Genomic DNA, 109,335 nt, shown 5'->3' with positions numbered 1-109,335 from the left:
TGCCTACTTGTGATCCCTGTCTGTCAAATAAATAAATAAAATCTTAAAAAAAAAAAAAGAAATTACTGTTTCAAGTAGATGTATGAGAAAAGGTTAAAGAAATTATAATCATACAGGTCATTCCTGCCGGCAAAAAGTTTAGCACGGACTTCAAATGTCAGGGGTCTGACTTCGCCAAGAGCTCCAAGGCTGATTCTGCTTCAGGCACGTTCGTAACTTCCAGCAGCCCACAGCCAAGAGCAGGAAACTCCGGCGAGGGCTCTGGATCCTATCTCCAAGACCGTGCTGCTCTCCACCTATCTCAGGTTCATCCTCCCTTATCTCCACCGCCAACTCCAATTTCTTATCTTATCAGGCTCTTCCAACCCTCTCCTGGGTATTACTTGGAAGGCAAAGGCAGCTGCCCCTTAAAGTGACTGACACCAGGCACAGACACCCATTCTTGTCCTACTGGGGGACACTGCCCTCTCTTCGGTGGGGGAAAGACACCCAAGAAGAGAAGAGAGAGGACTCGGATTGTGCCCCCTACCTCCACCCCCAGCCAAGTTTCAGTGTCTTTTTCAATTGAGCCCCTTGTGGGTGGGGGCGGTGCGGTTCCATAATTCAAGCAGTAACTCTTAAGACTTAAGAGCAATCCCTTTTCTCTCTTCTCTTCTCTTCTCTTCTCTTCTCTTCTCTTCTCTTCTCCTCCTCTTCTTTTCTTCTTTGTGTGTCTGTCTGTCTGCCTGCCTGTCTGTCCCTTAGGCCTGCCTTGCAGGTCCCGGGTCCCAGGTCCCCAGGATGCGCAGGGCTGGTGCCGGGCAGTCCCTTCTCTCCCGCGGCCCCGGGAAAGCCAGGGTTGCGTCTGCACGGACTTCTGCTTGCCTCCCTGGCGCCCCGGAGGAATTACCTGCGCGGGGGTCCGTGGCACACAGGAGCAGCCCCCAGAAGCCCCAGGTTCCCAAGAGCCACAGGTGTCCCATCGCCGCGTCCGTCGCGCAGCCTGCGCGCGCCGCTCGCTCTCGGCCGCCGCCAGCGCCGCGCTCCGCTCCGGGACCGCGACTCGCTCGCGCGCGCGACTCTTCCCACGCGCGCAGGCGGACTCCGCCACCCGGGGCCCGCCCCGCCCCGGCCTGTCCCGCGGCCCCTCTGCGATTTGCTGGCAGTTACAGCTACCCCAGCGCTGGAGAACCGAACCGGCCCCGACCGGTCTGTGGTCGTCGGACCTCCACACTCAGACCTGGGTGCCGACGTCTCAAGGCTGTCCCCAATGAGGGTCATGTCTCCACTCCTTTTGGTAAGAGGGATCAGGGGCAGGTTTTCCGCGAATCCCGGCGCCTCCCCTTTTTAAAATTCTAGGCCTACATACGTTCATTTGCCTGCATGCTTTGGCTATTAACTATCCCCAGGTGGACAATACACAAATCCCACACATTTTCCCCCTTTACGTTCGTATGAATTAGTGCTGTTCCTTTCATGGACAACCATTCTTACACGTATCGATTTCTCTGCCTGCCCCAAACGCCACGCCCTGTGCTGTAGAGACTTCAACTCACAATAATCCCCAAAGAGCTGTTACTGTTACTACTCCTTACGAAGACTGTTACTATCCCGGTTGTTCCAACCTGGAGCCCGAGGCGCGGGAAGTTTGGGTAACTTACCCACAGCCCTATGTCTACGTGCAGGTGAGGACTCCAGCAGCCAGTGCTCTTAGCCCCTCCATGGTCCCCAATCTAGCACACTTCGAGTGAGGGTTCGCAATGCTTGGGATATCCTTGTACTAAAAATTATTCGTTGTCTTTTTGAAATTCACATTTAACTCAGCATCCTGTGTTTACCAAATCAGACTACTCTCACTGGGAGGGAAGAGAGAAGAAATAGAAGAGAGAGCTCTACACTAATACAGTTAGATCCTCGCTCTTAAAGAGTTTCTATCTGTCTCATTGGGGGTTAATGTTTGTTGTTGTTAGATTTGGTTAATTACATTCATCTCATAATTTTCTGCAAATTGACTGCCCCCGTCAGCACCCTACTGAAAACAGTGCCTGCAAGGCGCCGCTGACCTTCTTAATCTTGGAACTCTTTGCAGCATGCGACATGTAAGCATCTTTTTTGAAATTCCATCCCTCTCAAGAGGCTTGGGTGCCTTCCTACCTCTCCCATCACTTCTATGTCATATTTTTCTCTTACATCTTCCTGAGAATTGTTATTCCTGCAGCTTCTACTCACCCTTTCCTCCTCCAGCTAGGTCACTTAGCAGAAAATCAGCTAGTTGAATGCCAATTTGTTGATTAACTCTTTGCCACATTTACTAAATGTAAAGACTGCACTGTTGTATTGCAATAATTAACAACTTTACCAAGAATTAGTTAGCAGCATTAACAAAAATGTTCAAGTTATTAGTTGTGAAATGTGTAGAAGTATGCATTTCAATATCAAAAACCAAAATAAAATGTAATACGGGAATAAAAATTAGAATTATTGGTTAATTTTGATTTCTTTCTGATGCTTTCAAATTAGGATTAAATTAAGTTGACCTAAATTAAATTTTGGATGATTTTATTAAAAAAGTAATTTAAGTGCAATTAACTAAAAATTCTGACTTTTTTTTGAATTTATAAGTTACAACAGAGTACAAAGAATAGGTGAGATAATGCTAAAATATTTTAAATGTTTTTAGTATTAAAAAGGTAGGAAATGTCATTCAAAGGTATTATGAAATAAATCAGAAGTAAGTGAAAAACTGTCTCATGTCATATACTGGGGTGCTTTCTTTTCTTTTCTTTCTTTCTTTTTTTTTTTTTTAAGATTTTATTTATTTATTTGACAGAGATCACAAGTAGGCAAAGAGACAGGCAGAGAGATGGGGGGGGAGGGTGGAACAGGTTCCCTGCTCATCAGAGAGCCCGATGCAGGGCTTGATCCCAGGACCCTGAGACCATGACCTGAGCTGAAGACAAAGGCTGAACCCTCTGAGCCACCCAGGCACCCCCTGGAGTGGTTTCTAATCTGGAACCACTTAAATAGGCAGATTTTGCTGTCGAAGTAATCCATGTTATTTATAACAGAGAGGAAGACTGTTCTACATTTTAGATATATTCATAAGTGATTAGGAACCATTGTATGTTGATTACTGTTTTGCCAAAGCTTTAATATTTTTAAGATTCATTTACAAAATGCTCAGAGTATATCAACCAGAAAATGTCACACAATATTTAGTATATAATATGATTCCTCCCATGTGTCCTATTTCATCTTTCTATTTAATTCATACAAACCATATGGTCCCTTCCAGATTATAATAGTCCCTTTCAGATATCTTTACTTCCTTTATAGCTAGTCTTCTTATATGTATGTACCCGACTGAGCCACTCAGTGCTTATACTCAGGTGTAACTTATATACATTTCATATAATATGCATATGTAACAAGTTAACTCTCTATGTATGAATAAATGTATATATGTAAGTATGACACAAGTATATATATACATATATATATAGTATACACATATCCATATATAATTCATAATCCAATTATGATAGTCAATATTAAAAATGTGTGCATAATTTTTCTATATATTTCACCAATTTGTTCAAGCTGTTAAATTACATTCATCTTATTCGGCAAATTTGTCAAATTGGTCATTCAGCAAATTGATCATTTGGCTAACTGGCTTTCAGCAAAATGCCTGCTTTCCTGTCATATACCTAAATGTCTTAAAAAGCCAAGCACTGTAATTTGCATATATAGATTTTTACTCAACTCTTGAATGAATGAGCATCTTTAACATTTCTCCCATTAAAAGTGCTTATTTATATGATAAATCAATGTCTAGCAAAAGATTCCACCAGTATGGTATTTTTACCTTAATTATTAAATAAGTGGAAGGGATAATGTGGCATTAAACAATTATAACTAGGTAGAAATTTATATAACTAAAAAGTCAACTTGGAACCAGAAAAAGTGAGTATGTAGCTTACATAACTAATGGTTTAAATTATATTAGTCTTTAGAATATTTAGACCTTTATAATACAGATTCATCATGGACCATGGGCAAGAAAAGGCAACCCCTGATCACTAAAGTCCTTGCTTTTGTAAGTTAAAAAAAAAAAAAAAATCCATCTCTAACAAAAGCTCACCATAGGGCGAGCATCATGGGCGTATGACACGTGTGGTCTCATAGACCCCATACTTTGTTTAATGCTCTGCTGGCTTCATTGCAAAATCCTTAGTAATTTCTGAATGAGGGAATCCCCATTTTTATTTTGCCTGGTCCTGCTTGCCTTGATGATGAAAAAAGAGACATGATAAATTTGTCAGTCCTTCTATTTAAAAGTAATTGGAAGGGGACCTGGGTGGCTCAGTTGGTTAAGCATCTGTCTTTGGCTCAGATCATGATCCCAGTGTCCTGGGATCAAGCCCCATGTCAGGATCCCTGCTCAGTGGGGAGTCTGCCTCTGCCCACCCCCTGGTGTGCATGTGCTCTCCTTCTCTTTCTCTCTCAAGTAAAAAAATAAACTCTTAAAAAAAGAATCGATTTATTAAAAAAAGAAATAAGAGCAATTAGAAAGTGATAAAGAGTAAGAACTCTTCAGAGCTAAAAGGCATAAAGGCTTCACTTGTGAATTCACTTAACTTGGAAAATGACCTGTGTACGGGAGCCTGATTTTGACTCTAGACCTAATTGTGAGACGATGAACGAAAGGAGGTACCCACAAGAATAGGTTTGATCTCTTCTCATGCCTTCAACAAGTATTCAGTATGGAGGCAGTAGGAATAGGGCAGTAATTTTTTTTTTAATCTGTCTTCACAGAACTTACATTCTTAGTGGAGAGAGTCAAAAAGCAAGATAAGTGAGTGAAATATAAAAAAACGTTAGGTAGTGATACATGCTGGGGAGAGACACCTAAGCAAGGAAGAATACCCCATGTGTGTGTGGGTGAGGGGGGTTATTGAATGTGATGCAGTTTTAAATAGGAGGACCAGGAAGTTGTCACAGAGAAGGTGAATTTTGAGTACAGATCTAAAGATCTAAAAGAGAATTATGTAGCCACATGGACTTCTGGGAGAAGAGCATTCCAAACACTTCAGAACAATTGCCAATGCCAGGAGGAGGGAGTGCGTTTGGTGTGGGACCTATCATGCAGGATTGTGTATTTGACTCTGAGTGAGATGGGAATCCATTGTAGAATATTAAGCTGAAATATGCCATGATCTAATTTATGTTTTTGAAGACATACCCAGATGCTATTTTGCTGCACAGGGCAAGAGCCAATGCAGGGAGATCAATTCAGAGATAAATGCAAATAATCCAGGCAAGAATAATGGCTTCTTGGACCTGGATGGTAACAGTGTTGGTAGTGCAAAGAGGTCAGGTTCTGTGTATATCTGAGAACTAAGTTGATAAGATTTGCTGACAAAGTAAGAGGGAAAAGAGGGGGTCAACAAAACTGCAAGAGTTTGGTCCTCAACATCTAGATATGGAAAATTAGCTGCTGGTGAAAATGCGGAAAGAGTAGATTTGGAAGAGTGCATCAAGAGTGCACTCTTGGTAAGGGATTAAATTGGGGACAAGAATGGACACAAGACAGGTTAGGATGCTGCTGTAGCCATCTTGACTAGAGGTGATGAGGATGGAATTAGAAAGGAAGGACTGGAATTGTTAAGAAATGGGCAGATGCCTGGATATAGGTTAGTGGTGGGGCAAGGGAAAGCTAGGACACTTAGCTTTGAGGCGTTAATGCTTAGGTGAATCGTGCATCATTTACTACAATATGCAAAGCCTGGAGGAGGAACAGTTGGAAGTAGATGATTCAGACACCTGATTTGTCCAACCTGAGTGTGAGGTGCTGATTAGGAGAAGGGTTACTTACAGGCTAAGCGCACGAGCTTTGGAGGCAGACTTCCAGTGCCCCATGCTTCACTCTGCCACTCAGCAATGGGGAAACCTTGGGCCAACTACTTAACATCTTTGTGCCAGGTTTCTTTTTATGTAAAATGAGAATAGAACATTACCGGACAGTGTTTGGGGAAGTAAATTACTTAGTAAATCCAAAGTGCTTATAATAGTGCCTAGCATGTACTAAGCCTTCAGCAAACACTAACTATTCTTAGAGTTAAGTAAACAAATAAAATGTGGAATTATTCAGCAGTGTATAGATGGAAGTGAAACCATAAGACCAGCTAAGATCTCAGGAGGGCAGATGTTTATGAACTTAGATGGGGGAAAAAAGTATAACTTTATTTTGCATCCCCTTCAGTTACTAAAGTAGACAACAAACCACAGTAGTGTTGGTATCTGTGTTATCAATGGAAATCATAGATATCTTCATATAAGATTATAATTGCAGGAGATATCTTGAAACATCATTTATGCTCATCACTACTTAAAGGAATTAACACAACATCACATATGCAGAGACTTCCCTATTCTCATCATCCCCCACCAGAGAGGTACATTTGTTTTAACTGATGTACTTACATTGACACATTATCATCCAAAGTCCATAATTTAGGGTTCACTCTTGATGTTGTACATTCTGTGGGTTTGGAAAAATTTTTAACAACATGTATATACTGTTAAAGTTTCATAAAACTAGTTTCATTGTCATGGGGTACCTGGATGGCTCAGTCAGTCAAGCATCTGACTTCAGCTCAGATTATGATCTCGAGGTCCTGGGATTAAGCCCATTGTCAGCCTCCCCACTCAGCAGGGAGTCTGCTTTCCCCTCCCCCTGCTCATACTCTCTCTGTCTCTTTCTCAAATGAATAAAATTATAAACAGACACACACACACACACACACACACACACTCACACACACGATGAAATATTATTCAGCCATCAAAAAGAATGAAATCTTGCCATTTGCAATGACGTGGATGGAACTAGAGGGTATTATGCCAAGTGAAATTAATCAGAGAAAGACAAATACAGTATGATTTCACTCATATGTGGAATTTAAGGGAAGGGAAGGAAAAATAAAATAAGGTAAAAACAGGGAGGGAGGCAAACCGTAGGGGACTCTTAACTCTAGGAAACAGAGAGTTGCTGGAGGAGAGGTGGGTGGGGCATGGAGTACTGGGGTTATGGGCATTAAGGAGGACACTTGGTGTACAAGCACTGGGAATTATATGCAACTGATGAATCACTGAATTCTAGCCCTGAAACTAATAACTAAGTTGAATTTAAATAATTTTTTTTAAAAGACTAGTTTTGTCGTCCTAAAAATCCTCTATGCTGTTCCATTCATCTCTCCTTCTCCACAATCTCTGGCAACCCTGATCTTTTTACTGTCTTCATAGTTTTTTTTTCTTTTCCAGAGTATCATATGTTTGGAATCATACAGTATGTAGTTTTTCTGGATTGGTTTCTTTCACTTTAGTCATATGCATTTAAGTTTCACTTAGTAGTATGCCTTTAAGTTTTAATTCGCTAAATATCTCATTTCTTTCTAGTGCTGAATAATATTCCATTGTCTGGATGTACCACAGGCTTTTTTTCTATCCACCTATTGAAGGACATCTTGGTTTGCTTTTAAGTTTTGGCAATTGTGAGTAAAGTTGCTATAAATTTCCATATGCATTTTTTATGTGACTATACTTTTTAGTTCATTTGGATGAATACCAAGGAGTTTAATTACTAGAGTGCATGGTTTAGAGTATGTTTAGTTTTGTAAGAAACTTACAAGCTATCTTCCAAAGTAATGGTACCATTTTGCATTCCTACCAGAGATGAATAAAGAGGGTTTCTCTTGCTCCACATCTCCCCCAGCATTCGACGTGTTCTAGATTTTGGTCATTCTAATGGGTGTGTCATGGCATCTCATTTATTTGCATATCCCTGATGAAATAATGACCTGGAGCAACTTTTCATATGCTTATTCGCCATTTATATTTCTTCTTTGGTGGGGTCTTTGGCCCATGTTTTAATTGTGTTTTTGGTTTCTTATTGTTGAGTTTAAGAAACTCTGTATATTTGCATAACAGTCCTTAATCAGATATACCTTGTGCAAATACTTTTTCCCAGTCTGTAGCTTCTCTTCTGAATTTCTTGACAGAATTTTTTGCAGAGCAGAAATTTTAAATTTGAATGAAGTCATATTCGTCAATTAGTTCTTTCATGGATCATGCCACCAGTGTTTTTATTTGTAAAAGTTCTTACAAATAGCAGTTTTTTCATGCAAAAAATCTCAAGATAAAAAGCTAGGATACCTCCAAAATGGAATTTCTATTTAACAAAATTACTTTTCCTAATGTCGTATAAAATGAGAGAGACTCTAATTCAGCCGTATTCACTAAAAATGTTCCGATTGGTTTTTGAAGTGGAACAGAGGAAATTGTTGCAGCAGCTGATGGAGAGGTTGTGGCCACCAGCTGACCCAGGAGCTAGACCCAGGCATTGGAGGCTCCTCACACCTTCCCCTGACCTTGGAATGTACACTCTGCCCACCATTTCTGTGTCCTTGAACTGCGCGAACAATGGGAACAGGGACGCAGCCTTGAAAGAGTGAGGTGTTGTTGAGACCATCTGGACTGCATACATGACTGAACCCAGTTAAGATCTCTATATAAACGTTTAAGATTCTGGCAGATAGTACAGAAATCTTGTTCTGCTGATGCCCAAGACAAGCTTCCTATGTAAGTTCCCTTGCTTATTAAACTTCCACCTACAAAAAACAAAAACAAAAATAAAAACAAAAAACAAAACAAAAAACAACAACAACAAAAAACTTCCACCTACTAATCTGGACTGACCTGCTTCTTTCTTCCTTCTCTTCCCCCTCCATGTGCAGGGGCTAGTTTCAGATTTTATCTGGAAGCTCCCAAGGTTGCAAACCAACAGAAATCCAGGAGAGGTTCTTGTGTCAAATGTTTTCATTCAGGGTAGAATTATAAAAATATCGTAAAATTTTGAAACAAACAGTGGAGGAATTGACAACCTCAGTGTTCCCCTGGAGTATGTGGTTAGAAGAATTCTTATTCTGTGAGTCTCTTTTGAAACTGATCAAGACCGTTGACAGGTTCAAAGTTGTGAAAAGTTGTTTTATTGTTCTGTTTTCTTGTGAAGATTATTTTTCCAAACAAAACTTCAATCGGGGGGAAAAAAAAAAAGCACTACATTCCTCCCATGATTGTAGTAATACTTGGTAATACATCCGGTATTCTTGCCTTAATGAAAAAAGAAGCACCTCATGAAGTCATCACTTTGTTTTTAACACAGACATGTGCTAGGAGTTAAGAATATTCTTACAGTTTCAAGAGACGTTTTGCCAATGAGTATAAAAGTCATAAACATTATCCTCTGATAATTACTCTGAAAAATTGAACTTGAAAAATTGAACTTAAAAATTGTCAAGAAAAGGGATCAGAATATGAGGTACAATAAGTCAAGCAGAGAGAGTCAGTTATCATATAGTTACACTTATTTATGAAGCATAAGGAATAACACAGAGGGCATTGGGAGACGGAGAGGAGAAGTGAGTTGGGGGAAATCGGAGGGGGAGACAAACCATAAGAGACTGTGGACTCTGAGAAACAAACTGAGGGTTTTGGACAGGAGGGGAGTGAGGGTTGGGTGAGCCCAGTGGTGGGTATTATGGAGGGCATGTACTGCATGGAGCACTGGATGTGGTGCATAAACAATGAATTATGGATCACTGGAAAAAATTTTAATTTAATTTAATTTAAAAAAATGTATGAGGTACATCTTTATCAAAGTTCACTGACTTTCCCTGAGAACAAGACCTAAATGCTTGTCTGAATTAAGGATGGCTGGTTTTAATTTCTCTAAAAGAAAAGAAACCACGTTTTGAACACTTTGAAAAAAAATAAAAAGATTTGTCTATGAGTTGGCTCACCTGGAAGTTATTTTTAACCATATGAATAGATAAAGCTTTCAAGTCCAATGTGGCTTCTACTTTAAAAAAATTATAAGGTTTCTAGGATTAGCAGCTAGTGAGGAATGCCAGACTTTGAAATGCTAGGGAAGGTGCTTCATCCTGAGATGACTGTCGATTTCTTCAAAAAGAGAAATCTATGGACAATTGGAAACTATTGAGGATTCTTTTAGAAGTTACTTTTATCTTGATAGTATTAAAGCTGAACCACAGATCCACAATCCTTTTCTTTCTGACATAAACTCTATTGAAGGTATTGTCCTAGACCATGATCTTTGATCTTAGGACCAAATCTTATTATAGTTGAAATTTAACTCAAAAAGCCTTTGAGAATCCTGGTGTTCTTTGAAGCAAGCTTTCCTGGCCTTGCAAAGTGAGCTAAAGAAACTTTTTAATTCCATTTAACTCCATTTGAAAAAAAAAAAGTGTCTAATCAGTATTTTCAGTACTTACAACCATTAAACAAAAATTTGAAGTTGTTATTTCAAAAATAAGATAGGATTTTAAGCTTACCTGTATTTGAAATGCTTGCCTTATTTTTGTGTTAAGATGAATATCATACATATATTTTGAAATCTATTTATATTTTAATATAGTTTCCTGTGTAACTCGAAGAATTTTATTTTGTCTTAAATATATTATTATTAGAAAGAATTGATAGACTTCATATGAGCACCAAAGCAACACAAAACAGTCAAGGACTCCTGAGACAGAGAAGAGCTCAGTCACATGATGGGGGTTTGAGAAGTTCAAGGTCTAAAAGAAGAGACATTAGCATCCTCGGAGGCAGCAAACAGCCATGAATTAAGAGAAAAGTAGGATAGTGTCACAGCATAAGAATCAAGAGAAGAATGTGTCTGAGGAAGGAGAGTGGTCATTTGTTACCAATGCTGCCAAAGGGTTACGAAAGTAGTTCTTTCTCTTGACCTTGACATGAATAGCTTCAGTGGAATGTCAATTTCTATAACCCCAAGTTGAGTGAGCGAGTGGGAGAGAAGTGGACGCAGTACCTATAGACGACTCAGTTTAGAAGCTTTCCTTGCTTTGAAGGGGAGCAAAGAAATGGTGCTGTTCCTTGGGGAAGAGCTGTGACCAAGACATACATATATATATTTTTTAATTAAAGATGCAAGATACCAGGCTACATCACTGCTGTCAGGGCTGATGCAAAACAGGGAGACATTTCTGATAGAAAAATCTAGAGTGGAATAATCTCAGGAGAGAAATTACTGAGAAAGAGAGAGTTCTGGGATTCAGAGCACAAGTGGAGGAAAGACTTTCAGAAGTCTGGGTCCAGATTCAAGAAGGCTGATAGGGTTTGGAGATGGGGTGATGCTGGGTTCTTCCCTCGCTGCTGCTGTTCCTTGGTAAAGCATGAAGCAGTGTTGTTAATGGGCTGAGACTGGGGGAAACGGGCATTTTGGGAAGTGGAAAATGTGTACTAGGGAGGTGTAGTAGCATTCTGGGGCAGTCCAAAGTGTTCTTTTCAGATTTGTAACTATAATATCCTTTACATTTTTATTTTTTAAAGATTTTACTTATTTATTTGACACAGAGAGATCACAAGTAGGCAGAGAGGCAGGCAGAGAAAGGAAGGGAAGCAGGCTCCCTGCTGAGCAGAGAGCCCGATGCGGGGCTCGATCCCAGGACCCTGAGACCATGACCTGTGCTGAAGGCAGAGGCTTAACCATCAAGTCTGTCTGTGGTAAGTATACCCTTCCCTTAGATTCATATTCTTTATCATTCTCTCTCTTTCTCCTTATTAAGTATAAGCGCTTTTGTTATTGTCGAACTGTTTGAAAGTTAGTTACCATATAACACTTCATTCCCTGAACACATCATGGAAAACAAAGTCATTCCTTGTGAATACACATGTAACACTCAGCAAATTTAAAACACTGATACTATAGCCAATATTTACAATTTTCTAATTTTATAATTAGAGAAAGAGAGAGTTCTGGGATTCAGAGCACAAGTGGAGGAAATAAATGGCGCTGTTCCTTTAAAGACAAATATCTCGGGGTGCCTTGGTGGCTCAGTGAGTTAAAGCCTCCGCTTTCAGGTCATGGTCCCAGGGTCCTGGGATTGAACCCCACATCAGGCTCTCTGCTCAGTGGGGAGCCTGCTTCCTCCTCTCTCTCTTCTTGCCTCTCTGCCTACTTGAGATCTCTGTCTGTCAAATAAATAAAATCTTATTAAAAAAAAGACAAATATCTCTTTGTTCTCTCTTTTTTAAAAATTTTATTTATTTGTCAGAGAGAGAGCTGAGCGAGAGTGAGCACAGGTAGAGAGAGTGGCAGGCTGAGGCAGAGGGAGAATCAGGCTCCCCGCCGAGCAAGGGGCCCGACACGGGACTGGGTCCCGGGATGCTGGGATCATGACCTGAGCTGAAGGCAGCTGCTGAACCTACTGAGCCACCCAGGCGTCCCTCTTTGTTCTATTTTTAACATAATACAGTTCTTGAACTTCATTTCTTTCCTTTTTTCCCTTTTCAATTTTTTTGGTCTTTTATTCTTTCACGATATTAACATTTTTTTAAAAAAGACTTTATTTATTTATTTGTCAGAGAGAGAGAGAGCACAAAGAGGGAGAGTGGAAGGCAGGGGAAGAAGCAGGCTCCCCACTGAGCGAGGAGCCTTGTGTGGGACTCTTTCCCACGACCCTGAGCTGAAGGCTTAACTGACTGAGCTATCCAGGTGTCCCCAGGACATTAACATTTTTGATAAGTCCAGGTTAACTGTCTTTCAGAATGTTGTAATTGTTATTTTAGAATGGGACTTCTCAAAATCTTGAGTAATTTTCTTCAACAAAGTTCAGGTGATCAAATGATGCAGGGAGTAAGCTCTCAGGGTTGTTACATTTAAGCAGGACAGTGTGTGACTGCAGTGTATGTGTAAGGGAGTTTGAATGAGTAAACCCTCAACTCTACATGGGTAAGAAGGGAAAGAGAACCTGAAGGGAGTGAGGGTAATGATCCAAGGGTGCTTAGGTGAGTGGAGGTCTCTACAAAGTCTCTGTAACACGAAAGAATTGGGTCAGGAACATAGGAAAGGCGGCTGATTGGGGAATACACCTGTCCTTTTTCACTCTACAGGTCTGCTGAAAGCCCAGTGTTTCGCTTGCGAGAAGATGTGGGAGAGAGATGCTATATACAAAACTGTTTCATGAGCACCATTGCTGCAAGTACAGCATATATTATACACAAGGACTTGTAAAGTCCTTTACCATAATTTTGACTTGATGTTACACCTCCTAAGAAGAGCACTTATGAGTCTCATACTTTATCATCTTCTCAGCATCCCCAGCAGAAAGGAATCGAGTTGTTGGTAGACGACTGTCAGGTAGAACATGTAACTAATGAAATCCTTAAGCCCCTCAGCGATAGCTCCAAGAAGAGAAGCAGAGTGCGTGCTCCCAGGCCGGAGTAGCTGAACTGAATGCTCCTCAGATTACCGGGTGTCCATCACTACCCAGATCGCCTGCACACCTGCCGGGTTTAATGGACGTCTCTATTTCAGTTACTCTACATTATGCCTCTTGTTTTGTCAAAGGGCAATTTTGATATAAGTTGCTGCCTAGAAAGGAGAAACTCTCAAAGATGTGCCCTCAACAAATAATTTTAGATTAAGGAGGTATGCAGTAACTGGAAGCCATGTATTAGCACTCAATTCTGGTGATTCAGGCACGGAGCCAAAGCATTTATGAATGTGGTGAGTACTGGCACCAGTTCCTTCACATAAAGTTATTTTATGAACAATAGTTCACTCTGAGTGCAGAATCTATCTGCCTTCATTAACTGACATTCTTTACCATTGTCAACATAAGCCAACATTCATTGAACGTCTACAGGGTTTTGGCACTCTATAATGTTCTATTTATACTTTCTTTTTTTAAACACTGACATACTATGAAATGAAAATATGGGCATTATTTCCTTCTAAAAGAACTCTGTAAAAGAGGAACACGATGACAGGGAAATAAGACACTGGAAAATTTCTTTCACTTTTTATTAAAAATTTACTATGTTTTTTTTTTTTTTAGCAAAATAGCTGAAATAGAACTATTTCAGTCATGACATATGCTATTTTAATCAAATTGCTGCCAGAAATAATGAATTGGCTTCAGAAAATGATACCAGTAAAATAACACATCTTAGAGTAGCTTTATCTTAATTGATACCAGAAGCACATTCTGAGATCCTCGCATTAGGGAGACAAACCATAGGAGACTCAATCTCACAAAACAAACTGAGGGTTGCTGGGGGTTGGGGGAATAGGCATAGGGTGGCTGGGTTATGTACATTGAGGAGGGTATGTGCTATGGTGAGTGCTGTGAAATGTGTAAGCCTGATGATTCACAGACCTGTACCCCTGGGGCAAATAATACATTATATGTCAATAAAAATAATTTAAAAATATAAATTTTAATTCAATAACACTTCCATCTCGAAAAATCTGGCTCGAATTGGAATTAAGCCTGTTGAAATTACACACTTCAGTTAGAGAGAGCTCCAGGTAGAACCAAAATATGGGCTTCAAGTGCCCTCTGGTGGCTGACGGGCAGAACAACCAAATATAATTTGAAGTCTGGAATAAACAGGCACATGCTAAATTTCATTCTTTGTTGCATTTATTTATTCATTTCTTGAAAAGAAGTTATGGAGAATTCTGCTAGGCACTTAGGATCAAAAGATAAATGGTATACAGTCTGTGTCATAGAAGCATGAGGGTAAAACTGACGACAGATAATTTCAATCCTCCCTGCCAAGTGCTCTTACAGATGTATTCCATTCCAACCAAGATATGTTGGTTATCTTCATTCTTGTAGATATTATCATGGTAATCAATATTATATAGGAATTCCTGAAAAACAAAAGCAGCTATTTTCCACACAGGGCGTAATTCATCTATCTATATAACTCTAGAACGCAAATAGTAAATAACCACATATATCTAGAGTTTTCCCTAGGAGTAACTCTAATCCACATTGCTTTTATGATCATCTTATTAATAGTATTAAAGCTTTGTACTTATTTTTATTCTTGCCATATAAAATTATCAGACCTGTTATGCAGCAGAGTCGGTCTTACCTGATAATTCAGTGTCATAGATGAAACCAGAACTCTAATTGCCTGCCTGCACCTGTTAGTTTTCTTGGTGGATTTATCCAATGACTTGTGTGGTTTCTGATGGTAATATGAAGGGTTTTATGAAGTCATTGAGTAATATGAGATAGCCATTTACAAGAAGGGTTAAAGCGCGCACACACACACACACACACACAGGCACACTGGATCATTTCCAACACCAGCTACTGAGCAGCTGTCACAATTCTCTTAAGTTAGATGGAGTCTTTTATCAAGTTATGAAAAGTCCCATATCTGATTACCAATCCCCAGCATCACCCAGGCCTACCCTGGCACTGTTCAACCAAATGATACACTCGTAACACCAAAGCAAAGTGATTACATAAATAATTCAGTTGGGTCTTCTTTAATCCTAAACAAGAGTAGCTTATAGTCATCTTAGTTAGTATTTTACTCGCCCAGTGCAGTTGTGTGACCGTATTGTTTAATTACTGACATTGAACATGGAATGGTGCAAGACCTTTGAAGAATGTATTCCTAGTTTACATAAATCAATGATGGGAGCCAAGAAATTGGTTTATTTGAGAAATACCAATAGTTCTAGATGCAAACAAGACTATTCCTAAGCAGTCGAAAAAACCTAGAGGTAGTGGACATAGAGGTGGGCAGTTTTTGGCACTATCACCTTAAAACTATATACTTTTGTACTTTCAGTTGCTATATTTTCAATTCAACTTTCTTTTGTTCCATTTCAAAATATTTTCTTATCTCCATATCCTCTTTAAGCTTCATGACCAATTTTTGGTTTGTTTTCACATACAGTACTATAAAATATAGGGACTGTTGTTCTTAACATTTCTGCCTCACCATTTAAGGTGGTCTCCTTTTTGATAATGGGCAACAGAACAATGAATATAGTTATCGTTGCTTTAAGATCATTGCTTTTTAAGAGATGAAACAAAAACTCTCTTGTGTAGGTTTTTTGACTGTGTGTGTGTGAGAGAGAGAGTTCTTTACATAACTAAGTCCAGTTAGTTCAAAGACTACATTTAAAATATAAATGCATCAGAAATATAAAATTGTATCTCTGGAACATTAAATAAAAAAATTAACGTGAAGACTTTTCTCGATACCCGATTGTATTATTGTTACTTATTTTGTGCTCCCATAATGTTCACTCCCTTGTCCATCTACAAATATGTATCATGCAAAGTCAGAAAGTCTTTTCCTTTCCTCCAGATGTATGCGAAGTTCAAGTACCAGTGTGGTGAAGAGAAATTATGCACAGGTGCTTCTTACAGGAAAAAAAAAAAGTGGCTGGGAATCTAAACCAGACAAAGGAATGTTAAAATGTTTTTGCAGCTACTCAAGCTGAATTTTGAAGGTGAAGTAGGAATGAGAGAAGTAAAAGGGCTTTCAGGGTTGATGGAATTTTGTATTTAGGGATGATTTAACTTGATACTTTTGAGGACTCTTTCGAGTAATGAGAATATCAAACCTGGTTGCTTACGGTCAAGCCTGAATTTTGCACTATAAACTAAGCCACCAAGAAATTTCAGGTAGAATAGAATGACACTTGCCTTTTAGTTAAGGTCACTTAGGTAATAGTGTGGAAGAGTCACTGGAGAAAGCATCAACAGCTACAGCAGGAAACCTTAGGAGCCCGCTGCATAATTTGTGTGAACTAAGGCAGTTAAGCGGGCAGAAGCAGGGCACCTGGGTGGCTCAGTGGGTTAAAGCCTCTGCCTTTGGCTCAGGCCATGATCCCAGGGTCCTGGGATCGAGTCCTGCGTCGGGCTCTCTGCTCAGCAGGGAGCCTGCTTCCTCCTCTCTCTGACTGCCTCTGCCTACTTGTGATCTCCGTCAAATAAATAAAATCTTAAAAAAAAAAAGGGCAGAAGCAGACAACTGACATCCTTGCTACAAAGTGGTCCTCCATTAGCTGCATGAGCACTGACTGGGAGCTTGTCAGAAAGAGAATGTTGTGCCGGATCTCTTACCTTCTTTATCAGTATTTTAATAAGCTCTGGTAATCTGTAGGTCTGGGAGGTACCACACACAGAGTAAGTAACACAGTGGGGGCAGTTAGTGGAGGAAAAGAAGTCACTATTCTAGGTGTGGTCAGTTTAAGGTGTTTATGGAACATCCAAGAAAGCTGATCCACAGCAGTTGGGTACAGGTCTGAAGGCTGGGTTGAAGTCTGGTTTGGAGAAACAATTTAGCCTTTATCAACAAGTTTGTATTTGAAGCCATGGTCCAACCCAAGTTTCCTGGGATTCGCCCAAGGAAAGTATATCACTAGTCAAGCAGAGGGCCCAGGAGGGAACACTAAGAAACACGATTATTTGAAGTCCCATACAGCAAAAGGTTTCCACAAGACACAGAAGGAACTTCCAGTGGTAGGAATGCACAATGTGAGTAGTGGGAAGAAAGTTCCAAGTGGCAGGATGGTCAACATTCTCGTTCCAGCAGAGGTCACATAAGAACAGACAAGAGTCCATTGGGTTTGGCAATCTTGATGTCAGAGTAAAGCTACAGGTGGAGATTATTTCCCATTAAGTTCTTTCTTGACCTTAGTATGTGGGGATGCAATTTAGTTCCTGCTCTCAAAGTTCAGATGAGTAGAGTATGTGAGAGGAGCTTGGTATGGAGCCAGTTTGCAAATGTTCTCTCTTCCAATAGGATGGTAAATTCTTTGAGGAATAAGGAAGGCACATAAAGATGAGTAAGACCCAGTCCCCAACCCTCAGCATTTATAACAAATCAGAAATAAGACATCTGTAGTACAAGATGGGACATGTATTATAAAATAGCAGAGATTCAAAAGAGGAATACACCACATCCAGACAGTAAGAAGAGCCTGCTTACTCCTCCTTAATTGTTAGCACAGAGATATGCACATACTTAACACTTACACTGTATTAATTGCTGAATTTTCCTCTGAACAAATATGGTATATTATTAATAAAGTCCCTTTTATTCCAAAATCCAAGGAAACTTCAAACTCATTCATGAGATATTTATTAAAATAACACATACATCATTACTGAAAACTGTATACCATCATACAAAAAAGAATTTTATTTTGGGAAATCGATTCCTAATTTATGGCAAGTTTTTACTTTCAGAAATAAAACCACAAAACAACACAATCTAATTCAATCTTAAAGGCTGGCATGCTGAGCAAGGAATGTTCTTATTCTTTGTAGGAGCTCCTTCTTTACACTGTCAGGTACCAGGGCTGAAATACAAAAAACAAAAATACAAGAGTAAGAAGATTCCAATTAATATGTCAATTTGGCATTTGATAATTTATTCAGAATTAACAATAAAATAATTTCATGAATAACCCATATGCCTTAAAAATGAAAGAGGTAAAGATATCTGAAAAGATAAAGTATATTTGCAATTCATTATTTAAGTGAACTATTCAATACTTAAATACACTGCACAATGAGAATAAAACATGGGAAAACTCTTTAAACTAGAAGTAGAAAAGATCTTTTTGAATCACAGAGGATTAAAACAAATTGATAAATTTGATTTAAATGCAACAATGACAATAAGTTGGTCAAAATCACCATAAACAAAGGGAAATGACAAAAAGTGGGAAAACACTCTTATAGAAAAGGCTGATCACTCACTACATTTCTCCGGATTGATAAGTGAAAGATCAGACTGATTGAAAAATGAGCAAAGGAGGTGAAGAAAAGGCAAAACAACAGTTCTTGAACATAAAGGGGGTATAACTTCATAATTGAAATGTAAACCAAAACCACATTCAAACAGCATGTTTTGGCAATCATACTGGCTAAAAACCAAAGGTCAGTAATATCATGTGTTGGTAAGACTGAGGGAAAACTGGCTCTCTTGTATGAGCTGGTGGAGGATATAAATTGGTACCACACTTTTGGGAAGCTAGTTTGGCAATACTGTATTGAAGTAAGTGCACATACTCTCTGACTCAGCAAAGATGCAAAAATTGCAACAGGAGTTACATTTGTGGTATTTTTACTTCTTCAACTTAGAACCATGTGACTATTATCTATTCAGAGTATAACTCAAAAAAAAAAAAAAAAAAAAAAAAGCCCTGCTCCTAGGAATTTTTAGTAATTTTAAATTACTATTAAATGTCAATAAACCAATGTACACTGTTTTGTTTTGTTTTTTTCCTTTCTTGGCTACTAATAAATAAGGACAATAGGGAACTAACTGAAACTTCTAATGCTACTTGCCTATATCCAAAGGAAATGAAATATTTCCTTTGGATACAGTTCAGTATTTGTGTAGTGAATTCCACAAATAAGTATATAAATTAAGTAGGACACATACTCCTTTTTACAGATTATTTAGTTTAAGCCTGCTAGAAATAAAAGCTACATGATTAATTCAAGACCAGTGGAAATGTGATCACTATATATATCAAACACACTTTTAATAAAAATTATGGTGATGGAATATAGATCAGTTGCCTTGGAGTTAGGGATAAGGTATGACTATAAAAGGAAAGCTTGAGAGAGTTTTTTACAGGTAGGAAAGTAGTTACATGAATCTGTACATGCATATAAAATTCACAGAACTGCAAACTAAAAAATGGTCAATTCTACTGTATTTTAGTTAAAAAAATAAAATAAATACTTCTCTTGGCTATAAAAGACTATGAACATAAAAGAAAAGATTTATTTTTATTTCTCTGTTCTGGATTTGCTCATTTTCTAGCAGCAGAGCTATAAGGGATTGAAATGTCTAAGATAGAAGTGTTGAAGGAGAAGCAAAGGAAATTTCTACCCTGTATAACCAGCTCCAAAATGTTACATAAATTACAGAAGGAAAATAGAAAAAGAAATTGGAGAAAATTATTTTAAAATGTAAATTCATGTGGGGAGCAATAAATAATGTGTTTGTTTTTCTTTCCTTGAGATGTATTTGATGAAAAAGTCCGTTTTTTTTTTTTTAAAAAGCTGTAGACAGGCCTACAGGCTACAGGATTCTGTAGCTCTTTCCCAGCAGGTAGTTAAGAGAATTAGTATTCTCTAATAACAATATTCAAATTTTTTTTTACTTTTTACACTTCCATGTGAGAAAATCGATAATGGATCATCTAATTTATCTGCTTCCACTTAAAATTACCAAAAGAGGGGCACCTGGGTGGCTCAGTGGGTTAAAGCCTCTGCCTTCGGCTCAGGTCAAGGTCCCAGGGTCCTGGGATTGAGGCCTGCATTGGCTCTCCGCTCAGCAGGGAGCCTGCTTCCTCCTCTCTCTCTCTCTGCCTGCCTCTCTGCCTACTTGTGATCTCTCTCTGTCAAATAAATAAATAAAATCTTAAAAAAAAAATTACCAAAAGAGACCCTTTCACAATAAATGAAAATAATGCAGCCACATCTGAGCTAACAATGTAATGTAGTTCTTAATACATATTACATATTATCAATGTTAATATAATATTTCCTCTCTTTCGTTTGTCTTCTGTAAGGAAATGAAGACGATGGTAGTGTGAATTTTAAATACAGATTACCCACAACATGAAGTTTTACAGCTACCAAATTCTTAACTTGGACACTTAAGAAGACAGAGCTTTACTTATTTTTAAAAAAAGAACATTGACTCGGGCTGAAGTAAGTCTGAATGATTAAATATGTAAGTGAAATTGGGCCATATCTAACAAAATTAATAAATCCTATCTTCAGGTGATACTTGCCTCTACAAAATCCCCAATTTAAAAAATTATCTGTCTTAACAACCATTATCAACTTACATCTGTATACTGCTTTAGAGTGCAAAAACATTTTATACCTCTCATCTATTACTCAAGACTATGCCAGAGAAGAAAATAGGCAATAAAAATCTTTCCCAATGAGGAAATGTAAGTACCCAAGTAATTTTGGAAAGGCTGTTTTTCCCTTTAAAAAGAAAGAAAAGCTGAACCAGCAGGAGAGAGAGAAAAAAATCACGTCTTCAGCACACCTTTCCTTTCACATAATTTTTATTCCTTACCTCTGCCTTTTGGTGTGATTTCAGCCACCAAGTCATCAACAGTAACGTGTTCTAGTCCTTTTTCTTTAATTACCTCTTATGCAAAAGCAAAAAACAAATCATATCATTTAAAATCATTATCTGTAAGAAAGATTTTCATAGAGGAAGGGTTAAGATCATGTTTTTAGAGTGCAGATTGGTCTTAAAAAAAAAAAAAAGAGGACACTTCTTTTTCTCTTCTCTAATGAAGGTTTAGCTCAACCTTAAACATATTAAATATTCACCAGATCAAAATCTTAAAAGCCTGTTCATTTCTCAGCTAAATAACCTGTAACTTAACAATTATTTTAACACTGAGAATGGATCTGAACTGTAAGGTCAAATCTAATTATGTGCAAAAAGCTGGAAATTTATAACAGATCTTATTTCACCATAATCATACCAGCTCCTGAATGTATGGAAGGGGTAAAAAGCTATTATTTGAGTCTAACTTGTAATTTCATAGCCCCAAATTAAAGAACAGAACAACTCCCTTGTTCCTTTCTCTTCTCTAGGCTGGGCCAAAGGAAAGAGAAGAGGGAGAGGAGTTAAAATCGACTGAAATACTATTAGGCGCTAGGTGATTTACAGCATTTGATATTCGTAACAAGCTAATGGACTGGGCATTTTTCCACTTACAAGTGACCCAACTAAGGCTTAAAGATTAAATAACTCATCCAAACATGAGCTGAAATCCAGCTCTAGTCTCTTCCAGTGAAGCTCTGTATGGCCCCCAAAACTATGCTTTTTCTAATGTGCTACACTGCCTTCTTGGGATTCACGATATAAATAGTCTTTATTATTAATTGCAGAAACTACTACGATATAATGGGAGTTCACTGAAAATATCCAGAATTCCAGTATACCGAAGTCAAGCCAGAAGAGGCTCATCTTCATGACATGTATAATCTACCTAGTGGCATCATCATCAATACCTAGCAATTTTATAAGCTTCTATTCTACATTTAAAACAATGTGTAATTACCTAAGAGCTTTTATAAGTAAATTTTTCAAAAATAACACTGTTAAAGCCAGGAGATATAATTCCTATGGAGTCTGCCAATCATAAAGTGTTCAATTTGTTATAAAGTTAAAACACAGGAATAACTAGTATTTCACTTTGAGTACACACACTGAAAAAGGTTGGAATGAATACTTGGATGCCAGAAAAAATCTTGCCTCACTTATTTTAAGAAAAATACAAAGAAAATTTCTAAAGATTTAAAAAATTATGTCTACCAAAAGGGGGTGGAGAAATCAGTGCTAGAAGACTGAATTTTCTATTTGTTTAAAATCATGTTTGGCACTCAATAGATCTTAAAATACTGTCTACTATTTCCTAGTGAACCCCAAGCCAACAAGAACAATGAAATCAGCTTATCTTGTAAATGAAACTGATTACCTTTACAGTGTGCCTTCAACTGGTCCTTCCAGCCACATTCAATTAATTTAGCTCTCAGCAACTCTTTGAGGCTGTTGAAACAGAAAACGTTTTCATATTACACTACAACAAGGTAAAATATTTTAGATAGGAATGCGTGAAGCAGAAGTTCAAATGTTCAATTAAAAATTCCCTGCCTTCTAATCTCCAAAACTTTGTCACCTAATTTTGATTCTGTTATTAAATCATTCTTTGATCTTACGAAGTCATTTGAACTCCGGACTTCATTTTCATCATCGGTAAAGGAAGTGGATAGGGTACCTAATTCTCAAGAAACTCTACTCTCTGGCCTTCTCAGACACTTTCTACTTACCTCCAACAGGAATATTGTGAGTCTTGTACAACTTCTAAATGGTATTAGTTGGGCTTGAAGCACCTACACCTTAAAATCTTCAAACTCCAAAATCTATTCTTCAACTACAGACTCTTATCCTTTAGCTCTCTACTTCCCCATGATATCCCTCTCTAAACCTTAAAAACTTTCCCCTCAATTTTTTCCAATAACCCTCTAAATGGTATTTCACTGATTCCAAGACTGTTGTTTTTCCCCACATTTCAACGATTCAGCAATTGGTATGTCTATCATAATTTAACTGGCAGTATCTTCTTTTTCCCTAGTAAACAAAAATAATGGTGTGGGTCTTCTGGGTGGATCAGTCAGTTAAGTGTCTGTCTTCAGCTCAGGTCATGATCCCAGGGTTCTGGATTCGAGTCCTGCACTGGGCTCTCTGCTCAATGGGGCAATCTGTTTCTCCTTCTCCTTCTGCCCTTTCCCTCCTGTTTGTGCTCTCTCTCTCTTTCTCCGTCTCAATAAAATCTTAAAAAAATATATATATATATATATATGGTGTGTATTGTAACTAATGGCATCATGGATGTAATAAAACATTTTCTTACCAATATTTTCTTATCCTTTCGCCATACCCACTCTTACAAATCCACAATCTTCAACCTAAATCATTTCTCAGAGCTTGAACATGTCATGTCCCAAACCAAACCACTTCTCTGTCAAAATTTCTAAACATTTACTATGTGACATTTTCATCTTGGTATTGATTCAGGCCTTTCCATCTTAATAGGGCCAAAACCCAAGTTCTGCTTCTCTCCCATTTCAAACTATGCTCCCTGTCAGAATGCCATTGTCCATCCTTGTTCCTCAGGCTAGAAAATTTGGCATCCTTCACTCAGCAACTCTGCTAAGACTACACGTACGGGCCATAGAAGCAATTCCTATGGGTTCCAGTTTTAAGTATATACTATATTTCAAATGTTTTTCACCATCTTTGCAATTATTTCCCTAGTCCAAACCATCTTCTTCTCTTGACCGGACTATTACCAAAGCCCCTAACGTGTCCCCTTGTTTCCTCCCTTATAGACCTTGCTCTCCTTCCTGTGCTCAAAACAAGTCTGTGGCTTCCCAATTTACTTAAAATTCCAAATCTATGCTATAGCCTAAATAAACCTCCATGATCTTCCCCCTCCCCAAGTTATGCCTCTGACTTTATTTCTTCTTCCCCTCACCCATTTTTTCAGGCTCATGAGCTTCCCTGTGGTCATCAAAATATTACGCAAACTCATCTGGGGTTCTTGGCTCTTGGGAGTCCCCTCATTCCTTCATATCCTTCTGACCTCTTACCAGTGAAGCCTTCTTTAGTTTTATTTGTCTCAAATACACACCTCATTATTCTCAGTTTTATTTTTCCTCTAGAACTTATCAATCCACATAATACAGACTTACTGTCTTCTCCCATGTAAGCTCCACGGAAGAAGGGACTTTATTTTGTTCGCTACTTTATCTCCAGCACCTTAACAGGACATAGCATGTGGTAGAAACTCAGTAATTTTAAACTGCGTAAGTGAAAAAACAAACAATAATAAATAACCCCCTTCCCTCATTACTGCCAATACTATCCTCTCAGTTCCCCAAGGCATTCTTCTCAATGTCTTCTTCCTCATTTCTCACATTGAGGGCTGCTTGTGCTTTAAAAGAAATTGTAAGTTCTCCTTTCTATTTTTGCTGTTTCTCATTTTTAAACTGATAAAATCTGCTAACACGTTCTTCTGTAATCTTATCTCTAGCCCTTCAAGTCTCTCGTCCACATTGCCAGGCTAATATTCCTCAAAAGCAAATATGATGTAGTCATCCCCCTTCTTAGGATCTTCTCATGATTCCCACCACCTAAGAATAAAGTCAACAACAGCTGTTTCTTCAAATCCGTCCCTCATTTTCCTGACCTTTCTTTGACACCACTCTTAGCATAAGAAATCTCCGTAGGGTTCCAACAATGGAAATGAGACCCAGGCAAGGTTGACCATAACTGGCCTATGTACCTAAGTAAGATGGTAATCACGCCAGGTACTTTGCTGGAACTACTAGGAGAAAGGTAGTCTGAGCCACAGGGATATGAATTCTGAACTGCTAATCTCTGCCACCTTGTGGGTAGAGTCTGCTTGAGAATAAAGCCAACACAGAGGAAAACAGAGCTGAGAAAGAAAAAGAAAGACATAATCTTGGTAACAATTTTTGAGTGCTTGGACCCAGTGGAGACTGAAGCAACTTCAAGCTAAGCTTATGTATTTCACTGGTTAAGGCAGTTTCTGAGTTCTATCATTTGCAAATCACAGAATTCTGACTTACACAAAAGCCACTCCTCTGGTCTACTGTCACAGCAATATCACTTCCCCACTTTACCTGCTAGCTTTAATTTTTGTATTCCTCGGAACATTATCATGTTGTAACAAGTCTGTCCTTTATTGGCTGGAAGAATGGCTAATCTTTTCCCCCTGAGCTGAAGTACTTCTTTTACTATTTTGTAACTGATTACCCTAACGCCCAGGTAGAGGTGAAGGATCCCTCTTGTTCCTTATATATTTCTCTTAGGCAATTTTTCACTGTTCTGGAATCCGTTCTTGGTTCCTGAGTTTCTGTTTAGTACTTCCAAACCTGTTCTTTCTTCAAATAATTACCTTGGCCAATTTTGTGCTAAGGATGATGCTGGGGATACAATGGTATTTCTGTCAAGGAACATAGATTTGGAGGACACAAACAAGCAAAGCAGGTGGTTATAATACAATGTAATTAAATGCTAGGCTAGAACAGGGTATCTGGGACTTAACAAATTCCTACACAAGATGATGTTAATTAAATTAAACCTGAAAGGGGTGCCTGGGTGGCTCAGTGGGTTAAAGCCTCTGCCTTTGGCTTGGGTCATGATTCCAGGGTCCTGGGATCAAGCCCCGCATTGGGCTCTCTGCTCAGCGGGGAGCCTGCTTCCTCCTCTCTCTCTCTGCCTGCCTCTCTGCCTACTTGTAGATCTCTGTCTGTCAAATAAATACATAAAATCTTAAAAAAAAAAAATTAAACCTGAAAGATGAACAAGAATAAGTAAAAGATCAGGGGAAGAATGTTTCAGAAGACTAGGAACAGCACATTCTGCTCTGAAGTTGAGAGTGTAGTAAATGAAACTGGTTCTATCACATTATCTCCCTGTTAAAAATTGGGTAACGTTATGTTTTTAATTGTAGTCATTTCAGTAGTTTTTTCTTTTCCATTAGATTATACATTCTTTGAGAGAGTCATTTCTTGTTCATCTTTCTAGATGGCACACTTTTCTTTAAGAATGCAATACAGAACACACCTATTTTTTACAGATGTTAGTAACTGAAACTTGATAATCTCAATTTCCCATAATTCCTTCCATTGACATCAGTTTTGTTCCTTGATATTTAGATGCTCATGTGTAACGTAACTATAATTTAAAGGCGTTAAATGTAGTTTACTAACACAGTATATTGCTTACCGTTCTCTTTCTCCGGTTTCTATCAACTTTTGGTTAATCGCTGCTCTCATCTGCGCATCTTTGTTCATCTTGCTAACCTGAACATCAACATGTATTTTCAGATACAGAACACATACAAAGCATTTTCTTCTAATCTTCCAGGTAAGCATCCCAACATATTTAACATTCTATCAACTGAAGGGGTGATAAATTTCAACAATGTGTTAACAATGTTATTACTCTTAATCATATTTACTGCATCCCAAAAAGTTATATGACTAACTCACATTACAATTTTTCTTCCCCGCATATACTTTTTAATTAATGAGTTTTTGGATAATAATAATCATTGTTAACTTTTATGTAACACTTATGTGCCAAGTACTGGGTTAACACATTGGTTTTTTTTTTTTTTAACCTCATTTAGTTCCCCAAACTGATTCTTTTACATAAGAATTATTAACTATTTGTATTTTACAATTGAGAAAACTGAGGCACCAAGACAGAAAGTGGTGAAGGCAGTATTTGATCTCATGTACTTTGAGCCCAGCAGCGCCAAAACACTGTAACATCACATCATCACTGCCTGCTAATCATTTCTGCACCTTCACTGCATTCAAAATTTCGGGAAGTCATAGAACCTAAACACTAATAAAAGATTAAGCACTGCTGGTGAAAAATCAAAGTTCCAGATTAGGCTCTAAGTGCTCTACTTTTGAGTAGGATGTACCCAGAATTACAACTGCCAAACTGGCTCCAAGTACGTGTGTGCGTATCTTCATCAAAGCTTGCTGGTGGGATAAAGGAAAAACAAATCTCAAACTAATTCCTAACTTAGAAAATTCTCAATTTTCCGTGGGAAGAAAAAAAAAAAAAAAAAAAAAGACAACCGAAAACAAAGAGATATAGAAAAGAGGAGGGCAAAAAATCAAAAACAGAAAAAAAAACCAACATCACTGTACATAATCTGTCACTAACTTGGGACCACTTTCGCCGTGTCCCACCTCCTCTACATGAAAACTCAAGCTGGCAATTGAGTTTTGAGTTGGGGGGAAAAAATTTCTTTTTTTTTTCTTGACTGGAACGGGAAAAAGGAAGGGCCGGGTAAGGACTGAGAAATGTTTGCTTGTGTAGTTGGAGGCGAACATTTTCAAAATAATTCTAAGGCCTCGTCCGTACCATTCCTCGAATATTGAACCTGATCTCGTCTTGGCCCCTAAAATACGGATAGTGACCTTGGACAAGTCCATTCTTAAAGGCCTCAGTTTTCTCACTGGTAAAACGAGGGCGCTAGGGGATCCCTCCCAGTTCAGACATTCTTTGGGAAAATAGAACAGGGCGGAGACAGCGGGAGAGGCGGGAGGGGAGGAGCCAGAAAACAAAGCGTGGACTGGCTCCAGGCCAACTCCGGTCGCACGCCCTGTCGGAGAGCCCTACAGGCCCGCGAGCGCGGGTCGGGGAAGCTAACGAAAGACAGCACATCGAAAGGAGCCTGGGCTGGGCCCGGGTCCCGGCCCTGAGGACCACGGGCATAGCTCACCACCATCACCGCGGGCGAGGGCCGTCCCTTCCCAGCGACGAAATGACCCTTGCGCTGACGACCGTTACCTACCACACTCTTCGGCTGCCCGGACCTAGACCCTCAGTAGCTCGGGCACCTAAGCACACAGAAAGCTAAAACACGCATTTCCGGGGCGGGGTCTCGCCACCCTGCCTATAACTGTGAGAATTTAACCAGCGCGGGCCGCCTCCTGGTCGCTCAGCCTTCTGGGTAAGAGAGTCCAGACCATGCTCTCGCTCGCGGGTACTGAGTCTCCGAAAAACTACCTAGCCCGACATGCAACGGAGTCGACTTTCTCCTGGACACTACATTTCCCAGAAGGCATCCCGCACCGCGGTGTTTTCTGGGATGGGAACCACGCCGCTCGAGAGCCTCGGTACTAAGAGCGAAGCGCGGACCTTTCAACAAGAGCTTTATTAATTCTCACGCTACGACCCAGGAAGGCTATGGAGGTGGCTGCTAATTGCTCTCTACGCGTGAAGAGACCTCTGTTGGATCCCCGTTTTGAGGGTTACAAGCTCTCCCTCGAGCCGCTACCCTGTTACCAGCTGGAGCTTGACGCAGGTGGGAAGCGGCGGCGCCCCCCCCGGCACCCTAGTCCTCCCCCCTGTCGGCTGCCAGCGGCCGGACCCTTCCCTCATTTTCTTCCTTTCTGACTTGGGCAGGCCCGGCGACCGGGGCCTTCCGCACGGCGGCTCGGGCTGGGGTAGACCGAGGGTGGCCGCCCTGGAGACGGACGCCCATCCCGGAACCCAGTGGGAGTCCCTTTCGCGTGGCTGTTAGGCTGCGAGACCCTGGGCGGGCGCTGGCTCGGGCTCCCAGGCTCCACGGCTCGTCACGGGGCACGCGACTGCTGCTGCCTGGGCTCCGGTCGCCGGTCCGTCCTGGCCTGGCCCTGCGGCGGAGGAAACTCAGGGCTCGTTTCGCTCTCGAGCATCCTCGGTGACCGTGTGCGCGGAGAAGCCACACTTCCTGCGAGGACCCCCAGCTCCTGTCTCCTCTGGCGGAGACCCGTTTCGTAGAAGAGAAACTCCGTTGCAGTTCAGAGCATTTTTAGTTGCATAGGTGCTGTCCCACTAAGGACATAATCGTAGAGAACATGTCTAGAAAATTTTGAGGGAAAGTCGATTTCATGCCTATGCTTCTGCTGTTTCTTTTGTGTGTCTGAGGCTGGCCAAAAAATCCATCCTTGTTCTTAACGAGTGGTATTTTCGTTAAAAAGCCCAGAGATCTGCATTTTTAATATAACTTTCTACTGGTTCTAGTGCATGTTGCGAGTGGATCACACATTGAGAAATACTGATCTAGAATTAAGGAATTTTGTCGAATAAGTGTTTATTAATTGATACATCGATAGAGAGCCTGTTTTAGGAAACATCTATTGAGAGAGGTTTTTTATGTTACAGGGTGATATTATCAAGATGAATGTGATACAATCTGTAAGATAAAGAGTGCATTTGGCTACTTTGGAAGAAAAATATAAACATAATTACAAATCAGTGCAATAAGGCAGTGATTGGGTTATGTATGGAACATGATGGTAGTGCTTAAGCATCTTTCCAAACCAGCAGGGAGATCTGGGAAGGCTTCCTGGAGGAGTTGATATCTAAGTTGAGTTTTGAAGGAGAAGTAAGAGTTTACTGGGTTAAGATAAAATGACCTTAGCTTTTCTTTCATTCCCTTCTTTTCCTTCTTCCACCCCATGTCAGTAATTGATACGACTATATTTCGTTTGTGCATTAAAAAGCCACCCAAACTCAGTGGCTCAAAAGAGTAAGCAGTTACTGTTGCTCACAAGTCTACAAGTCAGGTAGGTGTTTCTTCTAGTAGTGGCTTGGACTCATTCCTGCATCTTTGTTCACTTATGGATCTGCTTGGTGGCTCTGCTCATCTTGGCTAGACTTCCTCATATGTTTGGGGGGTTCTCTGGCTATAGACTGCTATAAGATTATTTCAGATGGTCTTTGCTTAACTCTTCTCTGTGTGGTCTCTCATTTTTAGCAATTTAGCCGAGGCTTACTCCAAGAGAAAAGTAACAGTGCACAGGCACTTTTTCAAGCTACTGGTGTGGAATAAGTTTGCTGTTGTCCCATTGGTCCAAACAAGCCACATAAACAAGCCTTCAGGTCAGTGTAGCAAGCTCATAGGAAAGGACATAGATCCAGGGAGGCATAAAAAATTGGGCATATTGTTCTAGTCTATATGTAGTTGCTTATGTTGGAATCGTGAAGGATCTCTTCTTGTAGTCTCTCTCTTCAGTCAGCAATACAGTCAGCTCAAGATTTGACTTCTCCTTGGCTCTGCCATTCCCTGAATGATGGTTATCTCTTATCTAAACTATAGTAGTTTATTGACTAGTTTTACTAGTTTTCCTTCCTTCCATTCTCTGTAAAGTAGTATCATAGTTTTTAATTTTATATTTATATGATATCCTCTTTCCTCCACTAGACTGTGAGCGCCATGAAGACCGTAATGTTTTCTTTTGTTCACTGCTCTGTCTAGTGCTTAGCATTGTAGCTGCTCAGTAAATCGAGTGAGTGAAGAAAAGGAGTTGTTATTGAGGCCATTCCAATCCTGAGAAAGCGTGAGCAGTGGGAGAGTAAGTAGGTGTTGTGTGGGACCTGATGCAGTCCTGTATAGCTGCAGCAAAAAATCTGGGGAGGTAGAGGCCACTTAGAAAAATAGGTGAGGGCACTGTTTGCCTTGTGGATTTTATCCACATGGATAAGTCAGTGTTTCCCAGACGTTATTTTGGGCCCTTAAAATGAAAAGTAAAAGCTCAGCTGTCAAAGATTTGCCAGCTTTTTAATTTGCTAAGTGGAGATGTTTCTTTTTGTTTGTTTCAGTTTTATATTTAAATTCTAGTTAGCTAACATATAGTGTAATACTGGTTTCAGGAGTAGAATTCAGCGATTCTTTCTTCACTGATATATAACACCCAGTGCTCATCACAAGTGTCCTCCCTCCTTAATGTCCATCACCCATTTTAGCGCATGCCCCACACACCACCCCTCCAGCAACCCTCAGTTTTGTTCTTTATAGTTAAGAGTCTCTTACGGTATGCCTCCCTCTTTTTTTTCCTCCCTTCTCCTATGTTTATCTGTTTTGTTTCCTAAATTCCACGTTTGACTGAAATCGTGGTACTTGTCTTGCTTTGACTGACTTGTTTCACTTGGCTTGATAAACTAGCTCCTAAGTGGAGATGTTTCTTAAAAACTGATGTCCTCACCCATTCTTGCATAAGCAAAAGGATATTTTAACATCAAAAAAGCCGGAAGCAAACTCTCCCAGTACCTCTAAATTGAATACATTAACTTTATTAGCAACTCACCAAGTTGTCTTGTTCTCCCCTTTTTCACCATTGTTGGTTTTGGAGTCTGTGTTTGGGATGCAGGGCTGGAGGTCTTGAGGTGCCGGTTAGGGTTTTAGGTGCAGAGAAGAAATAGATTGAGAGATTGAATAGTCTAATCTTACCTTCTGTGGAGGTTGAATTTGGAAGATTGGAGGAATAGCGACGAGGAGTCCACTTTGCAGGCTTTTGCAGTAGTTCATGTTGAGGAGCTTGCATTAAGAATTGTTACTTAAGGGGCGCCCGGGTGGCTCAGTGGGTTAAGCCTCTGCCTCTGGCTCAGGTCATGGTCTCATGGTCCTGGCATCTAGCTCTCTGCTCAGCGGGGAACCTGCTTCCCTTCCTCTTTTTCTGCCTGCCTCTCTGCATACTTGTGATCTCTGTCTGTCGAATAAATAGATAAAATCTTAAAAAAAAAAAAATTGATACCTGAGGAGAATGATGGAGATTTTATTCTTTTTAAAACTGTCATTTCTAGAGACAGTGAGGTATGACTAAGGAGTTCCTCTTGGCACTTTGATTTCTTTTATGCATTAATTCAGCAAAATGTTAGTGGATGGTGTGAAGTAGTGTATTTAGGATGTGAGGATGAAGATGTGCTCTGGTTTCAAACAGCTCAAAATACTAGTTTATTTGTATCCTCTTGTTTTAAATAATGTTAGTAAATTGTTCTGAAGCTCCCTTTGCCACATAAAAAATAACTGTCAATTTGTGTATTCCAAAGAATTAAGCAAAAACCCCTTTTTCATAAAACTGTAATTTCCCTTTGAACCAACAATTCCAATTCTGGACATTTAACTTATACAGGTCTTCTTCCTTCACTTACAGTAGGGTTATGTCAAGACAAATCTGTCTTAAATTGAAAAGTGCATTTAATACATCTGATCTACCTAACATCATAACTTAGCCTGGCCTACCTTAAGTGTGCTCAGAACACTTGCTGTAGCCTAGAGTTGGGCAGAATCATCTAACACGAAGTCTAGCTTATACTACAGTGTTGAATCTCATGGAATTTATTGAATACAAAGTAAAAAACAGAATTGTTGTATGGGTACAGAATGGTTTTAAGTGAATGGTTTGTTTACCTTCATGACCAGTCATGTGCCTGACTGGGAGCTGTACCTTGCTGCCATGGCCCAGCATCACCAGTAATACCCTACTGCATGATCATTGGCCTGGGAAAAAATCAAAATTCAGAAGTGCAGTTTCTACTGAGTATGTATTGTTTTGGCATCATTGCAAAGTTGAAAAATCCCAAGTTGAACCAATTTAAGTTAAGGATTGTCAACATATTTTTTCCCCCATACTTACTCTTCACTGTGGAAATGTCTTTGCATATGTTTTCCCCCTGTATTTTACCTAGCTAACTCATACTCCATTTGTTCATCTTGGTTTACATGTTACTTACTCATAGATTCCTTTCTTGACTGTCTAGTTAGAATCTATCCTACAGAATCTGTACAAATTAGAATCTATACCTGCTTTACTACTGTGCCTGGTCATAAACTTTATCATACTTTGTAGCATTTGGTTTCTGTTTTCTCTTTTAAAACTGTTGGTTTTGTTATGGATGGTTCCAGTGTCCATCTTTCAGTGCTTTACTTCTAGGCCTGGAGCATGCCTGGTGAATAATAGATGATTTTATATCACACATGCAGATTAAATAGGTTTATTGGGATAATTGACAATAAACTGCATGTATTTAAGTGTACAGGTTGCCAGACGTAAATACACAATCATTGAAGTCCTCACTATAATCAAGATATTAAATTTAGCTCTCATCCTCAAAACTTCCTGTGGCCTTTGTGACTAGCCCTCCGTTCCTCCGCATACCCACTTCAAGTCCCACTGCTGTGCTTTTGGTCATGATAGATCAGCTTGCATTCTCGAGAGTTTTATATACATGGAATTACACAGTATGTACTCTTTTTTGTCTCGCTTTTACTCAGCATAATTACTTTTAGTTCGTGCTTGTGTGGGAGAAGGATGTCGAAATCTCTTTCATTGTGGATTTTTCTCTTTTTCCTTGCAGTTCTGTCATTTTTGCTTCATCTATTCTAAAGCTCTGTTATGGAGGCGCCTGGGCAGCTTAGTCAGTTAAGCCTAACTGAGTCAGTCAGGCTCAGGTCATGATCCCAGAGTTCTGGGATCTAGCCCCACATCAGGCTGGCTCCCTGTTCAGCAGAGAGCCTGCTTCTCCCCTGCCCCTCATCCCACTTGTTCTCACACTGATTTTCTCTCTCTCAAATAAATAAATAAAATCCTAAAAAAAACAAACAACAACAAAAAAACCTCTGTTATGTTGCATAAACACTAATATTTTGCCCTCTTAATAAATTGACACCTTTATCATTCAAAAAATAACCTTTATTCTTGGTGATATTCTTTGCTCTGAAACCTACCTGATACTAAAATAGTCACTCAGGCTTTCTTTTGCTAAGTGTTATCATAGTGTGTGTATTTATTTATTTCCTTCTTTTAAGTTTTGACCTGTTTGTGTTTTAGTATTTAACATGTATTTTTTATTGGCAGAAATAGTTGAGTCTTGCTTTTTTATTCAACCTGACAATCTCTGCCTTTTAATTAGACTGTTTACATTTGATGTGATTATTGATTTTGTTAGTTTGGGTCTTTCATCTTGCGATTGGTATTCTGTTTTGTCCTATCTAGTGTTTGGGAAAACGAAATTTTCCGTTTTCTTTAAAATTTAAAAGAAATTTTTTATTTTCATTTTTTAATGTTCTTTTAGATTATTTTCTTTTTTTTAAAATTTTTTATTTTTTATAAACATACATTTTTATCCCCAGGGGTACAGGTCTGTGAATCGCCAGGTTTACACACTTCACAGCACTCACCAAAGCACATACCCTCCCCAATGTCCATAACCCCACCCCCCTTCTCCCAACTCCCCTCCCCCCAGCAAACCTCAGTTTGTTTTGTGAGATTAAGAGTCACTTATGGTTTGTCTCCCTCCCAATCCCATCTTGTTTCATTGATTCTTCTCCTATCCATTTAAGCCCCCATGTTGCATCACCACTTCCTCATATCAGGGAGATCATATGATAGTTGTCTTTCTCTGCTTGACTTACTTCGCTAAGCATGATACGCTCTAGTTCCATCCATGTTGTCGCAAATGGCAAGATTTCATTTCTTTTGATGGCTGCATAGTATTCCATTGTGTATATATACCACATCTTCTTGATCCATTCATCTGTTGATGGACATCGAGGTTCTTTCCATAGTTTGGCTATTGTGGACATTGCTGCTATAAACATTCGGGTGCACGTGCCCCTTTGGATCATTACGTTTGTATCTTTAGGGTAAATACCCAGTGGTGCAATTGCTGGGTCATAGGGCAGTTCTATTTTCAACATTTTGAGGAACCTCCATGCTGTTTTCCAGAGTGGTTGCACCAACAGTGTAGGAGGGTTCCCCTTTCTCCGCATCCTCGCCAGCATCTGTCATTTCCTGACTTGTTGATTTTAGCCATAATGACTGGTGTGAGGTGATATCTCATTGTGGTTTTTATTTGTATTTCCCTGATGCCGAGTGATATGGAACACTTTTTCATGTGTCTGTAGGCCATCCGGATGTCTTCTTTGCAGAACAACAACAAATAATCCAATCAAGAAATGGGCAGAGGACATGAACAGACATTTCTGCATAGTTATTTTCTTTTAATTTTATTTATTTACATAGAGAGAGAGATCACAAGTAGGTAGAGTAGCAGGCAGAGAGAGAGCTGGAAGCAGGCTCCCCACTGAGCAGAGAGCCCGATGCGGGGCTCGCTCCCAGGTCCCTGAAATCATGACCTGAGCTGAAGGCAGAGGCTTAGCGCACTGAGCCACCCAGGTGCCCCTGGATTGAGTATTTTCTTATGAAATCATTTTTGTCACATTTGTTGGTTTATTAGCTATAACCCTTTGTTATTTTACTAGTTCCTTTAGGGTTAAGGGTATGAATCTTTAACTTATTACATGATACATTGAAATAATGTTACACTACTTAACTTGTAATATAAGACCCTATAATAGTATACTTCCATTTCTTTTTTTCTGGCCTTTATGCTATTATATTTATGTTTTCAAAAGACATTTTTGGCATGTGTAGGATTCTAGGTTGATACCTTTTTTGTTTTCAGTACATTTGATCCTTGAATAATAAGGGTTTAAAATATGCAGGTCCACTTATACTTGGATTTTTTTTTTTTTTAATAAATATGGTACAGACCATGAATGTGTTTTCTCTTCCTTATGATTATCTTATTAGCACTTTTTTCTAGCTTATTTTATTGTAAGAACACAGTATATAATATATATACAGAATATGTGTTAATTGTGTTATTGGTGAGATTTCTGGTTTATGGAGAGTCAAAAGATACAGGTGGATTTTTTAATGTATACCGGTCAGTGCTCCTAAACCTTGTGTCATTCTAAGGTCAGCTATATTTTAAAGATGTTGCCTCACTGTCTTCTTGCTTTTATTGTTTCTGATGGAAATCTGCTTTTTCCAGTCTCCATTCCTTTATACATGACATGTCTTTTTTCTCTTTTACATTGGTTTTGAGCAGTTTGATTATGTTGTGCCTTGGTGTGGTTTTCTTCATGAGTCTTGTGCTTTGGGTTTTGTTGGTCTGTCTAGATCCGTGGGTTTATAGTTCTCCAGTTTGGAAAGTGTTCAGCCATTCTCTTTCACTTTTGTTTTTGTTTTTTTAGGAATCTAGTTGCCCATTTTTAGATTGCTGGAAATTGATCCCAGCTCATCAGTGCTCTTGATTTGTGTGTGTTTTTCTGTTCTTTTTTCCCCCGTGTTTTATTTTGGATAATTTTTATTTTCATGCCTTTACCTTCACTAATCTTTTCTTTTACAATGTCTAACCTGTTATTAATCCCATTACATGTATTTTTCATCACGGATATTGTAGTTTCTTTTTATGTTTTTCGTGTCTATTGTTTTGAGCATATGGAATGCACTTTAATAACTTTCAATGTTCTGTTCTGCTAATTATAACTTCTCTGTCAGTTATGTTGAGCTGTTGATTGATTATTCTCTTCTTTGTGGATTTTGGGTTTTTTCCCTCTATATGAATAGTAATATTTGATTGATGCTAGAAATTGTGAACTTTATGGTTTTGGCCATAGGACAGATTTGAATTCTTACAAGCTTCATCCGCTTTATTCTGGGATGCAGTTGAGTTACTGGAAACAGATTAAGTTCATTTAGTGTTTTATGATATGTTAGGCTGGTCTGGAGCAGTGTTCAGTTTGTCTCACTACTGATACAAAAGTTTTCTGTGTACTTTACCCATTATCCCATGAATTAGGTGTTTTCTCCATTCTCACTATTGGGAACAGTCATAGTTCCCAGCCTTGTGTGAGTGCCAAACTTCCCTCTTAATCTAGAAGAAGTAGGAGAGAATGGAATATGTGAGAATTAACCTTGGACAGGAGAAGAGAAACAGAGAAATCAAAACTTTTTCTTCTTATGTGTAATACAGCAAATATTTTACATGGTTTAAGGTTAAGCTTATCAATAATTTTATAGGACAAGTATTATTAATTTTCATTACAGATGTGGAGATAGGGTAGAAAGGCTAGTTACAATAAAACTACTTGACAGTGGCAAAGCTGACTCCAAAGCTCATGCTTTTTCTGATCTATGTGGTCTCTGGACTCTTTACTTCAGGGGAGGGAGAGTAAAAGCTGGTGAAGGTTTAGCCTGTAGTCAGAGTAAAGGGAAGAAGAGCTATGTAACCATTAGATTTATGTAGTGTTTACTCTAAAATTCATATCTGCTCTTAGGGTAGAAAATATGAGGGGGCGCCTGGGTGGCTCAGTGGGTTGAGCCTCTGCCTTCGGCTCGGGTCATGATCTCAGGGTCCTGGGATCGAGTCCCGCGTCGGGCTCTCTGCTCAGCGGGGAGCCTGCTTTCTGCTTCCTCCTCTCTCTCTCTCTCTCTCTGCCTACTTGTGCTCTCTCTGTGTCAAATAAATAAATAAAATCTTTAAAAAAAAAAAGAAAATATGAGGAAGAGAGGTAGATGACTATGTTAATTTGTGCAGAAGCATTGTATAAAATAGGTTAGTGGGAGCAATGCTCTGAATTCTAGTTCTGTTATGTTCCGTAAATCTTACTTCAGAGCTCTTAGCGTGGACTTGTGCAGTAGTTTCACCTTATCCAGTTTCAGTTTCACTGTCTGCAGTTTCAGTTACCCATGTCAGCTGCCATGTAGAAGCAGGTGATCCTCCTTCTGGCGTATTGTCAGAAGATTGGTAGTAGTCTAGCACGTCATTCCCCTCACTTCATCTCATCACATAGGCATTTCATTCTCTCACATTATCACTGGAAGAAGGGTGAGTACAGTATTTGAGAGAGAGAGGCCACATTCGTGTAACTTTTATGACAGGGTTTTACTGTAATTGTTCTATTTTATTATTAGTTACTGTTAATTTCTTATTAGGCCTAATTTCTAAATTAAACTTTATTATTGATAAGTATGTATGTATAAGAAAAAAGTATATATAGGGCTAGCACTATCTGTGGTTTCAGGCATTCTCTGGGGATCTTAGGACATATCCCTTGCAGATAAGGGAGATGGGGCTGTACTCTTTTTTTTACATCTTTTTACACAAATAGAGAACTCAGTAACTAAGTGAAAAGACTTATTATTAGAAGATAAATTGTCTAAGAAGTGGCCTTTGTAATACAAGTTAATTTCTTAATGTTCTTTGTTTCTATCCCTGCTTTTTTAAAACTACGAGCTCTACTTATATAGGTATTAGAACAAATCATATTTAATCAGTGTTGAAAGAGTTGAATATTGGCAGTTTCACGTGGCTCAACGTAACAGTATATTTTGAAAGGACAAGAAGCAGTAATTGTAACCATTATTAACACCATTATAAGGATCATGTCTGTTTTATATTAACCAGTGTATGCCCATTCCCAAGCACAGTACATGTAATAGACATTCAGTAAATAAATTGTGAATGAGAAGCTATAGGTTTTTCAAGTTACATACATGTTTTATGAGAAATCTAGGTGAAGATTAAGGGAGATTTTCTTATTGTTGGGTCCTAAGTTCTTTTAAAAAGACTAGTAGAGAAAGGTTTTTTTTTGTTTGTTTGTTTGTTTGTTTGTTTTTTAAGATTTTATTTATTGATAGAGGGACAGCAAGAGAAGGAATACAAGCAGGGGGAGTGGGAGAGGGAGAAGCAGGCTTCCCGCTGAGAAGGGGCCCTGATGTGGGACTTGATCCCAGGAACTGGGATCATGACCCCAGCAGAAGGCAGATGCTTAACGACTGAGCCATCCAGGTGCCCCAAGAAAGGTTTTTGTTTAGCAAAGCTCTTTTATTTCCAATGCAAGATAATATTAAATAATAAAATATTTACTACTCTGGCTTCTTAGCCCTCTGTTAAAGAGGTTCCCCTTCTTCCACCTTTTCCAAGATTCCAGCGGAAATTCGAGACTCCTTTTTCTCTGTCTTCTTTCTTAGGACACTCTATTGAAGAGCAGCTCTGCTAGTGATTAAGTTTATTACTTTGTTTTTTTTTTTTTTTAAGATTTTATTTATTTATTTGACAGAGATCACAAGTAGGCAGAGAGGCAGGCAGAGAGAGAGAGGAAGAAGCAGGCTCCCACTGAGCAGAGAGCCCAACGTAGGGCTCGATCCCAGGACCCTGGGACCATGACCCGAGCCGAAGGCAGAGGCTTTTAACCCATTGAGCCACCCAGGCGCCCCTCAAGTTTATTACTTTGTGAACACTGCTTTTTCCTTTCAGTTGTTCTGCCTCTCCTTTTATAAACTCTAGATGGTTAACATGAAAAATGCAATGATAGTTTTTACTTTTTTATTTGAGGCCAAAGGTACAGCTTTTTCTATACACTAACAAACTTTTATAAATTATTAAGTATGTAATATACCCTTTGCTCATTTCTGTGTCCTAATAACTTAGTAAATTATCTTGTCCAAATGCAACAACAGAATACAGACTGTATTATGGTCACCTAATAATGATTTTCTAGAACCTTATGTTCACAGATGAGATATTGTAATAAGGCCTAGGGCTAAGAAGTCTCTGGCTTGTTTGGGATTGCTCCGGGTCTTTGGCACAAATATGAAGAAAATGTATTTGTCATATCTTCCTCTAATATTATTACTTTGGGTCATTATGTTACCATGCATATGTCTTGCAGTATTAAGTTTCATCCACACTGTGGTGCTAGAAAAACAAGAATTGATTGTTTCCCTCCTAATCAGTGGATATGTATTTCTAAGTGTTCCTTATAAAATAAATATTTTCTTAAATTATAAATAGCAGCTACCTCAACTTTCATCAGATCCATGATAAAGTTATGATTTTACCTCTGAGATGCCTCCAAACTTCAGTGAGTCATCCTTTACCAAGATGACTGCAATAACTTTCTAATGTGTTAACCATAAAAATAAAACAGCCAAGTTATTTTATCAACAGTGGAGTTACTTGGGGATATCAGAGAATTGTAATTCGGGACATACAAGCCATAGGAAAACCTTAGGCAAGCCCAGCAAACAAAAGAGAGGAATGTTATTTTATGGAGAAGAATGAGGAAGTTGGGAAGGGTTGTTTGGAATGAAAGTCAACTGAAGAGCAGGAGTACAGGGAATGTTGATTTCTCATTAAATGACTTGCAGGAATAGTGCCATTTCTTGTAGGAGATGCATTTAGTGTACATCTTCTCCCTGTTAGAGTCTGTAATTGGTGATTCTCTCCTATTGGATATTCTTCTGTTGGGGTCGGTAATTAACAGTACTTCCTATAAATGATGTTGGATAGTAGGGTTCCCCCCGCTAGCCTCTCCACTGTATTTTTAGTGAGCTTTCCTTTTATTAATATTTACACTGGATTTTACCTTGCTTTGCTTCAGTCTGCTTTACATACTATAGTTGTAAGTAATCTTTTATAAATTCAAATCTGAACTTTACTCTCCTGCTTAGAAACTTAAATCCATTACATTAACTTATTGTTGAAGACAGGGCCTTTCATGATCCAGCTCCTGCCCAGTTCTCTAGCTTTGTTGTCTGAAGCCTTTTCTTATACAGATCTCCATGGTGCTATGTATTTCGGCCAGTTTGGCCTTCTTTTGGTTCTTTGAACACATGTTTTTGCTCCTACTTTGCCTGCTTTTCCTTCTGTCTCTGTGTGTGTGAGTGTGTGTGTGTGTGTGTGTGTGTGTGTGTAGATATATTCCTTCATGAGCTAACTTTATCCTTACTAGCTTGGCTTAAATTTCTGAAATCTTTCATCAGTTCCCCTACTCCACAGACCAATGCCCAGTGTTATTTATTCTCATGGTACCTGGTAATTTTTCTTCTCACCATATTACAGTTTCATTATATATTTACTTTTGTGATTATTTAACTAATGCTCATTTTCTCACTGAATCATAAGTGGTAAGAAGATAGATTCTGTGCTTTTTGCTCATCATTGTATCAATGGTGTCTATTAAAATATTGCCGAATAAATCAGTGAATGAATGTAAGTCAGCCAGGGCTGAAGGCAGGTATAGAAGTAGGAACCAATAAACAGTATGGAAAAAAATTGGAATACAGTAAGTTTGAATTTTCTGTTGTTTTTATTTTTAAATTTTTTATTTACAGTAAGTTGAGTTTTGTATTAAGGTAAGGTATTGGCCCAGCATAGTTTCCTTAATTATTTCCCGTCAGCAGAAATTAATTCTAAATCATGGGCAGCCTGAGCTATAAGGGTTCCTTTCTGCGGATGAGGGAAGAAAGAGAGGAAGCAGAGATCACATTTTATAGATTAAAATTAAGTAAGTAGGTGTGCCTGAGTGTCTCAATCAGTTAAGTGTCTGCCTTTGGCTCAGGTCATGATCCCAGGGTCTTGGGATCAAGCCCTAGTTGTGCTCTCTGCTCAGCAGGGAGCCAGCTTCTCGCTCTGCCTGCTGTTCTCTCTACTTCTGTGTGCACTCAGGGGTTCTCTTGCTCTCTCTCTGCCAAATAAATAAATACTTTAAAAATAATTATGGAAGTAGCTAAGAAAGTAGATCTTAAAAGTTCTCATCACAAAAAAATATGTGAGGTGATGGATGTGTTCAGTAATTTACTGCGGTAATCATTTCACAATATGTTCGTACATCAAGTCATTATGTTCTACAACCTTAAACTTATACAATGGTATATGCTAGCTACATCACAATATAAGTGGAAAAAAGTAAAAATAAAATTATGGAACTCACTCATGCCCTAGTGGGAAACCGTGTTCTTTAACTAGGAAACCTTGTTTCTATTCCAGGTAGACTATTTTGTTCTGTACCCTTAGGAGAGATGTGAGAAAACATTGGAGAAATCACCATTTGTGCTTACCTTTGTTTCCATAATTGTATAATGAAATAATAAAAAATTCTCATTATTTCTTAATGTGTGTTAAGAAAGGAAAGAGATATAATAAAGGTAAAAGCACTTTTTAAAATTAACCCATAATATTATTTGCCTCAGGGGTACAGGTCTGTGACTCATCAGTCTTACACAATTCACAGCACTCACCATAGCACATACCCTTCCCAGTATCCATAGCCCAACCACCCTATCCCTATCCCACCCTCCAGCAACCCTCAGTTTGCTTCCTGAGATTAAGAGTCTCTTATGGTTTGTATCTTTCCCTGGTCCCATGTTGTTTTGAGGTAAAAGCATTTTAAAAACTGTAAAAATTCTCTCTAAAATAGATGTAATATTTGCCCAAAAGACAGAAGATCTTAAATTTTAGAATTCTCTGCTTTTTAATTCATAATTGCAAGGAAGAGGTGCCTAAAAGAAAAGGTAATGGCATGAAAAGCCCTGTCTCTCTTATAGCTACTGTCAGGGATGGTTCAGTTTTGTTTACTGTTTATCCTCTATGCACAGTGCCTAGAAATTGTTTTAGAATGAATAATATAGTGAATTTGTCCCAAAGGCCTTTGTGATTAGCATTCTGTGATTTCCTCACCTTGTAAGCATCCTGCAGAAAGAAATAATCTTGAGACAAAATTTGTGATGTTTATTTTTCTTATATTTCAGCTGTGGCAGAAGTAAAACTTCGAAATGATCAATATACACTGGAACACATGCATGCTTTTGGAATGTATAATTACCTACACAGTGATTCATGGTATCAGGACAGCGTCTACTACATTGATAACCTTGGAAGAGTTATGAATTTAACAGTAATGCTGGTAAGAAAAATATCTATAATGGGATTTTCCAGTAAATCTGATTCTTAATTTTCATTGAGAGAATTGAGGTATACACATTTTTTATATATAGAATCATTCCTATCATTAATCTATATAAAACTCTATTCTGTTTAATTCAGTTTTAATTGTTGCCTTTATTCCTGTTATACTTAAGTAGTCCACTTCACTCCCACCAATGAGCAACTACTCTGATGGGTTTTATAGATCAATATTGGTATAACTGTTCATGTCTGTTTTTTCTAAGATGAAGTGTTAGTCCTGACTATGACAATGGATTTGTCTATTTTTCCTTTAGTTCTTGCTTTTTGTATTTTTAATTGTGTTAATTAGGGTACGGACATTTTTTCTGCTATGGATTTATCCTTTTAGCATTATGAAATGCCCCTCCATCTCTAGACTCTGGTAATGATTTTTGTCTTGAAATCTCCTGGTATTAATGCAGTCGTGCTGGCTTTTTTGTTTGTTAGTAATATATATCTTTTTCTACCCTTTTTCTTTCAGTTTATCAGTATTGTTGTTTTGAGCCTGATGCCTTAGACCTCTCAGCCATCCTGACATGACAGTGTTGTTATTATTAAAGTACATCTCTTGTAAAGAGCATGTAGTTGGGTCTTGTTTTGTATCTAGCATGACAATCTGTCCTTTAATTGAAGGGCTTGGCACATTTATATTTAATGTAATTACTAATATCATTGGGTTTATGTTACCATTTTGCTGTCTTTTCAGCTTGTCCCATCTGTTCTTTTTTTCTTTATCTCTGTTCCTTCTTGTTTTTGGATTAAGCAAATTTTCTTAAAATTCCATTTAATTTTCTCTTGGCTTTTATCTAAACCCTTCTGTATTATTATTTTAATGGATAATATAGATTTTATAGTATTCATCCTTAACTTATAGTCTTCCTCTAATTAATATTTTACTATAAAAATGTAACAATAATATATTTCCTTTTATTTCTCTTATACCCTTCAGGCTATTTTTGTCCTGTACTTTACTTCTTGTTGTAAATTCCACAATAGATTGTTAGTGTATTTGCTTTAAACGGTCAGAATAATAATAGCTTCCTGAGTATTCCCGGCTCCTTCTAGCACAGTTCTACATTGCCTCTTCAGAAGTATCAGTCTGATTTTTATTTAAGATTCTACATATAAATGAGATCATATGGTATTTGTCTTTCTCTGACTTATTTCACTTGGCCTGAAGCCCTCAGGGTGCATCCATGTTGTTTTAGTTGCAGGATTTCATTCCTTTTTATGGCTAAATAAAATTTTAGAAAATTTTATAAAATGCATTTTCTTTATCCATTCATATATTGATGGACATAGGTGTTTTTTGTTTGTTTTAATATTTTGGCTATTGTAAATAATAATTCAGTGAACATAGGGGTACATAAATCTTTTCAAGTTAGTGTTTTTATTTTCTTTGGATAAATACAGGAAAGAGGAATGACCGAGTCATATGGCAGTTAGACTTAAGCCCCGTCGCATCTAGTAAGCTTTCCCTGACATCCTCCCTCAGTGCCTCCAGGAATATCCAAACCATTGGCCTCACATTTGTGTGTACTTTGAATTCCTTCTAGGCCAAGGGTTGGCAGACCTTTCCTGCACAGGGCCAGATTATTAATATTTTAGGGTTTGTAGTCTAGACAGTCTTATGTCATGACTGGTCGGTTTTGCTGTTGTGGTATGAAAACAGCATTAGAGGGCATCTGGGTGGCTCAGTTGGTTAAGTGACTGCCTTCAAGTCAGGTCATGATCCCGGAGTCGCAGGATCAAGTCCCATATCGGGCTCCCGGCTCCATAGGGGTCTGCTTCTCCCTCTGACCTTCTCCCCTCTCATGCTCTCTCTCCCTCTCTCTCTCCTATAAATAAATAAAATCTTCAAAAAAAAAAGAAAACAGCATTAGACACTATGTAAATCAATGAGTGTGACTGCATTCCAATAAAACTTCATTTTTAAAAATGACATTGTCCAGATTTAGGTCATTGAGTGTAGTTTGCCAACCCTTGGGCTAGGCCCTGGGTTTTTTTTACATTTCTATAATCCTGCCATCCCACAGAAGGCGTGGTCAGTATGTTTATTGAAATAATAACAGCTGTTTAAAGCATGTTCTTATCCTTTGGAGTTGGCTTTGCATTCTTTTTCGCATTCTCTCTCTTTTTTTTAGATTTTTTAATTTATTTGATAGCAAGCATGTGTGTATGATGAGGGTCAGAGGGAGAGAGACACTCCTCAAGCAGACTCCTGCTGAGCAGAGAGCCGTAAATGGGGCCTGATCCCAGGACCCTGAGATCATGACCTCAGCAGAAATCAAGAGCCGGTCGCGTAACCAATTGAGCTAGCCAGGCTTTTCTTGATAGGATTTTTCTCTTATTATTTCATCTTCAGGCTCAGATGTGAGTCTTTGGTTTGGTGAGATAATTTTACTGAATAAATATTTACTTTTCTTCAGATGTTTATTAAATGCTGTTATGTGCTTTATGTGCTTTGTGGCCACATAGACAAATAAATTGATAACATGTAACATTGGAAGGAGGGATAAGATATAAACATAGTATGGAGAAAGAAATGATAAATGTTGAAAGATGAAGTGTTCAGAGAAGTTTCAGAAGAGATGTCACTTTAACAGAATTTTGAAAGATCAGTTAGTTTGCTGTGCAGATTGAGGCAGCTATGTCTGCACTGGATTTGAGAGGCACATTCAGCAAACTTCCCCAGGCATGTGTGTGCACTACAGGTACTCTAGCTTGATTTGCTAAAACACGGAGTGTGCATGGAAGGACCAAAACAGTACGCAGGCTGTGGTCGGAGAGGAGGACTGCAAGGTGGGTATAGGCCAGGTCTTCAAGGGAGGGAGGAGCAGTCATGGTATTCTGTGCTAGGCGAAGAGAAATGTTAAAAAGAAAGATGGATTCTTTGATTCATTTTAGTACTAACTGTGCTTGGCTGGGAGACGGGTGTGGGTAGGGTCATGGTTTTGGGCCAGCAGCTTGGTTTTATCAGTTCACTCGTTAGTAATCATGATTTGGAATACTATAACCAATTTAAATCACAAGATTGATTGGAAAAGTGGAAGGAAAGTTTAATGACAACATTTGAAATACTATAAGCATTGTGAACTGGTCAACACAGTTTTCTATTGGAAAGTTTTCATAGGAAATACAATATAATTTTATCAAGATAACTTATTTGACATGGAATAAAGGCAGAGACTAGTGTTTTTGATCCCTATTTCTGACCTATTCTCTGACTTCTAGGGACATCTTAGAATAACGAGTTATAGTTTCTTATTTAGTTTAGTCTATTTACCTATGGGCTCATTAAAGACATAATAGACACGTACACTCTATATGCACTGCCTGTTTGGATAGTGTGTACATAGAAGCTAAATGCCCTATATGCATACATGTGCAGTATATTATCTTTATATGACTATACATGTCCATTTTTTAGATTCTGTTATATTTTGTTTGGGAAGACAAATCTAAAATCTGGAAATTCTCTAATACTGAGTTATAGAGCCAAAGTCATAGTCTAATTTATACTATTCACTTGACCTTCAAAATATTTAGTGAATATTTACTATATGTTACACATTGTCATAGGCACTGGGAATGCTACAGCATACAAAATAAAGTTTCTTCTAATTTATTAATTCACGCAGAATATGAATGACAGTTGACTCTTGAACAATACTGGGAATCTGAGCACTAAACCCCTCCTCCCTCATTGCACAATCAAAAATTTGCAGTAGAAAAGTACAACTTTTAATTCCCAAGACTTAATAGCTTACTGTTGACCAGAATAGCTTACTGATAACATGAAGTTAATTAACATATATTTTATATATGCATAATATATTTATATTTATTTTTTATAATTAATACTGTTCATTTTGTTTGTGGTGATATGTCAGATTTTCATTAATGTTTTACTTACTTCCTTAAAGGAATTGGAGAACTTTCTGGAATTGGAACAGTTTAGGACTAGAATAACCCTTTCCTTATATGTTAAATAAAGATCCTGTTTGAACCCATTTTATTATATATTCTTTTGTTGTTTTCAGTGATAAGTCTTCTAATTACTTATCCAGCTGATTCTTTGGTAATTGGTTTAGTTAAACAGTTTCTTTGGTCATTTTATAATATACTTTTTTGCTAGGGAAAATTATTCATTTCTTCTTATTCTTTTCAAATTTGTTCCTGTAATTTGCACGTTTTATGCTCTCAAGATTATCTCCTCTCTCTTTTTCCTTTCTCTATATTTTCTCCTTTTCCTTAATCAAACTTTAGAAGGGTATTTTCATTATTATTTTGTTTATAAAGAACCATGTCTGGGGTTATGTTATTTTATTATTTATTTATTTAGAAAGATTTTATTTATTTATTTGACAGAGAACACAAGTAGGCAGAGAGGCAGGCAGAGAGGGAAAGAGGAGGAAGCAGGCTCACTGCCGAGCAAGAGCCTGATGCGGGGCTCAATCCTAGGACCCTGGGATGATGACCTGAGCTGAAGGCAGAGGCTTTAACCCACTGAGCCACCCACCCAGGCACCCCTATTTCATTTATTTATTTATTTATTTATTTATTTAATTTGTTTTGCTTAGTTCAGTTTTCGCCTTTGGTTTTCAAACTGTATTGCACATTAGAATCACTTGGAGTAATTGATAAAAACTAATTTCAGATAATGGTTTTTAAAGATTTGGATTCAGTATGTCAGGGTTGGTCATGGTCTGGGAATCTGTATTTTATCAAGGATTGCATATGATTTTGCTCCTGGTCCAGTGACCAAGTTTTGAGAAACTCTGCCCCTGCAGTGCAGAAGAATATCATACTTATTTCTGTTTTTCTGATAAGCAACATAGGAAACTGACCTGTTGTTTGAACTTCTGTGTTGAGGGCAGGTAGAGATTGTTGGCCACTGGTTACACATTGGCTTTTGTTTTAAAGCAGAAAAGTTGTTCTAATATTGCCATTTTATTGTCTGATTTTTCCCCCTGAGTCAAAGGCACACATGTACATATCTCAGAGAGGTTCTTTTGCTGTGGCTCATTTACAAATACTCCCACCCTGTTAAAAGCATATTAAATACTATTGTGGGCAAAGAGAAGGCAGTAGGGCCAAGAAAGGAAATCCACACATTGTCAGACCTTGAGATTTCTGTCAGGAGCCAGCAGATGGCAGCAGTTCCACACACAGGTTTGTAGAGGCATTCTATGAAGTCAGTTTATTTTGTCAGTTTATAATTCTTAAAGAAATGTCAGTGGAGAGTAAGTGCTTTTTAGGAAGCAGAAAATGCCTTAGGAAAGCAAAAAAAATATTTTAAAATTTAATTCTTATTTGTCATTTTATTAGGGTATTAGGGCTTCTTTTAAAATAATATGTTTTGTTTCTTAATATTTAAGGAATTCTGTTATAACATTTTCCCATTTATCTGAAAAACTAGTTTGTTTCTCTTAAAGAAGTGTGTCATCTCATGGTGCCTCAAGTTACACTTAAAAATGAGAGGAGAGTTACTGGATTCTGTGTGAAGTCCACATTTGTGAGGCCAAGTTTGAGTAACACACGGCAACTGCTTGTTAGTCTAGCTGAGTTGCATGCCAGTATCTCCAAACTAGCATCTCTAGACCTGAATCTGACCTTATTTTCTATAGTTGCATTTATTAATATGGAGCCAGTTATTTACCTGGTTAAAGAAAAAAAGAAAGGAGGAGTAAGTTATTTGAACTGTTATGTATTTAATGAATTATTAAAAGTTTTATTTTATATAGACACATTACTCAAATTCCACTTAATAAAACATCATTTCTTAAAGCTTTAGCAAAAAAAGAGAAAGGAAAAAGGTAGTTTTCTTTTCTTTCAAAATACAGAAGAGACCATCAGCTTCTGGAGTGGGGTCAGTTAGGATTTGAATCTTAGCCCTGCCATTTTCTTAACAATGGAGTTCTAGACAAATGATTTAAGTTTTTTGAACAGAGCTCTTTATCTCTCAAAGTGTGCATAATGATTTCAACTTCATAGGATTTTGTAATTGTTAAATGAGATGGTAAAAAATCAAAGCACTTATTTATACGGTGCTTGTACATTGTAGTTATTCAGTAAATGTTCCATTCATCACTGCAGTTTTCTTTTGCAATTCAGCTGTGAAATGTTACTGCAGAACTATTTTCAGCGCTTTGAACAGTTACATTAACCTCTTATTTTGTCTGGAAGAAGAAAATGATTGGGTGGGACAAAGACATAGATGCCAAAATCATAAAGCATTATTATGAGGACACTTTGTAAAACTGTCAGTAGAGGTTATTCAGAAATAATTTAATATTCTAAGATATACAGAAGAAAGTATTATTGCATACGGTCCATTTAAAATTAAATGTACCCTTTGAGAATTAGATTTCAAAAATTAGGAACATTCAGGTCACTTTCGCTTAAACTATCATTTAACTTAAATAAGAGAGACACTGTTTTCTTTTGTATTTTAATTTAATTTTTAGTTTTACATGTATATACTTGAGTATCTTAATCATTTTATTGGATATCAAAATCATTTATCTAATAATTAAACTGACCTTGTATTTAAAATAAAGTAGCTTAAAAACACATTCATAATTGTAATTGAAATGAACCATAGTGATTTAACAAGTTTATTAAGCCCTGCATTTGTTGTAACAAGTGGTTCACTAGATTAGAATCAATGAAGGGCATGTAGTGGGGGAGACCACTGGGAAACTTTTTGGAACAACTGTTTTGAGGAAGAAGTCCCATTTATTTTATCCCATTAATATCTTTTAAACTATTTATATTACACATAAATTGCTCAGTGTAAAGAAAAAGAAGCAATATATTTGAAGCAAAAATGGAAAGCTTCCCCTTGCTTTCAGTCTTCCCTACTGCCATTTACACTGCTATCTTTTTCTCATTCTGGTGGTCAACACTGTTAACATACCAGCATGTGTCTGTGTATACCTTACTCTGCTGTCATATCACAACAGTTTGTTGTTTCAGTATATATGGATTCATACTGTACGTATTTTGGATCTTTTTTTTCAGTTATTATTTTGAAGATCTTCTTATGTCAGTATTATAAATCCACTTCCATATATTTAACAGTTATTTGGTATTCCAAAGGATGGATATTTAACAATTAATCATCCTTCTTCATTGCTCTCCAGACAAAGATGCTGGGTACCCATGTATAGTTGAACAAGTTGGATTTATTAATTTTACAATAGAGGAGAGTCTACACCATGGGGAACCAAGTGTTTAGTAAGAGGATGTTAGAAAGGATTTATTATAGGATTGGGCTTGTGTTAGGTGATTTTATTTTTTCTGGTTAATTTTTTTTAACCATAGTTTTCCTATATATGTCTTTACCCATTTGAACATTTTTTTGGATAGTCATATATTTCTTGTTGAGTTGCTAAGGTTCTTTATATGCTATAGATAGTGGTCCTATGTTATTTTTGTGGCAAATATTTTTCTCCCTGTCTTATACATGTCTTTTATTTTTCACAGGAAGACTTTCTCCACCCTGAAATTAAAATGTGATTAATCTTCTAACCAAATTATCTTACTTTTTCTTTAAAACATTTAGATTATTAATCTATCTGGAATGTGGAAGTTTTATGTGTGCTGTGAGGGAAAGAACAATTTTTCCCCCATCTCTAGTATCCCAATAGCATTTGTTGACCACTCCCATTTATTTCTCACTAATTGGAAATACATCATGTTCTGAACACCTACATAGACATCAGCCTACAATAAAATATCTCTTAATTGACCTCCATTTAATTGAGTGACTGGAGTAACTGATATTCTTTCTTCCCTTCATATAATATACTGACTGGAGACCACAGTAAGCTTCATAGTTTACTGCTAGTAGGCTACTCAGTACTATGCTGATAACAGTGCTATTTCTGCTAGTTGAGTTTTACATCACTAATACTCAGATGTAGTCATTCTAAAAACTTTATGCCAGCTGTGCTTGTCATTATATTTTTATTATTTAATCAGTATTATGTTAATCAGTACAATCTGAATACAAAAAGAAGGAAGGGTGCCATTTCAAAGAAAACTAAACTAGATGCTTTGGAAAGAGACATGGGTCACTAAAAAACTTGTGGCTGGCAAGGACATTTTGTTTACTTAAATTTTGTTAATATATGCATTTATCTAAGTAATTCTAGGAACAGAGAATGAAATACATGAGTGAAGAATTACTTTTGGCTTGTAGGAAACTCTGTTAATTGAAAACAAAAACTTTAGCAACAATAATAAATTATTGAATTGAGTATATCTGATATATAAGATGTTAATTTCCTGAAATGTAGACCTTTTTATATATTTTCTTATAAGACATTTTAATGATGCAGTCCATCTTATAATTTCAAATTTTAAGGATACAGATACAATAAAAATGTGCTAACAGTAACCTAAGCTGTTAATAGTCTGTAAGTGTACTGTTTTCATACCACAGGTGGATGTCTTTGGAGGCATTTAGAACATGATGTAGTGTTTCCAGTTCATTAAAAATACTAATCATTTAGTCTAAACTTAAGACCAAGTTACTACAGTGTATTAGTTATTTCTTGCTGTGTAATATCTTACTTCAACACTTAGTGCTTTGAAACAATAAATACTCGTCATCTCATAGTTTTTGTGGGTTGGAAGTCAGAGTGGCTTAACAAGGTGGTTTCTGTGTCAGTGTTTCTTATGAGGTTGTAGCCAAGATGTTAGCCCAGAGAGCAGTGATCTGAAGGGTCAAGGAGGGCCTTCAGATAGTTAGCTCACCGGGTGCTGGGTATTGTCAGGAACCCTTATGTCCTCCCCACCTGGGTCTACCACGTACAGTACCACAATACAGTAGAAGGGAGAGCAAGATAGAAGATGTAACAGAATTATCTATGACCAAGTTTGAGAAGTCACAAACTCACTCCTGCCATATTTTATTAGTTAGAAGCTCATACTCAAAGGAAGGGGAGTTAGGCATCTTTTCTTAAATAAGAGAGTAACCACTACACTGATACTTACTCTGTGTGCATATTGATCAAGGAGAAGGAAGGATTCACTTATAATGTTTCATTTCTTTTTAGGACACTGCTTTAGGAAAACCACGAGAAGTGTTTCGACTTCCCACAGATCTGACAGCATGTGACAATCGTCTTTGTGCATCTGTCCATTTCACATCTTCTACGTGGGTTACCTTGTCAGATGGAACTGGACGATTATATCTCATTGGTACAGGTGAACGTGGAAATAGTGCTTCTGAAAAATGGGAGGTGCGGTTTTGTTTTTGTTTTTTAGACTTAAGCAAAGTCTTGAAAATATGTATAAATTAGACCTTAGTGATTTTGAAATTACTCTTTCTGGGAGTGGTTTCCATGTGGCTTCTTCATCATTATAATAAAATGCTTTGGATTTTCTTAATTCAATTATAAATGGATACCTTTTACAAAACTGGTTTGATTTGGGGTCATTGCAGTTGTCAAGAACTGCATTCATTTGTTCAGCAAATGTCCACTGAGTGCTTTATATATGTGTAAAGCGGTACAATAAAGTATTGGCATTGCCTCCTGCTTGATGAAGAGTTCGCCAGGAATTACGCTGGAATATCTTTTCTCCTCTACTCATGTTACATTTGCTGGTATCTTTATGGGCCCAGCATACTTCTGAGGCACCACAATGCTAGCTATCTGGTAAGTTGCCTTTGGTCAAATACTAGTTTACCAGAGTGTCCCCTGCTTAGAAGAATATACTATAAAATATAGTAATGTGCCAATCTCTAAGATGCTATTTTTATTTCAGCTTTTTCTTAGGATTTTTATTTATTTGACAGAGAGAGACACAGCAAGAGAAAGAACACAAGCAGGAGTAGTGGGAGAGGGAGAAGCAGACTTCTGGCAGAGCAAAGAACCCAATGCTGGGCTCAATCCCAGTGACCTGAGCCGAAGGCAGACAGGCAGACACTTAATGACTGAGCCACCCAGGCTGCCCCTTTCAGTTTTCTTAAAACAGGGTAACATTTTTAAAACTGAGGGGCAGACTAGAATTTTAATAATAGTAAGTAAGGAATTAATTTCTTTAGAGCCACAGTTTTTGAAGGTGGGAAAGAATGACCCGGAGTTATAAGTGTATTGTGATACTGCTCTTGTCTGAATCTCAGCGAGTGGTTTTTTAGTTCTGCGTAAAGAAATATGAACTTAATATATTTATATCTTATGAAATATTTTTATCAGACCAACAAATGCCTACAAAGATCAGGTTTTTATTATTTGAGAAAAACCAAGAAGGTTGTAGAACCAAATGGCTTGCCTTTCTTACTAAGTTATATTAAATGGAATACTACCAAATTGCAATAACTCAAAAAACTAAACAAAAAACATAAATAACCAGAACAACGGTAGTCTGTTTGTAGGGGGCCTTTGCAGGTCTTTATAGTCACAGATTTAAATATTCATTGGACATTGTGACATTTTTCTGCTTGGCCTCTAGTAATAATTTCTTTTTCTTTTTTCTTTTTCTTATGGAGGCAGTGTGATATGTAGATAGCATAGCTGTTGAAACATTTGGAAGGAGTTTGGAGAGTGAGGGGCAGAAGAATGAAAATTTATGAATTATCAAGCTGTGGATTCTGTTGGTTTGAGCAGGAAGAGACGCACTGACGCAGGTCACCTTCAGCTTAAAAATAAAACCACATACTCTGCCGGAAGGAAATTCATTCTGATTTATAAATCATTTGGTTTATGTTCTATGTTTCCCCTTGGTGCATATTTTAGGCCTTTAATGATATTTTTTAAGTCATTTAAATTTTTTTAAACTCTAAATTTACTTCATGCCCTCTTCAGTATACACTGCTATAATGAAAGGTGCTATAAGCACCTTCTGAGATGTTTGCAGTTAATAATAGTTTTGGTTGGGGAGAGGAGTGGGACAGGAATGGACTTGGGCATTAACTGAGGTGGGAGGGATACTGTGGAATATTGATTACTTTAAGAAAAAAACTTAGGAGAGCGTTAGGACTTTGGGGAAATTGGTGGCAAAGAGAGGAAGCTAAAGGTAAGAATGGTTGGGGGGTACAGTGGGGTATAAAGGGGCCAAGTAAGAGTGGTGATAACTGCAGTGTTGAAAGAGAAATAAAGGGAGACAGGAAGACTGCCTGCTTTGCCAGTGTGTTGCCTCTAGTCTGATGAGGGTGCTGTTGGCAGCACTAGCACACACGAGTTGCTAGGCTTGTTCAGGAGAAGGGAAACTTCAGCCTAACAATTTATAAAAGTTTAGACATCTACTCCCTGATCTCATTCCAGTCCCTTTCATTCACATGGGAGAGAAAAAAGAGGAGACAACAATAAACTAGCTACGTGTACCTGACAAAATTTACTTTTTTTTTCCTCCCTTTGGTTTCCTGTTGTCCCCCAAAGAAAAGTGAAACCCGAACAACTAAAACTTATCTATCATCTCAGTTTTGAGTATTCGAGATATTCTTTGCTGTTCTTGCTATTTTCTGTTTGTGGAAGACCACAGAATGGATTCCAAAGGTCTCCTATTTGACTACTTTGGGCAGAGGTGCTAAACACTTAGGGAAATTGACATTAAAACACACTTTTCTTTACAAGGCTTTGAAGCAGGAGCTGATAGGATTCCAGATAAAGGGTTTTTTTGTTATTATTATTTTTTTTAAAGATAGCTTTTGTCATTTTGGATATTTTCTTCAACCATTTTTTTTTAATTTATTCAAAGATCTTGCTTATTGAACAATCTTAAAATATCTCTTCTTTTTCATTTACTCTTAAATAAGTATGAGCCCTTTAGATTGTGTTGATGATGGAAAAAAGAATTTGTTAAGATTTTGTGTCTCTGTATAGTGCTTAGATTTGCTTTTTAAAAAGACACACTTCAGTATTATATTTAAGTAGTTTGTTGAATTGCAACTTTTAAATGTAAAGGGGCTCTTTTATTTTTGAGAAATAAAGTTTGAGTGGTGTCTCCAATTCCTTTGACTCTGACCTTTGCAGACTCTTAAGAAACAAATGGAAGAACTAAACAAAAACAATAAGAAAAACCATACATACACATGTGTGCACACATGTTCATAAACATGAACAATATTCAGAAACTAGAGGAACAAAGCAGAAATAAATCATACACAAATAGAAGAGATAAAGGAATCAGTATTGACCAGCTCATGGCCTCTTTTGTAGAATTCTTTTCTAGGAGCCTGCTTCTAGTTCTCTTTCTTCTTTTTATGCTACTTGGACACCCTGTCATTTTCCTTGTTTTTAAGCCAAGAGTACTGATCACTTTTCTCTATTAAGCAAATAGGCATTTTTTAAAAAACGTTCTTTCTTCAAAGAATGTTATTTGAACTTGCAACCTTTATTTAAAGGCTTTTTTCATTTTTTTATTTACAAATTACTTGTTTTCTTGTCAGAATTCTGTGCATTCCTTCTGTGCCGCCTGCATTTGTGTATATGTACATTTTTGTATGTGTAACCTTTTTTTTTTGCAGATTATGTTTAATGAAGAGCTTGGGAATCCTTTTATCATAATTCACAGTATCTCACTGATGAATGCTGAAGAACATTCAGTAACTACCTTACTTCTTCGAATAGAGAAAGAAGAATTGGATATGAAAGGAAGTGGGTTCTATGTTTCTTTGGAATGGGTCACTATCAGTAAAAAAAATAAAGGTAAAATATAACGACATTGTGAATGAATAGTGGTTGGCACCATTTAGTAGATTGTGAAATGCAGAGCTGTTCCTGTAAATGCTGTTGACTTTTCTTAGGTAGCGTTGCTGTGATTCTAATACCTGACACCTAGTGGAATGAATAGTTTCTCTTCGGGTATGGATTATAGAAAAAATAATAATGTGCTTCCACTTATGGAAATAAAGGCTTCCAATTATGCCTTTTTATATAAAAGACATTCTTACATAATCTTAGAAGAATTTTAAGTGTGTATTTTCAATATATACAAGACTACATAAGTATATTCTTCTGTGTGTGTATATTACATAAACAAGGATTTATATATATTGTTGAATGTAAATTATAAATTACAATGTCATCGAAATATCAAATAAATATAAATACCTAGATGGAAACAAATACCTTTATTTCCTTAAATCTTAACTGATTTTTTTCAGATCTAATTGAACTTTGCTGTTTGTTTCTACCTTCAGGAAAACTGCTGGTTTTTCTCACTTAGAATGCTTCCATCTTTAAAAAAAAACCCTTGGTCTATTTGAATCTGTGTGCCAGGCTTCTAACTTGGACATTAGAAGTTATTTTTTTCCTTTATCAATTATTATTCATTTAATGGTGTATCCTTGCTTTTCACCTTGCTTATTAGTTCTTACTTGAAAACTAAGTGGATTTTTTTTTTTTTTGTAGTTGAGAACTGAGGGAGCATGTTTCCATGATGACTGTCTGCTGTTTTTCTTAGTTTTTATTAATTTACTAATTTAACTTATGAATCTTAAATTGTAGCTGATCCTTGAACAACAGAGGTTTGAGCTGTGCAGGTCCATGTATATGTGGTTATTTTTTTATAAACAAAGGACAGCACTGCAAATTTATTCATGATTTCCTGAATAACACTTTCTTTAACTTATTTTATTATAAGAATGTAGTGTGTAATACTTATATAAAATACATGTTAATCGACTGTTTTGGTTATCAGTAAAGCTTCCAATCAACAGTAGTTAAATTTGGGGGGGAAGTCAAAAGTTATACACAGATTTTTGACTACACAGAAGACTGTTGTCCCTAACCTTTATATTGTTCAACAGTTAACTGTGAATTATAATCCAATAAAGGCTATTAGTGTCTGTTTTCTAAGAGGACTTTTTATTTTAAAATGAACTTGTGTATATGTACATACCTGTACATGTACATGTGTGCATATTGTGTGTGTATATACATATATGTGTAACAGAATAGTTTATAAGTAAATTGAGTAAACTTCCTAGATTTTTTTTTCTGTGAACCGTTTAATATAATTTTTGGTTTTTCTCAGTGTTGTAGTTTAATTTCTGGAGGAACATAGTAACTTAAAACTTTAGGTATTGGAAAACTTTCTGTACAGGTCTAGATGGTAACCATACAGTTTATATCACAACAACTCAGTTATGCCACTGGAGTCTAAAAGTAGCTGCAGATAAGATATAAATAAATGAGAAAAGCTGTATTCCAATAATACTTTATTTATGGACATTTGAATTTTATATAGCTTTAACATGTATTTAAATAGTATTATTTTGATTACTTTTAGTCATTTAGAGAAGTATAAAATTCATTGTTAGCCCACAGACCATATAAAAATATGCATAAACTAAGCTTTTTCTCCACTGGCCATACTTTGCCAATCTCTACTTTAGATAAGAGAAACTTTAATTTTTTTATTAAGGGATATAACTCGACAACTTACAGAGAAATCATGATGCATACTTTTCCTCTTGTTCTCTGGTTCTGTGGCAGCTGTATCTCAGTTCACGGTAACTTACCTGAGTATAGTGACACTCTGCTCAAGCTTCACCACCTGCATTTCCTTCGCTTTATGTCCTTGTCTCTACTGGACAGATATAATTAGACTCACTTTTCTTTTTATCTCCCAAGGTTGTAATTATAGGAGTATGAATCTCCCCATGGCTTAATTTTTCTCTCATTACTCTTCTTAATGTTTCATTCCTTTTACCCTCCCCCAAGTATTATTAATATAATAGTTATTCTTTTCCTTTTTTCTTTTTAATGAACATAGCAGTACTTTTGTAAGCTGTGTTGATGGAACATCTGATAAATTATGTTTTGTGGTCAAATAAATTTGAAAATGTGGGTGTATAATATCCCTATTATACATTAAACGTGTTAGAGGATTTAGAAATTTTGAGTAAAGGAGAATGTAATTTTAATCAGGCATTTCCCAACTTATTTAATCATGGAGTTCACTGAAATTCACCTGTTATTTTCTCTTGCACATATATTAGGAAAAGCCACCCTGTAAACTATGTAGTATCTTTCTTTGCCTTGCATCTACTGTGTAGGAAGTATGTTAGCTCATTCATAAATTTATAGGTCTGTTCCTAAATATGTATGAAGTGAATATAGGTGAAGATTTAGAGGGGAAAATGACAGATACTTTAGAACAGATTGTATCATCATTTAGAACATGTGACATTGAGTTGTGATTTTTGAGTACTCATTGTGAAGCTTACTTGTTAACAAGTACAACCCACTTTAAGAGAGTAACAGTATAAGTAAAGATGTGGACTCAACTGAAATGTTTGAGTACTGTAAAAAATCCCACCTATCCTCGAGAATAAATTCAGTTATTTTACAAGAGGTTTTCATGATACAGTTAATTTTCTTCTTTTATATTTTGTATCTTAAATTTTCTGTCTTAAAATTAAGTATCATTATGCTTGATTACAGTTGGCATGTAGATCTGTCTGTGTGTATAAAAATCATTTCTACCATAAACATTTCATTTTAGGGAAACCCATTTATCAATAGCTAGAATAGGCAGAAAAATAATCCACACCATACCTTTCCTTTATCCTTAGTGTGGCTCTTTTTAGAAGATGCCTATTATGTACCTGCTGGGAAAGTAGACAGGCCATAGTAAAGGAAAAGGTAGATCCATCCGAAGCTGGTATTTCGGGTAAGTTAGTTACTTTCAAAGTCTAGAGCACTGTTGTCCAGTGAAAATGTCTGCCAAGTGGACATATTTTACATATGTGCCATTTAATACAATAGCAGCTAGACATATGTGTGGCTGTTGAGCGTTTGAATGAAATGTGACTAGTGTGCCTGAAGAACTGAATTTTAAATTTCACTTAATTTTTATTAAATAGCCACTACGGCCAGTAGTATGCTACTTTTCACATTGGAAAGCACAATCTAGAGCAGATTTCATCAGACCTAGTATTTTAAAGTAGGTGTGTATTTGCAGAAAATTAGGTTCTAAATCTTTTTATCCCTTTGAAAAAACTCTTAGTGGCATGCCTTTTAATAGTACACTTAAAATACTTAATTAAAACTAATATACAAATACCTCTATAATATAGTGTTTTATTTGTAATTTTTTTATTCTAAACTACTTTGTTTTCTTACAGATACTAACAAATATGAAATTATTAAGCATGATACTCTCCGTGGAAAGTCAGTGCCACATTATGCGGCTATTGAGCCCGATGGGAAGGGTCTGATGATTGTCTCCTACAAGTCCTTCACATTTGTTCATACTGGTCAAGATCTTGAAGAAAATAAGAATGAGACCATGTCAGAGAAAATCAAAGGTAATTTTACTCTTTCCCTTCATAGAGCTTGTATGTGTTTATACAACACACATTTATGGCTGGTTTATCTTCCTGGTTAGGTTTTGGCTTCTATTAGGACAAGACAGGTTTTTAATTTTATTTCCCTTTATACTCGTTGTAATAGTCTTTTGTAAAATATGCTATTTAAATAGTATGAACTGTTTTAATTAGTAACTTAATTACCAAAAATATTTTTAAAAAATCTATACATTAGGGGCGCCTGGGTGGCTCAGTGGGTTAAAGCCTCTGCCTTCTGCTCAGGTCATGATTCTAGGGTCCTGGGATCGAGCCTCACATCGGGCTCTCGACTCAGCAGGGAACCTTGCTTCCTTCTCTTTCTCTGCCTGCCTCTCTGCCTACTTGTGATCTCTGTCTGTCAAATAAATAAAATCTTTTAAAAAAATTTTCTGTACATTAGCTTACCTGATAAGATGTTTAATAAATACCTACTAAATGAATAAATGATGTCTCTGTTATTGGTGTTTGAGAAGCTAGCATATTAGTATTGAAAATATTAATCTTTTAAAAAGTTAAACGCTGTTGATTTTAGGTTTATACTAAGGTATATGTTCTTAACTTTTAGTACTAAGCTGGAAAAAATTTCTTGAGGGCAAAATCACCAAGTTTTCCCAATGTTAAATGAGTAAATGGGTGAAGGTAATGTTTTAAAATGAAGACAATAATAAGGTCTTTCAAAAGAAATTTGTATTTACTGGGGCGCCTGGGTGGCTCAGACAGTTGAGTGTGGACTCTTGGTTTTGGCTCAGGTTATGAGCTCAGAGTCCTGGGATAAAGCCCTGCTTCGGCTCTGCATTCATCAGGGAGTCTGGTTGTAGGTTCGCTCCCTCTCCCGTTCTGGTGTTCACTCTCTCAAATAAATACATAAAAAATAAATAAATAAATAAAAATTGTATTTCCATACAAAGAATATGTACTCTTATATTCAAGAGAATATCACTCTAATAGCACTATTCATATTTCTGATGTTTATTAATCCAGAGAATAGTATATTTTACTGAACAGAGAGTTTCATAGTATTTAAGTTATACATATTAATCTTTGAATGTACCTTTTGTTAATTATATAAAATCAAAATTAGTTGCACTATTTTTATTTTTCCCCAGGTTTATATTTTCCCCAGGTTTATAGATATATGCACCTTTGAATATGAGAGTTGTGCTTGATGCCTTTTATTTAGCTTCCCAACAACTTGATTTCTTCATATGCAATGCGTTTTTTGTTAGATATCTCTAAGATCCCTTTCCAAATAAATTCTATTCTGCCTTAATTGTAGTAGTAAAGTCTTCCAGAGCTTAGTCAAAACAGCTATCATATCTCCAGACCACTTGCCCTTTAGAACTCTTGGTGAGTATTTGCAAAGGAGTGAAAGAGTGCCCTAATCTTTGGAACCATTTTACCTAGTAGCGGAGACACCCATGTGGTTCCAAGACAGATGGTATCCTGGGAGGGACACAACATCTTTTTAAATCACTACCTACCAGTTCAGGTATTGTTTTTCTTCTTTTTCACATTAATATTGAACTCCTCAATACATTATTATGTCATTTCTTCCCTTTCACTGTGAACCTCAAATTGCCTGTATTTTTCTGTTCTTCTACTAAACAGCCTTTACTTGTAAATGACAAATGTAATTTTTTTTCAAATTATGGATAATTTGTTAATTATAGCATGCATTCATAAAAATAGTCTTCTGAGAATATATACTGGTTTCATTTTCTGTAAACCTCAAGAAGACTGATACTGTCTGTTGCCTGTTTGGTGTTGTCATAATGGTATAAGTAATAGCATTTTCTTTTCTTTTCTTTTCTTTTCTTTTTTTTTTTAAGATTTTTATTATTTATTCAACAGAGATAAAGAGCACAAGTAGGCAGAGCGGCAGGCAGAGGGAGAGGGAGAAGCAGGCTCTCCACTGAGCAAGGTGCCTGATGCAGGGCTCAATCCCAGGGTCCTGGATATGACCTGAGCCGATGGCAGCTGCTTAACGGACTGAGCCACCCAGGTGCCCCAGTAGCATTTCCTTTGAAAGACTTAAGACACGGGGTGCCTGGGTGGCTCAATTAAGCATCTGCCTTTAGCTCAGATCATGATCGGGCTCCCTGCTCAGTGGGGAGCCTGCTTTTGCTTCTCCCTCTGCCATTCCCCACATTGGTGTGCTCTGGCTCTCACTCTCTAATAAATAAAATCTTTTTTTAAAGAAAAGACTTAAAACTTGATTTCTAAAAACACAGAAAGGCATTCAGCAACCAACGTTTGAGGAAATTATTTAGTTGTTTGTATGATTTTTAGTGGAGAGAGGTTTAAAAAATTCTGGCTTTCCCTTTAGTCTACTTCTATGGCCTTTAATTTTTACTAAAAACCGTGATTTTGTAGACTCTTCCTCATTCCGTATCTATCAGAAGTTATCCATGGAGTCATGGTTACATATAAACTGCCTTGTTAATTTTTGTGGTAGACAGAAAATTCAGTGAAACAGATTACTTGCCTTAAGGAGTTTATAGTTATCAATCTTTTAAGCTACAGTTGAAACTTACAGTGAGTTTATATTAAAAGTACTTCCAAAAAGGTGAGAGAGAGGTTCTGAGAGCCAGCTTAAAGGAATGTGATACAAGCTAGAAATTAATCCAAAGTAAAATTTTATACAAAAAATTTATTAATTTTTATATTTCTATATATCATGCTTGTTAGAGTTTATTAAACGTCAAATAGAAGTGACCCTTTAAGAAGATATATCATACTTAATGTTATATCTTCAAGCATATCTAGTACTTACAGTTTTTACACAAAACTGAAAAATAAAAAAACTAGTAACCCCCAAACAAGAATAGTAACCCACATTTGTTGAGGGTTTATGGTATATTTAATAACAAGATTGATAATAAATATTTTATCTGTATTAACTCTTAAATTTTAATAGTTCTATGAGATATGTAAGATTTTGTTCCTTTGTTTTGCTGATTAGAAAAAAGAGGGTCAGAGATGAATTGCATGCCAAAATTAATAAATGGTTGAGCCAAGGTTCAGATCTATGACTAGTCAACTCTGGAGTACTAGTTCCTAACCCCTATATTATACTTCTTTGTAATAAGCATGTGGACAGATTAATGTTTATGGATATCATTAAGCAAAAGTTTATTCTTTTTGTACTTAAGCCCTGTTTTTTTTCTTATTTCATGTTTGTGGTGTGAAGGGTTTTAAGGTATTTCTTAAGTAACTGGCTTTTTAGAAGATAAGCCAAAGAGATCGAGAAGGAGGTGAAGAGAGGATTCATTGGGAACTTAAGACAAATACACTGATAGCCCTTGAATTTCCTATGAAATTGCTTTCATGCAACAAAGTTGTGGGATAGAATAGCTAGTTCCTTTGTAAATAAATAATACCTTTTATTTTTGTATGGATTTGTATCTCACCAAGTGGTGGTCTCCTATGTCACAGAGTTACATCATTAGGGCAAGTCAAGGCAGTGGTGAAAGTTTCACACAGCGGTTCATGACATATGTGTCATTCTTTAGAACTAGAAATGCACTGTGTGTGTGTATGTGTGTGAAGAGAAGAATAAGGAGGAGGAAAAGAGGGGAACTGGGAGGAAGGGAGAGAATGAATGGGGCTAAAGGATTGCTCTTACTAGTATTTTATGAGTGTTTATGTCCCTGGAACATTAGGTAAGCCTGTAAGAGGAAATGTCAGGTGCAATTATTATAACTCTGAAAATTCCCCAAAGAGATCTGTATGTGTTTGTTTATAAATAATTTTTTTTGTGAGATCACTAGAAATTATGCTAAGATTTTTTTAGATAGGTATTCTTTTTTATGCTCTAGTCCCTAATTTTATGTACTCTATTCATACTTTTTTTTATTACATCATGTATTTTTCTTTTTCTGACAGAACCTCTATATTATTGGCAACAGACTGAAGATGATTTGACAGTAACAGTACGGCTTCCAGAAGGCAGTTCTAAGGAGGACATTCAAGTACAGTTTTTGCCTGAGCACATCAACATTGTGCTGAAGGGTCAGAGGTTTCTGGAAGGAAATCTCTATTCATCTATTGATCAAGAAAGCAGTACATGGATAATTAAAGAGAATAATAGGTATATGTAGACAGTTGTATTTATATTTGAATTTCTGGGTTTTTTTGTTTTGTTTTCTTTTTTTTTATCCTTTCCACAGTGGTTACATGAAAGTTGAATACTATAATAGGTCTGTCTATATTGCTGATTCATTTCTTAAGATAGATTAAAAATGGAGTTACTGTATCAAAAAGTATAATTATTAGTAACATTAAAGATGATACTGTAGTCATTGTTTACATTCTGTGGTAGAACTTTTCCTTACCAGCTCTGAATAAAATTATAACAATATTAACAGTAATAATAGATAAAAATGTTTTTGTTTTTAATGAGAGAGCCTGTATACAAGTTGGGGTAGGGCAGAGGAAGAGGGAGAAGCAGACCACCCACTGAGCAGGGAGCCCTGTGCAGGACTCAAATCCCAGGACCCCAGGGTTATGACCTGAGTCAATGGCAGACACTTCTACTGAGCCACACATGTGGCCCTAAAATGGTTATTTATTTTAATTAATACTTAAAAATTTTTAACTAATTTTCTTTTATTAATTTGTTTCCCAACTAGATAATAATTCTGTTCTTTAAATTTTAAGATATATAAAGGGTAAACAGTACGAAGGCTCCCTCGAGCCCAGGCCCTCCAGTCACCCTTCTCCCCATAACCACTATTACTAGTTTCCTTCTACAGGTGTTTTAGGCATATTCAAGCAGATTTATATTTTCTTGAACAAAAAAGATTTCAACATAACTGTATATAGTTTTTTACAGCTTACTTTTGTTGACTTTCAACAGTTAATCTTGGATAACTTTCCATAAAGTATACCTAGTAATTTATTCTCCTTTGTGGTTATTTATGGTATTTTATTCTATCAACCGCACAATCATTTTTTAAAAATGGTCCTGTATTATGGATATTTTGACTGTTTGAAATCTTTTGGTACAATGAATGACTTTCTAGGGGTGCCTGAGTGGCTCAGTGGGTTAAGCCTCTGCCTTCGGCTCAGGTCATGATCTCAGGGTCCTAGGATTGAGCCCCGAGTCTGGCTCTCTGCTCAGCAGGGAGTCTGCTTCCCCCCCCTCTCTCCATCTGCTTCTCTGCCTACTTGTGATCTCTCTGTCAAATAAACAAATAAGATCTTTAAAAAAAAACAACAATGAATGACTTTTTGGATGATTCAGTAGCTTCACTGAGTGAGACAGGTGTCAAACTCAATGAATTCTACATATAAAATCTGAATTTTATCTATAAATACCTCAGTTAAAAGGAATATGTAAAACAAATAGGTAAAGGTTGAGTGTCTTATAAAACTATAACCTTTGCTTCTGCTTTTAGTCCCCTTTGGAAATTTGTTGCCCCAGATCCTTTCCACATTCCTCAGGTATTTGGATTAATAAAATTACTCTTTTATTATAAATTAAGAGTTAGTAATCACTACATTCTGTGATAAAAAGGGTCAAATTTGGTCAGAAGTGGGTTAAAATTAGATATTTTTACCTTAAATATAATTTTCAATTTGTAATACAAGACCCATTTGGATCTTTGGTATGAGTCTAAATTCTGAGAGTCAAAAAAATGGTGTCTGCTTCAAAAAAGTTTAAGCTTTATCTTTTTAGATCCTGAATTCATTTTATTCATGGGGAAGTTTGGTGACTTGGTTATACTTTCTTTTTTAATGCAGTAAGAAAAATAGATTCGTGAGTAAATGATGTCATTTATGGTTTATTAAGAATTATTGAACTCTTCAGTATTCAGTAAATTCAATGATAAAGAATAATGATTTCTGTGAATCTGATCCCTTGTCTTTCTGTTTTGGCACATGGATTTTTCTTAAGCTGTTCTACTAATTCTTGGCTAACCAGTTTTAATCATGGTATATTTAAATAATCTTGTAATTCTTCCAACATTTTTCATAATCAGTCCTGCAAATGTTTATGAAAGCACTTTTATTGTAATTCTAATTAAAGTATATTACTCTTCTAGTGGGAGAGTGAAAAGTTGATCTGAGCTAGATTAAATTCAATCTCATGGACGTGGTAGTTTTCAGAAATTCAACCTTCAAGGTGATAAAAGTCATTTATAGAATCCTTACCAACAGTCTTACAACTTCTTTCTTTAAGAATACCATACTTATTAACACATCAAGTTATGAGTAGGTACCTGATTTTGCTAACAGTTTATCCATTTACCTGGATAATAAAGAGTTACCTGGATAATAAAGAACCTTGGAATCTATTGTTTCTGGTAATCACCCATCTGATTAGGGTTGGGTCACCACAGTCAAGCACATTGGCTTTTTGCTTCATTCTTTGTGAACTTTGACATGCTAACACACTGAATTCCTAACAGATTCTCGTAAAATTACTCTTTCCTAATTTTATTTTATTTTTAATTGAAGTATAATTAATATACAGTATTGTATTAGTTTCAGTTTTATAATACAATGATTCAACAATTCTGTACTTAATGGTTATCATGATAGGTGTAACCCTTAATCCCTTTACATTTTTTAACATCTTTTAAAAACTTAGTTAGAAGGTTCTTTAAGAGGGGTGCCTGGGTGGCTCATTGGGTTAAAGCCTCTGCCTTCGGCTCAGGTCATGATCCCAGGGTCCTGGGATCCAGCCCCCGCATTAGGCTCTCTGCTCAGCGGGGAGCCTGCTTCCTCCTCTCTCTCTGCCTGCCTCTCTGCCTACTTGTAATCTTTGTCTGTCAAATAAATAAATAAAATCTTTTTTAAAAAATAAAGGCTCTTTAAGAGATATTTTATATCACCACATTCCATTTAAACATATGAGATTTGAGGGTAGCATTTATAAATTGGCAAACCAGCTGTAACCTATTATTAATAGAAGTCAGGAAGCAGTAACCCAGCAAAGCAAGCTCTAGAGTTCAGCATTTAATACCTGAGTATTGTTTTCCCATTAAATTTGAGGTACTTGATTACAATTTTATATTACAAAAGATAATTACAGTGACATGTTGGTGGTGTCATTGGTTTAAAAACATGATTCTCTGTACCTGGTTAAATTATTCATATAATAAGAGTAAAATAAAATAAAATATAAAATAAATTAAAAAATAAGAGTATTTTTTAATAACGTTCCATCTCACTTTGGAAGGATTTATTAACGAGTCTAGGTTATTATGCTATATGTTCTTTTTTGCTTGGATGATAGGATATGATACTAGTTTCAAAATGTAGAAATGAAGTTGTGCTAAAAGGGTTGCACGAAGTGTGCGATTTAAAGATGTTTCACAAATTCTTTATCAATGAGATTGTATGAACTCTAGATAGCAACTGACGACAAACAGTACTTCTGTATTCTGGTCATGGTAAACTTTCTTCAGTAATTATTTACATATATTCGTTCAAAGTGGCAGAATAGTACAGTAATGCAGAACTTGGACTTGGAGTCAGACTGCTTTCCTAGCTTGTAACTTTGGCAAGTTACTTAACCTCTCTAGTCCTTTTATTTTTTTTTCTTACTTGTGAAATGAAGATGAAAATAATACTTTATTTGGTTATCATGAGCAACTGATGAGTTGAAAACACCTGAAATGCTTGACAGCACCTGGCATATGGGAAGATTAAGTATGCGTCGCTGTCATGATTCTTCTTCATTGCCATCATCATTTTCGAGATAACCTTTCTCTTAGAGACTGTATTATTGTAGTAATTTTTAATGCTAATGATAGGAACTCATTACATAGAAAAGATATTTTGTATTGTCTCTTAAAATAAGCAGTTTCAGAAAAATGTAAACTGCTGTAATTAATTCATGAGGTGGTGATAATAACAGCCTTGAAAAAGAATAACTGATAGGTTTGCATGTTCTATTTGATAATTATGATAATAGTTATGATTGTGCCCTTGCAATTTTTCCTTGCAGTTGTGTTCCAGGGCACGGGTTAGTGGCACACGTGTACCAGAGATGGCACATGGAAAGGTTGCTTTCCTATGGAACAGCTACCACCACTCCCGCTTCTTTGTGTTACAGCAACAGCTACTCCTAAAGCAGCTTACGTGAATTTCCCTTGCTATTCAAGAGGCACTTGGACATCTCCTGTGACCACAGTCTGCACTGACTCAACTCTTTCCCCTTCCTGCTGCATCAAACCTTAATCCTAGGATTCACTGATAGGCCCTTTTTAGCGTATTTGGAATTTGTGTTTAATGGCTTAAAAGTATGTAATTAGATTTTCAGTTGATAGAGACCAAATTAACAACTTCTTTTCTCCTAAAGAGTTATCAAAGTTATTTCTACTTTCTTTTCAGTTCTTTAAAATATGTATTTTAAAAATTAACATTTGTATTGATCTAAGTTGCCTGATGTTTTACATTAATAATTATATATCATGACTACTAGTTTGGGGACATGAAACTATTTTTTGGCTCCATGCACAAGGAGGTACCTTTAGTTATAGTCTCTGTGCAGTTAACTTTATGTGCCCACTTCAGTCATTACCCTCACCACTACCACCATTTGAATGCTTAGTAAAAGAGCTCATGGATCCATGCTGCTTATTCGTCACTTACTTCCACTAACACACTGCAGACCTGGACTACAACAGTACTTTCTAGGTGGTCTCACTCTTGCCAGTCAATCTTCTCATCAGGCCATTTGACATACCACTTCCAGTGATATTTTTTTTGTTTGTTTATTAAGTATAAGTTACTTACCCTTGGATTACAGATTTTCCATCCATATTCCAGTAGGCAGTACTAAAACTAACACGTTTTGTAAAAATCTCTGGCTGAACACCAAAGCGGGGGATAAATTCAGTGGAAGATTCTTCTGTTTGGTGTTGATTATATAATTTGTATAGTTGCTCAATGTAACATTACTTTCCTTGTTGAACTTCTAGCTTGGAGATTTTCTTGACGAAAAAGAATGAAGGACTAACATGGCCAGAGCTAGTGGTTGGTGATAAACAAGGAGAGTTTATAAGAGACTCGGCACAGTGTGCTGCAATAGCTGAACGTTTAATGCATTTGACCTCTGAAGAACTGGTAAGCAATTGCAGTAGTAGTGTCATTTTCCAAAGGCCCAGAAGTATGTGAGGATTATGCCATGTTTTTCAAACATTATTTTACATTTGATAATGTTAGAGACACAGATTAGGCACTAAGGAGTGGTGTTTGACTATAGCTTAAAATTCTAATACTCATTCCTTACACTACATGAATACATGTATGTGTGGAGTCGTTGTATAAGGTGGGTGTTCATGTATGTATGTATCTCTATGTACATATATATATACACACATATATTCACACATATACACACATAAATATATATATTCTCCTTTGGAGAATCAGTATACCAATACTGGTATGGACAAAAATTATGATCTAATAATCTACTTGTCATCATTGAAATATTTTAGGTTATCTTAGACTATCACTAGGGGTTAAAATGTATACTAGGGTAAAAATGTATACTATAATTAATTTTAATTCTCAAAGTAATTCATTGCAGTGATTATAATAATCACTACTCATTCAACTATGAGATTTTGTTGAAGTGTTCCAGTCTGATAACTTTTAAGATAATGTTAAAAATTTGAATAAAGCATACTAGAATTTCAGTTATATGTTTATTCACCAAAAATTACATCAGCACATGTAAAATATCTGACTTATTGCCACTTGGAGTTAGAACGATGAGGAAAAAAATGTATGAAGACATAGTTGTACTATAGGGTTAATTGAATCCTAAAATAGGAAGGAAATTAGAATATTGAAAGTAAATGTCTCTGTCAAAAAGAAAGGATGGCCAAAATGGAGAAACCAAGTTTCATGTCTGCCAGCAGTAAATTAAAATTTCAGGAATCACTAGAGTTCATGTGTAAGACCATGAAATTTTAATTTCATAGTCCTGGTGTTACAATAAGCCATGCAGACTGCTTTGCCCTGTTATGTTCCTTAAGCAAGTATTTATTGTGTTGTACTCTGGAATAAAATATATAATATTATATTATAATATAGTTACAGTAGTGGAGTTTTGTGGGGTTTTTATGTTAGGAGGTTTGTTTTGATATTGTAGATTATTGCTGTTAACTGCCTTTTAAACTTGATTATTTCAAATGAAGATTGGTCTGTATGAGTAAGTTATTTATGGCTGAAAACCAATATGTTTGTTACATTTTAGAAAAAGACATAGAATCTTATTATCTGCAACTGAAGGCTGTCTCATGTGTTTCAAATCTTTATACTTTTTCTTGCCATTCTGCATTGGTTAGAACCTTTAATCCATTGGAGAATAGAAGTGATGAATAGTGAATGCAGATATTCTTGCCTCATTTGTAATCTTAGAAAAATAACTGAATATTTCACTGTTAAGTATTATGGGTTTTTGTCATGACGAGAACATATTCTTCAATTTGTTAAACTGAGTGTTTTGAATCATGAAAGGCTATAGAATTTTGTCAAAAACATTTTCTTTTTTTGTGGTTTATAAACCCAAATTGGTCATGATGTATTATCCTATTTACATATTACTGGTTTGGATTTGCTAAATGTTATTGAGGACTTTTGCATCTATATTTAGGAGGAATATTGATCTGTAGTTTTCGTTTTGTCTTTTTACTGTCGTTATCCAGTTTTGATATCCGGGTAGTGCTGATGTCAAAGATGAGTAGGGAAGTGTTTACTGCTTGTTCTAGTTCTGGAAGAGATTGTATAGAATTGGCACTATTTCTATAAATATAGAATTTACCAGTGAGACCATCTAGATTGGAGTTTTCTTTTTTGGAGGTTTTTAACCATGAATTTAATTTATTAGGTATAGCAATTATTTTGGGCATCTATTTCCATTGTTTTTTGTTGTTGGTTTTTCAGTTTCCAATTTCATTTCTGTTATTATGTTATTTTCTCCTTTTTCCTTACTTTGGATTTATTTTGCTCTATTTTTATTTATTTTTTTTAATTTTTTTTTTTTTTAAAGATTTTATTTATTTATCAGAGAGAGAGAGGGGGAGAGAGCGAACACAGGCAGACAGAATGGCAGGCAGAGGGAGAAGCAGGCTCCCTGCCGAGCAAGGAGCCCGATGTGGGACTTGATCCCAGGACGCCGGGATCATGACCTGAGCCGAAGGCAGCTGCTTAACCAACTGAGCCACTCAGGCGTCCCGATTTTGCTCTATTTTTAAACATGAAAGTTTAGATGATGGCTTTTTTAACCCACTTTTCTATTGAAGATACTTAATGCTATGTACTTCATTCTAAGTACTTGATCTTCATCCTCCCAAATTTCAGCCTGTCGTCTTAACCCCTTTAAGGCTTGATTTGATTTGATACTGTATTTCCATGTTTTTTATATGCCGATATTCCTCGTTTGTTCTTACTCCTAGGCAGAACTTTTCATGAATCCCAAATGAAAGTCTAGGATGTTTATCAGGGCTTCTGTGTGGACCCTGTCCTCTAATTTTTGTCTCCCGAGCACTTCAGTAACATCAACACTCAGCTTTGGAGCCCCTTGCCTACTTCTTTCCTCTTCTCTTTTTCCAGCTGAGCTTGAAAATCTGTAAATGACACAGAGAAACAGCAGAGTCTTGGGTTCTCTTCTCTGCAATTTCCCTTTCTCTCCAATCTTCTCCTATTAAAATCTGGCTACCTTGATGGTCCTGACCTTTTAATTTTGCCCTTTTCAGCAAAATGGAAAGGGGAAAAGGTAATGGAAAGGGGAAAGGAGGGAGAAGTGCAGAGGATACCTTCTGTGTGCTGCTGGACATACTTAGTTCTTGAATCACTGGAAAAATGGCCCCAGCTGATTGCTGATATTGCCATCTCAGCCAAGCATAGCAACCAGGATTGTTTCCATCGATGTATAGGCTGGAGCAGACAACCACAACTAGGTGGCCCCATATCCCAGGTGGAACATGTTCAGGTTTGATAATAAAGATCTGTAACTCCCGGCCATTTAGTTTCAGAGGCTTTCTCAGGTCATTTCAGTACGTTCTCAATAACATGACAGCATTTTGGCAAATTGGGTATGTGGACATTTGGTCAGTTGTAGAATTACATTTCTGTGTATGTATGTAAATGCAATTCATCAGCTGAGCATTGTGATTCCTTTACTCTGAGGGATATAAGACCAGACAGTGATTCTTGCATTTAAGCAATGGAGATTATAAAAATTAATGATTCTATTTATCTCCACTTTTGTCTTACTAGCTATACCTCTGTTTTTGTTTGGTTGGATATTTGTATGTGTGTGTTTAGTGGTTTCGAGTTTATACTATACACCTTTAACTCATTACCATCTTTGTCAAAAAATATTTCACTCATAACTTAAGAACTTATAGATTTCTAGTCATCCTTTCTGTTACTCTTTTCATACTTTTTATTTCTTCATGTAATGAACTCAATGATACATTATTATCTGAACTTAAATTAGTGTTCTTTTCAAGAGATTAGAAATATGGGTAGAAAGATCTTAAATTGCCCCGTATATCTGTCATTTCCTTTGTTCTACATTTCTTCCTGTTGGTTCACATTTGCATCCGTTGTCATTTTTCTCCTGGCTGAAGAACTTCCTTTAGCATTTTTTATAGTACAGATTTGCTGGGGAAATTCTCTCAGCTTCTGTTTGCTACAAAAATATTAATGCTGTATTCCTTTTTTAGTATCTCTGTTAAGTATGTGAGTCAAGGTTGATGCTTTCCCCCCTTTCATCACTTCAGTTCTACTCCATTGTTTTCTGGCTTGCATTGTTTCTGATGAGAAATTGGCTATCCTTTGTATCTTTGTTCCTCTATTCATAATGGTTTTTTTTTTTTTTTCCCTCCTCTGGCTACTTTCTTAAGATATTTTATTACTGCTTTTCAACAATTTCATTATAATGTGATTTGCAGTGAGTTTTTTTGATGTTTCTTTGACCTTTTTGAATCTATAGGATTATAGTTTTCATCATTTATTAACCGTTTCTTCAAATTTGTTTCCATTCTTCCTGGCCCCTTCTAATTACTCATGTGTTAGACCATTTCACGCTGTTCCACAGGTTACTGAAGTTCTGGGGGTTTTTGTTGGTGGTGGTGGTCTTTTCCTTTTTTTTGGTTCTCTCTGTGTTTCATTTTAGATGGACTATTGCTTTGTTTCAAGCTCACAGTTCTTCTTCCATGTCTCATTAGTTGCCAACCCCATCTTTTTTGGTTTCCATTTCAGATATTATATTTTCATATTTAGAAGTTCAGTTTGGTTCTTTTTTTGTCTTCCATACCTCTGTCAACATATACGTGTTTCTCTTTACATCTTTGAGTCTATAGAACATGTTTACAATACCTGTTTTAATATTTTTTTCTGGTGATTTCATTATTCTGTCATTTCTCTTTCTGTTGATTAGCATTTACTGGTCATGGGCCTGAAATTTAGTTTTTAATTACTCTATAATCTTGATCTTTTTAAGAATGAAGAAATCCATTCCCTTATTGTTGAAGGTTTATTTTTTTATTTTGTTTTCTGGTCTTAAGAATCCAAATCCAGATAAAGAAAAACCTCCATGTAATGCTCAAGAGTTAGAAGAATGTGACATTTTCTTTGAAGAGAGCTCCAGTTTATGCAGATTTGATGGCAGTACATTAAAAACTACTCATGTGGTAAGTTCTTGATGATTATATTTCTAAAAATTTATGAGTAAGTACAAGTTACATGAGATGATAATTGACCAAATGTGTAATTTGCAAAGCTGGCTTGATTGGCAGTTTATTGGCTATGATCTAAAACTCATCAGTCCATGAAGTTGGAGTTCCATATCACCATCCCCAATAAAACACTGTTGGGTTGTTTTGGTACTGTTGCATATTTGATATCTTGTGATTGGCTTTTTTCTATTCAGGTTTTTATATATAGTTACAACTAATTTTTAATAACCTCTTATTTTTTTTCATTTGAAATTATAAGTTTTCTTCATGTTCTTATTTCAATCTGGTTTGAAGGCTGGGTGATACTATATAATGTTATCGTTGGTGTTCTTGTGTGTATGTATATATAGTAGTTGTCCTATAGATTATAGGATGCACTTTTAATACATTTTTAAAATTGCATTATTCATGATGATGCTATTTTTTAAACATCCCTTCTTTACATGAAGTCTTTTTCTATATTCAGGTGTATTCTTTAATAGAGTTACAGAAGTCAGATTAAATCTACAGTCTCATTCATGTTAGCAGTTATTACCTATGTCATTGCATCTTTACCTGCTCCTTCAGTTTTTTTGTTTGATCTTTACTAATTGGCGTACAAGATATAGGATTTTTAGTCTGTGTTTTTTTAATTTTTGACTGTTTCATAATGATTACTTTTGACTCTTTTGTGAAAAATTTTTTCCTTTATTTTGTTTTGGTGTTTCTGACTTGTGTGGTCTTCTTTATAAAATGTGTTCTTAAAGAGCATGTATGGTAGTCTCCATTATAAGTAGGTTCTGTCTTCAGAAAGTTAAGAAACATACATACAGTTCCTCATTGTACCATAGTTTTTAGAGATGATATCTGATAAAATATTTTCAGTATTTTGTACATACTCTGAAACTGTTTAATCACAATTCAGTGTTAATTGCTGGTTTAACTCCAATCATTTGTATTTTGTATAAATTGCAAAATGATCACCACAATAAGTCTAGGTAATGTTTGTCATGATACGTAGTTAGAGAATTTTTCTCTTATAATGAGAACTTTTAAGGTGTGCTCTGTTAATAATTTCAAGTATGAAGTATAGTACTATTAACTGTAGTCACTGTGCTAGACTTTATAATACCCAATACTTACTTATAACTGGAAGTTTATACCTGTTGACACCCTTAATCCATCCCCCAGCCACCATCAGGTGTGAGGTGTGAAGGCATATCTCATGGTGGTTTTGATTTACATATCTTGATACTTAATGTTGTTGAGTACCTTTTCATGTACGAGTTGGCCATCTGTAGATCTTTTTTGGAAAAAGGATCTATTTGGTTCCCTTAATCATTTTTTTTTTAAGATTTTATTTATTTGACAGAGATCATAAGTATGCAGAGAGGCAGGCAGAGTCAGAGAGGAGGAAGCAGGCTCCTTGCTGAGCAGAGAACCCGATGTGGGGCTCGATCCCAGGACCCTGAGATCATGACCTGAGCCTAAGGCAGAGGCTTAATCCACTGAGCCACCCAGGCACCCCCCCTTAATCATTTTTTAATTGCATTGTTTGTTTTTGACTGTATAATTATAGTTCTTTATAAATTTTGGATGTTAACCCTTTATCAGATATGATTTACAGATTTTTTTTTTTTTTCCTATGCAGGAGGGTTGCCTTTTCATTTTGTTGATCATTTCCTTTGCTGTTCAGAAGTTTTTTGGTTCAAAACAGTCCCGCTTGTTACTTTTGCTTTTGTTACCTTTGCTCCAAAAAATCATTGCCAAGACTAATGTCAAGAAGCTTAGTGCTTCTGTTTTCTTTTAGGAGTTCTATGATAAGGTCTTAAACTTTTTAATCCATTTGAGTGAGTTTTTGTGTATAATGTAAAGATAGTGGTCCAATTTTCCCAACACTGTTTATTGAAGGGGGACTCTCCTTTCTCCATTGTGTATTCTTGGCTCCTTTATCATAAATTGAGCATATGTGGGTGGTTTTACTTCTGGACTCTGTTCCATTTCTGTGTCTGTTTTTATGTCAATACTATACTGTTTTGATTACTATAGCTTTGTAATATAGTTTGAAATCAGGAGGCGTTTTTTAATAGATTATGTTGGCTATTTGGGATCTTTGGTAGTTCCATATAAATGTTAAGATTTGTTCTGTTTCTGAGAAAAAAGCCACTGGAATTTTGATAGGAATATTATTAACTCTAAATTGCTTTGCTTAATATGGACATTTTAACAAATTTTCCAATCCATGAGCATGGAACATCTTTCCATTTATTTTTGTTTTCTTCAGTTTCTTCTATTGGTATCTTATAGTTTTCAGTGTACACATTGTTGACCTCCTTGGTTGAATTTATTCCTAATTTATTCTTTTCAGTGCAATTGTTAGTGAGATTGTTTTCTTAATTTCTATTTCCAACAGTATGTAATTAGTATATAGAAACAATGGCTTCTGTATTTTGACTTTGCATCCTGCAACTTTACTGAATTTGTTAGTTTTAACAGTTTTTTACTAGAGTCTTTAGGGTTTTCTATGTAATATGTCATCTGCAAATAGTGACAGTTTTACTTCTTCCTTTGACTTGGATGCCTTTTCTTTTTCCTGCCTAATTGCTATGCTTAGGATTTCCAGTACTATGTCGAATAAATGTGGTAAGAGTGGGTATCCTTTTCTTACTCTTTTTTTTTTTTTAAAGATTTTATTTATTTATTTGACAGACAGAGATCACAAGTAGGCAGAGAGAGAGAGAGAGAGAGGGAAGCAGGCTTCCTGCAGAGCAGGGAGCCCGATGCGGGGCTCGATCCCAGGACCCTGAGATCATGACCCGAGCCGAAGGCAGCAGCCCAAACCACTGAGCCACCCAGGCGCCCCCTTTTCTTACTCTTGATCTTTGAAGAAAAGCTTTTAACTTCTCACTGTTGAGTTTGATATTAGCTGTGGGCTTGTAATCTGTGGCCTTTATAATGTTGAGGTGTGTTCCCTCTTGTACCCACTTTTTTAGAGTTTTTGTAAATGTTGAATTTTGTCGGATGCTTTTTCTGCATGTATTGAAATGATCATATGATTGTTTTCTTCATTTTATTGATGTGGAATATCATTAATTTAGAGATATTGAAACCTTGCATTTCTGAAATAAACCTCACTTGCCCTTATTCTGTGACCCTTTTTATGTGTTAATTCATTTTGTTAATATTTTGTTGAGGAGTTTAGCATCTGTGTTTATCATCAGTATTGGCCAGCAATTTTATTTTCTTGTGGCATTTTTGTCATCAGGGCAATGCTGGCCTTATAAAATGAGTTTGGAAGTGTTCCCTCCTCTTCTATTTTTGGAAGCCTTTGAAAAAGATTGATACTAATTTTTATTTAAGTGTATGGTAGAATTCACCAGTGAAGCTGTCTTGTCCTGGACTATATAAGGAGGTTTTTGATAAACTGGTCACTTTATCCATTTCTTTAGGTTGTCCTATTTGCTAATGTATAATTGTTCATGGTAGTCTCATGATCCTTTGTATTTCTGTGGTATCCGTTGTAACTTTTTCATTTCTGATTTTGAGTTCATTCTTTTTCCTTGGCAAGTCTAAGTCTAGCTAGAGGTTTGTCAATTTTGTTTATCTTTTCTAAAGAACCAGCTTTTAGAGACTAAAAGACGGTAAAAAAGATCAATGAGACTATCATTTATTTCTACTCTGATCTTTATTTCCTTCTTTTTACTAACTTCGGGCTTTGTTCTTTTTCTCGCTCCTTGAGGTATAACATTAGGTTGTTTATTTATGATTTTTCTTGTTTCTTGAGGTAGTAATTTATTGCTATTCAGTCTTAGAAATGCTTTTGCTTCATTCCAAATGTTTTGGTATATTGTATTTCCATTTTCTTTTGTCTCAAGGTGATTTTTGAGTTCTCTTTTGTTTTCTTTTTGACCCATTGGTTGTTTTATAGCATGTTGTTTAATCTCCACATATTTCTGAATTTTCCGGTTTTATATTTGCAAATGATTGTAGTTTCATACCATTGTGATCAGAAAAGTGCTTGATAAGATCTCAGTCTTCTTAAATTTATTAAGACTTGTTCTGTGCCTTAGTATCTCATCTAGTCTGAAGAGTGCTCCATGTTCACTTTAGAAGAATGTCTACTCTGTTGCTTTTGGATGGAATGTTTTTGTAAGTCTCTTAAGTCTGTCTTAATGATTTTTCTGAGTGGATGATCTAACCATTGGTGGAAGTGGGTTATTAAAGTCCCCTATTATTATATTATATTCCTCTATAATATATATTATTATATATTATTATATTATAGTCCTCTATATTATTATATTATATATTATATATAATATATTACATCTATTATATTATATAACTATTATATTATATTCCTATTATTATATTATATTTCTCTATAATATAATAATAATATTATTATAATATAATATATTATAATTTCTGTGTTTGGCTTCATAAATATTTACAAATGTTACATTCTCTTATTAGAGTGACCTTTTTATCATTATATAATGACTTTGTTTGTCTCTTATTACAGTCTTTGTCTTAAAGTCTGTTTTGTCTGATGTAAGTATAGCTACGCCAACTTTCTTTAGGTTTCCACTGAATGAAGTATTTTCTCCATCCCTTCACTTTTGATCTATGTGTGTCCTTACATCTGAAGTGAGTCTCTCCTAGGCAGCATATAGATGGGTCCTGTTTTTTTTTTTTTCCTTCTTTTTCTTTAAGCAAGTCTGTATTTTTATTGGAGAGTTTATTTACATTTTAATTAGTTATTGATAGGTATGTGCTTATTGCCATTTTGCTTATTTTCTGTTTTTTTTTTTTGTAGTTTCTCTGTTCTTTTCTTTGTCTTTTTTTGTGATTTGATGATTTTCCAGAGTGGTATGCTTAGATTCCTTTATCTTTTGTGTATGTACTGTACGTTTTTGCTTAATGGTTACCATGAGGTTTATTTACATTTAATAGCTTATAACTGTTTTATGTTGATAACAGCTTAAGTCTGAATGCATTTTAAGGCTCTAAATTTTTACTCCCTGTAACATTTAATGTTTTTAATGCATGATTAACATTTTTATAGTTTTGTGTATCCCTTAACATATTGTTGTAGTTATATTTTTACAACTTTCATCTTTTAACCTTCATATTACCTTTTACAGGTGATTAACCCACCATTTTTACAACATTAAATTATTTTGAAAATTAGTATGTATTTACTTTTACCAGTGAGATTTATAATTTCACATGTTTTTCTGTTACTATCTGGCCTTCTTTTTTACAAGTCCCTTTAACATTTCTTACAAGGCCAGTGTAGTGGTGGTGAACTCCTTCAGCTTTTGCTTGTCTGGAAAACTGTTTCTCCTGCTATTCTGAATAATTTCCTTGCCAGGTAGAATATTCTTGATTGGAAATATTTTTCTTTTGGCACTCTGAGTGTATCATATTATAAACTTCTGGCCTACAAAATTACCCCTGAAAAAACTGCCACTAGTCTTGGTGTGATGGTGGTGGTCCCTTGTATAAAACAAGTTGTTTTTCTTTTCCTGCTTTTGAGATTCTCTCCTTGTCAGAGAGTCTTGGTGGCTCAATTGGTTAAGTGTTGGACTCTTCATTTCAGCTCAGGTCATGATGTCAGGGCAGTGAGATCAAGTCCCATGTTGGGCTCCATGCTGAGTGCAGAATCTGCTTGGGATTCTCTCCCTCTCCCGCACGTGTGCATGCTCTTTGTCTCTGTCTCTCTCTCTCTCTCTCTCTCAAAAAAAAAAAAAGATTCTCTTCTTGTTTTTAACTTTTGACACTTTAAATATGATATGTCTTGGTGTAGGTCTCTTTGAATTCATTTTACTTGAAACTTTCTGGGTGTCCTGAATCTCAGTGTCTTTTGTTCCCTAGGTTAGCGATATTTTCTACCCCTTTTTCTTCATTTGGGGACCCCAGTAATTGCAGATGTTCTGCTTGATGTTGTTCCGTAAGGTCCTTAAGCTATATTTGCTCTTTTTTTTCCATTTTGCTGCTCTGATTTGGTAGGTTCTACTGCTTTATATTTGAGAGGAGCGTAGCTAGCGCAAGATGTGTGTTTAATTAGAAACCTGCCCCTCAGGCTGCAGCTATGACGATAAGCTGATAGGCCTCTTTTACAGAGAGAAAGACTGGCTACTTCAGTTTTTTGCCTCTGTGCTTTTCCCTAGGGGTGGTACCTGGTTAAGAATGCTTTCTCTGTCCTATGCAGGCTTGTGGGATCTGTAAGACTAAATCCCTCTGCCAGAGCCAAGTGATCCAGAGGCCTCTCATGGGTGGCAGCCACAAAAATTGGGGCACCTTCTGAGAGGTACCTGTGCTCTGGAGTGAGGCAGAGTGAGGAATGCAAAGTTGACACTTGCCATTTCTATCTCTTAGGAGTATTCCAGTACGACTGTAGATGAGTGGTAAATTAGTTGCTTAATAAGAAGTAAGTAAGTCTGGGTACTTTGCAGTCAGCTGCCTCTATGGCTGTTAAGTCTGTGCCCCATGGCTCTTTAATAACAGTTTCTCAGTTCAAGCTCCCTTGCTTTCAAACATAAATGTTTTGGAGACTCATCTCTCATGTGCACACTGGTCATAAAAGGTGGGGTGCCTGATATGGAGTTAAACCCATCATTTCTCAGGGAGTAGCTTGGTGTTCCAAGTTCCCTCTTGATTGTAGGTGACTGTGCCAAGATTTATGTAGGGTTTATGGTGAAATTATGTCTCAGCCCCTCTACCTGCTTAGATATAGGTTTTTTCTCAGAGCAGATTGTTCCACTTATAGCTGTAGATTCATTGTGACCATGTGAGGATCTTTCTGTGCTGCCATCTTGAACCGAATCTCTTAAATATCTTGTCTTTGTTTCAGTTGCGTTAAATTTGAGACCAAAGTTTCTTTTTTATAATTATAAGCACTTTGATTTTTCTATTATTAGACATTTTTTATAAATAAACAGATTCTGTGAAGTAAAAATACATAAACATTGCTGTTTGTGTATAAGTTGAATGGTATAAATGGAACAGCTCCAACAAATAAGTAATAAGTGCATCTTTTTTCTAAAGGCAGAATTGGTTTGTCAGCATATTGTATGAAAGTCAAGGTCTACCTGGTTAAATGTGTAGTTTCTTGAAACTTGTCTTTGGAGGAAGGGAACGAAGGAGGCTATAGTATTGCAGATGTTCAGTGCTACATCCACTTTAGGAATCAAATAGTTCTTTATTGACAATCTGTACTTCTTTCTGCAGTGTTCACTTCAGGTATTCTCTTCATGATTTCATTTGTCATAACTTTGGACAATTTGAAATTACCTGTACATGGAAAGGTCAGTATATGTCCTTATAGTTTTAGGAAACAATACTATAACAAAAAGGTCAGAACTCCATATTATAAATGACAGATTTTTCAAAATATAAAATTCCCTGAAAGAAATGGAAATCAGGCTTAGAATTTGACATTTGGAAAATAAAATGTAAAATGAATATATGCAGCAACATAATAAAAGAAGTATTAAGTAGTAGATCTGAGAAAGAAAAGTAATGAGATATGGTCATCTTATTATTGGATGTAAAGCACCAATCAGAATTCAAATATAAATGAAGAGGAGGAGTTATTTTTGCTTCTGTCTAGAGCTATACTGTACAAAATAGTAGCCACTGGCCACATAGTAGGTAATGAGCATTTGGAATATAGCTTTTTGAATTGAGATATATGATAAATACACAACCAGATTTTGAAGTTTTAAAATAGACTATTAAATACATTAGTAACTTTTATTTGAATTTTTATGTTGAAATAGAAATAGTTTAGATAATGTTTGGTTAGTGTGAGTACTAGAAAATTCAAAATTATGTATGTAGTATGTAGTTTCTGCTGAATAACACTAATTGTAATGATCAAATTAATTGTAGACTTGAGCAATCAAAAGGTAATAGGATATTTTTAAAAATTATAGTGAGTTTCTAAGATCACACCAGATGGTTTTTTTTTTTTTTTTTAAGATTTTTAAAATTCATCTGAGAGGGAGAGAGAGAAGCAGCCTTCCCACTGAGCAGGGAGCCTGATATGGGTCTCAGTCCTGAGATCATGACCCGAGCCAAAGGCAGACGCTTAACCAGCTAAGCCACCCAGGCACCCCAAGATCAGATGGTATTCATCATATGCTGCTTAAAACTTGAAACTGAAATAGCTAAAAAAAAGTATTTGCAACTTATAAATAAATAAAGCCATCAAGATAAGAAGCAGAGGAGTTACAAAAAGGAAATAATTCTTTTAGATTAATATCTTTATGAAAGCTAGTAGAAAAGGCATGTATCTAATATACTAATTCTTTTAAAAAGATATTAAGGATAAGATCAGAAGTTATAGGGTAGGAAGTATGTTTAGAAAGGATCTAAACCAATGGTCCTCAAGATTTTGGTCTCAGGATCCTTTGGTCTTACATTCTTGGAATATCTTGACCAAGAATTAGAATTTAAGCTGTATTGGGGCACCTGGGTGGCTCAGTTGGTTAAGCGTCCAGCTCTTGGTTTTGGCTCAGGCCATGATCTCAGGGTCTTGGGATTGAGCCCCACATCAAGCTCTGCATTCAGTAAGGAGTCTGCCCGAGAATCTCCCTCTCTGCGCACCTCTCTCCCCTCCCCTTGAATGCACGCATAGTCTAAAATAAACCTTTTTAAAAAAAGAAATTAAGCTATATAATAATTTCCTTAATATGCTTCCATAACAAAGTACCACAGACTAGGTGACTTAAAACAGTGGAAATTTGTTTTCTCACAGTTCTGGAGGCTAGAAGTCAGATCTAGGTGTTAGCATGGTTAGATTCTTCTGATGCCTTTCTCCTTGGCTTGTAGATGGTTGGCTGTCATCTTCTTTTAGTAATCACTAAAAGCATGTTTTTAGTATGCTCCTCCTCCCTATGTTTGTTTCCTAATCTTTTTTAAGGGCATAGTCATATTGGATTAGGACCCACGCTAATGACCTCAGTTTAACTTAACAAAGGTTCTGTCTTCAAATAAGGTCACATTCTGAGGTACTGTGGGGTTAGGACTTAAACATAACCGACTTTGGAAGGGCCACAGCTTAAGCCCACAATATCCTTTATCTAGATTCTAGCAGTCATTAACATTTTGCCACATATATTTTTTTCTGTCTCCTCTCCTATTTGCGAATATATTTAGGAATGAGTTCTACAAGCATGTCCCTTTACCCCCAGTACCTCACATATACACTAAAAACGAAAGCATTTTCCTATATAACCACAATACAAGTGAGGAAATTTAATGTTGATAACAATAATTTTATCTAATACAGTGCATACCAGATTTTGCCAATTGCACAAATAATGTATTAAATGGCAATTTTTTTTCCTGATTTGGAAACATTGCATTTAGTTGTGATCTCTCTATAGTCTCCTTTAATTTGGAATACCCAGTTACCCAGCTTTTACAACATTGACTTTGTTTTGTACCTTTTATGAACTGTATCCAATATTCCCTCAAAATCAGATTTATTTGCTACATTTTTGCCAGGAATACCACATAAATGAAATTTCTTCTTTAGAGAAGAATGATAATTCTTCTCATGAAGAAGAACTTTGTGGCCGTTTCCTTACTATTGTGATGTGAAATTTAATTGGATTAAATTGGTATTTACCAAGTTTCTCTTCTCCTAAGTTATCATCTTCCCCTTTGAATGAATACACACTTTGTGTGAAGGACAGAGTGATCTCAATAAAGGGTTTAGTAGGCTTTGTCATGTCCCTCTGCTTTCCTTCCTATAGTGGCTTCCTATCTGTCATATTTAGAATTATGTCTAGAATTTTTACCCATCTATAAGCCCTCTTCTGTAAGTCATTGTATGTATTTTAAATTGAAACTCAAACGCATACATGTAACAAAAATTTCACAAAACAGTATTATCCTTATTGTATAAGACATTCTTCATTCCATATCATTTTTAATGAGATAAAATAGTTCTTTTTTCTGATCTAGTTAACTTTGCCAAAAAGGTTGAGACCCATAGTTTAAAAAACACTGCCCTCCAGTGCTGATTGTTTCTCATGCTCTACCATTTTTTACTTAGCTCACTTTTCTTCAGCCACGATGGCCTTCATATTCCTCATACTAAAAACATGCTTCTGTTAACACTCCCTATACCAGCAGTGTTCTGCCTTATCTCATTTGTCCCTTTATTCAGAACTTTCTTAATAGCCTGTATCAAACACAACTGCATTTCTGTTCGCCTGTTTTCTTTTTTTAATGGCATTTTTCTGTTGATATATTTACATATTTATATTGTTTGATACAGCTAAAGATCCAATCTGATAATTTTCAAAAGTGAAAAAAGAGTTTTTCCTTACAATTCTTAAAAAATGGCTATTGTCTGCAGGTGTCAGTAAAGTAAAAATTTAAGTGCATTTCCCCCAGTTGTATTTTATGCCACTTAAGCTAAGATCTGGCATCTTCCCATGTTAAAACATCATTACATAATTAACTTCAGAAATGGATGTTCAAACAAAAATGCAACTTGGGATTTTGTAAGGCGACTTTTCTGTTATTTTCAAACATCGATTTTGGACATACCACACATGCACAACTTATCAACACAATTTAACAATTCAAGCAGAATACACACATATCTTATAGTATGTGGGTTACCATATCTGAAATAGTGCTCTGCCAGGGACATCCTCAATTGTTGCTTAGTATAAAAAAATATAAAAAAGGAGGGTGGGGGAAGAAGAGAAGATAATGGAGTGAAAGGACCCTGAGCCAACAGTTACACGTAAGGCAACTCACTCTGAAAATGACCTAAAGACTGGCACAAAAGATCTTCCACAGCTAAAGCATAAAGAGAAGAGAAGAGTAAGAGGGACAGAGACATGGAATCCTGAACTGAACCAAACCCCCAGCTTGGGGGGTTGTGATTTCTCTGGGTTGTGACCCAGAAGCAAGAGGGATATCATGGGCTCACTTGAGTTAGGGGCACAGTCCCCACAGTGGATACTCCTGCCCTAGAGAACTGCACACAGGGAACGTGAGTCCTCATAACATTATGGCTTTAAAAATCAGCAGCACTCATTGCTTAACTCTGGAAGCTTTGAAAATCAGCGGGGCTTAGCTGGGAGAGCCAGATGCAAGTGTGTGCTCTTAGAGGCTAATGTGCTATATTACTTGGTCCAAGACACAACTTCTTGGTCCAAGAAGTAGCAATTTGAAAATCACCTAGGTTATACATGGAAATGTATTGCCTAATTTCAGGACATGTGCCAGAGGGGCAGGGATCTATAGGAACTTTCCCTTGGAACAGAGGTGCTCACAAGTACCATATTTCTTGCCCCTTCTTCATCTGAGCTGGCTGGTAGCATGTGGGAGCTGATTTTGACATTCTGCAACTACCCCCCTAGCTCTACTTTTCCCACTCCAGCAGTCGCTGTGGACCAACCACTTCCAATCGGTCCACTGCAGCACATGCTCCTCCAAAGTGGCTCTAGCCTGGACCACCTGGTGGGCAGCCTCAGTAAGGAACAGCATTACCCCAAAGCAACTAATATCATCTTTGCCACACCTGGTGGGCAGCCCTGGCCAGGACCAGTGTCCTTCTAAAAGCACATCCTGTCCAAGGAAGGGGGAGCTGGCCCTGCCTATCAGTATGTCCACAGTTGCTACAGCCAGGCCTCTCAGCCAGTTGTACCAGGGGCAAGCTCTGCCCACCAGTACCTGCAGCAGTCAAAGCCAGTCATCACAGACAGCCAGAGTAAGGACCAGACCTGCACACTAGCATATTCAAAGCTGCTCCAGCTGGGCATCTAGCTGGTCATGCTGGTAGCAAGCTCTGTCCACCAGTGTGCCCACAGTAGTTGTGGCAATTCGTTCTTGACAGCTGACTGGTGGGCCAGCCCTGCCTACAAGCAACTCCACACACAACAGGAAAGTTCTTGCAGTCCACAGAGAGAACATCCCTGGAGCACCTGGTTCTTGTGACCTGGGAGGAATTGCACTTCTAGACCTCACAGGATGCCTTCTACATCAGGCCACTACTTTCAAGACGAGAAGACACAGCTGACCTACCTAATACATAGAAACAAACACAGAGTCAGACAAAATGAGGAGACAGGTAATATGTTCCAAACAAAAGAACAAGACAAAACTTCCTAAGAGCTAAACCAAATGGAGATAATTAGTCTACCTGATAGAGCTCAAAGTAATCTTTCAGCTTGAGGGAAGAGTAGATAAACAGCGAGAACTTAAGTGAAGGGAAAAAATATATTAAAAACCCATCAGTGCTAAAGAATACAATACTTGAAAAATTGACAGCAGATTAGAATTGACAGCAGATTAGACAATGTAGAATAATGGATTAAGAATCTGGAAGACAGGGTAGTGGAAAGCAACCAAGCTGAGCAGGAAAAAGAATTTTTAAGATAAGGATCGATTAAGGGACATCTGTGAAACATCAAGTGTAGTAACATTTGCATTATAGTGTTTTTAGGAGAAAAAAGAGAAAGCAAGAGAAAACCAATTTGAAGACATAACAGCTGAAAATTTTCCTAACCTGGGGGAAGGAAACATGTACATGTTTCAGAGCCCCAAACAAGATGAACTCAGAGGTCCACACCAAGACAGAACAATTTAAAGATAAAGAGGGACTCTTAAAAGCAGTAAGAGAAAAACAGTTACATACAAGGGAAACTCCATAAGGCTAATGACTGATTTTTCAGCAGAAATTCTGCAGGCCAGAAGAGGGTGGCATGATATATTCAAAGTGCTAAAAGGAAGAAACCTATAACCAAGAATATTCTACCTGGCAAGGTTATCGTTCATAATTGAAGGAGACACAAAAAGTTTACCAGACAAAAGTTAAAGGAGTTCATCACCACTAAACTGGCTTTACACAACAAATGTTAAAGAGACTTCCTTAAGTGGAACAGAAAAGGCCATAACTAAAATTCAGAAAATTATGAGGGAAAAACTATCACTGGTAAAGGGAAATATACAGGTAAAGGTAGATCAGTTGCTTATAAAGCTAGTATGTATTTTGAAAGACAAAGTTAAATGTATCTTAAAAAATTAAGAATACACAAAATAAAAGATTTAAAGTAAGACATATACATAAACATGGAAGAGGAAATATATATGTATATATGTAGTCCTTTTAGATTGTGCTCTAAGTGATCATCAACAATGTAGACTGCTGTACACATGCGATGTTATATATGAACCTCATGGTAACCAAAAACTAAGAGCTTTTAATAGATACACAAAATAATAGAGAACGGAATATAAGCAGAACACTGAAGAAAGTTGTTAAGTCGCAAAAGAAGAAAGCAAGGGACAGGACCAGAGAACTACCAAAATAACCAGAAAAACAACAAATGGCAATGAGTACATATCTATTGATTACTTCAATGTAAATGTACTACATGCTCCAATCAAAAGATATGGGGTGACCAAATGGATTAAAAAAAAAAAAAGATCCATATTTATTCAGCCTAAGTAAGACTCATTTCAGAACTAAAGACACATAGAGACTGAAAGTGAAGAAATGGAAAATGATACCATGCAAATGAAGTGGAAAAAAAACAGGGGTAGCAATACTTGTATCAAATAAAATAGACTTTAAAACAAAGACTATAACTAGAAACAAAGAATGGATAATGACACATTATTAAAATAATCATAAGGGGGGTGCATGGGTGACTTAATCATTAAGCATCTGCCTTTGGCTCAGGTCATGATCCCAGCGTCCTGGGATCAAACCCCACATCAGGCTTCCTGCTCAGCGGGAGACCTGCTTCTCCCTCTCCCACTCCTCCCACTTGTGTTCCTGCTCTTGCTATCTCTCTGTCAAATAAATAAATAAAATCTTAAAAAATAAAATAATGATAAAGGGAACAATACAGCAAGTGTATATACAATCATAAATATCTGTGCAACCAATATAGGAGCACCTGCATACATAAAAGCAAATACCAAAAGAAAAGGAAGAAATTGACAGTAATAAAATAATAGACTTTCTCGCCCCACTTACATCAATGTATAGACCATCAAGACAGAAAAATCAGATTAGTAGGGAAACAGTAGCTTTGAATAACACGTTAGACTAGATGGATTTAACATATACAGAACATTCCATCCCAGGTTGGCAGAGTACACATTCAAGTGCACATGGAACATTCTCCAGAATAGATCACATGCTGGCCACAAAACAAGTCTCAACAAATTCAGAAAGATTTGAATCCTATCTATCAAGCATCTTTTCCAGTCACAGTGTATGAAACTAGAAATCAATTACAAAAACAAAACTGGATAAAACACAGATACATAGAGGCTAAACAATTTTCTGATAAACAACCAGTGGGTCAATGCAGGAAATCAAAGAGGAATTCAAAAATTACCTGGACACAAATGGAAATAGAAACACAATGGTTCAAATCTTTGGGATGCAGCAAAAGCAATTCTAAGAAGCCATACAGGCCTATCTCAAGAAACAAGAAAAATATCAATCTTACCTTTCAACTAATGGAATGAGAAAAAGAGCAAAGCCAAAGTTAGTAGGAGGAATGTAATAAATAGAACAGTAGTAAATGAAATAGAGACTAAATAAACAATAGAAAAGACCATTGAAATGAAAGCTGGTTCTTTGCAAAGATAAACAAAATTGATAAACCTTTTGCCAAAGTCATCAGGAAAAAGACTCAAATGAAACAGAAAAGAAAGAGAAGCTGAAACTGGTACCACAGAAATACAAAGAATTATAAGAGACTGTGGCAAAAAGTATACGCCAACAAATCGAATAACCTAGAAAATGGATAAATTCCTAGAAATATACAGTCTTCTGAGATTGAATCAGAAAGTAATAAAAAATCTGAACAGACTGATAACTAGTAGTGAAATTGAATCATTAATCAAAAAACCAAAGTCCAGGAACAGATGGTTTCAAAATTATATTCTAAAAATTTAAAGAAAAAGTAATACCTGTTCAAACTGTTTCAAATAATAGAAAAGGAGAGAATGCTTACAGGTTTATTCTACAAGGCTAACATTACCCTGATCCCAAAACCAGGCAAAGATACTTCTAAAAAAAATTACAGACCAGTATTTCTGATGAATATAGGTGTAAAAATCCTCAACAAAATACTACCAAACAAAATTCAACAATACATTAAAAGTATCACTCACCAATGATCCAAGTGGCATTTTTTCAGAAGGGTAAGAATGGTTCATTCTCCACAAATCTATCAACATGATAAACTACCTCAACAAAATGAAGAATAAAAATCATGAGATCATCTTCATAGATGCAGAAGAAGCATTTGACAAAATTTAACATCCATTTGTGATTAAAAACTTTGAATAAAGTCAGGTGTAGAGAGAACATACCACAACACAGTAAATGCCATATCGGATAGGCCGCAGCTAACATTATACTCAAACTGAAAATTTTCCTTTAAGATCAGGAACAAGACAAGGATGTGTACTCTTGCCACTTTTATTCAACATAGTACTGGAAGTCCTAGTGGCAGCAGTAAGTCAAGAAAAAGAAAAAGGCCATCCAAATTAGTAGGGAGGAAGTAAAACCGAGTAGTTCTACTACTGGGTATTTACTCAAAGAAAACAAAAGCAATTCAGAAAGAAATATGCAGGGATGCTGGGGCTTTTGCTCTGTCAGTTAAGTGCCCCACTCTTGATTTAGGCTCAGGTCATGATCTGAAGATAGATTGAGCCCCTTGTTGGGCTCCAGCTGGGCATGGAGCCTGCTCAAGATTCTCTCTCTCCCTTTGTCTCTCCGCTCTTCTTCTCTAAAAATGGAAAACAAAAGCAAAAAAACAAAAACAAAACCCAAAAGGTATATGTACCCCTATGTTCACTGCAGTATTATTTACAATTGCCAAGGCATAGAAGCAACCCAAGTATCCATTGATAGAAAAATGGATAAAGAAGATGTGGTATGTGTTTACACACACAAAGGAATATTACTCAACTGTAAAAAAGTATGAGATCTTGCCATTTGTGACAATATGGATGGACATAGGTAGAGAAAATCACTCTAAGTGAAATAAGTCAGAGAAAGACAAATACCATATGATTTCATTTATATATAGAAATCTAATAAAAAAATAGACAAAAAGCAGAAACAGACCCATAAATACAGAGAACAACCTGATTTGCCAAATGGGAGGGAATAGCCAAAACAGGTGAAGGGGAGTGGAAGAAACAGGCCTGTACTTGTGGAAAGAACAAGTCAGGGTGATGGAGGATGCAGGTATAAGGAATATAGTCCGTGGTATAGTGACAGTTGGTAGCCATGCTTCTGGATAGCATAGTATGTCATAGAGACTTGCCAAATCATTATGTTGTTCATCTGAAACTAATAGAACATTAGATGTTAGATAGTACTTCAGTTATTTAAAGAAAAAAGTAAAACTCTTTGCAGATGATGTAATGCTGTATATAGAAAACCCTAAAGATTCTGTCAAAAATTTGTTGGAACTAATAAGTGGATTTACACTAATTTTACAGGATACACAATCATTATACAGAAACCTGTTGTGTTTTTGTATACTAATTACTATCATAAAGAGAGATTAAGGACATCTCATTTATAGTTGCATCACAAGCAATTAAAGTACCCAGGAATAAATTAAACCAACGAGGTGAAAGACCTATCCTCTGAAAACTATAAGATTTGATGAAAGAAATTAAGCAAAACACAAGGAAATGGAAATACATACCATGCTTATGGATTGGAAGAATTTATATTGTTAAAATATCCGTATAACATTCAAAGCAATCTAGATGTTCAGCGAAATGCATATCAAAATACCAATAGCTATTTTCACAGAAAACAAAACATCCTAAAATTTGTATGAAAAACAAAAGACCATAAATAGCCAAGGTATTCTTGAGAATGAAAATAGCTAGAAGTGTCATAATCCCAGATTTGAAACTATACTATAAGCCATAGGAATCGAAACAGAATGATATTGGCACGAAAATAGACCCATAAATTAGTGAAACAGAATAGAGAGCCCAAAATAAACCCATGCTGATATGATCAATTAATATATAACAAAGGAAGCAAGAGTATATGATGGGGATGGGGCACCTGGGTAGATTAATCGGTTAAGGGTCTGACTTTTGGTTTTGGCCCATGTCATGATCTCAGGGTCATGACCTCATGGGATTGAGCCTCATGTAGGGTTCTGTGCTCAGTAGGAAGTCTGCTTGGGATTCTCTTCCTCTCCCTCAGCCTTACTCCCTCCCAACCCCACACCCTGCTCTCTCTCAGATCTTTTATTAAAAAAATATATAGTGGGGAAAGATAGTTTTTTCAATAAATAGTGCTGGGAAAAGAATGAAACTGGACCATTTCTTTATACCATACACAAAAATAAACTCAAAATGGATTAAAAACCTAAATGTAAGAGCTAGAACCATGTAACTCCCAAAAGAACACATAGGCAGTAAAGGCTTATACCTCAGCCTTAGCAGTATTTTTCTAAATCTCTTTCCTTAGGCAAGGGAAATGGTAGCAAAAATAAACAGTTGGGACTACGCTAAACTAAAAATCTTTTCACATGGCAAAGGAAACCATCAACAAAATGAAAGATCAGTTACCTAGAGTTGGAGAAGAGATTTGCAAATGATATATCCAAAAAGGGATTAATACCAAAATACATAAAGAACTCCTACAACTCAACACACACCCTCACACACACATCTGTTTTTAAAATGGGCAGAGGACTTGAATAGACATTTTTCCAAAGAAGACACACAGATGACCAAGATACCTGTGGAAATATGCTCCACATTACTAATCATCAGGGAAATGCAAATCAAAACCACAGTGAATCACTATTTCATACCAGTGAGAATGGCTGGTGTCAGAAAAGACAAGAAATAAGAAGTGTTGGTAAGGATGTAGAGAAAAGGGAACCCTTGTGCACTTTTGGTGGGAATGTACATTGGTACAACCATTATGGGAAACATGGAGTCTCCTCCTGAAATTAGGAATAAAAATAACCACATGATACAGTAATTCCACTTCTGGGTATTTATTGAAAGGAAATAAAAACACTAAAAAAAGCACTAAGCCCCATTGTTCATGGTAGCATTATTTATGATAGCCAAGAACCAACATAGGGAAACAATGTGTGTCCATTGATGGATTAATAGGTAAAGAAGATGTGTGTATACACACAATATAATATTTTTTAGCCGTAAAAAAGAATGAAAATTTGCCATTTGTGATAACATAGATGCACTTTATTACAGTAAGTGAAATAAGTCAGAAGCAAATATATGATCTCACTTACATGTGGAATCTCTAAAAACAAAACAAAGAACAAACAATAAAAACAGACTCATAAACACAGAGAACTGGTGGTTGCCAGAGCAGAGGGGGTAAGAAGACAGACAAAACAGGAGAAGGGGATTAAAAAGCACATACTTGGAATTATTTAAAAAAAAAAGTCACAGGGATCAAAAATAATAGAGAATATAGTCAGTAATGTAACAACTTCAGTGACTTATGGTAACTATACTTATCATGATGAGCATTTTATAATGTTTATGATTGTTGGATCTCACTGTATTATATACCTAAAACTAATGTTGTATTACATGTCAACTGTACTTCAACTAAAAATAACAAATAATTACTATAAAAATGGTTCTGGAGAGCATGTAGTGGTGGTAATTAAGAACATGGCTTTGGGAGCATATCCGAACTGAAATCCTAGTTGCCATTTATTAGCTTTTTTATTATTACTTTTTTTTTTTTTTTTTACTTAAAAACAATTTTTTTTAAAGACTTTATTTATTTGACAGAGAAAGATAGAGCGAGAAAGAGAACACAGCAGGGGTAGTAGGAAAGGGAGAAGCAGGCTTCCCTCCAAGCAGAGAGTCCAACGTGGGGCTCCATCCCAGGACCCTAAGATCATGACCTGCGCCAAAGGCAGACACTTAACAACCTGATCCAGGTGCCCCATTTATTAGCTTCCTAGCTTAGGTCTCTTCATGTCTTGATTTTGAGTTTTCCTCTTTTATAAAATGGCATCATATTCCCAATTCTGAAGTAGTAAGGTAGTTGGGTAAAATAATAGAAAATATGTATATATGGTTCTTTGCCTCCACTTCCTAGCACAGAGTTCCTGAAACCCTTAAAATTTCTTAAGCAAGCAGAGCAGGAGGAGCATCTTTTATTGTAATAACTGATTTTTTGATCCAGGTTCCAGACTCAGGGCTCCTAATCCTTTGATATTTGACCCTAGGTTATAGGAGTGTCTTTGTTCCAATGAGATGACTCTTGGTAGGCTCTTTCATCAGAAAACCATGCCATGATTATAAGCTTGGAACTTTTCAGCCTCGCCTCCTATCCTTTAGGAGAGGGAGAGAGACTAGAGACTGAGTCTGAGTTAATGATTGATCATGCCTATGTAATGAAACCTTCATGAAAGTCCGAAAAGTACAGGATTCATAGAGCTTCTGGGATGCTGAACTCATGGAAGTACTAGGAAGGTGGCATGTCTGGTGAGGAAATGGAAGTTTTATGTGCCTTCATGTAGATCGGACTATGTATCTCTTCCCTTTAGATGTTCATTTTTATCTATTATATTTTTTATATTAAATGTGAGTTTTGTTAGCTCTCTTAGCAAATTATGGAACCCAAGGAGAGGGTCGTTAGAACACTGATGTGTGGCCATTCAGTACAGATGACAACCTGGGACTTGTGATTGGCATTTGAAGTGAAGATGTGCGAGAGAGTCTTGTAGAACTTGAGGCCTTAGACTTTGGGATCTGACACTGCCTCCAAGTAAATTGTGTCAGAACTGAACTGGATTTTAGGATAACACCCTGCTGGTGTCAGAAAACTGCGTGATGGGTGGAAAACCCCCACATCTGGTATCAGTTGTGAAAGTAAAGGAGAAACACAGGGAATATTTTTCCTTACACAGTTGTAGATAAAATCAACCCAGTGCTTAATTCATAGTAAGAAATGAGTAAAGTTTAGCAATTTGTTCTATGTATAGATTGTTCTATGTATGGATTTGGAATTAAATAATAGAATTTGGAATTAAGGATTCATACTAACTTTTCAGCCTGGCCTCCTAAAGAAACACTTTGTTTCTGAACAGATAAAGCCTTTTTCTTAATACTAATTTTCAATTTAACTTGGTAATAGCAGTGATTAGAGGTATTTAAATGTCTTTACTTTGACATTTAATCTTCAAAAGTCTTTAATTGCTAAGTGTTCTACCAAGAGAAGGAAAAGTCTATCAATTGACTACTTGAAATACATTTCAAAGTTTTCTCTAAAGAATATTTTACTCAAATTGTATCCTTACTAGTAGTTCAAAGATAAATACAATCTTTTCTTTAATATGAAAATAGAAGAAATGTGGGATTATATTTTTTTCACCAAATTGTTTATGGATTTAGGAATTTTTTAGGCAATAAATTTGACATTAGGAAAGAATGAGTTTGCCAAATAAATAAATTGTCTAGTATAAATTAATTCTTATCATTTAAGTGTTTAAACTGTGTTTAAAGTCTTTTTTTAATGGACTCTTGTTAAAATTTATTATTTGCCAAACATCTTATATAGAACATCCTGAAGAGAAAGTAACATTTTATTGATGGTTAAACATTAGTTACCCTGCTGTATATGACTATAGTAATATCCTTAGAGACATTTGAAATAAATTCTTTAATGCTATACTAGGTACCCTCAGCCTTCTCTATTTTTAAAATTTATTATCTGGTTATACCTGGTTTGTTTTAGTTCTTTTTACTGCAGATAAGCTATTGGGTATCACTTCCTTTGTCAGTGTGGGCCCAGAGCAGTCATCCTTTTCCTTCTTTCTTTCTTTCTTTTTTTTTTTTTTAATTTTTAAAGATTTTATTTATTTATTTGACAGAGAGAGATCACGAGTAGGCAGAGAGGCAGGCAGAGAGAGAGAGGAGGAAACAGGCTCCTGCTGAGCAGAGAGCCTGATGCGGGACTTGATCCCAGGACCCCGAGATCATGACCTGAGCTGAAGGCAGCGGCTTAACCCACTGAGCCACCCAGGCGCCCCTTTTCCTTCTTTCTTATTTGCTGTCCCATTTTGCTCTTGGACACCAAGTTGTGACCTTGAGGTGGTGGCACCTGTTCAGGGAACTTCGAACTTATTATTTTTTGGGTCTCACAGGTAATTGCCCTTGCCAGATAATGGATAATATCTCACTTCCCATTTTGACTGCTTCAAAGTATGATACAAGATTTTTGTTGTTCTACAGACATGTTGATATTTTTTGTTTAAGTAGGATCATACAGAAGTGCAATTAATTGTATTTAATTATCATACTTCATTTTCATTTTACTTAATTCACTCAGCAAAACTAGTTACTTCATTTGTAAAATTAATTCTGATTTTTTCTTTTGGACAAAATTATGTTGTGTGGATTTTTAGAGTTTGCAGGGATGAGAGAAAACCTTTGGAATTATCTTGAGATGACTGTTTAGTGTGAACATATGTGGAGATTAGGGGGAGCAGTAGAAACAATCTTTTTGAGATCTCGAACCAGAGGGTCATTCTATAAAAAAAAAAAAAAAAGCATTAGCAGGTCAGGTCTAATGGAGAGTGCAGTATTGTTAAGAAAATAGCACATAGTTTTGATAAACAGGTAATCTACTTATTTCTTGAGAACCAAATGACCCTTACTCCGTACTTCAGTGCAGTGCATGACATCCTTCGATTATTTTCCCTAAGTAACACAAGTCTTAAGCTGCTGGAAGAAGAGCATCAAATCTTAGCATACCGGGGGCTCAGAAGAAGACCTATTGCTGCTGAAGGGACTAAAAGTAAAAATTTTTAAAAACACCATCTCTGGGCCTGGGAGAGAAATCAGATAATCCAAGGCCCAGACTATTAGAAATTTTCTACCACTAGAGGAAGGACAGTATCCTCCTGCCACCATGGGGCTAGGAAGGACCGAGAACTGACAACAGCAGTCTACCACTAAAGGAGTAAGAGCATAGAGAGACTCTCTGAGAGGCCGATGTAGTGTGAAAGCCTAAATAAAGCTGGGGATGAAATAATAGAACTGAGGAAAATGTTCAATCAGTTCAACCCCCACCAGAGTATAACTTTACACTAGTGGAGGTTGAAGCCAGAGATACACTGAGAGTAACCATAATAACAGAACTCAAGCTTAGATCAGCCTTTCACAACCTGACTCTTCATAACCTTCCACACTAATGACCTACCAGAAGTGTGTCCATTCCCAGGCATAAATACTATTTACTTCATTCTCCACTGTTTTTCACATCCAGTATTCAATCAAAAATCACAAGGACAAAAAAATAAATAAATAAATAAAAGACACACAAAGAGAAGAAAATAAAAACATTCTACTATCAAGAAACAAGGCAGACCAGGTAATCAGACTCAAATGATCTGTATTTTGGAACTACCAGACAAGGAACTTAAAGTAACTGTGTGATGTTAAAGAGTTTAGTGGAAAGGTTAGTTACATACATACATACATAAATGCAGAATTATAGGAGAGAGAAACTACAAAAGAATAAAATGAGTATTCTAGAAAAAACAACAAGAACAACAAGAATGCCTTCAACAAATTCATCAGTATAGTCAATAGATCTGTGGAAAAAGAATTATGGACCTTGAAAATAGGTTATTAAAAATTAGTAGAACCTAAACCAAAGTGGAGTGGGATAGGGATTAATAAAACAAAAACTGAGCATTTAGGAACATTTATATCTGATTGGAATCCCAGAAGAGATATGGAACATTCACCAAATAGACCATATTCTGGCCCACAAAATAATCCTCAACAAATTTTAAAAATGAGAATCCTAACCAGAATGTTCTCTGACCATAACAAATTAATTATTAGTAAAACAGAAAAATCTGGAAAATACACAAATAATTTGGAAATGAAATAACACATTTCTAAGTAACCCGTGAGCTATAGTGGACCTCACAAAGGAAGTTAGGAACTACTGTATTGAATGAAAATGAAGGACAGTATACCAGTAGGATGCTGCTAAAGCAATGCTTAGAGGGAATTTTTATAGTATTACAGATTATATTAGAAAAGGAAAAGTGTATCAGTTTAATAGTTTAAGCTTGTACTTTAATCTAGGAAAAGAAGAGCAAACCAAATTTAAAGCAAATGGAAGAAAAGAAACTTAATAAAAGTCAGAGCAGAAATCAGTGGAACTGAAAATAATGAAACCAAGAGCTCATCCTTTGAAAAGATCAAACTTGGCAAGTCTCTAGCCAGAATAACCAAGGAAAAAGAAGAAACAAGTTACCAATATCAGGAAGAAAAATGTGCATAAAGGTACAAAGACACTAAGATGTAACAATGGAGTATTACAAACAACTCTGTTTTCATATATTGGACAATTTAAGTGAAACAAATTCCTTAAAAGACAAGAATTACCACAGTTCACTCAAGAAGGGACTGATGGCTTTAGTAGTCCTAATATCTGTTAAGAAGGTTGAATTTCTTGTTGAAAACCTTCTAACAAAGAAATCTCCAGACCTAGATTGCTTCACTGGTATTTTACCAAAAGAAGAAACAGTATCATCCATCTATAGATTATCCCAGGAAATAAAAGGAATACCTCTCAACTTATTTTAGAAGGCCCAGTACTCTAATAGCCAAAGATATGACCCAAAAAAGTATGAAAAAAGAGAAACCAATATTGTCATGAATAAAACGCAGAGATTCTCAGTAAAATATTAGTAAATGAAATCCAGCAATAAGTAAAAAGATAGTACATCGTGACCAAGTATGGTTTATCTTGGGAATTCAAGGCTGATTCAGCATTCAAATATCAATCAGTGAAATTCAGCATTATCATTAGACTAAAGAAAAATATTTTAGCCACATGTATGCCATTTATGATTTTTTAAAAAATGCTTGGTAAACTAGGAATTGAAGGTAACTGCCTCCCTGAGAAACCTAGAGTTAACATTGTGCTTTATGGTAAAAGACCAAATGCCTCCCCCTAAGACTGGTAACAGACAAGGGTGTGTCCTCATTACTTCTACTGAGCATCATGCTGGAAATCCATGCTAGTAAAGTGAGGCAAGAAGAAGTAGTAAAAAGTGTAAATAATTACCACAAGATTCCAGTACTGTTATGAAAAGAATGAAATCCAACATTTTTTAGGTGTTACCTTAAAATCAGTGTTTATATGCAATTCCTTTATCCAGTCTTATTTTGCAACTTTGAATGGAATTATAAGCCTGTTTTCCTATCATGGCCACTGACCAACCCAGGAAGGATCAAACATCTCTCAGGGGCATAATTTTTGCTTGTTTGTTAGTGACATAATCTTGTTTATTTTGCTGTGTGGAATATTTGATTTAAAATGAAGACAAGGAAGGCTGGAATTTATTAAATAAGATGAATATTACACAATCTCTTACTACACATAGAATTCTAAATTATTGGGGCGCCTGAGTGGCTCAGTGGGTTAAAGCCTCTGCCTTCGGCTCGGGTATTGATCCCAGGGTGCTGGGATTGAGCCCCACATCAGGCTCTCTGCTCGGCGGGGAGCCTGCTTCCTCCTCTCTCTTTCTCTGCCTGCCTCTCTGCCTACTTGTCAATAAATAAATAAAATCTTAAAAAAAAAAAGAATTCTAAATTTGTTTACCTCATTAAATTTTTTTTTTCTGTCTCACAGTAATTATTTAAAGTTAGTACCATCAGACTAGTTAATTTTATTTTTTTTAAACTTCCAGAAACTTGGTTTTGAGAGTATATTTCAAGCATCCAAATCTTATTTCAAGAATAATTTGTTCACTTCTTCTGAGCAGAACTGCAAACTACTGAAACATGTATATTATAGGAGGGTATAAAATTAAAAGTGATGGGCATACAGGTATGATAAAATAGATTTTGTTTTTATAATAAAATAGATAAAATAGAATTTATTTGACAGTAAAATGACAAGAAGATAATGAATTTTGTGTTTCTTAGTTTTGAAATGGTGCAAGGGTTTAGAAATTTGTCTAAATTAAATATGCTGATTCACAGTAAGGGTTTTCTTTTTAATAGTCATTCATACATTTCTTAGGCATTAAATTGTTTAGTGCTGTATGATTCCATGAAGATCACTGCTAAGTTGCTATGCTTTCCCCCTGATATTGTTCATCTCTTTTGTTTACTTTGGAATGCCAATAATATTTAAGGAAGAATATATAGAAGATTCCTAGAATGGTAATAAAGAATATTTGCATTTACTAAGTTTTTTCTCCATGCCAAACAGTATGTAGGTGTTTGAAGTAAATTGTATCCATTATAACAACTGTGAAATAAGTACTATTATTATATATTTACAGGAGAATAAAATAGGGACTAAGTACCCTACCTAGAATCATAGTTCTCATCCGCAAAGAGTATGTAAAGAAAATGAGATAAGTTCTATAGGAGAAGTATAAATTACTGTTGCCTCAGAAGACAAGGTACTATTTGAATACAGCATAAAGTACAGGCAGACCTCGTTTTATTGTGCTTCACAGATGCAGTGTTTTTTGTTTGTCGTTTTTCTTGGTTTTGTTTTGTTTCACAATTCAAGGTTTCTGGCAACTCTGTGCTCAGCGAGTCTAGTGATGCCATTTTCCAACAGCATTTGTTCACTCTGTCTCCTTGTCACATTTTGGTAATTCTTAAAATAATTTTTCAAAAAGTTTTGAAAAAATGTATTTGTTATGGTCATCTATGGTCAGTGATCTTTAATGTTAACTTTGTTAACTGTTTTGGGGTGCCACAAACCTCGCTTGTATAAGATGACAAACTTAATCTGTAAATGCTGTATGAATTCTGACTGCTTGACCAACCCGGACATTTCCCTCTCCAACCCTCCCTAGTCCCTAAGACACAACAATATTGAAATTAAGCCAATTACTAACCCTACAATGGCTTCTAAGCATTAAAGTGAAAGGAAAGATTGCATGTCTCTCATTTTAAAATCAAAAGCTAGGCCTTTTGCCCCAGATGGTTAGCCACCTTGTGAATGCAAAGGAAAAGTTCTTGAAGGAGATTAAAAGTGCTACTCCAGTGAACGCACCAGTGATAACACACACAGCCTCAGCTGAGATGGAGAAAGTTTTAGTGGTCTGGATAGAAGATGAAACCAGCCACAACACTCCCTGATGCCAAAGATCCACCCAGAGCAAGACCCCACCTCTCTTCAATTCTGTGAAGGCGGGGAGAGGGTAAGAGCTGTAGAAGAAAAGTTTGAAGGTAGCAGAGTTTGGTTCATGAGGTTTAAGGAAGGAAACCATCTCCATTACCTGAAAGTGCAAGGTGAAGCAGCACAGCAAGTTATCCAGAAGATCTAGCTAAGATCGTTAATGGTGGTGGCTACACTCAACAACAGATTTTCAGTGTAGACAAATCAGCTTTATATTGGAAGATGCCACCTAGGACTTTCATAGCTGGAAAGGAGAAGTCAGTGCCTGGCTTCAAAGCTGCAAAGAACAGGCTTGACTGTCTTACTAGCAGTGAATTCAGCTGGGGTTTTTAAGTTGAAGCCAGTGCTCATTTACCATTCTGAAAATCCTAGAGCCCTTAAAAATTATGCTAAATCTGCCTGCCTTTGCTATACAAATGGAAAAAAGCTGGTTGACAGTGCTTTTTTTTTAATAATATGGTTTACTTTACATTTTAAGCCCTCTATTAAGACTTGCTGTTCAGCAAAAAGTTCAAAATTTTATGGTTCATTGACAATGCATGTGGTCATCCAAGAGCTCTGATGGAGATGTTACAGTGTGATTAATGTTGTTTTCCTGCCTGCTAACACAACATCCATTCTGCAGTCCATGGACCAAGGAGTAACTTTGACTTTGAAATCTTATTTAAGAAACACACTTTATAAGGCTATAGATTGTGATTCCTCTGATGGATCTGGGCAAAATCAGTTGAAAACCTGGAAAAAGTTTCCATTTAAGGTGCCAGTAAGAACATTCTTGATTCTTGGAAAGAGGTCAAAATACCAATTTTGATAAGAGTTCGGAAGTTGTTGATGATTTTGAGGGGTTTGAGGGGTTCAAGACTTCAGGGAAGGAAGTAAAAGCAGATATGGAAATAGCCAGAGAACTAGAGTTAGAAGGAAAGTCTGAAGATGTGACTGAGTTGCTGCAACCTCATGATAAAACTTGTACTGGTGAACATTTGCTTCTTAAGAGCAAAGAAAGTGGTTTCTTTTGGTGGAACCTACTCCTAGTGAAGATGCTATGAAGATTATTGAAATAGACAACAAAGGATTTAGAATATCACATGAGTTGACTCAATTTTTTTTCTTTTTTTTAAAGATTTTATTTATTTATTTGACAGAGAGAGAGCAAAGTAAGTAGAGCAGCAGGCAGAGGGAGGGAAAGAAGCAGGCTCTCTGCTGAGCAGGGAGTCTGATGTGGGGCTCGATCCCAGGGCCCTGGGATTATGACCTGAGCCAAAGGCAGCCGCTTAACCAACTGAGCCACCCAGATGACCCTTGACTCTCAATTTTCAAAGAAATTCTGCTATGGGTAAAATGTTTTCAGACGGCATCACATACTACAGAAAAGTTGTTCATGAAAGGAAGAATCAGTCAATGCAGATAATTCCAGGTTGTCTTATTTTAAGAAATTGCCACAGCCACCCCTAGCCTCAGCAATAACCACCCTGATGAGTCAGCAGCCATCAACATCAAGGCAAGACCTTCTGCCATCAAAAAGATTACAGCTCAGGGCGTCAGCGTGGCTCAGTCGGTTTGCATCTGCCTTTAGTTCAGGTAATAATCTCAGGGTCTGTGATCAAGCCTCACACTGGGCTCTCTGCCCAGCGGGGAGCCTGCTTCTCTCCCTCTGCCTCCCACTCCACCTGTTTGTGCTCTCTCTCTCTCCATCAAAAAAATAAAACCTTACCAAAAAAAAGGAAAAAAAAAGATTACAACTCACCAAAAGCTCATGTACTGACTAGCATTTTTTAACAGCTAAGTATTTTTAAATTAAGGTATGTACATTGTTTTTAGACCTGCTGTTGTACACTTAACAGACTACAGTATGGTATAATCGTAACTTTTATATGCACCGGGAAACCAAAAAATTCATTTGGCTTTATTGTGATAATTCATTTTATTGTGGTGGCCTGGAGTCAAAGCTGCAACATCTCTGAGGTATGCCTGCATATAATAGTCAGGATATGCAGTGAGCAGAAAAGGCATGGTGACAAAGGAGTGGAACATAGGGGAAGCAGTTTTATAAGTTATGATCTAGTTTTGCTAAATGCTAGGTTATGAGGAGAGTGATAGGAGCCAATACTGGAAAGGTATGTTGGGGTCAGGTTTTGAGAAGCTTTCAAAAATGCCATTCAAACCAGTTCGGACATTTTTCTTTAAACATTGGAAAAAACCTGGGGACATAGAGGAAGTCTCTTGACACACAGTATGCTATGTACTTGGTTGAGTGTGGAAGCTGCTGACCCTGATCATCTTCCAGTGGGTATTTGAGAACTTAATCATAATAATTTTTGCTTTACAAAATCTTCAATTATTCTAACTGTAGATAGAATTAAATTTTCCCAACTCGAATGACAGATTAGCTTTGTTGAAAATGTTTTTAAAATAATGATTTCTTTCATAAAATATTCATTTAATTAAAAGTATTTCTCTAGAACATGGAAACGGGAAGACAAACTTGTGGTTCTCCAAATTGTCTTGTGTGATAGGTGGTCTGTTTGTTTCCTGTTGGCTGCTGTAACACATCAGCACAAATTTAATGGCTTGAACAACACAAATTAATTATCTTAAGTTCTAGAGGTTAGAGGTCCTAAAATGAAGCTTTGGGACTGCATTTCTTCTCTAGGCTATAAGGGAAGAATCCCTTTCCTTGCTCTTCTTTTCCCTTGCTTGCTTCCGTAGGCTGCCTGCATCCCTGGGCAGGTGGGTGCAGCTCTCCAACTGCATAGGATCTTGTAGGTTTTCTCTGCTATCACGCTGCTTTTGTGGTCTGTCACCTTCTGTATCTGTGTTTCCTTCCTCTTACAAGAACCCTTGTTCAGGATGCCCCTGTGGCTCAGTTGGTTAAGAGTCTGCCTTCAGCTCAGGTCATGAGCCCAGGGTCCTGGGATCAAGTCCCACTTAGGGCTCCCTGCTCAGCAGGGAGTCTGCTTCTCCCTCCCCCTCTGCCTGCCACCCCTGCTACTTGGGCGTGCTCTCTCTGAGAAATGAAGAAAATCTTTAAAAAAATAAAAAGCCCTTATTAATACATTGGGTCCATCCAGGGAGGACAGGATTAGCTCTCTAGTTCAGGATCCTTAAGTAAATCGTATTTACAAAGGCTCTTTGGTCAGTGGATGGTATCCATGCATATTAAGAATCTCCCATAAATATGATAATTCATTTGGGATGATATACTTGATGCTGGAGGTTCTCAAGAGTTCAAGCGGCTCATATAAACATGGGAATAGGGGAAGTTCCCAGAGCAACTGATGGTTGAATGGAATCTTGGAGGGTGAGAAGGAATCCATCAGGCAAGAAAGGCTAAGAAGAGTCCAGGCAGAATGCTGTGTGAAAGATATGGCAGAAGCAAACCATGTGAGATTTCTGTTTCTCTAATTAGTAGTACTTTGACTTCACTGTAATGGAGCCACACATAAAGTAAATGGGAGCGGAAGAAAAGGAACATGTAAGTGAATAATGGGCACGTGGCAAGAGACCTACACCCCCATCTTCTTATTTCATGACTGATCTCCCTCAGTGGTTAGCCTTTTACTTGGTGGTTCAGGGCCGTGTGTTCTCTCGCAGTGTTGTCTGTTCATGCCAGGGTCTGAGTATACCAGGATCCAAGGTACATTATTTTCATTGTTAATACCAATTACATTCTTAAGGCACTTGGTTCATAAAATTAAATGAATCTTTATGAAAATATTTTTCAACCCATATTTGTATTTCAACTGTTTTTTTTTTCTCTGAAAGCCCTTGGCAAATAAATAAATGAGAATATTAGAGGGACACGCAGGGAAGAGGGCTGAAGCGGTGTTGGATCTGTCAAGCTTACTATTAAAGGCCGTGCAGTCGGTGGTTTTGAAAGTAAACCCCATTTAGCCAGTGATTAACAGGAGCAGAAGCAAACCGTGTGAAATTGTGGTTTTTGTAATTAATAGTATTTTGACTCTACTGTAATGGAGATACATATAAAGTGAGAGTGGAAGAGTAGGAACATCTAAATCAGAATAAGGCCAACCCCCCCCTTTTTTTTTTTAAGAATAATGTACCAGTTTTAAGTGTTTTTCACTGTTACATAAACAAAGCTGCATAAACATCCTTGTAAGTATCTCTACATATACGCCGGTATAATCTGTGAACACAGTCTGCCGGCCTCTCCTTCTGTAGGTAACAAACAAAACTGCTATCCCCAGGCATTGCTGGGCAACAGAAATTGGGTTGCTCTGTCACAGGATCTCCTGTGGCCAGGAGCCTGTGCAGGCACAGCTGTACCAACAAGTCCTCTTTCTGGAGAGTCACTTCACGGTCTTCCCTATTGAATACAGGTCAGGGCTCTACCTCTCATTTTAACCCAATGTTTTATTCTCCGGTCTGCCCTGAAACTCATGAGAGCAATTCAGTATTTACCACGTACTGTGCATAATTTGTGTTCTCTACATTCAGTCTGATTTTGTTGGTATTTAGGCATTTTAAACTCTGATAATAACATTTCTGTAAAGAATATTATTTCAACCTATTTTCATTAAAAGAAGGAGTCTTGTAGGTAGAATCCAAGTGGGAGTCTCAGCCTGTTGGTTTTATGTTAAAATAAATTGCTATAGTCGTTTATCTTGCAATAAAAATATACATAATAAACATTCTCGACATTGATATTATAATTAAATAGTACTTCAAAATAAATAATTTTGCACACAGACAGATTTGAGCTTGAATCCCAGCATTGTGATTTTTCTTTGTAGCCTAAAACAAGTTCTCAAAGTTTCCAAGTATGTTCTTTTATCTATTAAATGAAGATAATAATAGCCTTATAGGTTGAGATTAATATTTATAACATGGTTGGTATATAAGCACATGTTCATAAATCCTAGTAGCTATCATTGTTCTTGGTAATTATTACAAGTTAGCCATTTGTAAACTTCATATTTGTATTCTGTGGTTTAAAAAATTGATACTGCATTTAAAATTTAAGGTTTAAAAAATATTCTGCCTATAAATCAGTCTTTTATATTGTTTTAAATAAACTAGGTTACTAACAGTTGAGAGGCATTATAGTATAGTGGTTACGAACATAGATTCCAGGGACACCTGGGTGGCTCAGTCCATTAAGTGTCTGCTCTTAGCCCAGATCATGATCCCAGTGTCCTGGAATCCAGATCTGCGCTGGGCTTCCTGCCAAGCAGACAGCCTGCTTCTCTCTCCTGCTGCTGCCCCTGCTTGTGCTCTCTCTTTCTGTCAAATAAATGGATAAAATCTTAAAAAAAAAAAAAGATTCTGGGTTCAAATCTCAGCTAACTTTAGGCAAGTAACTTAAAGGCTCTGTGTACCACTTTCCTCAACTTTAAAACAGACATGAGGGGCATCTGGGTGGCTCAGTCGGTTAAGCCACTGCCTTTGGCTCAGGTCATGATCCCAGGGTCCTGGGATCAAGTCAAGTCCCACATAGGGCTCTCTGCTCAGCAGGGAGCCTGCTTCATCCCCCCTTTCTCTCTGCCTGCCTCTCTGCCTACTTGTGATCTTTGTCTGTCAAATAAATAAAATCTTAGAAAAAAAAAAAAAAAGACATGACACTAGCACATTTCTCCCAGGTGCATTTCTGAAGAGGTAATCAGATAATGCATATAGAAAGTTTAGAAAAGTTGCTGACATAGCACTGTATGTCAGTTATTGGCATCATCACGATTACTTTGTTAATTATTCTTTGTCACTTTGTTTTAGGTGAATCTTGGAAGCAACCAGTACCTTTTCTCTGTCATAGTGGATCCTAAAGAAATGCCCTGCTTCTGTTTGCGCCATGATGTTGATGCCCTACTCTGGCAACCACATTCCAGCAAACAAGAGGATATGTGGGAACACATTGCAACTTTCAATGCTTTAGGTATAAAGCTAGCTCTTTGCAAGTATTTTCCATTCTGTCAAAAATTATGGTCTTTTTTTTTAAGTTCATTTTTTTTAAATTTGAGTTTAATTTTAAACGTTAATACTTTTGGGACAGAATAGTAGAATTAATCTGTTTTTATGCTTGTACAGAAGGTCAACTCGGACTAGAAATCAAAGTGGTTATCTAACCACTTGAATCATTCTAATCAGTCATTTGTTTATTCCAAGTAAACTATTCTGAATTAGAACATGAATAGTGGGTTTCATAATATCCTGCACGGAACTTGTACTTAGGTTTCCTCTGTGTAATCTTCAAAAACATGATAAAATTGCTCTAAGATAATGCACATGAGGAGACATCTTTCATGGAACTTCTGTGCAAAAGAGAGCCATTGTAATGAACACATTTAGAGAAATGGTGTTAAGCAGAAACCAAATTCATTCTGTAAGATAAAAGGGAAAATGATTTTAAAACTGTCTCAAAAATTTAATCAACATAATTGTAGACTTATGCAATAATTGATTTAATGTCTAAATAATATTATGTGGTAGAAGTTTATATAAATAAAACACAGTTATTGCTTTACTGAGTGATTTTAAACTGGCAATAGGAAGTAAAATTATACATTCTGAATATAACCTTAATTATAGAGATTAGTCCATTTTCCTTTATATTTAATAATACAGGCTACTTAATGGTTAATTCAGACTCCAAATGGATTTTTATGATACAGAATACAGAATTTTGTTGAAAAATTTAAATGTCTAGCCTCTGTACCACAGTTCACAATTCTGAATCTTTTTTCAGTGAAGGGGTATTATATAATTTTTATATGCTCAGATTCTTCATTTGTATCCCTAAATCTGTTATCATAGATGAGTTCTACTGTGCTTAAATAGAAGTTTAATCATTACATTAGATACGTAGTCTTGAGATATTAGATACATTTAATTATCTCGGGGTTAGCCTGGAGAGCTAATTCTAAAACACTCAAATAGGTATCAACATCCCCTTCACTTTTTCCCCCTCAAACCCTGCTTAATATTAAAAACCGGTATTGAAAGGTATCTGGGTGGCCAGCTGGTTAAGTGTCCAGTTCTTGATTTCAGCTCAAGTCAGGATCTTAGGGTCATGGGATTGAGCTCAATGTGGGTCTCAGTGTAGCATCTGCTTGAGATTCTCTCCCTTTTCCTCCTCCCTCCCCCGTATTTGTACGCACACACGTTCTCTCCCAAATAAACAAAATCTTAAAAAAACAGTAGTCATCTTCCTGTGCTCAGTTGTTCCTTTGTTCATTATTTGGTGAGATCTCAATTTACATTAGTGTCCCATTTTTTATTTCACATGTTACAATATTTAGTAACTGTTCCAATCTGAAAATCCTAATTTATATTTTAGAACATAAGTGCCCTTTAACCTGTAAAGATTTTCTTAAAAGACAAGATTTTTTTCAAAGTGTGGTTTCAAGGGATGCCCTAATTGAGTTTTTAAAATTAGATACTTGAATTTTCATTCCAGCTGTAGTTATCTCCAGATTCTACTTCTGGAAGCCGAAGTACAACAAAATCCTATTACACTGTTGGTACTGGTGCATAAAAAAACCACTAACATTACAGAAATAATAAGAGAATGCACTGTCATATTAGCATTTTCAGGCTTGGGGCCTATATTATGGACACACTCCAGAAATTACAGAGGTATTCTAGAATTTTTTCTCATTTTTTTCTCATAAAAAAGAATTCTGTATAATGCTACATCTGTGATTGATGAGCCTAATTATTTTTTTTTAAAGATTTGAGGGAGAGAGTACAAGGGAGCACAAGCAGGGGGAGGGGCAGACAGACTCAAGCAGGCTTCACACCCAGTGAGTAGCCAGTTGCTCGGCCCAGCCCCACAACCTTGAGATTATGACCTGAGCTGAAATCAAGAGTCTGATGCTTAACAGATTATTAAATTGGCATTTAAAGACAGTTTGACATGTTTTCAATTCTATTGATTATAGATTTTTAGTGTTTTAATTATTCATGGAAGTAATTAAGGAACTGTTTTATTTTTCTTAAAGAGGTAAAACCTTACCTATTTTGTTCCTTAGGAATTAAAGCTATTTTTGCAGCAGTTGGGAGAAACTGATTATGGCTAATCATTAATGGTTCAGAATTCAACCACTGTTGAGTATTTATGGTGTATATTTTATTGAGGCATTTTAATGTAGTAAAAACTATGAAATATTAAATGCTTAATCACATTTTTCTTTTTTTTAATACATAGGGTTTTTATTTGTTTGTCTCTTATTTCTTGTCAGGCTACGTCCAAGCATCAAAGAGAGACAAAAAATTTTTTGCCTGTGCTCCCAATTACTCTTATGCAGCCCTCTGCGAGTGCCTTCGCCGAGTATTCATCTACCGCCAGCCCACTCCCATGTCCACTGTACTGTACAACAGAAAGGAAGGCAGGCAAGTAGGACAGGTTGCTAAGCAGCAGGTAGCAAGCCTAGAAACCAACGATCCTATTTTAGGCTTTCAAGCAACAAATGAGAGATTATTTGTTCTCACTACCAAAAACCTCTTTTTAATAAAAGTAAATACAGAGAATTGATTACCCCAACATGTTGGCTTCTCTGTAGTGGAAAGGTATTCAGTGATAGCCAGAAGGTTGGCAGTTATACTATAACCTGTTAAGTTTTACTATGTTAAATAAAATTATCTTGTATGAATTTTTTATTTTTTAAAGGATATTGGAAATATATTCAAGAGATTATGATTCTATAGAAGTTATGGGGGGAAAACTGCAAATTTAAAGGAAATTGGCTTCTATTAAAAAAGTAAAGAAAGTATTAGTATATATAATTTTTTTAAAAAACAGGCTGTGGAATTTCATCTTTTATATGAAAGATGTACAAGTCAGTGTTTAAAAATAAAAATATTTATCATGTACTCCTTGTTCATTGATACAGTTTCCTCATTCTGTGCCTATAGAATTTTTGGAGAATAGTTAAACTGCTGATTCTTGTAAATACTTATTTAAGTGGACTAAACAGCTGAAGTTGAGGAGGAATACAACCAACGTACAGCGGGTTCAGTATGGGTACAGTTTGCTGAAGACTAAGATTTCTTGTTTTCAAATTATTGAATTTTTATCCATTTGTTCTTCCACAAACACAGAGAGAGATGATAAGATTCCACAAAGTGTAGCTCTTATGCATTGCTATACAACAGACTGTCTCAGAACTCAGTGATTTAAAACAAGGACAGTTAAAAATCCATGATTCACTGATTGGGCCATCTCTGTTCTTTCTACATGGCAGAACAAAGGAACTGGTGGGTGCCATTTCTCTCGCCTGCGCCCAGCCTAGATACATAAACACCAGCAGGAACCAGCCCAGCTTGAACACTCTCGACCTAGCTTGCTAACAGTGTGCCCCAGCCCTGTGTAACTACACAGATCTTCCCCCAACTCTCACAGCAAACCAGCACTGACCTTGCTAACACTGCACACCCAATCCCTGTATTCTGTGGACTTCCTTCCAACACACCCTCGGTAGGAATCCATCCAAAGAGGTGCCACAAACATGGCAGTGTGCAAGCAGCCCTGATGCGCCACCCCAAAGTGACTCCTGCCCAGGAAGTGGGGGACATAACCACCACACACACCAGTCCTAACTGAAGTCCCAGTATTGGGGCAGGGGCAGATATCTGGTCTGACTGGAGGTCTCACCCAACAATGAAAACTTCTTGGACAAAACAGGGAAGTGCCCTGCAGTTATGCTACTGCAGCTCTGGCAAACACCTGTTCTGATCCAACTAAAGCCCAACACAGTTCCAGACTGTACTGCCAACACAGGGACCAAACCCTGCCACAAAAGGCAAAGAGAACCAATGCAGATGACCGGACTGAAGGTAAATGAAGCCCAGCCACAACAGCAGGGTGCATTCAACACACAGGAGACACCCCTGAGCTGCCAGGTTCTACTGTCAGGCAAGAAAAACAAAAGGCATCCAGATTTAAAAAGAAGTAAATCTGTCTTTATCCACACGAAAAATGATCATTTGTGTTGAAAATTCTTTGGAACTTACTTAAAATTAAAACAAAGTACTAGAACTGTTAGTTGTCTGAGTTGCAGCAAACAACATCAATATACAGAATTCAACTATTTCTGTATACTAACAACCAGCAATCAGAAACTGATGTAAGAATAATAGCATTTACAATAACACTGTGTTCATAAATCAGAACAGTTAAGTGGCAAGATGTATTCCCAGGTTTATCTATAAATTTGATGCAAATCAATCAATCTTAACATACTTTTTTCTTTCTTAGTAAAGTATGATATTACAAAAGACCTAGAATACCAAAAAGAATAAAAGGTCTTACACCAAGAGATTTTCAGGCTATTAAGCTATATATTAAAAAAAAAAAAAAAAAAAAAAGGCTACTAAGCTGTAGTCATCAAGACAATGGACAGTGTGGTATTGACATCAAGACAGAAAAAAAAAAGTGATTGATAAAATGGAGACTCCAGATATAGATGTAGATGTATGGACATATATGGTCAATTGAATTTTCACAAAAGTACGAAGGCCATTCAGTGGAGAAAGGATAACTTCTTCCCAAAAAATGATGTTGAAACAATTGGATATCCATTTTATCTTTGTATTAGACTGAATAATGGTCACCCAAAGATATCAGGTACTAATCCCTGAAACCCATAAATGTTACCAAATAAAAAAATGAATAAGTATCTTACATGAAGAAATTATCCTGAATTAATCTAGGTGGACCCAAAATTCAGTTATAGTGTCTTTGTAAGAAAGAGGCAGAGAAGAGATTATGTCAAGATGGACGAAGAAATTAATATATATATAATATATATATATAT

The 109,335-nt window shown here is 36.6% G+C and overlaps 3 protein-coding genes and 1 long non-coding RNA gene across 5 annotated transcripts in view; 2 read left to right on the top strand and 2 right to left on the bottom strand.

Annotated features, from left to right (window-relative positions):
* Nucleotides 1-1,039, bottom strand: part of PKHD1L1 (PKHD1 like 1) — a 157,202-nt gene extending 156,163 nt beyond the window's left edge. The window contains exon 1 of the mRNA XM_059395052.1: nt 890-1,039. Coding sequence (XP_059251035.1) covers nt 890-962 — 73 coding nt within the window. The 5' untranslated portion in view covers nt 963-1,039. The remainder of the gene's footprint in view (nt 1-889) is intronic.
* An 83-nt stretch (nt 1,040-1,122) lies between these two features.
* Nucleotides 1,123-14,136, top strand: LOC132014241 (uncharacterized). Its single transcript, XR_009403247.1, has 4 exons — nt 1,123-1,276; nt 7,441-7,535; nt 11,437-11,586; nt 12,976-14,136. It is a non-coding gene; the product is annotated as an uncharacterized LOC132014241 (long non-coding RNA).
* A 3,835-nt stretch (nt 14,137-17,971) lies between these two features.
* On the bottom strand, nt 17,972-27,915 carry ENY2 (ENY2 transcription and export complex 2 subunit). Of its 2 annotated transcripts, none has more exons than XM_059395051.1 (5): nt 27,812-27,915; nt 26,221-26,297; nt 22,382-22,452; nt 20,962-21,036; nt 17,972-18,208 (listed from the first exon to the last, which is right to left on the bottom strand). In XM_059395051.1, the coding sequence occupies exons 2-5, from the start codon at nt 26,286-26,288 to the stop codon at nt 18,132-18,134; spliced, it is 291 nt and encodes a 96-aa protein (XP_059251034.1). In that variant the 5' UTR covers nt 26,289-26,297; nt 27,812-27,915; the 3' UTR covers nt 17,972-18,131. The 2 variants fall into 2 exon arrangements, with proteins under 2 accessions (XP_059251034.1, XP_059251033.1); XM_059395050.1 differs by having other exon boundaries at nt 27,740-27,902.
* Nucleotides 27,916-28,104: 189 nt separating this feature from the next.
* NUDCD1 (NudC domain containing 1) lies at nt 28,105-107,392 on the top strand. The gene is made up of 10 exons (XM_059392944.1): nt 28,105-28,324; nt 42,168-42,322; nt 51,432-51,617; nt 54,845-55,025; nt 58,451-58,633; nt 62,558-62,762; nt 67,606-67,750; nt 72,211-72,336; nt 104,297-104,456; nt 106,762-107,392. Exons 1-10 carry the CDS (start codon nt 28,207-28,209, stop codon nt 107,052-107,054), a joined length of 1,752 nt encoding a protein of 583 aa, XP_059248927.1. The 5' UTR covers nt 28,105-28,206; the 3' UTR covers nt 107,055-107,392.
* Nucleotides 107,393-109,335: the final 1,943 nt, after the last annotated feature.

The sequence above is a fragment of the Mustela nigripes genome, chromosome 3, assembly GCF_022355385.1.
Source record: "Mustela nigripes isolate SB6536 chromosome 3, MUSNIG.SB6536, whole genome shotgun sequence".
NCBI lineage: Eukaryota > Metazoa > Chordata > Mammalia > Carnivora > Mustelidae > Mustela > Mustela nigripes.
The sequence above is the reverse complement of the archived record's forward strand: the minus strand, read 5'-3'. Positions and strand labels throughout refer to the sequence as shown.

What these genes read in the sequence shown, in the direction of transcription:
- ENY2 (XM_059395050.1), bottom strand. An exon ending in GAAACCGGAGAAAGAGAACG is followed by an intron (nt 22,453 to 26,220) that starts GTAAGCAATATA and finishes CTGTTTCAACAG; the next exon opens with CCTCAAAGAGTTGCTGAGAG. An exon ending in AATCACACCAAAAGGCAGAG is followed by an intron (nt 18,209 to 20,961) that starts GTAAGGAATAAA and finishes TTTGTATTTCAG; the next exon opens with CCCTGGTACCTGACAGTGTA.
- NUDCD1 (XM_059392944.1), top strand. Translation starts at nt 28,207, where the DNA reads ATGGAGGTGGCTGCTAATTGCTCTCTACGCGTGAAGAGACCTCTGTTG. An exon ending in GTGCTTCTGAAAAATGGGAG is followed by an intron (nt 51,618 to 54,844) that starts GTGCGGTTTTGT and finishes TTTTTTTTGCAG; the next exon opens with ATTATGTTTAATGAAGAGCT. An exon ending in CATGTCAGAGAAAATCAAAG is followed by an intron (nt 58,634 to 62,557) that starts GTAATTTTACTC and finishes TTTTTCTGACAG; the next exon opens with AACCTCTATATTATTGGCAA.